The sequence below is a fragment of the Chiroxiphia lanceolata genome, chromosome 3, assembly GCF_009829145.1.
Source record: "Chiroxiphia lanceolata isolate bChiLan1 chromosome 3, bChiLan1.pri, whole genome shotgun sequence".
Classification (NCBI taxonomy): Eukaryota; Metazoa; Chordata; class Aves; order Passeriformes; family Pipridae; genus Chiroxiphia; species Chiroxiphia lanceolata.
This window is the reverse complement of record NC_045639.1, coordinates 42,903,851-43,048,029: the sequence shown is the minus strand read 5'-3', so window position 1 is coordinate 43,048,029 and position 144,179 is coordinate 42,903,851. Positions and strand designations below refer to the sequence as shown.

The 144,179-nt window shown below is 41.1% G+C and overlaps 2 protein-coding genes across 2 annotated transcripts; one reads left to right on the top strand and one right to left on the bottom strand.

Annotated features, from left to right (window-relative positions):
• Positions 1–61,610: 61,610 nt before the first annotated feature.
• Positions 61,611–70,220, bottom strand: DLL1 (delta like canonical Notch ligand 1). The gene is made up of 11 exons (XM_032683655.1): positions 69,880–70,220; positions 69,327–69,638; positions 68,929–68,989; positions 68,411–68,668; positions 65,942–66,002; positions 65,334–65,464; positions 65,020–65,189; positions 64,665–64,881; positions 62,881–63,673; positions 62,651–62,765; positions 61,611–62,288 (listed from the first exon to the last, which is right to left on the bottom strand). The coding sequence occupies exons 1-11, from the start codon at positions 69,937–69,939 to the stop codon at positions 62,283–62,285; spliced, it is 2,184 nt and encodes a 727-aa protein (XP_032539546.1). The 5' UTR covers positions 69,940–70,220; the 3' UTR covers positions 61,611–62,282.
• Positions 70,221–77,267: 7,047 nt separating this feature from the next.
• FAM120B (family with sequence similarity 120B) lies at positions 77,268–126,396 on the top strand. Its single transcript, XM_032683657.1, has 10 exons — positions 77,268–77,316; positions 78,068–79,115; positions 82,628–82,808; positions 88,546–88,641; positions 94,488–94,660; positions 98,675–98,767; positions 115,481–115,687; positions 119,561–119,669; positions 120,897–121,010; positions 124,881–126,396. Exons 2-10 carry the CDS (start codon positions 78,096–78,098, stop codon positions 124,931–124,933), a joined length of 2,046 nt encoding a protein of 681 aa, XP_032539548.1. The 5' UTR covers positions 77,268–77,316; positions 78,068–78,095; the 3' UTR covers positions 124,934–126,396.
• The last annotated feature ends 17,783 nt before the right edge of the window (positions 126,397–144,179 follow it).

The following is a 144,179-nucleotide window of genomic DNA, read 5'->3' as shown; positions in this document are numbered from 1 at the left end:
AATATCTTTACTAAGCTTAAGATTAGAAATTATAAGAAATGGAAAAACCTAGGGGGCAGGGGGAAGAGAGGGTAGATCACTATCTAGAGTTGTAAGAGATATATTCTGACGTTTCAGAAGAGTGGCAAACAGCTACAGAAAAGTTGATCGGTTTTGTCAAAAGTTCTAATGAAAAAATACAGTCCAGATATCATGGTAGTAAGGACAAGGAGATAAAATACAGAAGTGCTATAAAGAGACAACTTTTGAGATGAAATCTCGTCCTGCTTGCAATAATCATGAGTAATTAAATTAAGCAACAAAATTCTGGCTATCAACAATGGTTTGGCATTGATAAGGACAGTTCACGTAAACTATTGTTCATCTATTCATGGCAATCTTTGAGACCAGCCAACCTTCTGATAAGCAGTGTTACCTACTAGCACAAGTTATTCCTTGTTCTTCTCACAATCATTCATTTCAGAAGGACAAAGAAGGGTCCCCTTGATCACAATGTCAGCCAACATCTAGAGTTGCTTCTTCCTCCAAAGGAAGCTCAGCCGTTGTTGGTAGTTTTGGCAATCCTCTCATTTGCAGGCAATCAGAAAGGGTTTCCACTGTCCTCAGCTGTTCTTCACTGCAATCTAAGAAAGCCAAATAACTGGTCTATGAAATGGGTTAGACACATTTGTCTTCTATTTCAGCTTCACCAGTGCTGTGATTTTTTCACACCTTTTAAAATCAGACCACTAGCTTAAGTCCAACACATAGGTGTCTAGTGTCATTTTGTATGCCTTTGGGTGTCCAGGACATCTAAGGAGAGATACGCCCTTTGGGAGTGTGAGTTGGATGCTAGGTAGATACAGAGAATTGCACTCTGTGTAGGTACCCCATTTCTTCCTCCCTCGCAGCCAAACTATCAGCCTCTAAGTAACCACATTTGCTTTTCCTACTCTAAAAACACTGATATTGTCTTTTAAAAAATACAACTGTACCTCAGAATAATCTTATTTTATAGACCTTTTACAAGCCCTGATTAAGCATTTTCTCAACTGTATTACTGCAAGAAACAGTAAATACCACGAAGGCAAGGTTCAAGACAAAACCACAGAATCCAGCAATGGAGCACCCAAAATCCCCATCCATTTGACACCAGTCCTTTTTCATTAACAATGAACTTTCCTCTGTCAAATCTTTAAAATTCACAGTACTCATAATGATGATGATTATTACTTAGCAATGCATGAGGAACCAGGGATTGATTATTGCAATATAACTTATTGCCAGCTCCTTCTGCTAGGGAAAGGGAGGCATCTCTGCTAGGGAAAGGGAAGCATCACTTAAAAAGCTGAACACTGTGACATGTGGACTGGCAGGGGACAGTCTGGCTGCCTCTTGCTTAAGGTTGAGCTGACTGATCAAGTGTCACACCCAAGGTCACCCTGCAGACCCATGGCTTAGGAGGGATTACAGCACAGCGAGATCCTTAGCGACACCCGCTCTTGCCCTCTGAACTCCAGACCCTATGGCTCCTCATCAAAATGTGACCTGCTTAGATAAAAATATCCAGTATTTTTTCGCTCTGGAGCAACTGGTATAAAAAATAACTACAGCCTAGTCTTGGGGTTTTTTTCAGTGAGCAGCACAGGCTTTCTGCTCCGTCTGTGTTACTTTCAACATGCTACTACTAGTAAAATTAAATAGCTAACTTGCTAGCCAGGATCACTGGAAATGAGAATGTGTCCAATCAGTATATATTGACATAAAAACACCTCATCATATCACATTTGGTAAGATCAGACCAGTCAATCCTTTTAGTTGTATCCAGAAAAATCACCATCTCCGTGCGAGCACAGGAGGATGCAGGCAGCATGCCAGGCCCACCAGAGTTAGTGTCTCTCAAAAAGTACTGGCTGGGCATCACAACTCATGTGCGTGTGTGGTGAACAAATCAGGTTTTGTGAGCAAGCAGCTCAAGGGTTCAGACACACAGCCTGTGTGCGGGGCTTATGGAATTGCAAAATGTCAGTCAAACCTCTGTAATTGTCCATGTCTGCATTTCTAATCTGTTTCAGTTTAAGCTTCTTTCAACAAGTTTTCAGCTAAATGGCATTACCTCACATCTAAGGCAGACCAAAACCATACATGGCAAACAGCTACCAAGGTTGCCACAGCCCAGCTGAGACGTGGTGGCTTGCTGTGCCGCTGCTTGCTCATATACAAGAGCACTACATAGAGGAGACTCACACAATCAGGTGAAATGAAGAGTTACAGGTGAAAACTACCTCGGTCCTTTAACATTTTCTTTCTGAATGCACAGAAAGTTTCTTAACAAAGTAGAGTTTGGGATGGGAATCAATCCTCAGTTTGTGTTATTAAGCTGATGCCACTGAGATATATTTTCAGTGTGAAGCCTTTCACTTAAAGTTTTGCTGCCTGAAACTAAAGAAACCTAAGAACTGAGTATGAGTAGTGAGGTTTTCCCTGACTCAAAGCAAAGCACAGTTGGTGGTGTCTTTAATGATGTCATAGGTGACCCTTACAATGAAATCATAAACCTAAAGTCACTGAATATTAGGGCTGCACAGTCCTCAAGATACACTCATGGCTGATTACAGAAAAGAGCTGATGTCATGATATTTCCAAATTTCTCAATAAGATATTGAATATGCTTAGTTTTAATTAAGGCTGTAATACAGCCTATGCGTCATCAGTGACTTTCTGCAAATGAGGAATATTCATGGTAATTCAAAGCTCAAAAAAAAGCCAAGAAGTCTGTCAAGAGGAGTTCAATAGAAACATGCTGCTATCTGAGGACAAGGGAGTTGGGACAGGCCATTTAAGCTGGAAGGAGACTGACCATATTTCCAACACAAAATACCTAGGACACTCGGATGTGGAAGTCTCCTTCAGTTTCATTTCCCATCAAGTCTCACTGCAGTCACCGTTCCACAGCACAACTTCAAGCATTTGATTTTCTGTATCTTGACACCCTGTCTCTAAAGAAAAGGAGTAACTCTAGAATTCCTCACTGGAGATCTTCTGAGATTTGTTTCATAACTGGCTGGAAACTGAAGACCTTCAGAAAGAAGGTGAAAAGAAACGCAAAGGAGCTTTATTATTAACAGGTATGATCCCCAGGGATGAGAATATCTTCTACTACAGAAAAAAACTCTGCATTTTCCAACTGTTAATACTTGAACTTGCGACGTAGTGTGGAGCTGCTGGTTTTCTCAGCAATTAACAACTCAGCTGTTACCGAGGGTATTTCCAAAAATATTTCCATGATGGAAGAACGAACAAAAGCACCCAGTGCTTTACCAGCAGCGAAGGAAGCATTTGCAAGCGAGGCTTAGCACACTAGGCTGAAAATCTACTCAATTATACCAACACATAGTAGTGTGATAAAGACATGTTCAGTAACTGAAACAAATGGGCTTTTTTCCATCCCATTTAGGCCTGCCCATTCCAGTGATGAGGAAGTCACTCAGGATGAAAAGTGTCATAATTGGGCCTTCATTAATTTTGGATTGCTGACTGTTCTATCACTCTGTCTCTTCCCTAAGAGAACAATGGGGGGCTAGCCCAGACAGTGGGTTGTGTCACAAGTCAGGTGTTTGCTAGAGAACCTCAGGTTTGCTAGAGAACTCCTGCAGCATCCTGAGCTGAGGACTCTGCTGGATCTAGTTGTCCAAGGCATCAAAAAGAGATCCTTTATCAAAGCACCTGGTTAGCAGACAGGTGAACCACCTTAATTCCTCAGAAAGAGCTCTTGAACACTGTATTGGGATATCCCAGTGTAGGTTTCTATCTGGAAATGAAGTCACAGTTTCTTTATACCTCATCAGAAATGTGGCCTCGTGCCACCAACATTGTCAATTGTCCTTATCACTTCAACCAGGATGGGCTAAAACATGCAAAGAACCTCTGTTCAGCCACTCTCTCTGCCCCTCTCTGAGGTGGTCACCCACCTTTTCAAGCATTTCAGGAACACATTAAGTCATTCTAGACAAGCCTTGCTATGCAGCTAAACAAATGACCCTTTCTTAGCATCAAGCAAAATAAGGGCTTGGAAACAATTGGAGGAAGTCAACCAAGCAGACGCTCCTGCAGTGATTATCAACATTCACTTAGGGAAGAGGGGGAGCAGGAGAGCACCCAAGCTAGGACCACCCTCTCCTCTGAGGCTGGGATCTGCTCTCATTGTTCTCACCAGAAGCCATACCATCACCTCCAGTGGAAGCAGGACTGGATCATTTAATCCCCATTTCCTCTTGGCCGAATGAACTGCAGTGTATGCCAGTGACAGCTAAATGAAAGATTCCTTTTTCCAGAGAACCGGCAAAAGCTCTTAACTCGTAAACTCAAGGTAATTGACATTACAAACAAGCTTTACCCACAGGGACCCCAGAGCAGTCAACAATTGTGCTTTAATGAGTAGGAAGGGAGAAGGGGGGAAGTATTTACACACTACAGTAGGACATTCTAAGAAAAGCTCTTTCCCTTTTCCAGACAAGGCAATGATTAAAGTCTGTGCGCGAAACTCAGCAAGGAGGGAGGCCTTGCTGAAAACGCCTTTCTTCCTGGCTTTCCTGTGGAAAAACAAGGGGGATGAAAAATGGTTATTGGGACTTGAGAATGACAACAGCGGCCAGTTAACAAACCCAAACAATTAAGGAGGAAGCCAAGCTCAGATGAAAAAAGTTGAAGAACCCAGAGCTCTGGAGTTTTGCACACAGAAGACTTTTAACAGAATTCAAATACTAGGATGAACTGCAGCAGAAGGGCAGAGATTGGGGTGGAAATGCCAACCCAGGTATTACATGAACTCAACAACTTAACAAATCTAACAAACTTAAGAGTGAATCCTGCCTCATGTTCTCTCTTCTGTTCAGTAAAGCCATAGTCAGTTGGGAGGACTGCATCAGCGCTTCACAGAGTGACACTAGTCCTGATCACAGAGGTGAAATGGAGTAAAAGAGCAGTACACAAAAGCATCACTGTTTGCAGGACTGCGCTTGTCAATGCTTATACGGCACTGCTAAATATTCACGTTACCTCTTGGGCACAAAAAAGCACTCATACACCATAAATACATTTTATGTTTGAATGGTTCCTTCTTCTGAAAGTCTAAATTGAAGGCAGCTGACCCAGAAATTGATTAAACCTTTGTGCATATATTATGGACAACATAATAGCAATTTATTGGAAAAAGAATGGCATAATGAAAAATCCTATTATCAAACTCCCCTTTATCAAAATGTTAGTGTGGCTGATCATGTTTCTAATAGGAGATCACAAAGCCAATGTTCTACAAAGACAGTAAGTAAGGATGGGCCCTGCCCAGCCAGGATTTTCACTTAGATTACGAACTACAGGGAGGTACAGTCAGAGAGACAGGGAAGTAGAGAAAGTCAGGGGTAATGGACACTGGCCTCAGCCCACCAGCTGCCCAACAGGTATTGCACTCTGAAGAAAGTGTGTTTTTCTGGAGGATTAACAAATATTCAGTCAGGACAAGCTTCACTGAATAAGTTAGATCTGGTCACATCCAGGGGTTGAGGGTCAGGGACAGACCATGCACATCCAAACAGCATGGACTGTTTAAGGAAATAGGAAGCAATCCACAGCTAGTACAAATGCTGTGCAGTGGCTTATGGTCCCAGACCAATGCCAGGGAACTGTGGTCAGTAACAACAGTTTTATGGGCTGATAACTCACGGGGAAATGATTGCAAATAAGTAGCAAAGCCCTAAGATGGAAGAAAGGTGTTAGCCTGTCCCAATAAACCTCTAGCAGAGGGTCAAGAGACAGGAACAAGCAAGGGCTGGCCCTGGGAAGAGACAGAGCCAGCTGCTGTCTCAGTCCCTGTGCACCTCTGAGAGGTATCCCATCCTCAGAGTGCAGAGCAAGTGCAAGCCCTAGGAGGTCGCTCTAACAAACTCCAAATCAGGAGATTTTTAGTTTCTGTACACTGTTGTTCTTGACTGATTGGCTGTTTTTCTTTTATTGGATCTTTAATGTGGGAGAGTTTGAATCCTGCATCTTTTGCTCTATAAATCTCTGGTTTGTGATGGTCCAGGTGAAAGGGACTATCTCACCAGTGGTCCTGGCACCCAGTCGCACCATAACAAGCAAATTGTGAGGAACTCAACAGCAGAGGAGTTATCCGTGAATCCAGCAACTGAGGAGTTAACACAGTTAAGTGTAGCACAGGTAAGATATTACCTGTGGGTTTGGATTATATTAAACTATCTGTCATATCCATGCCTTTGATCTGCTTTAACAATATACACTGCCATAGCTGGATCCCAATAACACTATTAGATGATGAAACTTAATCATTTCAATTGAGTTTGAACCTTTTTCTTTCATTGCATGCAGAGTTGTCAGTTTTTGTTGGTGGCGGGACCATCATATTCACTGGAAGTAACTAGGGCTGATGTAACACCATTCCCTTGCTAGCAGTGTGCTCTTAATACAGTAAACCTGAGCAGAGCAAAACAGAGACAAATTTACAGAGCACAAACTGTTGTACAACATGAGCTGTGAATTGCCTAGACTGGAAATATCATTTTGCTTGAGACCTCAAGGTGAACCCAGACCACGTTCCCAACTTTGAAAGGCCAGTGCATTATCTGCTAAGCCACCCATCCTGCTGGAAAATCTTCTTCATGTTCATACAAAAGGAAAATAAAACCCAGGCTGCTCTGGGCTCTAAGCCAAGTCTGAACACACATACTCCCCAACAGGCAGGGAAAGTGCTGCACCAGGGCTTGGCAATTATGAACAGGCACCAACAGTTGCAAACTAGGCTTTGCCACAAAAGTCTTTATGCCGACAGCCTTGGGTATGCTCGGTTGTTTGTAACTGCAGGTACATTTCCTTACTATTGCTATTGCATTCCTCCTGGAAGGGAAGGCAAAGCTGGATTATGCTAGCCCTCAGCAAAGCAGAGCTATTTGCAAAGAGACTCTTGAAATGCAGAACATCATTCTGTTTTTTTCTTTTCTTCTCTGCCCTTCTACAATGCAAGCACCTTTGTTTCACCAGAACATGTACAGAGAACAGTTAGGCACTCAGATCAAGATTTTCTCCTATCTTTTTGTTTGCTTTGAAATGTCTGATCACTGCAGTCTTCTGTGAAACTGTGTCCTACATTCCATGATGGAAGCTTCCGTTTAGCTGATGTTCAGTCATTCTTCAAGAGTATACCCCATGTTAGGTTTCATCACAGTGTGGATCTGTTGCTACTTACATGTAATAATTTATTGTTTTGTTCCATATCAAAGCCAGGCACCACTTATTACCCTTTATCTACATGCAAAACTCCCCTTGAGATCACCAAAAATGTGCCAAAATGTGCCTGCTGATACAGCACCAATGCTTTAGTTATTGGCTAATGGTTCTGACCTGGCACTTACAGAAATGGATTCTGAAGAAGGTTCCAGGGTGTCCCAGCTAACCCTCAAATGCAAAGCTGAGAACTGACTTAATATTGAACAGTTCCTATGTTAACTGCCCAAACTGCAAGAACAAGATCAATAATGCTGATCCACCCCAGAGTTAGGGATCAGATTCATCACAGCTGGAAACATGGGTTTTAGTCTTCACATGAAGGTTAATGCAAGTATGTGAAGATGCTACTGTCTATCCCTATGAGGACAGCGAAGGAGTCCCACAGCAACATCAGGGACTAGTTTCCCCAAGGAGAGTGACAGCTTCTCAGCAGCTGTGACACACTGAAAACCTATTTCCAGGGAATATTACTGGACATTAACAAGGGATTACCACAACTTCTGCTTCAGAATAAACAGCCCCGTCAGCCTTTCTAGTGATATATTCAAGGAAAACAGCCGCAGTGCTGAGGAACGGCAACAGTCCTGTGGGATAGTGCAGTGATTGCACTAGGCTGAAGGCAGAGCTCTGAAAATGAACTGTCTCCAGCGGCACCAGGGGATACCCTCTTCAAGGTCACACAACTACTTCTGATGGGATTTTTTTTATCATGGAAAGGCTTTTCTGAAAAAGTAAATAAGATGTATACACAGTGCTGGAAGAGAGCCTGACAGCATCACAAAAGACAGGACAGAGGGGCAATTTTTTTCATCCATGAATAAAGACCAATATGGACATGGAAAGAGCAGGAGCTGTCCATATCTTTGAAAGAACTGCAATGCTATTCTAAAATAATTATTTTTACATTTATAAAGTACAGACATCCTGGGAGGCTTGAAAATTCATGTACAACATTGCACATTGCGTATCAAGAAAGCTAAGGAGCTGAAGTCAAAATGCATGCAACAGACAAGCCTGATTCAGAGAAAAGGAAATTTATGCACAGTCCTTCTGAGTAAACCCCTACTTTTATAAGAAATACCACTTCTGCATAACAAACTGCTCGGTTTATCAGTTTCAGAGTGGTGCAAGGCAGTATCAGTTCTGCCTAGATTTGTATCTGAAGTCCCAGAGTACAGAGATAAAACAAAGTTGTATTTAGACCACTAGGCCAATACTCTTACTCCCTTATTAAGGTTATTGGCTCTTTTACCACTTAGGCGTTGCATGGAAGAGATAAACTGACACTACTTCACAGAATCACAGAATCACAAAATAGGTCAGGTTGGAAGAGACCACAGTTTGGTCCAACCTCCCTGCTCAAGCAGGGTCGTTCTAGAGCACATGGCACAGGATTGTGTCCAGGTTGTTCTTGAATATCTACTGAGAGGGAAACTCCACAACCACAGTGGTTTAGAAACTATTAAAATGTACAATAGTAAACATGGTGCAGCATCACTGAGGCTGTAACTGTGGACTCCTTGGTTGCACTAAAGGAGCAATGTGGTGCTTTGAGGCTTGATAGGTGATGTGAGGTGCTTCCCAGCCACTTATACTTGGAAGGGGAGTGAGTTTGCATTTGGCAGAGTGAAAATCTTCCTAAGCCTTGGAAACATTGACCCCCAGCCAGATTTTTGCTACTCACTGGGAAATAATCCTTAGCCACAGGAATTGCCACAAATTACTCCTTGAAGCTCAGTTCCCATTGGGAGTATCTTCAAATACTACCTTATCTAAATTTCTTGCCTCCTTGGAGACCAAGTATCCTATGGCTGAAACTCACCTGGCCTAACTCTAGCCACCAAATCTGTTTCGTTTGGCCATGGGTCCAATGTGAATGCCCTGGAGTTTGAGAGAGCCCATAGCCCTTTGGCCTTGACAAATCCCCAGTCAGTGCCTCCCTCAGCCAGGCCAAGCTGCCATCCTGGTCTTGCAGAAAACAGCAAACTCTGCAAGTCGCTATGCCGCTTGCATGAATGTCCAGCCAGGCTTGAAAACAGTACCAACCCTCCCATGATGCAACAACAGACTGCTTTAGATGGGCATGATCATAAGAGAGGGCTCCCTTCCTTCTCCAAAATATGGCTTATTCCATGAAACCATATGCAGGTTCACAAGACTACATGTGAGACCACAAAGCAAGTTCTTCATCTTCATGCCCATCACTAAGTGATCCTGTGGTTACCTAAGAAAGGCTTCGATTTCCCAGACTCACTGTCTGGAATAGCCCCACTGTCTGCTCAGAATAATGGGAGCTGTAGGCACTCATCATATGAAACATATGGATTTAAGTGTCTAACCTTTATTCCCCATGATCAATCATTTTAACCCCGCCACAGTGTTTAGGCATTTAGCTGGAGGGGGGTGCAGCAACCAGTGATCAGACTTCTGTGGACTGTAGCCATGTAAATGTCTTCTCAGCTATGCAGATATGTAAAACTGATGCAGACATTTGGAGAAAAAGAGAGGAGCTTGAAATCAGCATCTTCTGCTCACCAGTCTGGACTGGCTCAGCTCTGATGCACACCCCGCTGCTGCTCCATCAGCCACGAGACACACACACTGCCTGCAGCAGCATCTGCTATTCAGAGAGATGGAAGGGGCCATTTTTTTGTCATTAACAAAAGGCAGAGTGTCTATTAAAAAATAAAAGGCATCACAAAACAAACAAAATGATTCATTGGGATTTTAGAACTCACCTCCAGACACAGCAGGAGGGGAAGAGCCTGCCATTGCCCATTCTGGCTGCAGAATGGGATCAGCCCAAGAAAAAGCATGTTCCCACAGTAGAAAGTTTGAGCTTGTTTTGTCAGACACTGAGGTTCAAATGACCTTTCTTTTTTGGCACAAGGATTTTGGCAGCCTGGAGAGTGCTGGTGCTAAATAACAGTATCACCAGCTTTTCCCTGAAACCACATACAGTAAACAATGCAAACAGTGTTTCAGGGACTTGGTGGGGCTGAGCTGCCGATTGGGATGCAGAGACAGATGAAACTTTGGTGAGAGAATGAATAGCTCTTATTTACTTGTAATCCCCACCTTGATGGGGGGCATAGACATGCATGTGAGAGCAACTCCTTTTTCAAAAAGATTTTTCACCTTTCTTGTCTCTGTGCTCTGCTTCTTCCAATACCTTCTTGGATGTCATCTCTTCACCTAATGTGTCATGCAGAAGAGGTATCCAGTCACAGGAACAATATTGAAAAACAAATGTACAGTATTAACAGCTACAGAAAAAGCCAAAATAATCCTGCTCTGCAGGTTCTCTACCTCAAGTTACCTTTTAATTCAGCTATTTGTGACTTTGTCATTTTTTTGTTTAAAAACTTTTTAATGCATAAGAAAATTTCAATGAATTTTGACAGAAGAATAGAGATATTTGGTACTTCACATTCTCACAAGGTTTGTGAATGGCTTTGTGAGGAAAAAGTCCCCCTTGAGTTCTGATACAGATGGACTCTGCTGTCTGGAGTCTCTCAGTCATTGTTAGACATAAAAGAATCCAAGCAGAGGCTTGGCCGGATTCCTTCTTTAGACCTGTCTGGTCTGCATCTTACTGAACGACACTCCACCTAAAAGAGTGAGCATGCAGGTATCTACAGCTCCCTTCAACTTACTACTAGGAGCAGACTTCTCAGAATACCAATAGAAGGCAAGAACAGACATTTCAGTTGGAAAAAAAATTTAAAAAAAGCAATCCAGAAAGCTGAGTATCACTATCTTTTGATCAGCTTAGCTTTAGAAACATTCTAGGCAGCAAGGCAGAAGGCTTGCGGGGAACTCTCAAAGACACAAGAAAGGTATTACAAGGCTCAGTATTACCTGGAAGTGTTTGATTTATTTTCTGAAGGCACTGTGCCTCTCAAATGCTCCAATAGGCTTACTTTCTGTCTGGCTGGTTTTCCTCTACTCCACTCCAGATCACGCTGTTAAAAGACATCTTTCAAATTAAGTATTTTACACATTATTACAATATTTAAATGAATCCAAGTGGTAGTTTTCAAAGGAGCTGAAGGTAGAAAGTCAGCATCTCATTTCCTTTCAGAACCTTTGAAAATCCCATTTTTAACTTCTATTCCAACTCCCTGCAGCAGTTAGTGTAGCAGTTCATGCAGGGAGAACATGCAGGGAGGGTGCAGTCACCCAAAATTCAGCTCAAAAGATGAACTAAGCTGGTGGTCATTACTCTCTTGGAAGGCGCTCAGGTATGATATCCATTTGGCAGGGACCTATGCCCTCTTCACTCACCAGAAAGGATATTGTGACACAGACTGAGCTCCCACAAAAACATGCAGCTGTCCAGGTCTCAGGCTGCAGGGAATGCCAGAATCTGGCACTGGAATTGGATAACAGGAGAGATGACAGCTACGTGACATGCAAACAGGCATATGATCTGCTCATCCTGGTGGCAGAGCTGAGAGAGGAAGTGTAAAGGTTAAGAAGCATAAGGGACCCAGAGGAGGAGATTTACTGGTGGAGCCACTCTACACCACCGCTGTGGCAAATGCATCAGCCGACTGCATCACAAGAACCATAGGATCCCCCACCATCTCACCACCAGGCAGAAGAAGGGGACCTAAGAGATAGGGGGAATGGAAATAGGTGTCTGCTCAAGGCAGCCTACCTCACCTTCTCAGGTGCCCTTATACAATAGATATGAGGCTCTGGGAACTTCAGTTCCAGGCACACGACAATCTGGATGAAAGTCCATTCAAGTTGGACGAATTGCCTAGGGCAAGTCAGCCTACCCCCCCGAATTACAACCTCCTCAATAAAGAAAAAAAGATGGATAGTTGACATCAGTGACTCCTTCTGAGTGAAACAAAGGGCCAACCAGTCCCAACCCATAGGGAAGTGTGCTGTCTCCCTGGGGCCTGTGTAAGGGCATTGCCAAGAAATTCTCTTGTCTGGTACGGTCCTCTGATTATTATGATTTTTCAGGTGAGCAATGATGAAGTCCAAGCAAGAAGTCTGAGAACAAACAAGAGGGACATCAGGGCAGCTGGTCAAGGAATTTTGAGGAGAAGTAGTATTCCCCTCTGTCTTTCCAGTTTCAGGGAATGATGGGGATAGAAACAGGAAAATCGTACAGATGAATATATTGAGGTGCTGAAGTGTGTCCAGAGAAGAGCAACAACAAAAGCTGGTGAAGGGTTTAGGGAACAAGTCAGGTGAGGAGCAGCTGAGGGAGCTGGGGTTGTTTAACCTGGAGAAAAAGAGCCTCAGGGGAGACCTTAGAGCTCTTTACAACTACTGGAAAGGATGTTTTAGCCAGGTGGGGGTCAGTGTCCTCTCCCAAGTAACAAGTGATAGAAGAGGAAATAGCCTCAAGTTTCACTAGGGAAGGTTTACACTGGATATTAGGAAAAATTTCTTCGCTGAAAGGGTGATCAGGCATTGGAATAGTCGGCCCAAGGAAGTGGTGGAACTACAATCACTGGTAGTGTTCAGAAGGCATGTGAATGTGGCACTTAGGGATATGATTTAGTGGTGAACACTGTGATGCTGGGTAAACGGTCAGACTTGGTGATCTAAGAGGTCTTTTTCAGCTTTAATGATTCTATAATTATAATGGGGATTGAGAGTTTTAAAAGTTACCAAAAAATTGCAAATAATCCAGCATACTCTCAAAAATGCTAGAGCCTAGAAGGCATATTTTCAGTACTTGAGTCCTTGACTGAGTTTAGGAAAGTGTCAGAGAACACAATGATAGCTATAGTCCGTCTGCATGTGGGTTTATATCCTGTCGTCTAAAGTTTCCACCTGGCAGAAAGATCACCATCTTGTATTTTTTGTTTGATTTTGCTATAAAGTCAGAGTGGTGTGAAAACTCAGCATCCTATGGAGTCAATCCTGGAGATGGGACCCATAAGGACATACTCAGACCTCTTCTAGAGAGACAGACTGTCATCCCCACCATAGCTATCATCTATCCTCACACTTGGTGTCAAGATAACTTGGCACCAGGCAGTGGTTGGAAGACAGGTCTACCTTTCCAACGAAAGATAATCAAGGCCCTTGCCAGCTTTGATCAGTGCTGGATCAGTGCTGACAACCTAATCTGCCAGGCAGAGTTTTCTTCCTCACACCTCACATCCTGGGACTCTGCTGCTTCAGACATACCTGCACATTTGGGTCTTCTGTGGGGCTTGGCAGACGGAGATGTTTGCTGAGTGGTTTGTGACTGAGCAGTTCTCTTTATTATACATTTTGAATTGGGAATACATAAAAGAAATTATTTCTAGTGTGTGGTACTTGGACTTCTCCACTCTGAATTAAAAACAATATGGTCCAGCACCATCTGTCTGGTTACTTCTAGGCAAAGGAGAAAGTAGAAGCAAGGAACATACCAGCGTCTTCTGCTTTCCATAGAAAAATCTGATATAAAAGTTCTTTGAAAGAGAAATTTGGGGTTGTATTGACCTGAAATATATTAAAAAACATGAGGAGGTGTTTGTCTTCCTCTGAAAATGATTTTTTTCACAGAAAGAACATATGTGTTAGTGGTTTTGGTCTGTTCAAATATAACAAATACTGACAACTTCATGGAAGCAAAAAAGTCAAAATTGAGTCAAGAAAAACTTGCACAGGATCAAACCCTACTACATGCTGATTAACATCTACTCCTAAGAAAGATATTTATCTTGCAATATGAAACTATTTCTCCTTTTCACAACACAAAATTATTTTTCTGAGAATAGTGGGTGCCTGGCACTTTTTTATAATCTGACCATAGATTATCCTTCTATATATCTTTCTGTCTGTCCATCTGCTGATCTATGTGGTTCTGTTCTCACCTCAGAGGTACCTGTAACACCTCAAATATAAACAACTTCAAAGTCCTCGGAAAGGCGAGAGCAACATGTGCTCTTTCTTCATGCAAAATACCACTTTCTCACCAAGGAGATGAGGTGGAGAGCTAAACAGAAACATCCAGGGGTCCCACCATCAGTGGGAATCAGAAGAGAACTAAATTAAATTATTTATTTTCCTATTTGTCTGAAAGAATGCAGAAGGAAAGGCCAGAGGCTACCTACAGGACCTGCATGCATCAACGCAGCTAGCAACAGGCATTTGATCACCTCAAGTAGAAATAAGTCATTTATGTTTCGAAACATAAGCAAAAGCATCATCTGTTCAGAAAATAGCTCCCGCATTTAGCTGTGGTGGAGACACAGTGTGTCCACATAGATGTCAGTGGCATAAATCCTACTTTCTTGGGTCTGGTTAGATGAGTTGGGAGTATGAACAGCAGATTTTCAGAACCAGAGGAGTATTGGAGATGGCTTGGTCAGCTACCTGGGTATAAAGCCACAGCCCATCCAAATGCCAAGAGAGTTGTTAAATATTTCTTCCATTAAACTCAACCAATGCTACCTCTGCTTTCCCCATGGGCAGATGGTCATACCGCCCAAACCCAGCTTGATCCTTCTTGTACCCCTTATACCCAGCTCTGTTTCCAGCTCTCAGGCCTTTCCTCTCCACCAAAATTAGAGTTCTGTTTCTCTGCTTCAGCCTCTGCCCAAGGCAGTCTGCCTGGTTGCTGCTAGTGATGCTCTCAGACTGGAGTGGATAGTGACCAGAGTTCCTTTCTGCTTCTGCACTCCTGGAATGAAGTGCCGCATTTTCAAATCTAGACAATGAAGTTTAGCACCCTGACCCTGCATTACGTTCCGCAAACATCTATTAGATTAGTAAAACAGGTATTTAGGGACCAGTGCACTCATTTGAATGTTCAGACACAGTAATTTGGCGCCTGATCCTGGTTTGAAAACTGGGTCAACTGTTAAGTTTCTCCTCTGATCAGCCTTCTTTCACTGGTGACAGCAAAAGCTACTTTTCTAATCTGAAACAGCCTTGCAGATTAATATGTCAGAACATTCTCAGAGAATTAGCATCTATTGGGCTGCGAAAGTATGTGGTGACTTTCTGAAAAGGTAGACTCTCACCAGCCTTTGCAGAATTACATCCTGAGAGGTAGGAAAATTCTCCCAACAAACTGATGTGTCCAATGTGAGAGAGCTCTAATGTGTCTTCAGTCCTTGAAAAGTTTTAATAGCCAGGGCCGGGTGATGCTGTGAGCGTGTTCGATAGGCATAATTTTCAGCTTCTCCTGAACAGATACTTAAGTAAAAGACTATATGAAGGACAGCTGGAAAGACTGAACAGGGGAGTGTTTGTGAAAAATATATTTTATAGGCTGAGTGGATACTGAGTTTATATCAGTTTTCATTCTGATCACCTATGTGCCAATATATTAAGGAGGGCTTGCTGATGCTTATTTCTCGATTTTATTATTTTGTTATGTCAGTCCTGTACACAAAGCTACCCACAACCTGAAAGCTTGTGGTTCTATCTGTTTCAATTTAGAAATTACCAAACTGAGAGCTGCTGACCTCAAGCTCTTTGTTTACTAGAACAAATCCAAAAATCTACAAAACCACATTAACTCACTTGGATCAACTACACAGAAAAATCATGGTCAGGCTGGGCTCAGTGTTTTACTGGGCTGTGCCAATCCTGAAACCCATCCGCTTCCATGGAGCCTGTGAGAAGGGACGACTGAGGCAGGAAAGCAAATCACAGAATCAGAGTCTTGCTGCCTTTCCGTCAGAGAGACCATTGTGCCTAACCCCCAGGCCAGCTTTTCTCACCTGAAAGTGATCCAGTCCTGGGTGAACACACAAGCACCATCACTCTTTAGCGTAATTGCTACCCAGGAATGTAAGAGGCAGCCTAGTACCCAGTGACATCTTTTCACCCTGATTCATTAATAATAACTTCCTATACACCATAATTGGTGGGAGTGACATAATTGTATCCAATCCCTCTGGTTGTTGTCTGCAACCTACCATTCCCTCTGTCATCTTATGTGAACTCCTGCCAGTTAACCTTCAGTCCAGTCCAAACCTTCTCTAAATGTTAGATCATCCTTTCTACCACACCAGCAACACCAACTGTGGTGAAAACATCCCGCTAGGTTTCAGCCCATGCTGCAGACACCACCCTTGGCGTTTCCTGGCTCATCCTCAGAGATGGGACACTTGAAACCTCTGGGATCTCCAAAGGGAAAGAGATGGAGGTGACCAGCTGTTGATTGGCTTGATTGTAGCTTTGGATCTTACCATGAGCTGCTTACAGTGACCTTGTGCTGGCCTCTGTTATTCTCAGTATGCTGGACACACTTTAATTCAGATTATCCTTTATACTTGGTGTTTCAGCATCACCCTGTAAAATTCAAGTTCCCATTTTGAGCAGCATGCTTCATGTTTATGGTGATAAGTCGCAAGACACTCATCGACAGATGCTTGTTGCTCAGGCTGGCAAATTATATCTGGGATCATGTACTGTGTTTTGGCTATGATTTTTTTTAAATCTCAATTCAAGACAATTTTTGGCCAGTTTTAAAGCATAGCTGAACTACCAGAGGGATTCATGTTTAGCTTGGATGTGTTTGCTATCAAGTGTATCATTACATCTCCCCTTTCTGTAAATTCACTCACCTTGTGCATTTCCCTTGATTAAGGAGCGCCTGACTATTTTTCTGTTTTGAAAGAGATGCTCAGGAGGAATGGGAGTTCCTCAATGCTCTAGTGAGACCTATCCATCTCCAAGCCCTGCTTAAAGAAAGTTACCCTGAATACTCTCATGGTGTTGGCAGAGGCTGGCTCCAGCGGTGTGTCACCCCGACCATCCGTTCAAATGATAGAGCCAAAGCAGGGAGTTGTGAGGGCCAGCTGCACAGCCAGGAACTTCCAACTAGTCACATCAGGATTTCTCCAGCCACACACAGAACTGGAGAGTAACAAAATACTCTGTCAGCACAGGGCATGTTTAAGTCTTCCAGAGAATTTGTTTAATTTTTACAATTCTGCTAATATGACATGGGGACTTGTTCACATTTCACATTGTTTCTTCTTTACTTTACTGCTTCTTCTATATTTTTCTTATCAGTTGTTCTTCCCATAAATGCTGCTGCTGGAGAGGTTAAGTTTCTCCATTAAAAAAATGTCATTATCATTTCTGCAGCCTGACCAGGCTCCTCTCTTTGTTACACTGTACGCCACTATGAGCTGGGAGGATGAGCTCCACGGCAGGACCCCCACTTTGAAAGCACTGGGGTGCGCACGTGCGTGAGCGTGTGCGCGTATGCAGAAAGGGAATGAGAGAGGGAGAGAATGTGTGTGTCCCTAGTTTAATTAGAAAATTTAATTGGATGGAGTTTGGGTCATTTTTCCCCCCTCCCGTTCAGAGCTGGCTGCAATAAACAGACTTTTCTCTTTCCCTTTCATCCTTCAGTGGTTTGTAGTTCTGCATCTGCTCTGCTGGCATTGTCTTTGCTAACGGCCATACCGATCAGGAAGCCAGAGCCAGGAGGCAAATGAAGGGACTGCATTGATACCACTGATCACTGAGCCCCACATAACTGGCAACTGTTTCTGTCTTTTACCTCTGGAGATGAGTTGAACAGATTGTGTAAAATTTGGTGGCTTTCGAAAAAGAAAGGGGGGTGGGGAAAGAGAGAGGGATATCTTATTGCTTCAGCCCTCTCTCTACCTGGTACCCAGGGGTCTGTTGAAACAACATTCTTAGCACAGGAAGCAAAAGTGAAAAATTCGTGGAAGTGAGCAAATCCGCTGATTTCAGGGAATGTTTGTACAAAAAGACTGAGAGACTAAACCCACTGCTCCTTTTTCTCTGTGAGCAGATGCTGCAGGCTTGAGTCCTACCACAGAACTCTCCACCTCTCAGCTTTGGCTCTGCTGTGGCAAGAGAGCAGGCAAAGCCTTGCACCATATGCTTGGGAAAGTGTTCGTCTTGGGCACAGAGGAACAAGTGCCAGGAACAGCAACTCACATTCGAGAGAGTCTGAGGATATAGGACATTTCTCACAGATGCTGTTTTCCCTTGCTCAGCAGCACCTCATCACACAGGATATGGGCCACAGTCATAAGGTGAGATGGGTATTTGCCATCTCTACCCGAAAGAAATGGCCTGAGGAAGATGACTGATGGCTTTCTTGCTCTCCTCAGTTCATCTTCCAAGCGAGACAGTGAGGATATTCTCCCTCACCATATTCTGCTACCTTTCTGCACACATCAGCAGCTCTCCTGATGTTTGCTGTGTGTTTGAGAATGCAAATGATTTACATGGAGGTGGATGTTTGCCCATCCTTGTCTAGCATTGAGGAGGACTATGAAAAATAAACCTCTATTAGAGGATAAAGTTTTGTGCAAACAGTTCCTTTCTCTGAATATGAAGACTAAAAGGACAAGGTGGGCCCCCACCATATCATCCTGTTGGTTCCTCAAGTGGATCAACTTCAAACACAGGCATTATATGGTCCACACACCCTATAATCTCTCTCTCTTTTTCTTCTTGCTCTCCCTGCCCCCTTGCCACCACATTACACAGTCAGGCTGGGATCAAATTCAGCTTACTTGAATGTATATCATTTCCAAGTTGAAGTCTAATCTGCAGCCTTGTCCCCAATGAGATACTCAATTTACTACTCCTGTAACTAAAGCTTATTGTTACGGCTATAATAATCAAATGTATCACTTTCCTAAAGGATACTTCTGGTCAACATTTTGCATTTTTTAGAAAGTTCTCTATAAAACTCTTCTCTTTGTTATGCCACACGCAGGCTTCCTGCTTCATTCAACCTTTCCTTTTCTTTCTGTGTCCTATTCATTACACCAATGTAGAGGGAAAAAATTATATTTCCCTTGGAAGAATCAAAATTGTTCATGTCTATGAGAGAATAATAGCATGACCAGGGGACTACAGATCAATGTTATCCAGATCAGCACTTAAATGGAAATCACTCTGCATGAAAAATTCACGATGCCCTCTATCCTTTACATGGATAATGGGGACATCTGGTTACAGCAGACAGAATCATTTTACGTACATATATATGTGTGTACGTCTTGTGTGCTTTTGGTGTAATCCAGACAGTGACTGACATTGCCAGAATTAGTTATTTTGTAACTATTTTGAGGAGACTAATAGACCTTTTCCTAATGAATACGAGTTCCTAGTAGAAGCATTATCAGGATAGGACAATGGGCTAGATAAGATCACTGCTGAGACCCCATGATGCCTGCAGGTTACCTGCTGCTATTTTTTAACTGATATTTTTCATATTGATAAAAGGAATGGTGGCCAATCCTCTAGCCCATTCATTTCTCCTTCTTTGATCTCAGCCCTGCTGAGGTTTCTGCAGCCCTGGAGCTCTTGGCATCACCTCCATTAAGGAGGAGGAAGTGCAGAGCCTTTCCACATTCCATGCACTTTGCACACTTTTTGCCCACCAGTGTCAAAAGCAGTTTATTCTGTGACAGCCTCATAGAGCAGCCAGGGGAAAACTGTGTCTTAAATCTCTGACCACCCTACTTAGGACTGTACAAACCACGCACTTATCTACCACACTGACTCCCCTTCTGAAGGCTCATGCCTCAATGCTTTACATCCCGGGACTGAACAGGACCCTCTTACCCTTTAAAAACAACTGGAGGACAAATGCCAAGAGCTTCTCTGGCCTTATAATGTGGTGTACTTGGGATAGAAAGTGGAAAATCCAGACTCGATCCCATGCTCCCACCAGTCTGTGGAGGGAGTGCCTTGAGGAAGAGGCTGGGAACGGCTGAGTGGAGACCCAATGCCTCCACCTCTCCTCCCAGAAGTGACCACTGCATGAAGACTTTGAGAGCCAGGAGAAGCAATGCCAAACATAGCCCTGTGCTGCAGTCTCCACATTTAAAGGCAGACACGAGTCTCAATTTCTCAGCCCTATCCCACTGTGGATTTGCACTTAACATGATCCGGTCTTTGGACAGAAGTTGCTCATTTTGATTTGTGATGGAGATATCTCTGTCTTTAGTTAGGCTTTTGAAAAGAACATTAGGCCTATATTGTATTTCTTCTCAAAAACTCTCACAGCTGCTTCAATTTTGCCTGTAAATACATCAAAAGTTTAAAAAAATCAGTGAGCTTCCCTCCTCTTTCTTGGGAAAGTCAGGGGTCAGTGTGCAGTGTTGCACAGCACCCCAGAGTCCACAGGGTGCATCTCCTGGCTATGCCCACTGGTAGCCAAGGCCAGAGGACAGGAGGGCAAGTCCAGGGTCTGCGAAGAGACAGGGCAGCACCATGCTACTCACCGATGTGCAGTAGCATAAAGGATGGAAAGGCGGGCAGCAGTGCTGCTTTTAATTGTTAGGCCTCCACATCAAATGTAAAGGAAGAGGCCAGCATGGAGAGAAGACCGACCCAAATGTTTTCATGATACACATATACAAAGGTGCACATATGTTAGCATTAGAGATTAAGAAAAAACCTGTCTTACACCTGGAGAAAAGACATGAGCAAAAGACATACAAGACCAGCAATCCAGAGATAGAAATGATAACAGATGAATCACAATTATCTCCCATCACAAAGGAAAATTGAATAGTATATTAGCTGTTCAAGTTAATGATATGTCAGCCTATGCTTTTATTATCTATATATATTTAGCTGTCTTGGATAATATAATCAGATGAGATCAGCAGAAGAGGATCCTATACTATGCACTTATATCCTAATAAATATGCACAAGAACTACTTCACACACTGCTCAGGCCAGAAGCTGCTCTCTCCATTGCCATTAATATTGATTGGTGTTTAAGTTGAATTCTCTGTCAGTCCATTGCACCAGCTCTAATGTGACAGCCATGCTTAGTGCAATTTCTGTTTCTAACACAGACCTTAATCTTTCTGCACTTTCTCATTCCCTCAGCATCTGCTGTCTCCTCAGTCGCTGCCTCAATCAAATAAAGGTCCAAGATGGGGTTTACACAGAGGAGAATTTTTCATATATTGAATATAAAATTTTTCCCCATCATTCACACAATTTTAAACATTCAAATGAGGAAATTAACTGTTGAGTGGTACAGACTAGATCTAATCTCATTAATCCTACAATAATTGAAATACAGGACTTCCCCTGAGGCCATGGATTAATGACCAGCTAGGTGGAGCTGCTGACATGAAGCACAGCCAAGTGCTATTAACCCCAGCCAGGCATTATTTGATCCCAGAGGAAACGTCCTGTGCAAAATTCGTTAACACTTGGGCGAGAGGAAGAGGGAGGAGAAGGGTGCACGTGGGCTGGGTGCACGGAGGACGCCTTTCTGGCTGTCGTGCACAGGGCATTCCTGCATGCTCCCCTCACCTCCCGACTTCCATTCATTTCTCCTGCATCTGCCCCAACCCATGCTGACCAGTGGACACATAATTAAGATGAATTAATGATCTGAAGCAGAAACTGTGTTTAATGAAGCCACACTCAGACTTGTGTGCTAATGCCAGCCCTGTTTGCCGACAAATATTTACTAACCCTCTGTGCATAAAGTGACAAGCCACCTGTTCTGCTCTCTCATTATGTCTCCCGTAGTCTAAAGGTAGCACTGTCTGGTTAGACCTGCAACTTCCAAGCCACTTGAAAGGCTCATAAATGTCTTCAACAAAGCTGAGCCAGATCTGCCAAGATCTTTTTGTTTCAGTCTCACTCTTTTTTTAACTCCAGGCGTTGTTCACTTCCTAGATGCAAACTCAAGTAAATGTTCTTGCCTCTTTTAGCATAAGAGGTAATTTCCTGGCTAAAGGTTCCCACCAAATAATTTCTGTCTTTTCAAACAGAAATTGGAAATCCTTTAGGCTGTATAGGTTGCTCCCAGCCTCAACAAAGTGCTCCAAAGGGAAAGAAATAGGCAATAAATAATATTATTAGTAATAATGATACTAGTATTACTAGTAATAGGAATAGTTGTAGAAGACATAGTAGTCATAACAGTAGTATTTAGCATCACTGTAATGTAATTAATAATAGTGGTTTAATTGTCTAGTCTTGTTTTCATTGAACTAAATGGGAGTTTTGGGATTTAATTCAATGGGAACAGGGTCAGATCCTGAACAAGCAAGGGTTATCCTACAAAAAAAAAAAAAAAAGAAAAAAGGAAGCAGTGTAGGATTAAACCTCCCTCCCCTTTCCACTCCAAGTAAAAGAAAACCAGGAAAGATTAGAAGTTGTAAGGGAGATAGACAAGCAAGGGACAAGCAGAGGTTAAAAGCAAACAGAGCTGCACAAACAGCACTGGATGGTGCCCCCATTCACACCATCAGGGGACCGTCCACCTGAGCAGTCCCTTACCAACAGGAGTGAGGGACTCCATGCACAGTTTCTCTGGAAGAATTAAAATGTGCCTCACATTTCACCTCTCTGCTCAGTGGCTTATGCTTTGCTGCTGCACTGAGGTGTTAGGTGCTCCTACATGCTCAGGCTACCATCTATCCCAATGCGTGAGTGTGGGAAGCTCTAGGATTCACGGGAGGAGACAATGTTCCCACACAGGCGGGTAACTCTCCTCCTTTGGCACGCAGGATGGAGGCTGCTGCACACAGACAAGCTGACACACTGGTGTGAACAACCACAGCTTGAACGCTCAAGTGACACTAAACGTGTCTTGCTCTATAGCAGGCCAAGTCTGAGCTCACAAGAGCCAAAGTTGAACATATCATACCCTGTCAAAGGCCAGGAAAAAGGGCCCTAGAAACAGCCCTTGCTCACTGTTCATCACAGTTTTTGGGAAGCTAAACCCAGAGGGGCAGCTCTGGCTATGGAGGTAGGCTGAATCATGCACTCCTAGTTAGAGAAGGAAGAGTGGTTGTAAGCACAGATGTACTCGACATCTTTTTTCCATCTCTACCTCCCCTGATCCTGCCATTGGCCACAAAATTTTCTGTTTCACATTCATATTTTTCTGGAAATGGCATGACACAAAGCAAAACTCTGCAGTATTACAAGGTCATGAAAAAAAGGGAAGGAAAAAAAAAAGAAGGTACTGCCTGCTTGTTCCTCCATCTCACCACAGCCAAACATTAACAACTGATTATTCCTTTGTAGATAGTTGTCTGCTTCCAGTCCTGACATGTGCAATTGCTTTCTGGTGTCCCACCTGACAAAGCACAGTGTGAAAGGATGTACACATGAAAGCTGGGATAAATTCAAAAACATCAGTCCCAGCCTGCAAGGGAGCTGAATTCAAGATCAGCAAAACATACAGGAAAGGACAATGTATAATGGAAGTAGAGGGGAACAGAGGGGAGGGTGTACAGGGGGAGGGGATAACATAAACATTCACGCATGAAAATATTAGATGATTCTTGTTGCACAGTGACTTGAATTCAAAGTATTTATGTGGTCATTTCCATTTCTTTTCCCAAGAGGGTGCTGGGACTGGCATGGCTGTCATAGGAGTGTGAGAAGATGCCAGCACAGGCAAGCAGTTTCCAAGGCAGAACTACAGCAATGCCTGATATTGTATTAATGTGAGTGCTGGCCATCTGGCCATTAGGGACAAGCTGCTGCCAGGGTGTCTCTCTTTTTCCATCTCATTTCAGAAGCTCTGGAGCCTGGGACTGAGACCCCTAGGGAGATTCTGGCTAAAGATCATTCCAGCATCCACTCAGATGTTGTAGAGAAAGGGCCAGAGAGCTGATAAGGCAGGAGAATGTGCTCACACCCACACAGAAAAAAACAACAGAGAATAACACTGAATGGGGGGTTAGAGGCAGAAAGAAAATGAGAGCAGATGAACAAGGGAATGGTTTAAACAAATAAGAGGGAGGAAGCAGGAAAAGGAAAACAAGAGGCACAGCACTTACTCAAAGAAGCCTTTAAAGGAGGAGAGAGGAACACAGAAGAAAAGGTTTAATAAGGAGAAATAGCTATCATTAAAAAGGCAGGGGCTATGAAAGGACTACTAGCACAATGCACCTTTTCGGATTTTAACTACTGAGGGCTAAAGTAAAGGCTTTCAATTTGCCCTCTTGTCCCAGGAGCCTACTGAAGCCAGTGTTTGGGCTAAGAGATTAGGGAGTGTGGGTAAAGGTGCCAAAAGTTTGTCTTGTCAAAATAAATGCTCTTCCTTATGATTATTTATCTACTTTTTAATGGCCATTGGAGCTGCTTAGTCTGGGAATTTTTTCAGTTTATAGAAAGATAAGTACAAAGCCCATAGTCACCATTTCATATCAATATGGAAAATTGCATTTCTGGAAATGTCAGTGGCTTTACTGAATTGCTGCTAAATCAGAAAACTGAAAGAAAGAAATGAGGGTATGTAATTCTTCTGTAAAAGACAGCAAAACATCTCCCTACAATATAAATCTTGGGCTAATGGGCAAGGAAGTGTCATGGAAGATCGAGAGTACTAGAAGGACAGCCTCTGAAGCCTCACTTTCCGCAAAAACTGCTCAAGAAGCAGCACTGCAGTGTGATTTCCTGAGTAAATTACTGAAAAGTAGGCATCATACACAACTGTTATTTCTGTTGCTATTATTACTATACTGTTGTTATTTGGGTCCAAGAGGATCTGTGGGCAGATCTGGAAGTCTGAAAGTAGGATCCCTTCTGAGATCTCCCATTCTTCCTCATTTTACCTAATGTGTCTCTGATGGCATTTTAGGGATGTTTTTCAAGAACATGCTTCTAGCATGAAAACTGCGGCATTAACTCCTCACAGAGGAACCTAAGTCCATCTCTGGATCATGCCAAACTAGGAGGGGGAATCTGAACTGCATTGTGACGCAAAGGACATTTGGGTCTGGGTGGTGAGTTTGGTGTGGGTCTCACAGCTTGAGGTTACCAGTAGCTCCAGAGGACATGGATTACAAGAGAGGGGAACTGGGAGAGCATTTTTCACTGATGTGGATCATCCAGGAGTGGTCAAAGAGGATACCAGTGCTCTGTGGGTTAATCTGGTTGGACAAAGCAAACAGAGAATCTGAGTCTCTGCTGCTCAGTGGGGCTAAAGATGAGAAATGAAGGTGTTCCCTTCTCACTGCAGATTACATGGAGAAGTACAATCTTCCCCAGCTCTGAGAAACCTGAGACCATTACTTCTTCCTCAGGGAGGTGACTTGGGTCACAGCCTTGTCCTGGAGCAGGAGAACAGGGGATCTCTGTATGGCTCAGAGAGGTGACACTCAGCAGAAGGCTTCCTTGGGACACCACCTGCACAGGTGCACTCATGGTGCTTCTGCTTGTTATTCTGAGGTCACCAGGCAGCCAGTACTGCTCTGTGGCAGCAGTCATTCAGTTGGGGCATGGATACAGCTTTTTTTTTTGCCAGGAGGGCATGCTCTTGCAGCTGTGGAGGATATGTCTCTTTCTCGCCTCATCTACTTGAGACAATGGAGAGAAGTAACACAGGAAAGAGTAGGAGTGAGAAGAAAAAACTGTGGGAAATCAGACCAGAACCCAGGACAGCTGGCTTCTGGAGCCTCTAAAAGGAGATAAGAATCTGAATAGCCCTCCTATAGTCCAGGAGGAAACAGTTAGTGACCTGCTGAGCCACTTGGATCCCCACAAGTCTATGGGACCAGATAGGATCTACCCAAGAGTGATGAGGGAGCTGGTGGAAGAGCTCGCCAAGCTGCTCTCCATCATCTACCAACAGTCCTGGCTCACAGGGGAGGTCCCAGATGACTGGAAGTTGGTGAATGTCACGCCAATCCACAAAAAGGGTCAGAAGGAGGATGTGGGAAACTACAGGCCTGTCAGCCTGACCTCAGTGCCTGGCAAGATTATGGAGCAGATCATCCTAAGTGCAATCACACAGCACCTGCAGGATGGACAAGGGATCAGACCCAACCAGCATGGGTTTAGGAGGGGCAGGTCCTGTCTGACCAACCTGATCTCCTTTTCTGATCAGGTGACCTGCCTGATGGATGAGGGGAAGGCTGTGGAGGTAGTCTACCCGGACTTCAGCAAAGTCTTTGACACCATCTCCCACAGCATACTCCTGGAAAAGCTGGCAGCCCATGGCTTGTACAGGGGCACTCTGTGCTGGGTTAAGAACTGGCTGGAGGGCCAGGCTCAGAGAGTGGTGATGAATGGTGCTGCATCCAGTTGGCGGCCGGTCACTGGTGGTATCCCTCAGGGATCAGTGTTGGGCCCAGTTCTGTTTAATATATTTATCGATTATTTAGATGAGGGGATTGAGTCCACCATTAGCAAATTTGCAGGTGACACTAAGTTGAGAGGGAGTGTCAATCAGCTGGAAGGCAAGAGGGCTCTGCAGAGGGACCTGGACAAGCTGGAGATTTGGTCTGATTCCAACGAGATGAGGTTCAACAAGGCCAAGTGCCGGGTCCTCCACTTTGGCCACAACAACCCCAGGCAGCACTACAGGCTGGGGACAGAATGGCTGGAGAGCAGCCAGGCAGAAAGGGATGTGGGAGTTTGGATTGACAGGAAGCTGAACATGAGCCAGCAGTGTGCCCAGGTGGCCAAGAAGGCCAATGGCATCCTGGTCTGTACCAGGCACAGTGTGGCCAACAGGACCAGGGAAGTGATTCTTTCCCTGGACTCAGTGCTGGTGGGGTCACACCTCGAGTACTGTGTCCAGTTCTGGGCCCCTCAGTTCAGGAAGGATATTGAGGTGCTGGAGCAGGTCCAGAGAAGAGCAACAAGGCTGGTGAAGGGACCCGAGCACAAGTCCTATGAGGAGAGGCTGAGGGAACTGGGGTTGTTCAGCCTGGAGAAGAGGAGGCTGAGAGGAGACCTCATCACTCTCTACAACTCCCTGAAAGGAGGTTGTAGCCAGGTGGGGGTTGGTCTCTTCTCCCAGGCTGCTAGCAGTAAAACGAAAGGACATAGTCTTAAACTGCACCAGGGGAGGTTTAGGTTAGATATTAGGAAGAAATTCTTTACAGAGAGAGTAATCAGGCATTGGAATGGGCTACCTAGGGAAGTGGTGGATTCACCCTTCCTGAAGGTTTTTAAGATGAGACTGGATGTGGCACTTAGTGCCACGGTCTAGTAACCATGGCGGTAGTGGATCAAGGGTTGGACTTGGTGATCTCAGAAGTCCCTTCCAACCTGGCTGATTCTATGATTCTATAGCCAGCACCTACCAAGACAGGAGTTTGCAATGGGCATTTCACAGAGCAACCCTAGAAATGATCATGAGACTCTATCAGTCTGGTTCAGTGATCTCAGCTGGACAGACAAGCAATGACACAGAAATCTATGTCATGTTTCCCACAGGGTCAGTTTCATCAGGCTCACAGCACATGAGAAAGCTGAAGATCATTCTGCAGGAAAGCACAAGCCTCTACATCATAAGTAGTGTTGAACACAGCTTTACAATATCGTGATTATGATATTCCCTGGTTAGAAGAAAAACTAGCTAACAATAATGGATTACACATGTTGTTTGGGATTTTACTATGTCTCATGAAGGCAGAAAAACTATGAAGGAATTATTGTTCAGAAATAATATAATTCACACTCCACAAAAATCAATCCTAATGCAAACATTTACAAATAAATATGACCTTTTTCATAAGGTGCACTTTGACGTTACAGCCTAACCTTGGCATGTCCTGATAGACCAAGTTCTTCAAAAACTAAAGGTTCTCATTATCTTTCAGGACCAGTCCTTAACCTCAGTCTCTCCTTAATGTTCATATGGAACTTTCTTCCCTTTTTAGGCTTATTTTTGTTTTTAACCAAGAGCCAATTAGACAGATTTTGAATAAGGTTGGAGGACTTTTTGTTCAAATGAGAAATTTTTAGTCCCTTGAAGTGTAATGAGTTTTCAATAGAAATCCTCTCCTGCTGTGCATTGATCAGCTATTGATTGGTGAGAGTTTAAACTAAATTATCACTGCCAAATAAAAGACTTTCAGGATGAAGGAACTGAGCTGAGCACAGTGTTATATGAAAAGTAAGCCAATCCTTTGTGACGGAATCGAAAGGCCCTGGTCACTCTTGAAGAAAAATATGTTAATTGAAAAATTCCTTAAATAGGTAACAGCTCTGAAAGTCTACTTTACATAAAAGATATGAAATCACAATCAGTTGACACAGAGAAAAGGATCCTGCAGCTCAAGTGGTTTTTCTCTCTAAATGGTGCTGATTACTTTCCCATTCATGGATGACATGGAGTGATGGAAATTAGTCATTTGAGAAGAAAGGACTAATGACAGCTGAACCTGTGGGCACTGAGGGAAGTCTGGTGATTGGCTCCTCAAGACAGAAAGTTAAAACAAAAAAACTTCCTATTGGGTGGAAAGATTTATCCCAAACCTAGCTAGAAAACAAATACACAAGCTTGGTTAGGCTTCAAAAGATCTGGTTTTTTAATTTTTGCTTTCACTAGCAATCACAAGTTTCACTAGCAATCACAAGTTTCAAACTTTGTCGAAAGAGCAATGGAAGAGAATTGTGTTGACCACACACAATTGGCTACTAACAAAAAGAAGTTCCCAAACAAGACTTTTTCTTTACAATTTGGAAATTAAAAGAATGGATCTTACTGACTATTTGAGGCAAAAGTGAGAGGTCAGACCTCTATCCAGCTGTTGGAATTTCAATCAAAGATCTGATCTACAGGGGCACTAAAAAGCTTTTGGTAATCCCCATTTAAGTTAGAAGGGAGCTCAGTATTCTTAAAGTCAGGGCAGATCTTTGAGGAGCTACCTCTAGATACCTGTATCTCAAAATGTGAAGGACTTCAGCATCTGCCAGGATTGCACCCTGCAGAAGTCCCAGTGTACTGCAGTCCAAGTTATTCCAAAGTTTCCAAAGCTGCATCCCCATATCCCTGCTGGAGCATGGAGATGTCTTGCCTTGGCCACCTCCATGCCTGCATTCAGCTCTGTCTCCATGCCACAAAGCCTACCTGCACCACCCTAGACATGGCCCTGCCTTCTCTGTTGGGAACTGTCTTTGCTGCCAGTCCTCAATATGTCTTTTTATGGACCAAGTAGCATGTATTTAATACTGAATATCTTTCTTATCACGTCAAAGAGTAATACGGAAATCAACACATTTCACCACGTCATTTTATTACAAGCAAAGAAAGTTATTTCAGGAGAACAAATCTATAACCATGTTTGAAAGATTTCAGTGTCTCAAAATTCTAGATTCAGGACAATTTTTTTCCATTTCTGAATAGCTGGCTCCACAACTCAACATGGATTTCAGAACATCATCATTCAAATTCATATTTACAGGGCTCTGTTGTCTCTGGTTCAGGGATCAGTTTAGCTTGTTATTGAGATCACTGGAAAAGAAAAGTGTGGTTTGAACTCCACAAAAATTCATTTTCAATCTGGCACCTTGCACAACAAAATCATGTGCATTTCAAGACTTTGAAGATGTCAGAGCCAATGTGGTTGCTAGGTTTCTTTTAGTCAGAGAAACCATATCTATCCAGTAAAAGTACTCCCTTTGATTACGCTACTCTGTAGACATTTAGCTGCTGGTAGTTGTAAGCTGAGTGCTTGCCCAGATTTTTATACAAATATTTCCTCCAAAAAGAGCCACTAAAGGTCTGCCATATCTTCTCAGTCAAGCAGGATATCACAGCAGTTACAAAATAAATATTTCTCTCTCATAACTTTGCCAATATCATAAATATAGAGGCCAAAGCCAGAACCTTAGAAAGAATAATAAAATGCTTCATATAATACTCAACATTGTAGCTGTAGATACCTTGGATGTTAGTGTTCCAGAAGAGCCTTATCGTTCATAATGAAAGACTGGATAGCATTCATGTGGGTAATATTTTTATCCAAGCAAATGTCTAGTGCTTTTTCTTTATTTTTTTTATTAATATCCCAAAGCTGTGAATTTCATCAGATAATTTTGTGTGCATCAGGAGAGCACAAGTTATGCTTTAGGCAAGCATGCATTCAACCAGGCATGAGAGAAAAGTAACTGGGAAAAATGTAATTTTTTCTGACAAACACGAGGTGAAACTAACTTTTCTAATTGTCCCATCTGGCTCACAGCTCTGTGAAACAATTTAGCATAAAAAATCATTCCCATCTCTTCATTTTACACCCTCTGCCTTTTAACTGAGAGAATTCATTTTCAGGAAGTAACATCTATCTCCAGTGCAATCTCCTGTTGAACACACAGATTTCCCCCATTTTTTATTAAATAATTATAACAGAAAAGTATACTGAATAATGAAAGCTCAGTCTTCTTACAATTTCAGTAGGATGAGTCACCTGGCTTTAGCAGGAGAAAGACCAAGCCGTAGACCCTGAGGCAAATGAATCTGATGATGCTGAAGATAGCAGTATGAGAGAAGGAAAACATGTTCGGAGGAGACTGCAAATATTTTCTTCCCCTGCTCTGCATAAAATACCTTCTTCATTCTTGCTTATCCTGGCATATTTATGCAACAGATAAATTTATAAATTACATAGTGACTCCCTAATCTCCAATCTACCCTCAGTGTACAGATACATTGTGCTTCAAATCATAACTCAATAATAAGCATGAATTTTAGATTAAGAATTAAAAGGAAAACCTCTAACAAGGATGTGAAAGTTAATCATCAATACAGCAAAAATTTACCAAATTATTATAATGAAGTAGAATTCAGTGGGTTTATTGGAGGATTTGACCCACAACATGTTGCCAGATTCCCTGTTATGTTTCTAGAAATCAGTGCTTTGGGTGGCCAGCAAGGTCCACTGGTCTCGAAAGTCAGGGTGCGGGGACAATGCTGGGTGTCTTCACAGAACACTCTGAACAAGCATACAACCAGAGTTTCAAAATAGAAATTCAATAAAGGAAAGTCAGCTTTCACCTCTCCTGCACTATGAGTTTCAGAACCTACATTTTATGTGTCAACAGTTCAGGTTACAACGACCTAACTGTCAGACTTTGGCATCTGACATAACATGCCTACTGGGCATGTTTTTCAGACTCTGCAAACTCACTGGGAAATGAAGAATAATTTGTTTAACCATCCACCCTACTCCTTTGATGCGGGTATAATGAAAATGTCTATTTCACAACAGAGAAAACTGAGGAATGGAAAAAATATCACCTACCTAAGATGAGGAAAACAGCATCACAGACAATGCTAAACTGCAGATCCTCCAATTACGTGACTGTGTTCTCCTAATTGCCAAATAAACCCACAACCCTAGCAGTGGAATCATTATGCCATCATCACCATCCTGTTTACTCAACAATCGAGTAATAGAGCAACAACTGGGAGAAAATACATTTTGGTTTTGAAAAATTATCTCAGAGGTTTGACAAGTCCTCACACAGAGACCTGTAATGAGTTCAAACCACTCTTAAAATAAAACTAAAATCTAAAACAAGCTTCTGAAAAGGAATCTGTGTCACTTTCTGAAATGAACTGTTCATTTACATTCCTTTAATGATCTGACTGTATTGAACCCAATGCACTGAGCAACCCATGCAAGAAAGCTCATTTACACTTCCAACTTTGTTTTTCCAAGGGAGCTGTATTATTTACCTCCTCATTTCCTTTGGAGCATTTACAACAGGAGCTATAAGCTAAATGTTTCAAGCAATAGATGGAAGATGAAAGGTGACCAAATATATTCAAGCAGATAATAAACAGAGAGCATTTGTAGGTGAAAACAACCAGCTTGGCATGAGAGAGAGAGAGATAATGCAGAGGGTTTAATAGGAGGCTTTTAACATTTCCTGTTCGGGATTGGCTGGCTTATTAATGATTTAAGCACAAATTGAATTAACCAAATATTGAACATATGTTCTTTTAAACTCTCTTAAATCTACCAGAGCCTTGCACGAGAGAGCTATACAGCCATGCTCTTCAAGTGGGGGGAGGATGACAAGGGGGTATTGAGGGTGACTGGGTAAGTAAAACATAACCTGAAGGTGGTCAATTTAATGCTGTGTTAGTGGCCTGAACTTTCAGTTCCCAAAGGGAAAGGATGATTAATGCCACTACCAAATGTATACCCATACCTGACCCTGATCTCATCAAATCCTGCTGCCACCATCTGCTGTTTTTAATTCCTCTGCAATATTTGTATTTGCTACCTCCCTCCTACAAAGGGAGGGAGGAAAAAAAAATGTTCGCTGCTTATGAATGGTGTGATCTGGTTGTACTGGCTGAACGCTGGCCAGGAGGCATCTGTTGCTTATAGTCCTGACAGCATCTGCTACTATTTCTCACTTTTCCCAGCATGCTGTGAGATATGGTTTCTCCCAAAGGTGGCCTTTGTATGCACCATTGTCAATTCCATCATTGTCTGCCGCAGTCTGTTCCCACGATGCAGTGGTAGTTATTACCACAGTGCAAAACCTTTTTTTGCAGGCTATCTGTAATCTAAGATATTATGTGATTAAGTTATGCAGTTAACCCTTTTCCTATGCATCAAATCATTAAAATAAAAAGAAACAGGCTAGACCATTTTCGGTAGGAAAACCTTCAGAGGTTGCAATGGATGGGAAAATGAAGCAATTTTTTTTTTTGTTATTTTAGTTTGTGGTTTTTGTTTTTTGTTGGGGTTTTTTTTGCTTTTAAAATAATGAGAGTGGCATTAAGTCGAGGTTTAAAAACAAAGAGACAAAAAGCAAAAAATATCCTAACTAGTGGTTTTAATTCCTTTAAAAATACTATAAAGGATGCATTGTTTTTTCTCCTGATTCCTGATGCGGCTATTAAGCATTGTAACCAAATGTGTGTGAATGCTATTATTTATGTGTCTGATCTTTAAATACCTTCTGCTAGTGGGATACAGACTGAGACTTCTGATGGACATAGGCGTCCCAAGCTGTCATTTTGCCTTGTCCTTCTGTCAAACAGTTAGTGTGTCAAGCGCTTCTCCTGGGAACTTTTAGAGTAAGAGACTGTAAGCGCAGAACAGTCCAGTCTCCAGAGAGCCACTTTTAACTCATGACAATATCCTTGGTGTCAGCTCAGAATAGCCCGCTATGGGGCAAGGAGAAAGAAAGCGCAACAGATGTTACTAGTAAAACCATGTTTACAATTCTGTAAAGTTATTGCCCTTATGTACCTTCTGACCAAAACCCAATTAAAAGATGACTAGGTTCCTAGCAGTTGGATTTTTAAGTCAATTCTGTTCACATAAATCTTCACATAGAGAATCGGTGCGATTAAAAGAGACATCACATCTCTCATATGTATGTGTCCTGCCCAGTCCCCCCAAATATTTTGTAAAACTGCGTACTTTCAAATAATATAGTTATCACTTACATCTGTATTTATGACAGTATCTATATCCATATAAGCACCGTAAATATCTCTTCCTAAAATACATAAATCACAAGTGATTTTTTATCTCCCCAAATGCATTCATGCATCTTTTACCCTCTTTTTTCCCTTTTCTTTTTAACTTTTCATTAATTTGGGTCTACTTGTTACATATCAAATCATACCTAAATCCCCTCATAGCTACTCCTACAATTTTGGAAGAGTTAAAGTAAGCAAGGTAGCTGACTCTGGAAGCAATAATGATGATTACCTGATTTTTAAAATCCATTTTAGAGCAGACCAAAATAAGGGAGAAATGAAGGGGAAAAAACAACCATGGACTGTGGAAGAAGCCTTTTAAAACTAAGCCCCCCCAACTCCCCAAATCTTCATATCTCCTTCTGCCCAGTCCTGTGGAACTGTCAGGCAGTGCAACACAGCACATGGTGACAAAGTAAATATCAGAGAAGCATTTACAAGACTACATTTGGCTACAGTTCCCATTAGTCTCACTTGTATTATATAAAAACTGTGGGTTTACCCTGTCAGCTCCAATACGGCCAACCATAGAACCAACATGGAAGGAACCTAAAGGACAAATACTGTACAAAGGTACTACGCTCTTCAGTACCAGTTTCTCTTGCCTTCACACTTTTGCTAGTTATTTAAAGTCCATTTTCGGTGTTATCATAAATTTACATGAGCACATCTGATTTAAAATTGGTTTATGTTCTCTCTGTGCATGTACAAGGGTACATGCACAATACAATACTTTACTCTCCTTTAAGGAGAGTAAAGTATTTTACAGGCTAAGCCAGGTTTGATGTTAAATCTGCTGAGTTGCTGCTGGTTAAGACCATTTCAAATATATTGCTGAATCCACGACCATGGCCCTCTCTGCACTCTGAAATCCTTTTTCCAGAGGCAATGTATAATAGAAGGAAAACCATGGCTGGGTAACTTGCAGCTTTTCTACCACAAAATGGGATTAGCTTGGAGAAGCAGAGTAACCTAGAGCTAGACCTCTGGACTTACAGCATCTAGTCTCCATGATGGCTGAAAAATTTGCCCAGGCCCACTTTCATGGAGAAATTCATTATTTCTTTTTTAAAAAATGAAGGAAGATGAAGTGTACATGTGAAGGAATACATTTGTGAAAATTGTGTGTGGTCTACTTATAAAAATTTTATACCCATAGGTAGAAATAAAATTATCCTAGCAGCCAGGTAACATGACTAGTGACAGAATCATTGAGCAGGATTATAATATACAAATGCTCTGAAGACAGATTTTCAGCCTACAGATTCCTCGCAGGTTGGCTGTGGATGCTTGGTTCCTGCAAACCTACCACAGTTTCTGAGTCTGTACTTCCCTGAGGCACCACTGTATCCTCTGTTATTTCCATTAAGATATAGGATCCTTTACTGCTATCTTTTGCAGGAGAAGTTGTGTGTTTATTATTTCCTGTAATAAGGTGAACCAAGGTAAGACCTGCTATGAAGGGCATTATGACCTTTCCGAGATCTTCAGTACAGCACCAGCAAACACCAGATGTGATGTAAGTAGGCACAAGCACAAAATCACTACTTTCAACAAAAAGAGATTTGCACATTAATGGCATAACATGGCTTCAATAAGCCTCACTGGATATTTTTTCCATTTCAATCCAACCCTAGCGACTCTGATGCTCTTTGTTTTCACCGCTCTCTGCTCATGGTCTGGCTGAAGTCAACAAATGGCTCCCGTGAGAGGTGGGGACACTTGGCCCCTCTGATGCCAGCCAGGTGCAAAAGCCTCACCCACATTAGGAACCAGAACTAGTGTCAGCCTGCCAGCAGCTTCCCTTAGTGAAGAGCAGCACTGGCATGTTTACAGACGAGCTTGTGTATAAATGTTTTCCCGAATCAGGAAATATTGCAGGGAGGCAGTAATGTTTTTTCTGTGTTGTTTCAGCAGCAGGAACAAGTATGGACAAAATTTCTTTTAGGATGGGTACGCAGTGTATTTAGGCAAAGAGCTGGTATTTAGGTGAGGAGCTGTTGTTTTTTCTCTGCTCTCCAGCATTACTGTCAGCAGATCCCTTTGCAAACCAGAAAAAATCTTCTGCTGCATGCAGGCAGGTTTGGATAGCAAGAGAGAGCTGCTGGCTATGCTTGCTCACCCACTCTCTTTTTGGTGTTGATTTAGCCAAACAGCTACAGCTCCCACCCTGTGAAATTGAGACTAAAATACAGTGCAGTAGAGGCAGGAGAGGCCTGTACTAGATCAGGAAGAGGTCACTGGAGCAGCAGATCGTGGTCCAGGGTTGATTGATCACCCCACCTCAGCACCAGTGTGCTGCTAAGGTGCTCAGCCCAGGTCTCCCAGCCGTGAGCAACCTCCTTCCCATCACCTCTGAGGCATCAACCCATGGCCTCTACCCAGCCACCCTGCATCCCCGTCCTCCTCCAGCCTCCTCTGGCCTTTCCCAGCCTTCCCCGGCCTCTCCCCAGCCTTCCTTCCCCGGCAACAGCGGGGCAGCAGCCAATGGGGCCATGCCGGGTCAGGGCGGCACGGTGGCGGCCACAGCGGTGGCAGCGGCGTGGGCCTTTGTGCAGGATGGCAGGTGACCACGGCAGGGGAACAAAGCAGGGTCAGGGCGGGAGCCGGGTCCCTTTTCTCAGGCCCATGTTCTCCACTCCTCACAATCTGTCTGAATTTAACTTGCCATTGAGGGCCCTGCCTGTAGAAAACAGCTTTATGTCGACTAATCCAGGCAGAAGTAAGGGTAGACACAGAGACAGGTTTGAAGGCGGGGACGTGGCTATTCTGCTGCCTCTTTTTTTTTCCCTCCCCCTCCCTTACCCTCTGCCTCCAGTGAAAAGTTTTCTGAACAAAAAAAAAAAAGAAAAAAATGGTGACAAGATTAATCAGCCCGTGGAGCTGAAACACATGCTTGACTTAAACAACCTCTTTGCTGTTATTAACAACTGCTCCAGCATTTCTCTTGTTATGCTAATGGTACAGATTAGAGTAAAATCTATTCCTTCTTTGCTGAACAGGCCAATTGATAGAGGCCGATCTATTTTTCTCACCCGTTTTAATTCTTTTTTTCTCCAGGCACAAGTGTTTGCAGCAGCAAGAACAACAGAACATGAGATAAAAAAAAAACCCTAAAGAGCGCATAACAGTGACTGGCCCTCACATACACTAAAATCATTAATAAATACAAATCTATATTGGTCTCCTCTACAGCCTGGAAACAATGTCTGAGTATTGTAAGATAGGCTAACCACAAAAGACAGGAAATTCAACACAGTGTCTGATGTCCTGCCTTTAGCTCATTTATTTTACTTAACACACAGACACTGAGCGCCTAGTAAAAGAGATGGCTTTGGTTAGTTCTAATACCTCACTGGGATGAGAAATGAAGGAGAAGGGAGTGTTGCTGGCAAGTCCTGGAGAGGGCAGCTTGACTCAACACCACACCATGTGCTGGAGCGTCATTTGGATGGAAGGAGACAGTCCTGTCACCAGCACAAGTTGTAAGGCCATTTGCTCTATGGCATCAGGGCGAGCAGGGTAGATGTCTGTGTGTCAGTCTGGGCTTGGTGGTTTGTGCCTCCTATTAGTTTGGGCTGGACCCTAAGAGCTCCTGAGTTTTACTATATTTCCAGTCCCCAGCTTTTAAGTAATCAAAGACTGGAACCTGTGTCACAGGTAATGGCAAAGATGACATTGCTATCTGAGTTCACAATAAGCAAAATATTTAAAAGCCTAGTATGTCTGACATGTCAGAGAGGAGCTTTACAGGTAATAGCCACTGAATGAGAACGAATGCATCATCAACTTCTATGTGCAGTGTGTGTATAATATTTACATTAAATCCTGTATCACTTCCTCTGGATTTGAACTCTTCCTATTTAAATAAGTGGAAACACCACGATTCTGGTTCTGCATAATCCTAAACCAACTTAAATCAGTGAGACTTCTGCCACTGATTTTGCTGGTTTCTAGATCTGTCTCTATCACTGTCTCTGTCATATGTATACAGTCGCTGCCAAAAGGTGAACTGCTGCTGCCTACCTCCTCCTTCAGCCTACTCAGGCCCACTCACAGCTGGTAGATACTGTAAACTTACCCAATTTCAATATTACATCGCCTCAATGAGTTCAAAATTCACTTGTGATGCCCTCAGTGACACCAGGTTGACCTGCGCGTGTCCAAAGACATTAAAGACAGTCCCAGGCAAGCCTAGATTTAGAGGTCAGCACTTTGCTAACACTAGATTTAATTGGACAGATTTCATAATTGCACAAAGACCACAGGGATTGTTAGATCATCTGCTCTGACTTTCTGCATACCATATGGCATCATATTTTTCCCAGTTATTCCCATATTGAGTTTAATAACCTGTACTTGATTAAAATAGATCACCCGTCCTGCTCTAATGAGATGAAATAAAAAAAAAAAAAGGAAACTGCTACCTCCTGCAGTAGTTTGTGCCAGTATTTTAATGACTCTTCAAAAACATGTACCTAGTTTCTCGTTTGAGTGGGCCTGGCATCAATGTCCATTTTTGCTTCATTTGTCTCTACTGGAGTAAAAAAGCCTTCCTGAACCTGATATTTTCATCTTGTGAAAGTATGTAGTTTTCTTTGCAAATGTTGTGTCTTTATGTCTTTGTTTGTTGGGTTTTTTTTACAATATAAACTGCTTAAACTCCTTCAGGTGTTCACTGAAAGCCACTTCCTTCATCTTTCTTGGCTGTTGACTGAGGACTGACTGCCTTCACTTGCTAATCCTGTGCAGGCACTCAAGGACTGCTTTGACGCCTTTGCCATAGCCATGCTCAGGAAGCTTTTCCACTGTGAGTGTCAACCCTCTCCAAAATTGCCATATTCTAGGAGGAAACCCCACTTTTTCCAGGAGTGGCCCACCTACTTTGCTCCTAAGTATTCACCATTTTGCAGTTTTAAAGACATTTTGTTTGTCTGACATATGATCACGTTGCCTCATATGACTGTTGTATCCTCAAGCATTCTACCAATCTTTTTATGTAAATTTATATTTAGAAAGGCAGTTTTTTTACTCCAAGATGAACAGGATTAGGCATGCATCTGGCTGCTATCAAGCACACTATGAACAATCTCATTGAAAGATAATTACCCAGGGACACCTTCTTTTCCATACAGGCTAGTATCTAGCTATTAATCTATTTATCACATGATCTAGTGATATTTTAAAGAACTTTAGTCTTATTTAGTGTCCCATAGCTTGAATGCTGTATGAAATATATTGTATCTTTGTAGTTATCTGTAAAAGTTGAACTCCAAATCTCTTTGAAGGAGTTGGCAGTTGTTGGACAAGATCAGCTTTCTTTGGTGCCATTAATACCAAAATATCTCAATCTTCTAATTCTTTATTGATTAAAATCTTTACCAGTCTAAGCATTATTTCCCCTCAGATAAACGGTGGGCTAACTGGGCCATTGTTATTTGGATCATCCCACTTGCCCTCTTGATTATCAGCAGGCCATTGGCACTCCGTACAGCTCAGATATCCTTGGTACTCTGAGATGAACTTAAACTGAACATCAACAAACTGGAGATTTCATCAGTCATTGGTTTCTGAACTTCCACGTATAAGTTACTGATCCCTGTTGTTTCAGAAATGATTATCACTGAAAGATGATGTCTTGTTTTTCTTCCAGTAACTCAGTGTCTGAAAGGAGCTTCTATGAAAATAGGGGTACACTGAGAACAAAAAAAACCAAACTGTGAAATACCCATTTTTCCACGTGCAAGGAATCCATTTGTGTAATCTCCATCTCTTAATATTTGAATCCTATCATTAGGATTTCTTTTGTGGCTACTGTAGATTAAAAATTCCTGTTCATTGTCTTCAGCAAATCCAGACAGGGATTTATCAAACTTTGGCTTTCCCTTATCAATTTTCTAAATTTCATCCCTTATTATATCATTTAATATTGATTTTAGCTTTTTCACTACGTTTTCTTATTTCTGACCGCTGCTTTCAATATTTTGCCAATGCTTTGTTGTTTCTTCTTTTAAGTGCATAGTTACCGTAAAACATCACTTCTATCCAGAGAAAATGTAGAAATGTACTGCATTTTGAGCATATCAACACTATGACAGACTCCCTGACAGAAACCTAAGAAATCACAAACTCTTTGTTAGTCCATGCAAAGCAGTCCTCTTTCCAAGAGGAAAGGAGATCTATACCAACATGCCAATGACTTTGATGCAGCTCCGGTCCAAAGCTGAAGGCTGCACCACTGCGTTCTCATGACTGCATCACATTGGCAAGAGCATGCACAATAGATACCAAAACAAAGAGTTCCCAGGCGGAAACATGGATGCATGTGGCATGTGGTAGGTGTGCGGTCACCTGCAGGAGTGTCACAGTATTCTGTATCCTGTGAGCAGTGGCCTGACAGCTGGCCAGAGGCACTGCTCTGCTTGGCCTGATGGACATTGGCAAGACCCTGAATTCAAAAGGGTCTGAGGGAGACAGGGCCTACGGCTGATTTAGGTGCTTCCTAACTCCTTCTTATCACCCTGCAGGTAAACTTGGGTTTCCCAGATAATTCTGTGTGAAACAAGCACAGGAGAGACAAATCCAGGCATTTTGAGACACCTACTAGGCAAAAGGATTTCTTACTGCACCGAAGAAATAGTTTCCCCTATATGAAAGTAAGAACTACACAACAAAAAGAAAACAGAACAAATATTTCTTGTTTTCACCCACATACCTGAAAGTCATGAGCTTTTTAAACAGGATTTCATACCTACTTCCAACTCAAATATATCCCTTAGTGAGAATTCATCTCTACACAACACAAGGCCTCTCAGTCCTACTCTAGGACACTTTCTCCCCCTTTCACTTGGAATATGTATGATGTCATTTTTATTTGTCACTTGGCTGGTGGGGAGCAGTAGGAGAAAAGTGAGAGGAGAAACATTTTGGGCTCTGATACCAAATGCTTGAGTTTGAGTTTCATGAAAACAATACCAAAATGTGGATTAGGCAATATAGGAGCCAGGATGCTGTACAGGAACTACCTGTCAAATTTTAAATAAAACTACTGCCCTTGGAGAGGAAGCTATTAGATTTTAAGAAGTCACCACATTGTCCAGCACTAATGCCTCTTATACCAAAAAACTGCAACCCAACATAGTATTATAAAAAGGGATGAAGACAACTATTCTTTCAAATCAATGAGGAAAGAGCAGAAGTGGTATAGTTGCATTATTATTGTTATTATTATTACTACATCATTTTTATTTCTGCTACTTCAGCCAGAGACAGTGAACTTCCTGTCACAGAAGACAGCCAAGAAAACTGAACAACACTATAATTTCAATTTACCAACATCCACAGAATTTGCTTTGGTCCAGATACCATGCAATCCCTGGTTTACCCAAAAATATCTTTGTAGACAGAACCTGTGCCTAAAAATAAGCCAACAAGGGAATTAAACTCAGTAATAAAGAGACTTTCATGATACGTGTACATTTTTCAGAGAATTGCACAACATCTAGCAATAAACACTTTTCCAAGCTTTAACTACTTCATCATTAGTTGTGTTGTGCACTGCCTCCTCTGTTGTTTATGTTTCTGTAGCATTACAGAGTCCTATTTGTGGACCCATTATATTTAGGCATCAGTACTCTGTTGAACAATACCAGATTTTGTGGTCTTGCAAAACAGCTACTGGTTGGAGAAGAAGAGATACAGACTCTGGAGATTTTCTCAGTGTGGGAGCTTTCTGGATCAGAGACTCACGATAGCCATTCACATTTCTGTCAGTCATGAGGTACCTTAAGCATTCACATTTTAGCTGAATGCACTCCAAAAGTAAGATTGTTCCATAAACCAACTCCTTGGATGGCTGATAGTGTACTGTGCTCAGGCTGGGAAGAAACTGGTTAGGCAGTATTTCGTAAAAGCTCCAGGGGACAGAGTTTTTGGAATGAATCAGAGCATATTAAAGAAATGCCTAGACTCTGCATCACTGTCTTAGGGTTTGGCTCCAAAAACCTTTGTAGGCTGACACAAGCTCACTCTGCCCACACTCCAGGCAAGCACAAACTCTTTCTACCCTAGTCAAAACCAAAGAAACTTTTTTCTAGTGGCCATGCAGCTGTATTAGTGCTGCATGGATCCAAGGTGGTTTCTCCTGCATCTCTCAACAGGACCTCTTAGCAAAGGCTCAGCATCCCTCTAGCCACAACTTTTGTTTTGAAGTTGCCATGGGTCTAGTGACCTCACTGAACAAAGCAGACTATCACACAGCATCATACAATAATTTATTCTGCATACTCTCATGAGAGTATGAGTGCATGAGAGGTGGGCAAAAAATACTCAAAAGTCCATTGCCTGAGACCTCTCAGCAAAAAATATTGCTGTACAATCCACCAGAAATCAGAAAAAATCTTGTGTCTAGAATTTGTTCTAGTTAGACAAAAACAGGGGGCAAAGTCTTCTAATATGGAAGTGAATTCTCCAGGAAAGAGACAAAAATATTTGGTCTAGCAATTATTCAAAGACAGAATAGTGTTCTTCCTAAGAAAAGCAACTGGTAAAGCCACAGGTACTGGCCCATGCCAGAACTGTACCAGACTGCCATTGTTGTACACTCTTAATGAATGATGCCACTGCTGTATTAATTTGGCTTGTATAAGAATAAATTCTATTTTCATAAATATGTATAATATTATAGTCTATCGTATATGTTATACACATGTATTGATGTTACAGCAGGTATTGTCAGTGTATTACAGTCCTATACTTAGCTCACTTTACTGGTCCTCTGTGCAAATTTGAGTCTAGCCGTTGAAGAAAGATGCACAGAAATTGGAGAAAAGCCAAAGATGAGAGAATGTTGAACAACTTAGGGTGGTCACATTCAGAAAAGTCTGAGAGATGCTAGGATTATAGTCTTCAAATATACAAAAGGTCTCCAGTAAAGAAGAAGAGAATAACCTGCTCTCCTTATCCACAAGTCAGGAATTCATTCAGACATTAGCAAAACTTTCTGACAGTCATGACAGTGAAGTACCCAACTGGATCACTGGGAGTGGTTGCAGGATCTGTGTCACTGGAGATCTAAAAGAAGCAGATAGAAAATATCTGTCAGGAAGAGGGATGATCCTGCCTTTGTGCAGTGCTATGGACTTGAAGACCTTCAAAGGTGCCTTCCAGGACTATTTTTCTGGAGTTTGTGTTTTCAGTTTCCCAAATCTTCGTTCGTGAAGCCTAGCTATGATGATGGTGTTTTCATTATTACCACCTGAATGAAAAGGGCTCACTCTCAACGAAAGAGCAAGAATTCTCCCTCTAAAGACCCAAAGACCAGTGTTAGCAAGCACCAACTTGTAAATAGTAAAACCTTCAGAATAAGGTCTAGTGCCTGCAGACTTCTGTGGGTTAAATGCAAGTGTCTGGAGGAATTAACTACTGCCTGTTCCTGATTTTCAGCCATCACCCATGGACTGGAAATGCAACTGCAGACATGACAAAGAAGCAATTTTCCCAACAAAATCAGTTATTACCAGTGATTCATATGGTAATGATGGTGGTGAGGATGATGATGGTACTGCTCAGATATAGTGAGGATGATAATGACCAGTGTTTTACGGGATGGATTACAGGTTTAATCAAAATGAATAGTTTATCACAGATAATGAATTTTACAGAGGAATATGGAATACAGGGGAAATGTCATGTTCTGAATGCCTGAAAATTACGTTGATTAAAGTAGTGGGCTACCATATTTGCACTATTCATTTAGGAGAAGAGAGAATGTAGCATTTTTATGTAGATATTCTCTGCCATCCTCAAAAAATGGGTATTTATGTCATGATCATGGTAAGGAGAGTCATTACAGAATCCCACATCCTTGCTAGTATTGCTTTTATAAGCTCTAAAATTTTGCTTGAGTCCCATTGATTTGTTTTGTCCCTGACATAGAAAGAAAAAACTATCCACATGCTAACATAAAACAAAGACTCATGAGCATCTTGTGAAATTCAAAAGCAACAAAGATCATAATTCAGGAGAATGTTAACACTCCTGTTATTACAGTGGGACTTAAACACAAGCATAGATGAGAGGGAAGCTCTCTCAAACAAAGAATAAATGAAGAAGGTCTGGAACAGTATATTATCACCAAAAAATCCCAGCACAGGTTCTTTTTCTAATAATAATTTAAAAAAAAAGGTTAGAAACTTCATATATATATACTGTAGGGGGTGGTTAAGGATCAAAAAATGAGAGACAATGGTGTGATAAGATAAAACTAAAGACTTGTCCATGTTTTAAAAATGGGTAGAGACATTTCCAAGCCAAGAGAACATTACTCAACAAACGAAGCAAATCTGGGCTACTGGTGTGTCCCCTTTCCCATTCATTTAACTTTTCCTTGTATTGCTTGAATGTTGAATTCTCTGTAAGACTGATCCTGATTCTTGTTCATGCTATTTTGCTACCACTGTTGATTTCAAACTAGGCTCTGCTTTACTTCACCAAGTGCCCTCCAAACTCAAACAAGCTGCAGAAATGCTGAAATCAATACATGCCTCTTGAAGGATAGATGTTTTGTAACACAAAGGGGAGAATGACTAATAGATTACTGGAGCCTTAACAAAACCTTAACAGATCTCCATATGGTGCATTGCAACTAAAAGAGTAGAGGATGGATTTATAATTTTTTGGGTGGAGAAAAGGAAAAGAAAAGAAAGCGTTTTAGACAAGAAAATGAGTGAGATGGAGACAGAAGTGATGTGTGACCATATACCAAATAGAAACCCTTCTTTCTGAGCCTTTCATCTCGGGTCACTGGTTCCAATCGAGCCCAGGTCGATAGCGAACAAAAATCATTTTAATCTGATGGCTATTTGCTGACCTATGTGAAATGAATTGGTTGTGTCAGTCCACTTCCCAGCTGACAGCTCTCCCCATCATCAAGGCCATTGCTACAGGTGGCAGTAATTGGTGCTTTTTTGATGCTAGCTCAGCTAAAAGGCTGAAGAATGGAAAAATCAGTAGGGCTGAACCACCTCCTCCTCTTGTTCAGCTGCTCCCTTCAGGTGAGTGCTGGGGGAAGCTGGAACTGCTGTCGCCTGCACCACATCTGCTCTTTGAGCCAACAAAAGACTTCGGGGCAAAGGGGAGCCCTCTGAAGTGGTAAAGACCTCTTGTGAACATAGATTTCTTGGGGAGGATGTGAGGTAGTAAGGCCCCAGGCCTGCAGTGCCCTGCAGGTGGATATCATTGTTTGGTGGTGGCCCTAGGGGAGAATGTCAGTGCAAGCACAGGGCTCTGAAAGGACCCATCAGGCTATTGAACCCAGTCCCCAGGGCCTAAGGGTCTATAGTTACAATTCTGACTGCAAAACAAGAGCAAGGAGGCCCAAGTCCAACTTTCACTGATGTCAGTGGAAGAACATCCGGGGCTCACTCACATGTAGATATGTCTAAAGGATTTAAAGAGCATTTTCAGAGAATAGAGTTTTTAATGAAACAAGCTCATGTGAGGGGGGATCTGAGAAAGTGAATTGAATCTAAGATGTTAAAATAATAATGAAAGAAATAAAATATGAACTTAGAGAGCTTAATAAAAAATACCTAGAGAGGACAGTTTTAATATTTAATTTTTTCAGTGTTTCACTGAACAGCTGATACCTCCCTTGTTGTGCAGAGATAATGTATTATGAAGGGGATATTATGAGGAGGACTTTGAATTACACTTCAGGCCACAGCCACCTACCCTGTGTTCCCCAGATGCCTCCTGAAAACAATGGTTTTATTATGGGACATCAGAGATGCCAGGATGGTCTGGCTAACTGGGATGCCAACAGATGCTCCAAAGTCTGCCCACATGGTGCTGACCAGTGATGTTTTCTACAAGGTAAATCTATGCCTGCCCCACTGCAGACAAGAGGGAAAGTGATGAAGGGTGTCATAACTGCCAGCAAAGTTGTGAAACAAAACCTCACAAAATGGGAAATCCACCTTCCAAGTATCTGTTTTCTCTTTCAGGGATACATACAGAACTATAAGAGGATGAGGTCCTATCATGTACTCTCCATGTGGAAGGATCCATGCTGCAAGTGGATTACATGGCATCTCCTAACATTGCACTTAACAAGAAGATTACATGATAGCACAGCTATGAGACATAAATGCATGGGATAGGCACAACGAAGGAAAGAAGCCTGAAAAGATTAGGAGGAACCTGTGTTTTGCACATTATGCCTTGTGCAAGTAAGTCTTTGCTCTTTGTGCTCCTCTCACATATACACAAATGTCCTTTTCAGCACCCACATCAAGCATCACCGTTATTTGGTAGACTGCACACTAAGGAAAGTAACACCTCAATTCTCAATGTAGATTCAAGAAAAAGACAAGATGACCCCTCATGTGGTGCCCTCCTGAGCTCTCACCATTCCTTTTCTGTCATCAGATGGACTATGGCTAGGGGCAGTCTGTGTGGAAGGCTGGAAGTGGTCCTCCCAGTCCGAAGAGGGGGAGTACTCAGGATATCTTTGAAATCTGAAAGAAAGCTGCTGCCTTACTGCTAGCTGAAATTAGTTGGAAGGCCATAGGAAGAGGTAATGCTCTAACAGGCACTGGTCTCACCTCATCCTGAGGAGGATGAAGTACAAGCACTTAGAGGACTGCAAATGAGAGATACATATTATGACAACTGAGCTAGCCGGGCTTTGGCTGGAGTCTTGTACTCGCTAGGATCCTTTGTTTAAACAAAGTTAAGCTTGCTTTGCTCAGAGGTTTACCAGTAAGGTAGGTGCAAGATCAGTTTTGCTGCCAAGGATAAAGAGTTGGAATGAATCATCTGCCATGGGCAAGGAAGAGAAATGGCAGAGCTGAGATATAGAGTTTATGGAAGAGTCCATCTCCTTAATAAGCTGTGGGATATACAGTTTGTGATTCACAGAGTGGTGAGGATTTATATGAAGATGAATGTCATTCATATGGCATCAAATGATAAACTAAAGCATCCATGTATGTTATATGATAGTCTTCATCTCAGAATACAAACCAGAACAAAATGTTCTGGGACAGGTAGAAACATCATCCAGAGGTGAATTGTACCTGTGAGGTTTCCGATCTTCCTCTGAATTATTTTATCTTTTCATAAATTGGAACAGCTACATAAACTTTTCATATATTAGATGGGCTACAAATGGAAGAATGGTGTTTCAGTTGGACACAGAGAAGTTTCCACAGTGGCTCAGACCTCTGGTCCATTTAATTCAGTACTCCAGTAGAGTCACCAGCACATGCTTCTTCAAAGCTGTTACCCCCCTGTAATAGACAGTTCTGTGAGGATATACCTGTTTTGAGCTGTTTCTGTCTAAATACTGCAATATTGTCACCTCCTCAGAACTTGGGTGAGCCTCAGTGAATATTCTTAACTTGTAAGCTCTGGGGTTTAGAGCATTGGAGTTTTGCAGTAATTGGGAATTACATGAGACCACCTACTTCATTAAAACAAAATGAAAGACAGAGTCAAAGCCAGGCCTGCAAAGGTAAACAGTGCATGAATTCACTGCCTCCATATTTAAAACCTTCAAAGCCTTTCAGTTAAAATCCTTTTCCGCTCTGGATCTCAGCATGAGTCTGGCTGCGGGGAGGTTTTTTGTGGTGGCCTGTCAGCTTCCATCTCCAACACAGTGAAATTCAACTAATTGTAAGTGCACATTGCTTCAGGCATACACTGCACACTGCCACTCGGGCCATGCACACGCACCATGACCCCGTCTACCTACTGTAGAATGTGGCATTCTCTCCCCACACACACACACTTTTCTTTTTTATTACTTGTGATCACTGAAAAGATGACAGCCAGAGCAAGGAGCAGAGATCCCTGTTGTGTTTCTGCAAAAATCAATATGGAGGGATTTATTCCCACAACTGCATATGTGCCAAGAATTGCAGCAATCATTGAATTGTGTCTCCATTAATGAAAAAGCGTTGGCTAGAGAGCACAGTGTGAGGCTGCGCCTGCCTTTGGGCTTTGATCTTACCTGCTGAAGCTGACCTCACTGCCATGTCAGGCTCTCTGCATTGCAGCTGAGGTTCAGAAATCATCAAGAGAAAAAGAGGAATAGAAAAACTGGAAAGACCTCACAGCTGAAGACCCTCCATGACCCAAAATGGCCTATTAGTACTAACCCTCAGTTACTTGTAAGGTTCTGCGAGGTTCATAGGAAACCATTCCTATGAACAGATTATTAGTAAACTGTCCCCAGTAGGCCTTTTTTCAGCACATTTTCATTCTTCAGATTTTGCCATCTGAACTTCACTGAAGTTATCTGAGCTTGTTTCTGTTTCTGTTTTGGATAGGCCAGGCTTTAGTTCTGTGTAAGAAGGGTTTCTTCCCTCACTCCTTAGTCTAGAGTCTTTTTCAGCTATTTCACTTCAGCTATCGCTTTGACCATCACAGATTAGGAGTGATTGCAAGAACGCCATCATCTTGAAGTGGACTCTCTTCCAAGGTGGGACAGTGTAAGACTATGTTTGCCTTCCTCCCCCTGAAATTTCCTAATTCTCCAGCTGAGAGGATCATTTTTATCAGTTCTGCTGCTGCCAGTTAATCAGCAGTTATGGCTGCAAATCATACATTTTATCCTTCTATGATCGCTTTTTGTACATTTGTGTGCTCAGTGAGTAGCAATCACCTGCTCCACCCCAACAAGTATCCTTTGTACTGGTCTTGGGGTGCATTAAGATCCAGAAACACTGGGAGATCAGTCTCATTAGGGTACTCAGACAGAGCACAGATGTCTCCAAAATTCAATGAGCTTGGAGTGGAGGCAAGGACCTGCCCCCAGGATCCTAAAACTCCTGTGGCAGTGGGGGATATTTAGGGAACGTTTTGATCCAAAGTTCAGAAGCTGCATGATGCTAAGTGTCTCCCAGCAATAAGCAACTGGGTTTCTGAATTAATCTCTTTGTGCCTCAGTCTTGTTTAGTTCTTGTATAAGGTCCTGGAAGGGGTCCTTTCAATCCTACCTTATGTCTTTATTGTATGTTAGTACCTGATTGTTCACTGGTGACTCAAGGTGCTACAGTTGAATAAGGCATGTAAATAAGATCAATATTTGGTTAGTTGTTATCGCAATTTTCAGGCTGATCCTCATAAAGTTAGGTTCAGTTCTGAGCAACCTTCCTGACGTGACTAGCTTTTTTTTCTGTTACTCTACTGCAGAAGTGTTTCTTGTCCTTCAGATCATCTGCTAGCTCTGCTCTCATGTTCAGTTGACCTGTGACACTCTATAATTCAATGCTTCTTCAGTGACAATAACACTGAAATTCAATCACACAAGATCAACAATTTAAATAAATAATTCTGCCTACTCTAAAAGAACTCATAATCCAAAAGGCTTTCACTGCCACTCACTGCTGAACCTCACCACTTACACTCACCTAATTATGCAACACTTTTCTTCCCAAACCATTGCACCTGAAGTGCTGATTATACTGTACTTGGAGTACTGTGTGCTCTCTGAAGGGCTGTTTGCCATCTCTGTGAGGTTGCCACTTGGTTCCCAATAGCAGTGATCCCATTGCTATTTCTGCTATGTTTTAGAGGGAATAACTGAAGTGCTAAGGTTTAGGGGTGAGTCCACAACACTGCAAGCAATTGCACTGCGAGCAAGTGCAACAATTCTCGTTTTGGAGATGGGAAATTAAAGCAAAGCAGTTATCCCAAAATCTTGTTCTCATTTCAGCCTGAGAACTATGATCCAGGTCAAGAGGACTCCTCTCCTGACTGTAAGAACACCCTTCTCCAAAAATAAATGCTAGTCATGGGAGCTCTGAGGAAGATAATAGCTGCCACTAGCTCTGTCAGGAATTCATTTGTTAAAGATAAGACAGTCTTAAAAATATTTGAAGGAAGAATTCAGTTTAATTAAATAAATTTAAAAAGACTTAGAGGAATTCATGGATACAAATATATATATGTATATAGTCTCACCCTAACTGAAGTACTCTCACTAGTTTTATTGCTTCATTTCTTTATTTCTGGGTGTTAAAAAAAAAGTCCTTCCCAATATTAGAGTCAGGGGTGACTTTTTCTTGAACCTTTTGGTGTTGATATGGAATGGACTGGATTTTTCTAATAGAGTAAAGACCGCCTCTGCACATACAGACATAAGAAACTCGTTTGCCAGTGAATTCTTGTTTTGATGACTTAAATGCTAGGGACCTATGGCTTTTTACTGGTCTTCTGCAAGACATGAGTTTCATCCACAAGGCTTCAAGAGGTAAAAAATGGCACCATAGCAAACTGGAAGCACAAGTGCACCTCACTTGGCCTTAAATGTCTTACCCATTTGAACTCACATTTCCAAGAAGAGATTACAACTAGGAAGAAGCAGATTAGACAGGATTGAGTGGCTTAGCTGATCCTCACATGTATTCTGATAGGTTTTGTGTTTCTGGAAGAAGCCATTCAAGAGAGTTAGGACTCCTTCCTTTAAAGGAGACTCTAGGTCTGTCATATCAAATGGGTTGTCTCAGAGCACCTCACCCACCTTGTGGGAAGAGTGCCAGTCTCTAACACCAAAGCATAGGGAGAAATATAAGAAGCACGGCCCAAAGCAATGAAGAAAATAAATTGCACATCCTCACACATCCTTCCTTACACAGATCCTCAACAAGGGCCAGACCCACTGTTCTCACAGTTTTCTCGGAGTCCTGACTCTTGTCTCCTGCCTTAACATTGATTTCTGCAAAAGAATATTAAATTTGACCAACCAGGAAACTCTCAGAGGATGTCATCTTCTGACAGCTGAGCCAATGCAGGGGAGCAAATGGCTTTCCACTCTTTGAATGCACAAATCTTCTGCCTATGGTCAAGCCTGGATTTTTCCTTGAGCATTCTGGATATGAAGGCAAAACATTTTCTCACAACAGGGCAAATTCACTTGCCTGTTCCCCCCTGCAGTTGCCCTATGGTTTCTCTGAGAAGTCTAAAATGCCTAGAGTGATTGCTAGTATGGTTGATTTTTTCCATGTTGGCAGTAAGTGGTAGTCATTAGAAGCAACTACTAAATCCCGTATGTTGTGTCTTTCTCCTATAGTTTAAAGATATTTTTCATCTCTGCCTTTCCTGCTATGCTTCTTCTAAGATTTCCATACAGTACAAAACTCACAATTACTCCACTACTCTTCTATTCCTAATCTTAATAAGCAGTAATGGCTGAGGTATAGGGATTACTTTTACTGACAATTCAGTAGGAGCTGTTGGTTTGAATTGCAGCAGAAAATTGTTAACCTTCAGCAAGTCATTAATCCCCAGGAAATGTCCACCCTGCAGACATTTCTGCTCTTATAATGAAAAGTGTTATATAAAATCAGAATATAATTATGAGGTGGAAAGCAGGGAAAAAATTGTTTTTCTGAGAGTAAGTGACCTCCAAATTTTATTTGGTTTTGATTTCCTTTTCTTAACAGTATTAAACATAAGCAGAATGAGCACTGGGTTGCTTTAAACTGTTGCTTCCCTCCTATGTAACTCAGTTTGTAGAGGCAAGGGGTTTTTTCTTTTTGTTTCTCTGAATACTGTTTATTTAAGTAATTGTTGGCTCTTTTCCTGTCCTTTGTTGACCCCAGGAAACAACTTTTTTTTATCTGTTTCCATTCTGGGATTTCTATTATCTACTGACTTGAGCTGGGTGTACCTCAGTGAACAGGCCCAAAAGAGAAGGAGAGAGCTGAAGTTACTCTTGAACTAAAGTCAACTTGTCTTCCACTCTGAGGCCTAAGAAAACCATCACTTGAATCAAAGCACTCAGAAGGTAGTTTACAAGTCTGCTTCCCAAGAACAAACCAGGATGCAGTGTTACCACCTTCATGAAGTTAAAGGAGGTGGTTTTATGACTTAGTGGAAAGAAGCCACGCTGTTAATTAGTCACATTTATTTGACAAAAAAGTGGAGGAGGGTGAAAAGGGGAAAGGAAGTTGGGAAAGCAAAACAGAACAGAAGGGAAAAAATCTTTATGATGAGGTACTTGGCAGGATGAAGGAACAAAAGGAAGGCTTTCTGCCTGTCTCCTGATATTTTCCAACTCAGCAAAAAAATCCATTGTGTAGCTTAAGGGGGAAAAAAAAGTTAAAGTTGAAAGCTTAGTGTGTGAAAGCAACTGCTCAACCATTGTGTAATATGGGCTAATGTAATGTCACTGTTTCCCCATGATGTAAGTAGCAATTTTTGTTCCAGTTGCTGTGGTCAATGTTATCGCTTTCACTTTTCAAAAGGGGGCAAGGGGATGCATGGAGATGGTATTTCTCCTTACCCCCACTACCCCTTCCCCACCCTGAAAGAAATACTTCTGTTAGGACATATCAGTGCTGACCAGATGTCACTGACTTTTTTTTTTTTTTTTGCATGTGTCCCTTAACAGCTGGCAAGAATATCAGCTCAAATTATTCACCACAAGCACACTCTTTCTGTTTGTCTCCAGATAAAGGGATTTGAAATCCTGGTTGTCAGAGAGGGATGCTGAAAACTGTGGAATGGATTTCTTTGGACAGAGGGAATACTTTTTGGAGAACTTTAGATTGATCAAAGAGAGTCATGACTAGCATGCAAAACCAAAGAGATCCCTCAGCATTGCTACTTCATGTTCTCAGAAAATGTTTTAGCCTGGGATGGTTTTTTGGAACCACTACGGAGTGGATTGTTCATAGCAATCAGTAATTCTAAATGTAGAGACACTCTACATTTGGTTATGTCAGATGAAAAAAATTTAATCTTAAATGTGGTTACACAGGAGAAATACAATGGGTCAATGGCAGGTAGAGTTCGCTGTGCATGGACACTCTGGAGTTGCTTGGGACTATATCCATATGTTTGCTACCTTGACCTACAATCTCTACATCTTGCAAATGGACTGAGGGCACAAGGCAGTGCTAGGTTTGCAGTGGGACCACACACAGCCCTGGTGTTGCAGGGCTCAAGAAGCAGCAGTGGTGATGCAGCAAGTGGCACCACACCCAGAACAACACTCGGTGGGTACCATGGAGCACAACACACAACAGGGGCTGATTTATCCTCATAGATCATAATCTAATGGCCCTTGTCACCTATGTCAGTGAGGATCACTACCTCCTGCCTAATTGTAACCTTCTCCCATTTCCTTCTTATTTAGAATTGTGTCTGCTTTTCTCTTCAGAACTGTCATAGGTAACTGGTGTTGTACAGCATAGTGCTGTGTTCTCCCCCAATAATGGCTCTGTTGCAAAATGAGTGTGTTTTCCTTATGTGAGCAAAGTTAGTTAAGTGGCTTGGTGTATGTAAGTCACAGCATGATAGAATTATTTTTAACATTATCTTCAGACAAGTGAAAAAAACAAGATCAGATGAAGATAACTTGGAATTTCTGAACACTCACAGGCAGTGGGGATGCAAATCAAAGCTCTTCAGCTCTTGTCTCTAAACCAAAATGAACCATGGTGTTTATTTCATACTGCATCTTGTCTTTGGTGATGGTTTTAAATAACCACTTTAAAAGAAAGAGACAAAGTATTTTAATGAACAGTAAGGACAGAAATTAGCCTCGGAAGAGTATGACATGTCCCAGCTATCGTAACGTTATGCTTCAGCTTTTATTCTATTACTTAATAAGTTAATTACTTATTATTACTTAATAAGTAATATTCTATTACTTAATAAGGCTTTTATTCTATTACTTATTGGCTCTGCTGTTGCTGTAGAGATCCTCACTATTGATATGAACAAGAATGCTTTTCTAAAGCATGCTAAGCTCTTGAAATTGTGCTTAGGTTGTTCATAGATGCTGAATTCCACAGGTGAACTACATGTTGTGTTTCAAGTCCTCTTACTTTTGTTTTTTCGAGCAAGCAAGTAGAAGCTGATTTACTGTTCCGTGTAATTATCATGTTCCATATTTACCTGCCCCTTAGTAAGGAAACCCTAGCATTTTATCACGACATGGAAGCATTTCTATATACCTCATCACCTCCATCAGTCTCTGCAGTCCATTCAATTATGAGCCTACCTGTTTCAAAATGCAGAGATGGAAACTGAGTTTGGATTCTGTCCATTTTAGGATGACAGGAGATGAGGCTCTAGAATACTGGAAAGGGAGTCTTGGGTGAGCCAGATTTCTGCAAGAAATTCTAGCTCCATCTGAGTCAATACCAGCATTACTTATTGGCTTCAAAGGGGCCAGGATAACAACACCTGTGCCTTCATTTTTGTGCTAATAATAAGATATTATGGTACTTATCATTGTTTCTGAAATGGTTTTAGATGCTTGTAAAATTAAATTATTAAGTATTAATTATAGTTATTGCTGTATTTTCCATATTATTTTCTATCACATTATTTTGTTTTCTTCTCTGATGGCCCCAGGGCACAGAACAGATGTTTTCACTGAGCTGTCCTCAGTGACTTTTAAATTACTTCATCACTGAAAAGTGGCAACAGTGCCAGTCTTTCTCCTGACATTCAGTCTCATTACCCTTCATATGCCTATAAAAAAATAGCTTCAGGGCCAATACACAGCATTGGAACCACCATCTCCAGATACCTCTGGTACAAAGAAAGAGGAACATGGAGAGGTAAAGCAGGGAAGAGGACGGGGAACAAAAAGAATGAGAGAAAACAAGAAGAAAATGGACAGAAAGAAAGAAATGAAAGAAAGCAAGTAATTCATGTAATTGAGAAGAATTATAGTTTAGATTGTCCTCAATTATTGATGGCCTGACTCTCAAATATTAATTTAGCTTGATTCTTGAATCCATTTTGCCTTGGAAATAATTGGATAGTACACTATTACAAAAGGAAAAAACATTCCTCAAATGTCTTACATTGGAGCATTACTGAAAACTTCTGATTCCCCCAACAGAAAACCTATTTAAAAAAGACAAGTCATTAATCAGTAACAGCTGCTCCCAGCACCTGTTATTTATTCCCGTCATTAACACTTCCTTTAGCATTTCTGACAGAAATGGGTATCTTTCTTAACTGATAAAAAAGTGATCTTTGGAACATCTCCAGAACTTGGTGGCTACATTTGATCTACAGCGTGTGTTTACATCTTAGCCCGGCATAGTATCGCAGCTTTTCTTTTTCACTTGTGGATTCTTTCTTTATTTTAGATGTAGGTTTAAAAGCACTGAATATCCCATATATTTTGCTGACTACTTGGGCGTCCTCTGATTTTTTTATATGCCCTGGTTAGTCAGTCACAGGGGTAGAGGCACACAGTGACTGTGGGGTGTATACAGGTGCCAAAGGATTCCCAATCAACAGGGACCCTCACTACCTAGTTCTCACAGAGGCGAATGGAAATTCAGAGGGCTTACGAATTGGTGTTTCAATGCTACAGGTGTTGTAATGTTTTTGTGTTAGTTTTGTCTTCTGTAAGAGCCTCCATCTCCCTGCTCAGATTAAGTCCAATCATAGAGCTATGAAGGAGGTTCCTCACCTGCCTTCCCCCACCCTACCCCTGTCTGGAGGAGCAGGGTTCCTCAGTCAAAACCATGCCTCGACCTACATGTTCCTGCAACAGCCCTTGTCTGCTCTTGTTCTTTCCCTGACCAGTGCAGGAGGCATCCTAACCTCTTCTCACCTAGCAGAGGAAAGCAAAGGAATGAAACAGCAACAAGCATTATTTAGAGGCATTTTTTCTTTACATCCACTACCCGTAGGCTTCCAGCACCAAGGCTAGTCGTGGGAAGTCCTACTTTCCACAATCATCCAAAACCCTCCTATGCATGTGCAGAAGTGAGCTCTGAAAGTCCAACCAGCTCTGGCAAGCCTGTTTGAAAAACCCTATGGTAAACACTAACATGTAATATAAAATAAGATATAAAAGATGTGTAGATGTGATGTCTGGAGACATGGTTTAGTGGTGGACTTGTCAGTGCTGGGTTAACAGTTGGACTCAGTGATATTAAGGGTCTTTTCCAACCTAATCAAATATGATTCTATACTTCTGTGCAGTTAAACAAAGCAGCAGTGAAGAAATGGATGCATACATGTAATATTACTGCTCTTTGACACCTTTTTCTTTTTCTAGCACTCTCTTTTTACTTTTTACTGCTTATTCGCAGTCAAAACATTGAGATTTGTAGTGGTTTCCTACTACCTTTTGATAATGCTTTTCATCTGAAAGCCACTGTTTTCACTTAAGACTGTTGAAGCTGTGACAACATTTCTGTTAGTCTTGGGGTTTATAATGTTGTTTTAGTAGAAAGTATGCATGGGGTTGGATTTAGGAGAACATTGTTTCTTTAATACAGATAGATAAAGAAAGCAGTGTATTGTATTTATCAAAAGGAAATGTCAGCAGAATTTTATAGTCTGGTAATTAGATAACATAGATAAGTCTGCTGAGTTTGTGTACTCACAACTGCCATTCCAGATAACACTTCCTGAAGTCAATTAGGAGAACTTACACAATATCATACATTTTTCATAGTTCCTGTCTTTAAACTGATGAAAGGAAAGAATGAAAGAAAGAAAAAGAAAGAAAGAGAGAAAAAAGAAAGAATTAAGATACAGGTTATGACAAGCATGATACGTGGTTGTTCCATGTTAGTTTTTACTCTGAACAATCCCACTTGCTTTTAGTGAGAGTAATGGGCATCTGACTTTTCCAAAGACGCCTACAGTCACAGAAGCAGCAGCTGTGCCAAACCATCACCACTGTAGGGCAATGGAGAATTCCAAGGGCCCTTTGATTCAAACTAAGGTAAAACCAGACTGAAGTGAGAAGCATACATTTTTCAGACAGGTGGTCTTTGTAAATACTCCCGTTCACATGTATAGAAAATCTTGTAAGGGAGAATCTCTTAGTTCCTTAAAAAGATAGACACACAACTAATTACCAAATTATCTTAAATGCAGAACTTGGATCATGTTGATCGCCTGACTCTCCTCCATACATTTTTTATTTTAATGTAGATGGGGTATTTTCACTCTATGCCTGTTGAAAACATTTTTAATTATTTATACTAGTGGTAAAGTATTATGCTAAAGGTTCATACCTCATAACACTTCTTGCCTCATATAATTAGTTGTTCTTGAGGATACCAGATTTTCCTTATCAAGGCTGCCATACCAAAAGTATTTTCTGATGTATGGCCAAAAATGCAGTTTGCTTATACTAAATACAACCTTCCTCAAGCCACCAAAGTGCTACTTAGGGCCAGAAAATGGGATAAGAGGGAGAATTTATCTTTAAAGATGTTTGTATTCTCAAGCAAAATCAAAAGTAAAATATGCAACTTTTTAGTGAGACAAAATTCCCAGATCACTTCTATTTTCAGGGGAAAAAAAAAAAGAAAAAGAAAAAGAAAGGAAGTTTTCAGATAATTTATTGTCTGCTGGGAAACACTTACTTGTCATTTTGCTATCATGCTTCATGAAGAAAGCGAAACTCATAAGAGTTTTTCAAGGGGGTATTTCAGTTTACCATAGCTGAAAAACAGTTTCTCCACCGGAAATCTCCTTTATAAAAATATTGACCTGTAAGTCTCGTGGAAAAACATAATTTACATCATTTCTGTAAAAATTTTTATTAGAAATGATCATGAACTGCCTCCAGCATGAACATCTTGGTAATGGTGGGAGCAGAAATGACTCTGCAGCAAGTGTCCTCACTGCACTAAGGGCTGTCCTTCTCTGTCCTTTCCCACAGAAAGTGCTGTCCTCACAAAGTTCCAGTTTCATGTTATGAAAAAGAACACAGTTCATCCTGGATCTGATTCTTTCTCTTGCTCAGCCTTCAGCATCCTGGGAAATTACCATGTGGAGATTACACACATTAATTTGCTGTAAGTACTCAAACCTTGTCCCAACAGCCAGGTATTTTTTGAATGATAGGCCACACAGCCATGCTCTGGAGAACACAATGGTATAAAGTTGCTTTTACTAGAGTGCTATAGATAAATAAACAAGAGAAGAGAAGGTATCTGCACTGATGTATGTGACCTTTCTTTCAATATAGCTGCATCCACACTGGCCATTCAGCTGGTATAGTTTTATACCATAAAAAAAATTGCCCCAGACATATATAACCCATGTGTAGAGCATACTTTAAAGTAGGAAATACCAGTTGATATAGTTGCCCCTAGCAGGTGACATGGGTCACTGACCCTCACAGTTACGCCCACACCTGATACACAGTGTTCCTCATCTGTGTCAAGTTGTAAGGTATTTCTGAACACAGCACTAAGATGCTCTGGATGTTCCTCTCCTGGGAAATTAAGCAGCTCTTGGTCTCTAGAGTGCAATGATTTGTATGGTTACGTTGCTGAGGTGGTCTCTGCCAAGCTTTTACCCCTACAGTTATCAGATTCCCAGGCTGTTGTTCCTAGGCACAAAGCAGGAGCCATCCCCCACAGGAAGTCAGTTTGGGGGAGTAAGGCAGTTTGACACTATGGGTGCAGACCAGTCAATACCGACTGGTTGAAGGGCCAGAGAGCAGCCCCAGCAGTGTTGAATTTATTGATGCAGGAGATGAGGCTGCAGCAGCCAGAGAAAAGGCCAAGGATGTTTCTTCCTAAGAAAAAAAGCCAACCTATCATGAGGATGCTGTGACCTCCAGTCCCATCTGCAACACCTCCCCACCCTACAGACCAGGCAGCAGACCCTACATGGTGGTGGGTCTGTTGTCCACCTCTGCTTCACTGAGAGCAGACAGATCAGCTGTCATGTTGTTACTACAGTAGGCTCCATGTTTCATCTGAAAATCTACCTCACAAGCACATTTGGTCTTTTCCGGCCCAATTCTTAATTTCTCTGATTTGTATAGTAGGTAACACAAACTCAGGTAGAAAGCCAGGTCTTAACAGCCAGGTGAAAAATGTAGCTCCCAAGGAGGGAATGGAACAGAGAGGCTCCTCATTCACCTGACACAAGTAAATGTCAGGCACCAGAAGAGATTGGTTCTCAGTTTGGGATTTGGCCTAGAAATAGTTCTCAGGTAATTTTCTTTGAAATACATGACTTTGGATGTTAAGTTATAACAATAGGGAGTTTTCCCAGGGTCTGTCAGTAAATAATTCCCATCTGTATCATTTCTGCAGCTTTCCTCCTTGACCCTCATTGTTCCAAGCTGAGTTTAATCTGTATTTCTACCTGTAAAATGGTTTTGCTGTGAGAGACTACCACAGTACAGAGACAACTACGGACCTTGATTGCAGGTGCTGATCTGCAAGAGAAGTCTGATGTCACTGTGCCCCCCCATGTTAACACTATCATGTGTGGGTGTCCTTTCTGGGCCATGGACACACAGATGTATCACATCCCCCCTGCACACACTGCACACATACTTATACCACCACAGCTGCCTCCCTCCCCCCACCAGTTTGTCTCTTCTCTGCCAGCGCAGGGTTTGCGTATCCTCTCTGAGATGATGGATGTTTCAATTGTGATAGGGGTCTCTATTCCACGCAAGCATCTGAAAGCACTTCGCAAAAATAGCTCACCACGTTGCAGACAAGCAATCTGACATGCAGAAATAGGAAGTAGCCTTACTTGCCTTGAAGGGTATTTTAACATTCCCTACCACTGTGCTATTCTCTCACAGGCACAAATGACCTTCTCCCTGTTAGAACAACCAGGAGGCCCCCATTTTCCTAAGGTCCTGGAAAGATTAAGTGACACAGGTCCAAGGTTGCACAGGAAGTCTGGAGGGAGCACTGGAAATAGAAGGGGGCCCTCCTGAGTCCCTCCACAGTGCTTTGACCATAAGACCATCCTTCCTCTCCCAAGGTTACACATCAGGTCTGTAGTAGAGCCAGGAATAGCATCCAAGTTTCCTGACACACAAGCTGTCCTTCTGTGCTGTGTACAAAGTAAGCACAAATATCAATTTATAAACGTGTGTCTTGCAATTAAACTTAATACATGCTGTGTGAACCCTAAGTTTCCTACATATCAAAAGCTGTGACACACTTCATTAGCAAATCCCCTTCCACAACCAGGGCAGCTAATACCTCCCAACAGCTAACCTCTTCTGCTGCTTCAGTACCTCTAACTTCCTGACAGGTCTTGCCTGTGCCAACAATGCAAATGCTGCTTGCCACAGAGACACACGTTTGCTGGCAGAGATGTGGACTGAGGGGTGCGCTTTCTGGTCATTCTGTTGAGATCAGGTACCGAACAAGGAGACCAAGTCCTCCCTGGCTGCTGCAGGGTGGAAGGGAGGAGATGATGCAGGCTAAGGTGGGGGCATGAAGGGATGGTGCCAGAGTGGCAGCCTGAGGAGGGATCCCAGGCCCCCAAAGTCCTGGCATAGTGCATGGGGCCGGCACCAGAGGAATGAGTTGCCCAGGGGACAGACCTGGTTAGGCCAGCCACAGGCTTTCATATTCCCCACCCTTGGGCACACACACTGCATCAGTACATGTAGCTTCCCTGGGGAGAGACAGAGATGTGCTGTGTCAGGGGGGGCACAGTGCCATGTGTCCCTGCAGTTCACTGGAGCCTTTCCATTAATTTAATGGGCTTTGGATCAGGCCCTGAATTCTCAGCTGTCCCAGCTCAATGGACTCCCCAGGCAGGCTCTCCTCTCATTTTAGATAGAGGATGCCTTTGGGAGACCCTGCTGACCAGGAGGTTCCTGCCATTCTTTGGCAGCAGAGGTCCCGTCCTGGAGTGAGCACAGCCCCGTCACTACCCCCTGCCCACAGTGTACACCACCTGCACACATGGCTCTGCACCTGCGTCTGCTACCCTCTCTCTCAAGTAAAGACATGCACAACTTCCACCCCCTGCCCAGAATCATTCATTTTGTATCCCAGGAAGGCCCAGATACAAAAGGCGAAGAGTGTGGATTCAGTGCTCCAAATTGCATACCTCAACCTTCTCCGCTAACCAAGAGCCCCGCATACACACCCAGTCAGGTTTGGGGGACATAGAAGAAATAAATCTTGCATGTGACAGTAGCCCCAACCCTGCTCAAGACAGAAATGGAAGAAGCCATTGGGCTGATCTGCGTGCCCATCATTTCAGAAGGTGCTTCAGAAGGATGGGACCATGCCTTTCCCGTTGCCCACAGTACGTTTTTGCTCACTCTCCAAGCTCAGCACTGCTGATAAATAGCACATTTGGACAAACCGAGCTTTCCAAAGCTGTTTTATTTTTAAACAAAGATAGATGGATTCCAGTGATGTGCCTCTTTGCAAAAGCAAGAAGCTGCGTGCTTTTCCAAACCTTTACCTGACACTATCTTAAAGTAGTACTTGCTGTAGCACAAAAGACCTGACACACTGACGTTACAGAGATACTCAACCACCAATGGCCTTCCTTCCATTACTGCTATTTCTACAGCATTAAGAGGGCCCAGCTGAGACTGTGGCACTGACTGTGCAAAGTGCAGTACATCATAAGAGAGGAGCCTGCTCCATAAAGCTTGAGAAGAAGAGGAAATACAGAGAAATAAAATTATTGGCCTCTGCTGATTAACATGCAGCATAACATGAAAGCAACTTAGTTAAGGCAAACTAAACTGAGAAAATTGCCTGAGCATTCAGGGGGATGGGATCACACTGTCCTACTATGAAGGCAACTGGCAGCAGGAGCAAAGCAGAAACCAAAGATGCAACTAATACTTCAGACAGGTACCATAGCAAGCAGAGTTGTGGCTACTAGTCAATTCATTGCCACTCTTTCCTGGAGAGGGAAGTGCCACTCCCTGGAAGATATGACTGAGAGAGCTCACATTCCATGGGTGCACATCAAGGACCTGAACTAGGGGCCCTCACCGGTGTGTCCCAAACTCCCCTGGACTCCAAACAAGTGTTTGAGGTTGCAAGAAATGAAGAGTTGAGTCATGACAAGCCCTATGTCTGGATTGCAATGGAGTGCATTTGACTCTTGCTCCTCCTCAAGAAGTGATGCCATATGCATTTATATACACATATAGCTCAACATAACTGAGCAAACATTACTCAAGGTTTTGACATTTGTCTTTGGGGTAAGAGTGAGCAGAACCATGGGGTTAACAGTTCAGAAGGTTAGGAGGGAAAAGAAGAGGGTCTACACAAAAGTTGTTTCCCAGCCTTTGTAATAGGTTTCAGTCCTACCCAATGCACCTGTGAGTCCACAGAAGCTTGTTGTATGCCTGGTTGCAAAATTCAGTCAGTTCATCACTGGTTATTGAATAAACATGGCACTCTGTTTATCATTAATAATATTTATTTTGGAAAAATATTTTAAAAATGAATTTCTTCATTAACAAAACGGTAAAAAAAAATCAAATAACATTTGCACAATATTCCATAAATACATTTATATACAAAAAAATATAGTCACATAGACCCGAAGTGCCTTTGTACATATTTACCAAAAATTTAAATTATAAAAAAATGAACATCACAAAATACTCAAGCTTTACAATTATCATGAAAATATTTTTACAGATTAAAAAAAATAACACACTTTTTCTCACCTAGTAAAAACACATTTTAGTATCAAAAAAGACAATAAAGGCAGTGTTTGTGTCTCTAATCCAAGAAAAGACTGGCTCATGATAATCCAAAATATACACTTCAGGCAGTGCATGCTTCTTATGTAGTAAGTAAGTCCGTTCATTTAAATATATATAGAAAAGCAACTGACCATAGTGCAATGATAAAATTCATAAAAGGCAGTGCAACAGTAATCCTTGAACACAGACCCTTGCCTGGTGTCCATCTTGTTTCTTTACTTTGCAGTCACTTTGCTAACTTCAGTAGAGAACCAGCTCAAGCCTGAATTTAGTTTCTCAGCAGCAGTCAGTGAAGGAATCTATCTCCCATTCCTCTTTCAGCAGCATTCATTGGGGCACGTCTCCTCTGAAATTGTTCTGAACAACCATTTTACCATATCACCTCTGTTTTACACCTGGCAAGAGAAAACACAAGCAGAGATTGGGAGAGGTTAATGAAAAGCACAAAGAGATTTGTAAGGTTGCAGAGGGATAGAACTCTGAATGAAGCACACTAAGAGGTAGGTCAGCAGACCACAACCACACTGTCATTGTACCCTCAACTACAAAACTTGTCAAACCCACAACATCCACAACAGCAAGTCACTGAGCTTGTCTTTACAACATCCACAGCATGGCAAACTCAAGCTGGCTGGATTTCAACAGGTACAAACCACTATGGCACCATGAAAAATTTTAGCTGCCCTGACATGTGTTGGATGACAGTTGTGAACCAGGACTTTTCTCTACTGTTCCAACCACCAGGCAGTATACTAACCTCAGTTGCTATAATGCACTCATCTTTCTCTTCTGATATGACATACACTGACTGGTATTTTGTGTCCTTTGAAGTGGAATATACTGAATCTGGTCGCTTTCTTTCAGAAGAATCACTATTGAAGACAAAAAGAATAAAAACAGGTCAGATGGCTGTTGCTTAACGCTACCCATGAGAAACACACCCCCCCTTCAAAGTCAAGCTGTGCCCCGTGCTTAGATGTGAGATACCTCTTTAGTTGTACTGCACTTTTCTCCTCTGCTTCTGAATCATACATTTCACACTTGGCTTCACATTTACTGTGCTCCTCCTTAACAGAGTCCTCATTCTTGAGTTCATGCACCAAATTGTAATCCACTGATGGGTATCTGACTTTGTAGCCATTTTTATCAGAGTTATCACTGTGAAAGTCTACTTTCTTATTTGTGTTTTTAATCTGAGTGGCACCAATTACACTTATGGAAATGTCCTTCTCGCGCTGGCAGTTCGCCAGGTTATTCATGGTCTCAGTCTCACTCCTGCAGGCATCAGGCTGGTGGTGCCTCTTCTGCACCCTGAGCCTGATGCAGACAACCACAGCAGCACACCCCAGCAGCAGCATAAGAACCAGAATAATTCCAGCGCAGACGGCAATCCAGGGGAACTGGGAGTTCTGGCCTTCCGTGTACTTCTCGGTGAAGTCAACGATGACCGGTCCCTGAGGTGGCTCAGGGAGCAAAAATTGGCAGTTGAGCCCGCCGTACCCCCGGGCACACTCGCAGACATAGCGGTTGTTTCTTTCATGGCAGGTGGCCCCATTGTGGCAAGGGTTGTGCTCGCATCTGCTCACCGGGGTGCTGCAGTTCTTCCCATTGTATCCCGGGGGGCAGGTGCAGGAATAGTCATTGACGCCATCCTGGCAGGTCCCTCCATTGACGCAGGGAAAGGAGGCGCAGTCATCCACGTTATCATCACAGTGTCTCCCAGTGAAGCCAGCCTGGCACTGGCATATATAGGAGTTCCCCAGATCGACACACTGGGCTCCTGCAAGACATCAAGGGGGACGAGCACTGAGTGGTGGGCAGCCAGATGCAACAGCCTCCCACTTGCTGTTTCAGGGCAACTGTCACAATCAGCTGAGGAAAGCTTTCTCTTTGAGAGTTAGCTCAAACTTTGCCAAATCTGATCTACCACAAAAAGTACATTTGTTTAAGGAAGATTTTTTTGCAGATTTATTTTTCATTCTCAGTCCTATTCCATTTTTAATAATTTCACTTTGTTTTGGACAACAAAGCTGGTCCAGGTCACGTTAACACCAGAGTCTCGTGTTACAGAGTTTGAGTGTCAGTGAATGAGGAGGACTATAGTAAAGTCTTCACTAGTTTAATCAAAACAGGGAGATTACTGTTTCCAGATTACAAATAATAAAATTTAGCACTAGTTTGGCATTTGCATCCACAGACCTCAAAGACTCTTAGCAAAACATTTGCAAGTATAATCTTCCATGTTTTCATGCATGAAGCTTCAGGCCAAGTTACCCAGCCACAGCCATCCCTTGAGAAAATGCAATCTGCAGCAGTGGCCCAAACCACACCACTGCTTTCTTAGTACAGATCCTCCACCAAGTCAACTACTGACATGACAAGGGTCTTTTTACAAGAACACATAGTAATAGGACAAGGGGGAATGGCTTTAACCTGAAAGAGAGCAGGTTTAGATTAGATATTAGGAAAAAATTCTTTACTATAAAGGTGGTGAGGCACTGGAGCAACTTGCCCGGAGAAGTGGTTGATGTCCCATCCCTGGAAGTGTTCAAGGCCAGGCTGGATGAGGCTATGAACAACCTGGTCTAGTGAAAGATGTCCTTGCTCATGGCAGGGGTTTGGAACTAGATGTTCTTTAAAGTCTCTTCCACACATTCTATGATTCTATGATTGATCAGCCTTCTTACGAATTTCAGAACAGAAGCCAAAGTAAATCCATACTCAAAGTATGGTCTCCTTTCAGAAGACTACTATAGCATGTTTGGCCTTACCATTAGCACAAGGGCTGGAACTGCAGTAATCGATTTTCTTTTCACAGTTGAATCCAGAATAACCCAGTGGGCAGCGGCAGCTGTAACCCCCATCAGGGTTATCAGTGCATCGCCCACCATTGAAGCATGGTCCGTCAGCACAAGTCATTGCACTCAGCTCACAGTTTTTCCCATAAAAGCCTGGGGGGCAAGTACAGGAATAGCTGTTCTCGAGATCCTGGGGAGAGGAAACGAGAAATTATCAAAATATTTATCTGAAGTTGCTCTGAAATCCAAAAAGGGATTTTGAAAATTCGTAAGGCTGCCATTAACTCCTCCCTTGGAGTTTCAGATGACACAAACTACTCAAACTTACAGTACAGCTTCCACCATTCTTGCAAGGGTTGGCGTCACACTCATTGATTTCAATCTCACAATTGGAGCCCGTGTACCCGGGGCGGCAAGAACAAGTGTAGCTCCCCTGACCAGTGTTGGTGCAAGTGGCACCATTCTTGCAGGGCTTGTGATGGGTGCAGTAGTTCAGGTCTGAAAAAGATTTTATTTTTTTTTTAAAGAAAGTAGTCAAGATAATTTCTACTTTGCAGGGCTAGCACAGGGTGGGTGAGTTGGAAATAGCCACTGGCTTTCTGGATTTTAAAACAGACACTGAGGGAAGGACTGAGAACTCACCTTGATTGCAGAAAAGGCCACCCCAGCCTTCCTGGCAATTGCACTGCCAGGGCTGCTGACATGTACCATGGAGGCAGCCTGGGTATCGGATGCACTCATCACAATATCGCCCCTGCCAACCCACTCTGCATCTGAAAAAAAAAAAAAAAAGACAACAAAGTCTGGTCAGATTTAGACTTCTCACAGTTGGAAACCCTGTCACAAACTCTGCAAACACACTGATGCCAGGGATCAAGTTTCCTAAAAGCCCTCAGTGATCCTTCATCAAGGAAAGTCACCAAGTCCAATCGTAGCATCAGCTTTCATTGGTCCCACCTATTTCTTCCACTTCCTAAGATAGAGTCATGGTTCCAGATAGTTAATTTGTTTATCTAATAACAAACAGCTAAACCTTAGGCACTGTAAACTCATTAGGTTATTATTAATAGCACTGATGTTTGACTTCTAGAATTATACTTTGATCTGGCATCCCCTGGATTTCTCAGATTTCCATTTAATATGAAGAAAGGCCTTTAAACTGACCGTTCAAGTGTTCAGTGGCTTACTTAACACTAGAGCATCAACATTAAAAGACAAAGAAGAGAGCAGGAGGGGAGCAGAAAACTTACTTGCATTCCCCAGGTTTGTCACAAAAGCCGTGTTGCTCATCACATCCAGGCAAACAAATTGCTGTAAACAAACCAAGCAGGGAAAGACATCAGCACTGGTGCCAAAACAACTCTCTTTTACAAGTCTGATTAGGAGAGCACCTTGTGGGTGGGGAGCGAGTCCCTTTTACTAGGTCGGGGCAGTTAAGCACAGCTGAATTAATCTCTGGAGTCTGCAGGAGTATTGATCTCGCCCCGTAACTGGGCACTTTACTTATTACCGGGGATGAGCATTCTTCTTAATACAGTTGCACACAGACAAAAGAGAGCTCACAATTGCTCCCTTCCCCACAGCCCCTCACCCCCCTTCCCTTCCCAGTGAGGGTCAGAAGTCCTTTTTTCCAATTCTATGCACACAGCTCCACCTCTTAATATCCCCCGAAAGTGTGTGTGCAGATAAGAGTGGACAGCTGGTGTGCAGGGTGCCAGTGCAAGACAGCTGCTCTATTGTCTATTCTCTCCCAGCAGCTGCCCCACTGCAACAATACCCCGGCCCCGGAGCCAATGGGGCCGTCGGCCGGCGACCGGGCAGCCTATCCCTGCCCACAGCTAATCTATGGCACGCGCGTGATTTCGCTGAAAAAAAAACTTTTTTTTTTCTTATTCAAATAAATAAGTCTAAAGTTCTTCCTCCCTCCTTCTCCCCTCCGCCCCACTCCGAAAGGGGGTGGGCGGGTGGGTGCAGCCCTGGTAAAAGAGGTAAGCGAGCCAGCGGGAGGGAGGATGAGAGAAGGGAAAAAAGGGACTTCTGCTCATTACTTCGCCTGGTTATGGAACTCATTAAGCAGGCACTGCAAAGTTTTAATTCAACAAAGCCAGCCGGAGACAATAGCATGCGAGGGGAAAGGCGGGGAGGGGGGGAAGAAAAAGAAAGAAAGGATCGGCGCTGATAATCAGATCGCCTCCAAGTTGGAAAGAATGGAGTTAGGGGCAAGGCAACGGGAAGCAATCTGCAACTGGCTGCTCCACTCACTAACGGCAAAACATTCTTTTTGCATGCACACATAAACACATCTCCCCTGCTAGTACGTTTGCGTCGGTGTTATAATCTGTTTTTTTCTGAGAGGGAAAACAGAGAAGAGCGTACATAATGAGTCAAGAAAGATGGACAGCCTTCTGCTTTACTATGGGAATAGCAGAGGTATAGAGGCATCTGAATGTGCTGACAGCCTCAAAAGAGCTCATTATGAAAATGCTTCCTTTTCCCCCACCCCTTGACACAACTGGGCTGGGCACTTTTGATCATGGGAAAGGTTGTAGCGCCCATTTAAAACACTATCAAAGGAAACGCAGCCCCTCTGCCTGCTGTTTATTGTGCAACATTGTACCATGAACTGCTAAAAGCATCCTAGCAGTCACTAACGGTGTGAATAATCAATCTGAGATTGTTCCATATCACAGTGTAGGTGTGTTTAAACAGAAGCAAAAAGACAAGAAAACTGAGTGGCTGCTTTACAGCCTGTAAAACTGTTTTCTTCCTCCTTGGCTGGCCCTTTGATGACTGGAGAGGAGCACTCGCCCAGTATGTCATCTGCCAGCATATTTCAGATCCACATATACACACAAACAGAGAATGCCATCGCAAGCTGCAGCAGGAGCTCTGTGTGCACATTTGGGTGTACACCTCTGTGTATCTACAAAGGGCGGTAATCTTGTACAACCTGAAAGAATCTGACATCCCTGACTATCCTCTCTGTGACCTGCCTACTGTCCCAGATTTTCCTTCTGTATCAACACACCACATTCCTCAAAAACTTCAAGCTCAGGTGTATGTTTCCTGTCCCTCACTACTTTATTAGTAGCAACGATCACGGCAATGGCAGAGAAGAGAGATGGAGAAGAAGCAGAATGGTTTTTTGGCCCCAGGTGCAACCATCTCTGTTAGTGGCAGCATATGAGTATCCTAAAAGACAAATGTACAGTCCAGAAGCCACAGGAATTATCTTGGACCTCCCAATATTTTTCTCAAAACAAAGATCAGTCTGTAACAAGCCTACCAATAAACCTGTCATATGGATATTGTCAAAGCCTACCTCCCTCCCCTGAAGCTGTGTACCCTGCAGATGGTCATATCAAAGTCGCATGGTTGAAGGGGTGGATAAGTATTAAAAGCAGTCCTGATATATTTTAATAAACCCTCAAGTAACTGCTGAACATTTTGCTGTCAAGGCTAAAGCAAATGAGCAAGAGTGTAATGTTGACACCAATATTTTTTTTGCTTGAAAAGGTGCAATGCTGAGGATCTCCCATCCCCCACACTGGTAAGGCCTGTGCACAGAACCAGACTTCAATGACCATTGCTTGATTCTCCCTCTCCTGGGAGGCCTGGGGGCCTGAAGTTAAGAGAAACATCCTCTCTCTGCCAACCCCAAGAGCTCAGGGGACACTGCTGCAACTGGCACCCAAGGAGACAAGAAAGTGGATACTCACGCTCAGTGCAGTACTGGCCTTTCCAGCCCGGGTTGCAGACTTTCTCGCCGCGTTCTCCACAAGTGAAGTGACCAAAGGCATCATCCCGGGGGCGGCAGAAGACAGAGCAGCCTTCTCCGTAGTAGTGCTCGTCGCACACAAAGCGATAGGAGTACTTGAGGTCAGTGCGGCCACTGCTGTGCAGGTCCTGGGACCACTCTTCACCCACTGCCAAGTGTCTCTGGGTGGCCAGGCGGCTGATGAGGCGCTCGGGGTTTTCTGTGTGAAAGCAGAGAGGAGATGAGAGGAATGATTAGGGAGCCCAAAGCAGGCAGGGGCATAGGAAGACACTCAAATGAGGTTGTCTGATGGGAGGGGAACTGCAGAGGCAGGATGACATTGGCTGCATGCCAACAGGTTGATCTCTCTTGCCATGGTCTACCAAAGAGGAGAATGTGCTGCACACTGCAGAGAGAGGGGCCAAATAGGGCTGCAGGGCTGGGATTTTTCTGGAGAAAAGTGTGTTTTGGGACACTTACCTGTTGTGAGGTCATCAGGTGAGTCTGTATGCAGAGCCTCAATGATGAGCGAGAAGGTGCCCTGTGGAAGGAAGGAACAGAAACAACCCACCAGGAGAGCATGAGAGCAGGTAGGCCAAAGGGGCAGCACCACCAGTCCCCAGGAGTTATTAGTCGTTGTCTCTCTTCTACCCTGACACTTCAAAGGGATTGTTAGCCCCTTGGAAAGACACTTTCCCAGCTGGGGTGGCCAGGCATGTGAGATGGGATGGGATGGGATGGGATGGGATGGGATGGGATGGGATGGGATGGGATGGGATGGGATGGGATGGGATGGGATGGGATGGGATGGGATGGGATGGGATGGGATGGGATGGGATGGATGTATGCCACCCCCTCCCACATCTCCTCCGACTTACAGGCCAGGTGAAGCCGAAGGGAAAGCGGATGGGGTTGCTGAAGGCGGGGTCGGCGCCCCCCGCGCCATCGGGAACGCTGAAGGAGTTGGCACCGAGGACAGGGGTGATGGCGCTACCGTAGGTGCAGGGTGGCTCGGGGGAGACGCTGGCCTGGTAGTGCTTGAGGCAGACGCGGAAGAAGGTCTTGCAGTCGCACTGCTGGAGCCCGCCGGCGCCGGGGCCGCCCCCGCGGCAGCAGTTGCGGTTACTGAGCAGCCCCTTCTTATTGACAAACTCCTGCAGCTTCAGCTCGAAGACCCCGGAGGAGCCGACCTGCGGGGCAGTAACAGCGGCCGTCAGCCCGCCGAGCAGCCCAGTCCCCCGTCCGACCCCGACCCTGACCGGCCGAGCAGCGGAGGGACTGGAGTCCCATGCCCCTCCCCGTTTCTCCCGGCTGCAACAGGCAGCGACAGTCCCCGGCACACCCGCGGGACCTCCCGGTGTATGAATCCCCCGGTGCAGGGAATCCCTCCCCGGTGCAAGCATTTCTGTCCTCCACCCCGCGGGCACTTACCTGGCAGCGGCTCAGCAGCACCGAGAGGAGGGCGAGCGTCAGCAGGAACCGACCTCCCATTTTGGAGGTGCAGCTCTGGTGCCCTCGCTTTCCTCCCCCTTGACTTCTCGTCAGAGAGAAAAGGGGAAAGTGTCTCTCGGAGTAAGGGAAAAAACACAGCGGCCAAAGCCGCCTGTCCCAGCAGAGCTGGAAGAGTTAGTGTCACGGTCTCCTTCTTTCAGGAGCGTCTCTGACTTTATTTTCCTCTCTGTCGATACCTCTAGGTGTAGCCTGTTGGCAACCGACAGATCTTTCGAATGGCAAAAGAAAAAGAAAGGAAAAGAGGACAAAAAATATTTTTAAAAAAGGGCTAAGATTAATCTGTTAAACTCTTTTTCTTTCGCAATCCACGATGCTCCTCCTTTTCTCCAGGAAGAAAAAATAAAAATAATAAAATAAAAGCAACTTAATTCCCAAGAGAGGCAGAGAAAAGACTTCCCAAGGAAGATTAAAAATTGGCGATCTGGAAATCCCTGCAGAGGCAGCGGCGGAGGCAGCGGCGATAATTCCCGGTGCGGTGCGATGCGGGAGCGGCTCTGCGCGGTCGCGCTCGCCCTGCGCACGTCGGGGCTGGTGGGTGTCAAACAGCAGCGGCGGCGGGTAGGTCACGTCGGAGCTTTGAACCCCTTCTTTTCTTTTCTTTTTTCTTTTTTTTTTTCAAAGGAAGCGAAGTTCTCTTTCCTTGTTGTGGGTTTACTTTTGTTTTTAGAGGAATCCCAGCCAGCAAAAATAAACTCGTGTCTCAACAGCAGCGAACAGAGCGTGTCTGGGTGTGCTCCTACGGGGGAGGGGGGTGCCTGCTCTGCTCTAGTCCGCTCCGGTCCGCTCTGTGCCGAGCGAGAGTGGGCTCGGCTCGGCTCTGCTGCTCTCTCTGAGGGTGAAGCGCTAAGGATCTGCCTCTCCTTGGGCGCCTGCCGCCCTTATATCCCGCCGGCCGCCTGCATGCCTAATGAGATGCAAATGAGCAGCCCCCCAATCTGGCTAGAGCTGTCACAAAGGAGCCACTTTTCCAAACCCTCCTCTCAATGGATCGCCAAATGGTCAGTGAGCTGTAAAATGTGCAACCCTCCTCCCCCTCCCCTCCGCACTCACAAAACGTGTTCATTTACATTCCTGCAAATTTGGTAACCGCAAGAATCCCCCTTCTGCTCCGGAGAGAGTAACACCCCCTCTGCACCGGAGAGAGGCAGTGCAACACGCTCCCGCCACAGAGCAGCCCCGGGGACGGCGGGCTGTAATTGCCTCTTGGAACGTGCAAAGCAGCCGCCGTGACCCCAAAAAGTGACTCGGTGATCGTGATCACTCCAAGGGGCATATCCGGCCTTAAAGGGACGAGGGAGGTGGACGCCAGCGAGCCACAACGAGGGGAGTCCCATCCCATGAAATTCACACCGAATCTACCCCGGTATAACCGGGGTAATTGGGGAGGGGGGCAGCGAATGTGGGCGAAGTGAACCGAGGCTCGCTCTTGCCGTCGCTCCGCTCACGGCGTGCATTCCGCCTGCGGAGGGACGGGGGATTCCCGAGGGTCCCGGCGGCGGGGGAGCGCGCGGGCGGGTTGGCGGCGGGGACCAGTGGAGGGGACCCGTCTGCGGGGCTCCGCGGGTCTTGTCCCCGCCGCCACTGCTGCCGGAGAGAGCCACTCACTCCTCCCGGGTCCCGCACTCCTCTATGATTATTATCATCACCAGCAACCTCTCCCTCTCTCTCTCTCTCTCCCTCTCTCTTTTTTTCCTCCTTCAGCTTAGTAAAAAGTGAGTTTGGTGTGTGTCGTTCGCGTGGCTGTCATTAAGGCCGTTTGTTATTGTGTGAGGGCTGAATCAGTTAGTTCTTTGTGCTCTCAGCTGTATGGTAATGTAGACAGCACCTGCTCCCTGCACAATGCGAGGGAGAGAAAGAGCTCCCCTCGGCGCACGCTACTGCCTCTACAACAATGTCCGCACATTTTTTAAAGAAATCCCTTCCAGCACTTCCCCCCTCCGTAACACACACTCACACACACACACACACACACGCGCACACACACACAAAATAAACCAGCCCAACTTTACACCAGCCATCACCTTATTATTTTTTTTACATATCCACCAGACAGTACAACTTTTGTTTTGATCTCAAAAGCATGGAAAGGAATTTACTGATGCGGTGAAAGGAGGATAGAGACTATTACCATTTGAGTAGTTTTTAAACGATGGGTGGAAGCGGGGGATAAAAGTTGGAGGGTGACTCTGGCATGTCATTCGAAGCAGAGTTTTTCACTTTGTTTAGGCCCTCTGTTTAAACACCTTTGGTAGGCGCAGGCGCATTCATTAGGATGCAAGGTGTAACTGTCTCTGTAAATGTCATTTTAATTGTAACAGATCATTTCAGCACAGATTAAGCTTGTATGCGAAAGGAAAGGATTTGGCTACAATAACCTCACTGTAGGTATGCCATGCTAAAAGCCTTATTATGGCGACTTTATTGGGTTGAAACGTGCATTTGCATGGCAAAATGTGACTTTCATTGAAGCAGATGTCTTGATCACAAATTATCTTACAATGCGCTAGAAAAAAAAATTCTTAAAGACTTCTGAAAGTAAAAGCATTGAGTAATACCAATTAAAAGAAAATCACTAATGAGTTCATTCAGCGCAGCTCTTCTCAACTGTTCCAGGACTGTAGCTGCCCACGTTCATTTACTGGGGGTTTGTGGTACCTACCCCAAACCCAGCCAGGTACCCCCGGCACTTAAACAAGCATCTAGATATTTGCAACATTTCACTACTCAACACATGTCTTTTACATATAATTGTGGTCGAACGAGCCATCCACATCCAGGTGCTGTTCTTCTCCCCTCTCCCCGCCAGTCGAAGCATAAGCAAAAGTTTAAATGTACAGGAATGTTTGAGTTTATTGGTTTTTTTTATCCGGGAGTTGTATCTGGGCAGAGAGGGGAGCAGCCATCCCGCAGGCACCGCGCAGATGTAGGGATGTACGGAAGGAGGCCCAGGAGGGAGCGGAGCCCCGGCCGTCCGCCCCCACGGTGCCCAGCCTCGGCAGCGGGAAGCGGGGAGGCGCATCCCGCAGCAGCGCCGGTTTTCACTGCACATTACTTTTGCCACCTAGCGTCAACATCTTTTCAAGTGCCTTGCCGCTGCTTCGCAAACTTTGCTGTGGTGTTATCGCCGGGAAAGGACGAGAGACAGGAGAAAAACATCACTTCATATCGAGTTTACTAAGCCAGTGGGGCGGGGAGAAGAGAGCGGCAGAATCTGTGTTGAAATTCGGGGGTGGCCCATCGGTGGAGGCGAGAAGTGATATATCACTGCGGATCTTTTAATTTGCGCGAGATAGAAACTTGGTCCACTAGCATCCCCTTGCTTAAAAAAAAAAAAATGAAAGAAAAAGTTACACACGCGAGGGCTTTAACTTCGTGATAGGGAAAAAAAAAAAAAAACACCAAACCACAAAACAACCGAAAAAACTTGCCCCCAAATCCTTAACAACCCCCCTTCGGTACCGGGTATTTGTTAAATTGACGTGGCACAGATTTCTCGATTACCGCTGCTGAGCGTGACTGAAAGGCGCCGTGAGAGCCGGCAGGATCCTGCCCACGGCGCTCATTCTTCTCCGGCTTAATTTATGCCACGCGATTCTGTATTGGGGAAATCAAGCAGAAAGCTCCTTTTTCTGCTTTTTTCCCCCCTCTCCCTCTCTCTTTCAGATGCTGGGCTAACGGGGAGACTGTTTAACTTAAGTGTTTCTATAGGAGGCTGTTGTAGTTTAACTCCTGCCCACCAGTAGCTGAGGCGAACAAAGGAGGGACTCGAGGTCTAACTATTCATCCATTCTCTGCACTTTAATTTTCATTGATTTCGAAGACAAGGGGAGCCCTTAGGGATTCTCGCTGAAGGGGGATGACACGCCTTTAGACGCGATCAGCCCCCCAGCCAGCCATCTGCTCCCAACCAAATGGCGCTTTTTCGCTCCCAACCGCGTGTCTCCGCACCGCGCTCGCCCCCGGCCCCCGCCGCCCCCGCGCTGTTAAACCGTGCCCGCGCACTGACACCGACCCCCGCTGCCGGGGATGGACGGACGAACCACCGCCCGCTCCCGTCCCGTCCCGTCCCGTCCCGTCCCGTCCCGTCCCGCCGCCCTGCCCGGCCGCACCCGCCCAGCCGGGGTGAGCCGGCAGCGGGACCCCCGAGTGGAGGGCGCGGAGCCCTGGGCCCCTCCAGGGCGCGGTGACCCCGCGCGGCCGGGACGCTGCGGGCCCGGCCCCGCCTGCTAGCGGCTCGTTGGGACTGGTGGAGCATTGTGCTTGCCCTCCCTGCCCCTAATTGTTACCCTTCCCGCAACGCCGGCCCCCCTCTCCCTCCCCGGCAAGGATTTACGGTGGCGCCGCGCAGCAGCGCTGCCTAGAGCTCCCCATCAGCCGCAGCTTTTATTTCTAAGCGAGCCAGATTATGGGAAAAGTCACTTCAAAAGGGGGAGTGTGGGGTGTGGGATATGCGGGTGTGTTAATTAGGGCTACGCGCTGCCATCGCTGGCGCGCAACCTTGATTTTTCCCCGGACGGAGGGCTCCGGGCATATGGCGAACGGTGCGTCGGCGGAGGGACGTGTACGTGTGGAGCTATGTGTAGTCGAGTGTGCATAATATTTTAATTAGGTCTATAGTCCCTACGGAGGTATGTGTGCTGCCCTCCCGCCGCAGCCCTCCCCGCACATTCCCTTCACCTGTCCCTCCGGGCCGGGCCGGGCCGAACGGGAGGGGATGGGAAGAGGGGGGAGGGCAGGCAGGGTGCCGCCGGGCCTGGGTTCTGGTTCACCCGTCGGCTCCAGGCTCGGCGGCATGATCCGGGTGCTGGCGCTGCCCCGGGCCCCGCCGCCGGGGGCCCCGACCCGAGGTGGGTGGGTGGGGGGCGCGGAGGTGCCGCGGTGCCGGAGAGGCGCTCCGCCGCCCTTGCCGTGTGCGGGGAGGAGGATTAAGAAGTTTAGCGTGTAGGTTAGCCCAAAGTTGCAAAGGCATGTGCTGATTAGAATAAGAAAGGGCAGTCGCGTGGCTCAGCTGGCACACAGCGAGGCCAGATGATAGATAAGCAGCTCTGGGTCTTCCCTTCCCCCCAGCCCCCTTTTTCAAATCGCAAATCATCTGCTCCGGCCCTATCCTAGCCCCTCATTTTCATTACAATGGTTGTGTGTTTACCTGTGATCCTGGGACGGGGCATTCCTTTGTCTCCCGAAGAGATTACCGCAGCCAGCTGCTCTCCAGCCCTTCCCTGGGCAAATCCCGAAGTGGCCCCTATATGTGTTTTACAGATTGCTCACGAGGAGAAAGCGAGCCCCCCCCAGTTCCCCCGCCTCGTTTCCCTACCATACTTGTTTGTTTGGGTTTGCTCCCTGGCTTGCTTCCGACGGGATTTTGCTTGTGGGAAACTACGATGGATAAAATTGGTCACTTGTGTGCGTGAACTGTCGTTGCTCCCGAAATGGGAAGGGTGAAGGGCTTCGTACTCCTGCCGGGGGGCAGAACCACAGGGCCTCCTGGGGATGACAGGACATTAGGGGCTTCCCCCACCTTACCTTTCCCTGGCCCTAGAGTTCCTCTCGGTCAGGGACAGTACTGTCTCCCAAACCTCCTGTGGGTGCCCTGGGCCATTCTTTCCCCCGGGCCCTGCTCTGGTACATGGAGATCCATAGGCTCTCATGCCCATGTTACTCTGGGGAGCAGCTCGGCCTCGCATTTGGAGTACTGGCATCTTGGCCCACCTTTAGACTGAAGGATTCTCACGATCTTCAACATGCTAGAAAACACAGATTTAAACTAGAAAACCTTCTGAAGTCCCTTCACACATAAAACATCCCATGATTCTGAGATTTACCCTGTGCTTCACATCCCATTCACCCTGTTAGCCAAGCCTGGTGTAACCCCATGCAGCACTGTGGCCTGGCTTGTCTTGGTAGGGGTGTCACAGACAAGGAGGGTGAGTGATAGGGCTAAGATCACGTACACAGGATAAAAAAATGTGACAGCACTTCTCAGAAAAGTGTTTTTGTATTCTGGCCATAAGATTTCACCGGATGGCTGGAAAGATTCCCTCCTGCTACCAGCTTCAGTAGAAATATTCACTGCCTTCACCTGTTCTCATAGGGAAACTCCTTCTTTTGCTCAGCTTTATTAAGCATCATCTTAAGCCAGAACTCCAAATAGTAGCTGCAAACTACCACTCCAGACAGTAGCTGCCCAGACCGCTCTCTCCCTGTGACAGTAAGCACAGCGTGTTGCTGTACTGCACTGCATTTCATGCATGAAGGGTTTTTCTGTTCCCCTGTGGCCTGCAGCCCCCTTCACACAGTGCGTGCAACTTGTGTATTGTATGCTGACTGCAGCGCAAAACCTGCTGCTAATATACTTTGGAGGACGAGAAGGGGGAGCAGTTTCATCATATGTTTTCAGGGCTTTCCAAGCCACTGCCAATTTGCACAGCTTTTATTTCTTTCTGCATTTTCTTCCATGGCAGGGAAGGCAGGGAGGAGAGAGAAGGTGGGGGCAAAAACTCCTCTGCAGAAGGTGATTATGAGAAAAAGGATGGATATGGATGGGGCGGGCCTGAGCTTTTGGAAATGCTGTCCCCTTTTCTGAGAGCATCTGCCCGGAGACGAACAGATGTGGGCACCTGCGGTGACAGGCCACATATGCTCTATCCTATTCACAGGCATTCAGACACGGCTACAATGGTGAGGCTTTGTGCACATGGAGTCACCAAATATATTAATCTGCGCTCCCCAGAGAACCGCTCTGTTTAATTTTTCACCGGCAATAACATCTGATCTAATCTTCCCATCGGCTCTCCCGTGTCCCTCTCTCCCCTCCCGGAAAGATGTGAAGTTATTCAGGTCCCCACCTGTTGCCGGCGGGGCGGGAGCGGGCCGTGCTCTCGGCGCGCCCGCAGCCGAGCCGTTATCTCTAGCCCGGGATGTGCGGCGGGTGCGCCCGGGGGAAAAACGGGAGTTCCCCTCCGCCGGCAATCGCCGGGCACAGCAAAGCGAACCCGCCCCCCCCCCCCTCCTTAGGTCGCGCTGCCAAAGAGCGACATAAATCTCCAGTGTGCGACTCGGGGGGGTTCAAGCGATTTCGGTGCGCGACGCTTTCATGTCCCCAAGGTCCCCCGTCCCCCCGCCCCGGCCAGGTTTGCTCGTGGGCACAATGGCCTCTCCGGCCCCATCGTGGCCGTACAAAGCCGGGGGACCCCATCCCGCGGGCGGGAACAGATGTGGGTCCCACCAGCCCGGCCCCCCTCCGCAGCCGGCCTGGCCCGACGGGGACCGGGACCTCCCCTGCCCGCGCCTCGGCACCGCCCCCGCCGCCGGGCGCAGGTGCGGCCCCGCCCCAAGGGAAGCGGAAGCGCCGCTCGGGTCAGTGCGGGGCGGTGGTTGGCGGGACTGGGGGGCCCGGGGGGTTGGGCGCGGACTCAGCCCCGTCCCCGTCCCCGTCCCCGTCCCCGTCCCCGTCCCCGTCCCCGTCCCCGTCCCCGTCCCCGTCCCCGTCCCCGTCCCCGTCCCCCCATTGGACCCCGGAGAGGCGGGGTCCGGCCCTGCCGGGGCTGGGCGCAGAGGCCCCCGCAGCTCGCGAGATCCTTAAAGGCCCCTTCCAACCCAAACCATTCTGCGATTAAAGAGGGTGGCATTCAAAAACTCTGTCTGGAGTGTGTTAGATCTTTAAACTCCGAGGATCCGGGAATACCTTTAAAAAGCTGTCAATTCACAATGGGGTGGGTTTTTTCCTTTTTGAATTCCATAAGCATGTTTTGAGGTTTTTTTAATAATGAGAAATCTATACTTGTTTTTCTGCCTAGGCATACTTTTCTATAGGCTATAAATCTGAAAATTTTTGTCATATTTATTTAAAGCTTTTGATATTTACTTATTTCTCTGATATAAAAACCAGAAGTGGAACGGAGAATGAATGAGTACTTATGTCTGGTTTGTTGATGGCAAGGAAACTGTTTCAAACTGTTACAAGGCCAGGACAAGGCAACAAGCTATCAGCAAAAGCAGAAAAGCAGAAGTTCAGTTTCCAGGCTGCTGTCTCTTTTTTGCTTGTAGAATTTCTTTATGTTTCTTATTATTGCATTTTAGAACGTTGTTTTTATTTTTCTTCTTTCAGACTACAGTGAGTTTTGGAGAGAACAGCCATGGGCGTTAGAGGTTTGCAGGGATTTGTGTCAAGAGTTTGCCCTGATGCGTGCAAAACAGTGGATCTGAGAGAAATGGCAGAAAAACATCGTGTCAATCATCCTGATTTCCCACCTGTTATTGTAGTAGATGCCATGAGTTGTGTTAGATACTGGTACACTCCAGAATTTTGGGTGTGTGGTGGCCAGTGGCGGGAGTACCTTGCCATTTTAGAGGATTTTGTTAACGTTTTTATGGCAGCTGGTATCAAGTTAGTGTTTTACTTTGATGGAGTGATAGAAGAGAAAAAGAGAGAGGAGTGGATCAAACGGAGGTGGAATAATACCAAGGAAATAGCCAGACTATTTCAATTTATTAAGACTCACAGGAAACAACCAGGCAGAGAAATGTTTGTTCTTCCCTCAGCTTTGCCTACTTTTACACGTTATGCCCTGAAGTCACTTGGTCAAAAAACAGTATGCACGTTGCAAGAGGCAGACTTTGAGGTGGCTGCCTATGGTTTGCAACACAACTGCATAGGAATTCTGGGGCAAGATAGTGACTACCTCATCTATAATACATGTCCCTACTTTTCCATCGAGAACCTCCGTTTGGACAGACTGGTCACTGTTATGTACTCTCGAGAGGAACTTTGCAATGTGCTGGGTATTAGTTTGACGCACCTCCCTCTCTTTGCTGCCTTGCTTGGCAATGATATTGTTCCAGAAAGCTTGTTGGAAGGCTTTTGGCACAAATGTTTAGCCACCAGTCCCCACAAGAACAACAGCTACAACAGAAGAACAAAAATACTTCTAGGTGTAGCAAATTACATCTCAAAAATTCCATGCTCGTACAGCAGCCTGAAACACTTGGAAGACATGCTACCTCTGGGATCAGACAAAACCTTGCTTTACAGAGGAGTAAAGTCCTATCTTTTGCCTGGGCAGCAGTCTCCATGGATTCCCCCCAATGTGACAAATTGTCAAATGTTATCTCTTCAGCAACAATCAGCTCTCTGTCAAGATAAAGAAATCTTTCAGGTAACTTGTTTTTTAAAGCTTAGTGATCTCTTTATTGCCATGACGACTTAGTGGAAGTTGGTAATTGGTACACTGAACCTATTGAATTAAAATTGCTTGTGCAGAATCTTTTGTCTGTTAAGTAGAGCCATGGTTAGGACTATTGCATGCATCACTATGAGGGTAGATGCAGCACATTTAGTAAAAAGTGGTTCTCTTTTTGAAGCATCAAGCAGGTCTAATAATGTGGAGCAACTGCTGTATAGGCCAATAGCTGGGCATAGAGATGTACTTCCCATGTATTACATGATGTATTGACTTCCTTTTACTTTGAGAACCCACAAGTCAGCTATAAGCTGGTCAGTGGTTTGCTTGGCTGTGCCTGGCACATGCAGTCAAGGTGCCAAAGAAAGCTGTGCTAAGAATGCAGAAGTTGAAATTGTGGTGGAAACTTCGTACAGAATTGTATCTTAGAATTGTAGAATGGCTGGGGTTGGAAGGGACCTTAAAGATCACCTAGTTCCAAACTGGACACAATACTCCAGATGGGGTCTGAACAGAGCAGAGTAGATGGGGAGAATCTCCTCTCTTGACCTGCTGGCCACACTGCTTTTGATGCAGCCCAGGATGCAGTTGGCTTTCTGGGCTGCAAGCACACATTGCTGGTCGGGTCAAGCTGCTTGTCCAGCAACACCCTAAAGTCCTTCTCTGAGCTGCTCTCAATCCATTCTCCATCCCACCTGTACTTGTGCTTGGGATTGCCCAGACCCACGTGCAGGACCTTGCACGTGGCCTTGTTGGAACTTCATGAGGTTTGCACAGGCCCACCTCTCCAGTTTCACTTATGGCTTCCCACATGGGCAGGGACATGCTGGTATTGGGGTGAGAGATGGCACGTCAGATTGAGTCACTGGGAAATTGGATATATTAACTTAGGGTAGCCTAATAGAAAATGAGCTACCTTGCATCAGAATTTATGCAATAGTAGTAAGTCTAGAGTACAATTCTGTAAATTCATGGCATTTAAGATAACATATTGAGATTTTAAAAAGGAAATCTGTACAAGGAAGTGTATTTTAGACCCTGTATTAGCCATCTGTCACTTCCTATTTTATTAGGTTCTCACAGACTTCATAGAGCCTTTTTCTCCGTCTCTCTTACTTATCTTGAGCATTTTCTTTAAAACAATTTTTCTCTTTCCTCATGTTACTTCAGAGTAATCATATAATTTATATTTTCCTTTAAAAAGACTATAAAACATTTTATAACTGCCTTGTAACCTATGCAATGCTCATTTCAGCTAATCTGCAGATATATTTGGGCTTTTTTTATTATCCACACGTAGGTACAATGCATGTCACTTTTGACCGTTGTAGTTAAATAGAAGACATTTTAAAAATCAGCAACCATACATCATAATAAAGTGTTGAAAAATACTGTTTATGCTTGAAGTGCAAGGAAAAAATAGCCAGAATGTAATTATCTACGTTGGATTATGGCCAGGACAATAGTGGCAATATCCTTATTCCTTAAGAGAATGTACCATGCAGTCTTTATGACAAGTGGTCATTATTTCTTAGCTTGATCTTTCATTTGAAGAGTTGCAGTTCTCTAGCATCATGCTGAGCTACTGCTGTAATAAAATAATAATGGTTAGAAACTCCATTTAAGAATGCCTCTTCAACGTTGCTGCATAAATCCCATGTGAAGACAGTCCCTGGGCCAAGGAAATTAAAGTCAAAATGTTAGACATGTTAACTTCTCTTTTGTTTTTGTTACAGGTGTTTAAATATTTGTATATGTAATGTGTGTGCTTTGCTTCATATTTTGAAACCCATATGTAGTTCTGCTTACATTGCACATAATCTGAACTGCATGCAAAATGAGACACACTTCTCAATTCCAACTGTGAGGACGTAGCCTCGTGTTGCTCTTTCAGAAAAAAGAGCACAACTTTCTGGCTGACTGTAGGTATGAATCAGAAATATTTTTCGAGATACAGCACTGAATACAGCAATACTTCTGAAATCAGCTTGTATTTTTTTCAGGACATGAGGATATGTAGATTATTGGCAAATTACAATAAAGCAGTATTTTTAAATGACCCCATACCTGTGACAGTGGTTTGTATGAAAAAGTTTAATGCTTCATTCAAACCATGCTTAGAAATACTTAATTCTGGTTTTTATTTTATACAGAAGTAGACTTGGGAGATTACATTGTTTACACATATTAGGAACACTAAAATATTTCTTTCAGGGCAACCATTAATTTATTGTTATAAGCAAGTGCTCTGTTGATTGGCATTGTTCACAGAAGCCTGTCATTGATTCTACGCTCATGTGAGAATTTCTTCTGAAAGTATGACATTTCAGTAGAATTGGTTTTGATCAGCAATGACCCAGTGTCTGACTGCAGCCTTGACCCGCTGAGTTCACAGGTTTGCAGATACCGGAATTCTGCAGAAATGGTGAATGGTGAACTCTGACCAGTGGTCTGCTAATTTGACAGTGAAAGAGGCGGTGATAGCTGCATGGATGGCACAACCCAAGTAATACAGATAGCGTGATACATGCAGGGAATGCCGAGCAGAGAGACGTCAGTGCCTGCTCACCATATGGCATGGGTCCTGAAGAATTTATTAGTGGCACCACATGGAAATAATTCACTCCGCTCAGCTGTTTGAACACCCCCATAGTTTTGGTCTGAGGTAGTGAAGTAGAAAGTCTGTCTGGGTCTCCACTTGGGCCAGTCCAGGTTACAAGTGTTACTGGTTGAAATTCTGCACTGCCTGGGAGCAGCTTTGTTGCTTTTGCATCTAAGCCACTCTAGACCAGCAGACCCTGTTGGTACCGAAGCTTCTGTTAGCCTACTGCTGTAGCCAGATGTATCTGCATCCAGTGCGTGGTTAATATGCAGCCTGGGTGATGCTGTTACTCTACTTTGCAGCAGCAGCCTGTAGAGCTGGGTTTCCTCACTGGGGTGGATTGCATTTCTGTACATGGGGAAGAGCTATTGCAAAGTAAATGTGTCATGAAGTTAAGTATTCTAATTTCGCCAGAATGTAAACTGCACAAAGTCAGCACAGGGAAGAAATAGAGTTGCCTTATGTAGTTCATCTTGCAATAAAATTAGAAGTTTGGGGGTTGTCATGCCTTCACTCACTATTTAAAGAGAGAAGATACATTTTCAGGTGACTAAAGGAGGACAGCTATGTCTGAATTCAGAAATCATTTTAAGAATAATTACTCTCTAAAAAACTGTCATTCAAGCTCCCAAGTTTTAAGAATTAAAAGAGGGGCTAAGAAAGACAATAACAGGTTTCCTGGGGATTCCTGTTTCCAAAAAAGATAGAGGTCTGAAACTACAGTATACTGGTGTTATTTGAAAAAGGACTTGTTCCCTCCCTGGCTATTCCGTCTATTGTCACTGATAGAAAAAGAACTATTTCTTCAAACAGTAAATACATTTTGGTACATTTTGATCCTTCTTATTTTTGGAAATAATACCACCTTCTTTCTTTGAAAAAACAGTTAGCTAAAGAACAGCATATCCAATCTGAAAATTATTCAGTCTTCAATATCCTGAGTAATGGAGTTATTGAGTGCAGCAACTCTTTGGAAGATGATTCTGATACAGAGATTCCTGGACAGTCACTTATCTACCGCCCTGCTCGTCAGCATATTTATTCTGTCTTGTTGGAATCTGGAAAAGGTAAGAATTAAACTACTTACATCGTTATTCAAGTATATGTTCAATTTTGAAATATGAAATCTTGAATTCATTGCTTCAGTGGCTACATCAGCATTTAGGATAAACGGCATTTAGGATAAAAAATGCATTTAGGATAAAAACTCTGGGCAGCTGAAGTGTACTTCTTATGGAATCAAGAGAAAATGTGACAGTGAAATTGTGGGCTTTTTTCTACATGCTGTTCCATTTCATTGCTTTTAAAGTGATTTTAAAAAGTTGGGGATTTTTTCCTTGTTAAATGGGAAGTTGTGAAAGTAGTTAATGATCAAAAGATTGAGCAAAACAATGATCTTTAGAAGATTTTTGAAGGTTTGAGAGTGTATGAAACCTTATGTTGCTTTGATAAGTGTGGCTTCTGATGAATTAGTGGGTTGTAATACGCTTTTGCAGAAACAATAATGCACTGTTAAAATTTTGCGTTCTGTTGATTTTAAGTCTGCAATTTTAAGACCAGTCAAATATAGTTACTGTAATAATGCAAATGCAGGTAGTCGTGCCAGCGATTATTAGTTCTTTCATCCAAGTGCAAAAAAATACGATTTCTTTATCCAGCGGTGTAAAAAGATTCTGTAGCAGGTACATATCTCTGTGCTTCTATTCATCTCCTCCAAGACACAGAGTTCTTTATTCACATCCTTGGAAAATTTCATGTTCTTAAGACTTCCATTAGTTAAATGTTATCTTTACAGTGTCTTTCAGGCAGTGAGTTGAAAATAAAATGTGTACTGAACTTTTGTTCTTTTGAATATGTTGATTTCTCCACAGTAATCACTTTACATTTTATTGATGAAAGTGCACCGCCACCAAACCTAATATTCAAAATATTTGCTTAGAAAGGCACAGAAAGGTAATTAAGTACATGACTTCCTTCAGCAGCCAGAGGTTGAAGTTATGCCATAATAGGAAAAAAAAATAGGAAAAACTGAATCAGAGTTTACATAGTCATTTGGAGACAGTAACAAAAATCTCAGCAGTAATCATGCATATCTGTCATTTTTCATTTTTCGGCCTGCTGCCTCTACATTTTGTAGACAATTATAACTTGATTGAGTTTTGTTTATTCCTCTAAGCAGCAGGATATTCACTGATGTTTTCAGAAACACCCAGACCAAAATTTCTAATTAACAATTTTTTACTGTGAGATGTCAGGGTAATAGGCAGATCTACATTTGTGTTACAGTGGGTTTAGAACTCCAAGATTAGAATTGAAATACAGAAACATTAATTTAGAATCATACTGAAAATTAAATTTGAATGTGAAAGATTTCTTCTTTTAAGAAAGTGATTTTAGAATAAAACCACATGTAGCATGTATTATTTATTCTTAGTTCAGGCTTCAAATATATTTCATTTTTGAGATAATTTTCTAAAATAAATAATAGTGCCCCCTCAATCCTTAACCCTTCCAGAAAGGTAGGTAGAGTGTGTCTGCATAACACGTCTATTAAATCTGCATTTTTAGTGTGTTTATTTATCTCTAATTGCTTTAACCATGTCACTTCCTAGTAGTTCATGGATTGTTTTTGTATTCCAGTGTATAGTTGCTTCTAAGTCAAGAGTGTAGATCATTAGTCAGAGTCTATATTGGAATTCATAAGTAAGTGTGTTATTTTTTTATGGATTCACTGCTAAACCTGCAAGGAAGTTTTGTTCTATACCAAGTAGGTAGAATCCTTTGCCAGTTTCCCTCTGTCAAGTTGACTGGTTTTTTGTAGTTTTGTAAGAGGTTGGATGGGAAGAAGTACTGTCTGTGGGTTGTAGCATAATGCAGAATCACTTTGGATTAGCATTAAAAAGGAGTTTACTGGAACAATGCAGCCAATTAGATTAGTCCATGTGGAGTCTGCTGCCATAATGATACAGCTGCTGATGTAGCAAATTTGAAGCTAACTTGGCTAACTCTACACAATGTTCCAGTTTGCAGTGGTGATGTATGTGTTAGTGATCCTTTTTTTTATTCCTTAATATCTGTCAATTACCCTGTGTTGGAAACTGACCTCCTTGCAGTTTGCAAATCTGCTTATTTACTGTTAACTGGCAAAGCAGTCAACATTTAGTAAAAACAGTGGTTACCGTTTTAGTAAAAACAGGTTAAATATTATGTAAACTGTTTCTTCTACTCTGAAATAAGATACTGTTAGTTTTGAACATCTAGGGTGAGATTTCCAAGGGTGCCTAAGGGACCCACAAATCCACAGGAGCAGGATGTCCTTTGAAACCTTTGATATCCTTTGAAACCGTTGGCCTATACCATGCCACTTTGCCTGAAACCATAGTGGAATAAGTGTTTCTTTTGCTGCCAGTGTAAGTAATTCTCTTGCACAGCCACTCATTTCAGTCTCTGTGCATCCTCTCAGTTGTGCTGGTGCAGCTGTTTGTGCAGCTGTGTGGTGGCCTAGTTTGAGAAACTGAAAATAGCCTCTCTCTCTCTCTCTCTCTCTCTTCCCTCCCTTTCTTGCAGTCAGGTAACTAACCTAGTTTTGTTTCCCCATCTGAATCTGTGTAGCCACATACAGCTGTGGTGAAACATCCCAAGGGAATGGCGGAGTGTTGGAATGAGCAAATCAGCGGCCTCCTGTAAAAGTTAGCAGTGCTGCTGAAAGAATTGCTCATGTCTTTGGTATAGTTTGATGTGTGGTAAGCATGCATGTATCTCTACTCATGGAAATGTTGCAGAATCACAGCCTTAATTTTGACCCTCCAAAAATAAATAGGGGGCTGATGGTGATTCTGATAACATGCCACTTGTTACCTATTTTAAAAGTACATTTATGATTAATTGAGCTATTTCTGATTATTACCTGAAATATTCCATATAGTGCTATAAATTGTCAACTTTTTAGCATCCTTCCTATAAAAAGTACTTTTGGAAAAATTCAAGTAGGAGGGCAAAATAACAATAAAAAATGCATCTTGATAGGCCAGCCAACCTCTTTCTTGTGTGTGCAAAGAGTTCAGAATAAAGCCAGCAGGTTTTGGCACTAGCACAGTCTATGGAAATATCTGCACCTGCATGACCGTTGCCAATTAGGACATTATGTAATGTAGCCTAAGCCCGTGGCCAGCTCCTGGAAGTCCTGGCATCACTCCCAGTTCTAACATTAGCAGGCTAGACTGATTCTCACTTTGACACGGTCAAAAACATTTCACTAGCAGAATTTTTACCAGTTATCACCAGTGACCGCTCAGGAGGGCTGGCATTATTGCAGGTGTAGAGAAACACATGTAACAGCATTTTCCAGCTGTCTTGTGTTTTGCACATAGTTGAAACTTTCCTTAGGCTGCCTAAGCATTGCTTCCACAGGTTATTCAGAATCTATTTAAACAAAGAAACGTTATTTCTTAAATTTCACTGGTGATACTCTTTATGTGTGCTGGGTGAAAGGGTTAGGGATTTTTTTTCCAGAGCTATTTCCATGCAGAGAGGGTTGGCATTTCACTGGTATTTAGAATTAAGACACATTTTGATAAGTTTTTCTGTGAACTGTGGAACTCACAAAGAGTGATGCTCACTGCCAGTTTCCCCTCAACAAAGCTTTTCTATTTCCGTGCTTCTTCCCAGCATCTTAATTTCTCCTCATGTCCTTGACAACTCCCTTGTGCAATATATGATGTTCCTAAGCGTGTTCTCTATTGCTCCCTGCTATTTCCAAATCCCATCTACCTTTTTTTCTCAGCTCTAGCTTTTTTACAGCTACTTGCGTATTGAGTTACCCTCTAGTCTGTTTGGATAAAACAGGTAAGTTGACTTTCTTGCCTTTCTTTCGGTTGGTGCCCTAATAGGATCCCTCTGTCATCTGAGTCACCAGTTTCACAAAATATTTAGGACTTTAATCCATTTGGAATCACTTTGTCAGATTTAGTTGAAACAGAACAGTGCATCGATGAATTAATTATAAGACAGAAGTCCCAATTTTATTAGTTTTGCTTCCTTAAGAAACTAGGCTAAAATTTAGGAGGCTGAATGAGCTGAATAAATACATACTAAATCTTAAAACAATGCTAAAACATCAGAATGTTTCTGAAAGTGACTTTGGTATATTATATTGGAGGGGTTTGTGCATGAAATAGCATTATCACAGACAATGATTTATAATCAAAATGTGAGACAATTCAGCTACTGGAATGTACAGTTTAAGGCTTTTTTTTCCCCCTAGAGTAGGCATTTTTAATTTTATACTCAATGTCATCAGTTTTTTAACAGTGAGACGTGGCAAGCCAGGTGTAATACTGTCCCCCGTAGTCCATCTGTTGGTTCTTCAGTCCCTCCTCACCTTTATTGGGAGTTTGTGCTGCAGGTCCATGGGTAAGGAAGGAAGGAAGAAGAAGCAGGGGTTGTAAAACAGATTTTGTCATGTTCTTTTCCCTGTCTCTTATCCCTGACACTAGAATTCCATCTGAGGAATTTCTGCCCTTGCACTGCAGGACACTACTCATTCATTCCTGCCAACAGCCATCTCCAGCACTGAGCTACAAACAAGATCAGGAAATTCATGTGACAAAACTTTTTTTTGGGTGGAGAATGGAAGGTCGGTGTTGGAGAGGTTTGTTCGGTTTGGTTTAATTTGGTGAAGTTTTTGATTAAGGTTCACAACATGGCATCAGAAATACTTGTGCAGTAAATTGCAGGGAGATTGGAATTGATGATAAAAAGCAGGAATTTTTAAGAACAGTGGCTTCAGCACAGGGTGAGAGCTGGAAGGAATTAGAGATGCAATTCTGTGAACCTCAAAAGGACAAGGGAAGGAAAAGAAGATCTGAAACACTACTTCAAATGCCCAGGACCAGATAAACCTGTTTAAGTTATACTGTTTACCAGACTGTAGAGAGTAGAAATTTAGGGCACTATGACATGGTTACCATAAGCAAAATCTGGACAGAATACAGAAGCACCATTTATAAAAACAGTGATTCTGGGTTTGTTTGTTTGTTGGGGTTTTTTTATGGAGACCTGCAGTGGAATGATTTTGAGCTGACTATTGTAAATTGGATAGACTGCATTTCAAAAATGGTTAAATTCTTGATTTTTATCTGAGGGTATTTTTTTGGTTTGTAGTTTTTTTCCCAAGCATCAAGTTAGATGCACAACTCAAGTACTGACATTTTTAGTTTAAGATACACCCTACTCTTTAGTGGGGGGCAGGGCAGAGTTGAGGTTAGGGACTAGGAAGCCACTTGAGCTATTATGCATAAACAATCCCTTTATACTAGATAAAAGATCTGAACAATGGGCTGTAAAAGCTCTACATCTTACGGTGGGATGGCTCTATCGTTGTCAGCTTTCAAATAGCCATCAAGGCCTACTTATAAAGATTTTGGCTCAAACCCTAACACAGGAGATGTCAGGGGAAGTTGGGAGGTGAATCGTATTAAGCACTGCCTGCATATGTGGCAGTGCGACAGTCCTGAGACTGAGGTAGCTCGTGTAGGTCCCTAAGCTATGCCAGATGCCTCCAAAGCTTCCTGAACTGCCTCATACTGGGAAGGCCCAAAGCTGTTTTCAAATGCTTTCTACAGACTCTTATAGTTATATTTTCGGCTGCAGTTCCCAACTCCAAACTCATGTTTATAGTACATGATTGATGCTCTCTTCATTTGCTCTGATTTGTCATAAAGTTGCTAAAACTTTTTTCTTCGTCACAACTGCTTACTAGTGTCAATACTATTTGACTTATTAATGCAATTCTGTCTTTTTTAGGTGGAGCCTATCCTTTGGTAAAAGAGTGGTTTGTCTATTTTGGAAATCCTCTCAAGCAGCCGGAGCTAATACAACCTGTACAACCTTCTGTTCCAGGTAGAATAAATGTGTTTAAGTCTAAACTGAAAGAATGACCTCACTAAAATGAAGTTAGACAATCCATCATCATCCTTTTGATATAGAATCTAGAATGACTGTGGAGAACAAGGAGCTAAAGTGCTACATGCCTGTAATTGCTTTTTGTAATTATAATAGGATTCAGCTTTGAGATACATGTTATTGCTGTGTTTTGTTAAACCCAGTGCTAATTTGAGCATCAGTTCTAAACTTAAAACAGTTTCTTAGAGGTTCTAAATACTGCTCTAAGGCCAGGATAGGTGGTATGTAGGGCCATATTAAAATTTATGCATTAACCTATTTGACAGAATGTGTTAATGAAAGTGATGGAAAATGTAGAGAAGAGTAATTTTTAGATCACCTATGACAACCCAAAAAGAGATTCCAGCTTTCAATAAAAAAATTAGTTAGCTTATCTGTTTCTGTGAAGCTGTTTCTATTGTCTTAAGCTTCAAGCTTTGTGTGTTTTTGTCTTCTTCCCTTTGGTAAAAAACACGTTAATGAACACTCTTAGTGAAATTAGAGTTGTGAGAAATATATTTATGAGAAAGTATAATACACTTAAGTGAAAAGATTGGGCACTGTCTATGTCACTAAATGGTATCATGCAATACAAGTCTAGGATTGGAAGTAAACAGTATTGTAACAATTTTGTTATTTCAGAGGGAAAATTGTTGGGATTGTTCATTTGTCCATGCTATTGTAGTCATCTTTACTCTCACAGCTCTCTATCTCTCTGTCTAGTCATCTGCTATCACATGGATCAGCAGCACGAAAGCTTTTTTAGTCTTTTGTATGACATGAATTTGTTCCATTGATTTACAATAACACCGATATCTTGTTAAGAAGAGTTATCTACTCAACTTTTTGAGAATAATCACCAGCACTTCTTCCCTCAGCACCAGAACTTTCTGTAGTAGTCCTTGTTCTGTCTGCTGTAAATCCAGATTCAGAAAAAGTTGAAATGCATGCACTTTTTTATAAATATATAATAAATTTTCTTTTAAAGTATCCTAAGCCATATATTTAACGAGAGTCTTCGCATTCAAGGATGAAAGAAAACCAGTTGTTCTTTAGATATCAGACTTTTCAAAATCTTTTTTAAAGGGCTGTTTGGAAAGAAATATAGACAAAGTACAAATGAGTTTTTATTTGATATACAGTGGTTTCACTGTCCAGTACCCCATATACAAAATTAGGACGGTGATTATCTAATTGGCTTTGTGATAGCATGAAATTGCTGTGAAATTTTGCAAATGGATAAGAATATGCAGGGTAAAAGTTGATGAGTCTGTCCTGCACAATTGTTTTATTTCAGCATACAATGGTCTGAGGACATGCATTTGTAAAAGAAGGAAACAAAATTTGACAAAGTATAAACCACACCTACACTTCAAATTGTCTGGCAAATATACTGTATTTATTGTTGTGAAGTTTTCAATCCCAGATATTATACTTCCTTCCTCCCTTTCTGGAGAGGAATCCACTTAATCTCATGTACTCTGGTTCTACAGCTCTGCAAACATGATACATAGAACCCATCTTTATGTTGACAATAAACAGGATTTAAAATCACTGTGTTTGTTTGTTTATAGCAACCACGTAAGTGGAGTTTATAAAAACAGAATCTTCTCAGCCATAATCTTTGCAAATTCAGTAATGAAAGGCTGTTCAAGCAGACTATTAAAAGAGGGGAGGAGGACTTTTAGTGTTTATTTTTAGTCCTCTGTTGTCATTCCTTCAGCGAACAAATATTTTTCTAAAATTTTTACAGTCCATATTTGTATGCCTTACATTCACTCATGCATCTTTGATTTTCCACAGCATGACTTTCTAATTCACCATATAAGGTCCTCAACAGCACATCACATTTTTCAGACAGGGTTCATATTTAGAGCTAAATTTAAAGAAGTTGTTATAGGAAGTTAGAGTTCAAAGCTGTCAATCAAGATCAGGTTATGCGAAAAGAGAAAAAAAACTTTACCAAAAACCTATTAGAAAATTCACAAGTATAATTAATTTTGGAAGGTTCTTTGCTTTATCTTTTTTGAAAAAACTTATAACCTTATCATCAAAACTAGTTTAGAGCTGTACTGAGAATATATGGAAAATCCTGACTCTTTTGAATTTGATTTAGATTAAAAAGTCTGAAGAAGCTATTTACTTTGAACTGTAGTTACATAACAATAAATATTTTAAATTTTGCATTGATCTCTTAAAAAAAGGTAGAATTTCCACTAACTTTTTATATAAAACAGCAGAACTGCCTTGTATCAGGAAAAGTTGCAGGTGATAGACTGAATGTTAGCTCTTTGTTTTTAAATAAAATATTGAATCTTAAAGGCAGTATGGTAAGTAAGATGATGACTTAAAATATATTTAAAATACCATACGTATTATATATATATTGTTGGGTTTTTTTGAGAGACAGTCTTCTGAATTAACATCTGTGCTTGCTCTCATTCTCTGTATCTCTTTCTTGCTTCTGGAATATTTCTTTTCAGTTGAATGAATATGATCATTGTTTCCCACACATTGACAAAGTAGCACTTAAATTGATAAAAAGTGTCATCAAGAAATTAATTTTGTTAGAAGATCTGTGATCCAGGAAAATACTGTTTAACAGCCATATCTTGTGAACATAGCAGATATATTTGATATGTGTGTGATTTATATGGAACAGAAAAAATTCTAAAGTCTTTACTGGAAATATATAGACTCTGCTGTTCATTTAATTTCTGAAAATGTGTAGGATATTGTAGCTTCATACCAAAGAGTTTGGATGTACTTTCAGTATTTTAATCATTGCCTCTTACAGGAATATGACATGAATATGCTTAGGTTCAAAATGCTGTCTCTGGAACGCTTATTTAATGGTCAGATTTAATTGGCATTTGGGTTCATGGCATCTTTAAAATTGGCCACAGTTGTTGAGAAGTACATTTTTATAAGCTTATTTTTACTGCTCGGTATTTACATGCGTGTGTAAAAATGAAGAAGTGTTAAAGTTCTATTACTGATGTTATAAACTAAAATTTCAATAGTCTATACTTCAAATATACATTAACAGTTAATATTATACATTTATATCTGTATGCACAATGATGACTTGTTTAAAGTTGGTATGATTGTATGGATCATCTTTGTAAAAGCCTTGAGTTAAACGATCTCATATAATTAATGCATTCCACAACTTTTTCATGTATTGCATATTCATAAATCAATAATTGAAATTCAAACAAATGAAATAAGTAGTTATGTATTCCCTTGAAGTGCTTTTGTTTGTCATGCTGCTTTCTGTATGACAATTTCATTAAATATATGAGTATACAGGAAAAAATATAAAAAGTAATTCAGTTCATGCTTTTTCTTTTAACTTGTTGGTTGTGTGTGTTTGTGTGTGGGCAAGTAGTATCTCTTAACCTGCATGAAGGTCTTTGTGGTGCTCCTCTTCTTGAGGTTCCTGAGGACTACAGTTTACATTGTAGTGAATATGGTTTTCACACAGTTTTTTTTGTGTTGACAATAATTGTAAGCATATACAGCATTTGAGTAATTCATAGGAACTTGTGGTTCCTACAACCAGTAGGATAGATCATTTTCTCATTACTAATCTTTACAGTAAAGATGTATCAATTGTATATACCTAAGTATGTTTTGCTGTGTTTTCCTTTTGTTATCGGTTGTTTTTTAGGTTAATTTAGTAAATATCTAGACATGTTCTGAAGGTAAATTATTTCTCCTGCCTATCCAAGTAAATTTCTCTTTCAGGAATGTTTTCTAGTTACTGTAAATTATGTAGTGAGGATGTAACTAGAGCAGAGAACAGTTTTGGGGATCTACTGTATATGAATCCTAGAATCTGCTGTGGACTTTATGTATAATGGGAAAGTCATTAAACTTCAGGGTATTTCTTTCTTTGTTTTACTTATCTTTCATTTAAGAATTAATAGATCAGTCTTGGGTACTACATGGTATTTTATTACTTGTAGAAGAGATCATCTCCGAAAAATAGCACCTTTGGTTGGTGTGTTCCAAAAGGAGAGAGCATCAAATTTTCTTTTCCAGACTAAATAACTCATAATTTATCCATACTTCTTTTTCCCAGGCGCAAGTAGATGTTTCTGAAAGTGTAAGGAATTGTTTATGGAAGAGATGTCTTGAATTTTTGTTGAGTTCTCTCAATATAGATATGTAATCCTGAATATTGACAGAGTTAATGGTTTTATTCTGAAGAAAGAAGGATTTCTATTATTAGATATAACCCTGGATGCAAAAAAGAACTTTGCTTTAACTGATTTCTGGTGTATCTCTTCGTATGCAGAAACCATGTACAAATTGTCTCGGACTTGATAGGAAAAGTTTAAAGTTTGTTCTGTTTTGGTTTCCTGCATGCTATATTTGCTTTAATTCCTGGAAGTCAGTCTCTGTGGTTCTTTTTTTTTCTTAAGGCAGCAATTACCAATATCAAAACCACTAATTTGAGTCTTTTTGGTGCTGTCTATAGCTATTTGTGTTATCTCTAACCTGCATTTCTATCTACAATCAAGCAACTGGTCCTTTTCTTAATAAGGTTAGAGACTTATAGATTTTATGATAGTAGTTCTTTACATGGTTAAAACTTTTGACAGGAGAGTTAGTCTTAAAAGTAGTAAAAAAAACATCCATCAGGGAGATAAAGAAAGAAAGTACTAACTTCTCTTCTAGTTCCCCCTCTCCAAAGAATTAGTACCATTTGGTTAATGGGCTTTCCTGGCTAAATAAACATTGTCTATGTAGATTTCAGCACCTTGTCACTTTAACCATTTATTATCACCAAGTGTTCTTAACTGGTCTGCAGCTGCTGCATGTCACATAAAAAAGGAGAAGGTGTTACCAAATGTTGCTTAATTAGTCCACATTTAAAATTCACACCTCGTTTTATTTAAATACAGAAGCAGCAGTACTTTATGGTACAATTCTTTTATTGAGATTCTCAAGCATAACCAGTTAGCTGTTCTGTTATTTCACGTGCATTAGTGTTTATTTTGATAACAGATTAAATGTAATTTAAATGAGGAGCAAATTTTGTATTCATTCACACATGTCACAAGCAGGGAGATGGCAACATGAGGTAAATATTAAGGATTTAGAAACAAGCATGAATGATAGTATAGAAATTCTTGAAAGATACATTTTTCTTAACTGATGACAGTTCTTTTGTGTGTGTTTGCAGCAGTGTTTCATACAGTAGCCTACGGAGTGCAAAATACCAGATCACCTTGGTTTTTGTTCCCAAACTGGAACCTACTGCAGAGGAGTCATACCAACACAGTGTTTTATGGACAATACCTGTTTGCCAGCAAGTGGCATAGGTGATCAGTTTGTTAATTAAAACAGGTGATTATAAGGGAGACAATGTGAGGATCCTTCAGGGATCTGGGAGAGACAGAAGAAAAAGATCTAGTTGTTTTCTGCTGAATCACTATTTATGATGAATTCATTTAATGCTCTTGATCCCCAAGGGAAAGAACACACTTGCAGGCAAACTTTGATTTTGCATAGGTTAAGTGCCTGCTATCTCAAAGTTTTCTGTGTTGTTGTAACCATTTAATTCAGTCCATTCTGCTTAAACATGCCTGTATTCAATAAATTTTGTTTAAATTACAGGCCGTATTTTTATGTAATTTTTTTTCCAATGCAAGTTTTGTCAAATACATTTTATTTTCAGCTTTGTGATCCTTGCAAGTAGCAAGAGCAGATCAGTTGTTTCCTTTCAGATTGTAATGAGGTAGACGTGTTTTATCTTGTTGCTGCCAAAATAAAATAATGGATTTCCTTTGTAGGTGGAACACCTAATTTGAAAACACTGTGGCTTGCCAAAGGACCTGATGTGGAAAAGCAACGGTATAGTACGTTTCTGGCATGCTTTCACCTTCAGGATGAGATGGAAGAACTCCAAGCTCTAGAAGCACCTGTTGCAGGATTCTGTTGCTTGCTGATCTATCTTATGATGCAGGTAACTGAGACAGTTGCTTTTTCTTCCACTGTCAGCTGATAGATGTGACTGACTAATAAACTATTTCTTGCTAGCCTGTGCTAGATTTTTGTCCTAATCTTTACTGTAGGCATAGCTGATCAAATATAACAGTACTGCATTACAGTATTTTTAATTACTCTGCTTAACATGCACCATCCTGCTCAAGAAATACTTGGGTTTTTTTGGTAGTTAATCATAACTCTCACATGCCCATGACAAAACCCCTTGGGCAGTTTAACAGAGAGAGTATAAACTGAGGGATTTCCCCGGTTTTTTGGGACCTGTTTGCAAACTAAAGCTGCTCCTTTTGTGTTTCCTTTGTGTCATCAAAAGAAGACATTCCCTCAGGTGACTATGCAGGCTATGCAAACAGCAGTATAAATATTTAGTTAGCTCTCGCTGCTTTTTCACACCATCTTGTCAATCTACTCATTTTCAAGCTAGAATTGAGAATATGGCTCTTCTCATTAAATTCTGAGTAATAGAGGATCATTAGGTAGCAGTTCTGTTATAATTCCAAATATTTGGCAGCCTGAAGACTACCTTAATTGTAATAAAAAGGGGCACAAGATTAAATACCATATTGCTTCATTGTTTACTTTTCTCTTAGGTATTTAATATGTTGTCTGTACTTGCCTGATTTCAAATGCTGATCTCACAAGCAGATTTTCCTCTCTGAGGATGAGAAAATTATAATGCTTTTATCTAATCTGATAAACTCTGCTTCACTTGTGCCTGCACTGAACTGCATTTTGTCTATTGTTCTGCTTTCTCAGACTTCACTTTCCTCAATAGCAGATTTATACTGGCATGTGATACATGAAAACAAGTTCTCCCTTACTTTTCCTTTCTTTTTGTGTTTACTCAAATTTAAATGATGCATTGAGGAAATACATGTGGGAATTATACAAGTGATTCATATAGCTCTTTTTTTTCTTCTTTAATTTTTGTATCACAGAATATAAATTGAAGGTTTTTTGAAGATGAAACTCATTAAACATCATTTCATGCCTTGCAGTTTAAATTCAGCAAGATACATATCATGTACCAAGCTTTTAACATACTTGAAGTGTTCTTCATATTTGGATATGAAATTGCAGTTTCATTTATTTATCTGTTATCACTGTTTCATTTATTTATTGTGCTATCCTGCACAATCTTTCATAGCATGATAACTAAAGTGAGAAGGATTTCTTTAGTGGGATTACAAAGAGGAGTAACAGGAGGGAACACCTACAGAAATGTGGATTTACTGACCCTTGATCACAGCATATTAGTAAAATTTAAAAAATGCTTGTCAGGGAAATGGTTTTCAGAACTCATTATCCAATGGCTTCTGTTAAAAACAGAGATGAAAGCAGTTTCACAGCTCTTCTTTTCAACAGCAGTAATAGCAGAGAGATCATGGAAAGGACTTAGTTTGATGGAAGGTTTTTCATGGTGGTGCCAGTTTCTCAACATCTGTCCTGTTTTTCTGATTCTCTTCTGGTCTCTGAGTTGTTGTGATACAATCTACTCTATGAACGAGACTAGGGAATCAATTTGGATTTAAACGTTTTTCATTGCTGAGTTTTTTTAAATGTTGCTTATTTCTCTAGTATTGTCCATTTGTTCTCCTGGGGTGTTGGAGAGGAAAACTTGAGAGCAAGAGTGTCAGCAGCCATCCTTTGAGCTGTCCATATTGCTTCCATTTGTTTTATAGCTGAGAAAACAATGCTTGTCTAACTGTGATCTAATTCTTGTCTTTACTTTACACTTTAGTCTTAAATTTCTATTAGAGAAGGAAGGTGGATTGTTTTCTCAAAAATTATTTAAGTTGACCAATTGTAGGTTGCCTTGAAGCAGGCTTCAAGCTTTCCTTCAACTCATGTGAGGGATAATAAACTTCTTAAAAATTCAATTCCTCGTTATTCAATCTAACCTAAAAATTAGGTTTTTATGGGAACCATCATATTGGCCAACCCATCTGGCTTCCTCAAAACTTATGTGCAAATATTTAGTGAAAACTTTTTTTTTTTTTAAAGTAAGAAAAAATATAATAAACAAACCTTAAATATGTAAAGAAAGTGTTGATTTGAAAAATATCTTTTTCAGTGAGGGTACTTTTCAAATATCCTCCAAATTAAGAACAAAAATTTACAAAATAATAGGTCTGTCATTAAAATTGGGAAAGGAGTGAATGAGTTCAGATATCAAAATGTGAAGTCTGCAAAGAAAGGAGAAATATCTCTTTCAATCTCTTATGGTTTTGGAATAAATCTGACAGTGGAATTGTGGTAACTCTCCAAGTTTGGTTACTGAATAAAATATTTCTCCAAAGGAGTGTTTTTACATTCGTAAGCATTTTGGCTCCTCTGCTCTCTTAGGGGCATTTTCTTGCTGTTGTACTTGCAAACAATATTTGATTTCCTTTTCTTAGCACAAAATTGTGCAAGTATTGAGAATTATTGTGTAGATGGAAGTCACTTTTCTGTTACTTCAATATATAAAATGTGCAGGTTCAGTAAAACTCTTGTTGCTGTCTACACAAAGGTGACACCTGACTTGAATTACAGGGTAAATTAAGGCCATTATCAGATCTTAGCAGACAGGTGGAATTAATGAATACCAAGGAGCATTTTGAAAGCTTAAAATTTTTCTAATATCCCTCCCATTCTTGTGCTTTATGCAAGATTTAGCAGCATCATAGAGGGGAAAGTATTTTACAGTGCAACAAACACAAGGCCTGACTTTAAAAAATTTTTTAAAATTCTCAGTAGTGGTTAGATAATTTTTATCCTGAGGAGAAAAGAATGAGTTACTCCTCCTAAGCAAATAAATGAATGACATAATTATAGATGGCTTCGTAATGTTTGGGGTTTTTTCCTGTTGATTTATATTAATACTTTTTTGTTAATTTTTCTCTCCTTCATTTTATCTGTCACTAAATAGAAGCTCTTAATGGATTGAAATAGAATGTACAAAACATTCCCCCAAAATTAAGCTGTTTAAAGAAAGGCGATGCAGAGTTTTAGGCAGCCTTTTAACATTTCTGTAAGCCCACAATGCACATTTCCACATTTTGCAAGAGAAACCTTTCCTCAAGTTCCAATTGATAAGGAATTGTAATGTTTTATGGATCTTGCTTTAAAGCCCTTTTTATAGCCTCAACAGTTGTAACAGATATGTGGTCTTGGTGTGCATAATGTTCTTATAAGAGGAAGGAAAGGATCAGAACTGAACTGGTATTGTCATAGGATCATCCCAGCTGGTCTCAAGGTACTGTCTTTCTCCTGAGGTGACCCTGTGCCTCTATAGAATGTCAGAACACCTTTTCACAGCAGAAAAAGCCCCCATTCCCCCTTCAGTCGTAGAAGTATTAGAGTGAACTGTTACATGAATTTAGAATTTTTCTTTATGTTACCCCACTTGAACATTTTAGATTTAGTTTTCTCATAGTTTTGAGTTTTCCCCACTTCAATTTGTAGCCTAAAAATCCTGAAATTCAGGTAAAAGTAGGCAATTAAATATTTTAGATTATTTTTAAAGTTTCCAACAGATGACTGTATAAGCATTTGAAAAAAAACCCAATAGTCATCACATCTGTGGCTCCGTGAAGAGGGTTTTATCCTGGATGTTAATTATAAAGCAATTTTTTTTAATCTCATTTTTTTACTATGCTTGGCGTTACAGAGATGAAGTTATTTCCTGTTACTAAGAAACTTCAAGGGAAGCAGAAAAGGGAATAAAGAGGGGTGGGCTTTTTTTTTTTGGTGTGTGGAAATCCATGTATATACACTATACACGAGTATTGAGATATGCATTTCTTTCAGGTTGTGAAAGAAAGTATTTTGTTCCCTGAAAGTGTATTTTCCTAGACAATGCATTCGTGGTGGTCATAATTCCATGAGGTCATTGATCTAAGTTTGATGTGCTTGAGCAAGAGGAGTCAATTTTCAGGAGAGTTTCTCTTCAGGGCCTTCAGATAATGTGTTATTTTTTCACCTGTTTTAGGTCAATAGCCTCTCTCTGGAGGACTTAAATGCATTTGTGGCACTCATTCTCTGCCTCAAAGGGAAGTCAGCTGCTCAACTGGCAGGTCTGCAGGTATGGACCAGAATAATTTGTTGCATAAAATGGTCATGAAAAATATTTTGGGGGAAAATTGTTTTACATTAATTTTTTGCAGATATGGGAACTAAAGATCATGGTAAATACATAGGCTTTTAATGTGCTGCATTTCATGTGAATACTTACATTTGTTAATTACGCAAAAAATTAAAATGAAAAGGACATTTTCTGGTGGTTGTGAAGTAGCATGAGCAAAGTAGTCTTAGATTTCTTGCTTACTTGGCTTCCAGACTTCAATCTGATTAAAAATTTTGTAGTGGTGAATCCTGTCTTACAACATTGCTACATTATTTTTTACTGAGGAGGATTTTGTTTTGGGACATAGGTTGTATGAAAATCGCTACATTAAATCAAATTTAAGTATACATGAGGGAGAATATAAACATAGTATAAACCTAACCAGAAAAATTTTTATGTGACCCACTGTCATCATGGCTGGACTTCGCGAATGAAGATTTGGGAAAGGTCTCTACCCACGTTTGTCACAAGCACGCTGGTGGCTAAAAAGGCCAATACGAGATAGGCATGTCCAATTGCAAAAGGCACAGCAGAAAGACTCCCTAGATGGTATATTCTGCAAGACACGATTCTTTCTGCATTGTCTTTTCTCCTCAAGGGTGATCCTGTATGCGTTCTCAAAGGCATCAGCAGCGTTATAGATGGTGTGTCTCCAGGCCTCCCGATTGGAGGCCAGAGTAGACCAGTTATGTTGATCAGTATGGCCAAGGTTGAGATGTTGTTTCAGGGAGTCCTTATAAATCCTCTTTGGGGCTCCTCACATGCAGCAACCAGTGGCAAGTTCAGCGTAAAGCAGGATCTTAGGGAGGTGGTGGCCCTTCATCCTGGAGACGTGCCCTGCCCAGTGCAGCTGTGTTCTCAGCAACATGGCCTCAATGCCTGTGACTGCTACTTGTTCAGAACAGACGTATTGGTCACATAATCTGACCAGTGGATGTTTAGGATTGTGCGGAGACAGCGTTGATGGAAGCGTTCTAGGAGTCGCAGGTGGTGGCAGTAAATGACCCGTGACTCAGATCCATATAAGAGAGCACACAGCACTATGGCTCTGTAAACACTGATCTTCGTACTTTTCTTCAAGTGTTTATTTCACCAAACTCTTTTATGAAGCTTTCCAAAGGCACTATATGCCTTTGCTAACCCGTTGTCTATCTCCCACTGTACTGAAAACTACTTGGATTACACTATTCTATAATTAGTCACGAGTTCTTTTAAATATTTTATATACACCATGCAAATCTGGCTTTTTCCTTTTCCTATCTTCTTCAATCCACATGTGGAAAGGCAGGTTGCTAGATGATTATTGCAGTAGAACCATTTAAATTTATCTTCTTGCATATGGCATTATACAAGAGTATTTTCAATGTCACAGCTTCAAATTGTATTCAAAGTATTAGTAGTGTAGAGCATAGACTGTATGTGTCAATGGCCACTTGAGTTGTGGGTTTACGTAGAAGTAGGTGGGAAAGGATTAGAAATGGTTAGAACCTTAACATATCTTCACTCTCTAAATCTCGCTTATATTTCCAGTAAATTCTCTGTTGCTTTGAACCGTCCATGTGAGAATTTTAAAAGTACTTTTTGCTGATAGCAAGGTAAACCAACCACTGCTATTACCATCCATTTGTTTCTAGTGCACAGGGACCGAATTAATAAAACCAATGTGCTTCCAGTTTCATTATTTGGTTCACTATAACAGATAAAGTCCAGTCTCCTATCATTTTTTTAAAAATTCATCACAAATTTGTTCTGCAGCTGATCAAGTGTGAGATCTGTGTAACAAAAAGGAAGCTATGAAATTAAGACCATATGGAAAACAGCAAAAATGTAGGATTTATTGCTGTCAAAGACATTATTGCACGTAGTGTTGCACTCAACATTGGGAGTATCATTACTTTATCAAATCTGTGTGGCAGTCATTCAGCAAAAGCATAAAGGAAACCAAGCTTAAGTGTTGAAACAATTTGTTTATAGGTGCACTTATATCTTACAGTGTCTACTACATATATACATTAAGATACACTTAGGTATTACTACAGAAGTTTCTGAAGTGTTTGAATGTTTATTCTGTTTGAATTAGAGGTCCTTGTGTGCTTCATTCATGTTGTGATTCTATGAAAATAGAAATCTGAGTGTTGCAAACATGTAATATTAATCAATGTATGCTACTTATCAGCATTGTAGTAATTCAGAGTTGTTCACAAAATTGTATTCTTTTCCCACAAGCTTATGGCAGAGCTTTATAGCATAAAAGTGCATGAAATGTGAAGCTGGTCTTACACTGTCTCATGAAGTGGACAGCATGTTGTTGGAATTGACTTCTGTGTGCTATTGGGAGGTCCTTTCCAAAGTTCTGTCCCTCTGCTGCGTAAGAAAACACTTCATGCACTGTCACATAATGCTGTGCTAAAAAACAACAAAAGATTGTATAATGCAGTTGAAAATTTTGTATCGAGCTATTTTGTAGAGCACTTCCTTGTCTTATTCTATTAAAATTCATAATAGTGCCTTTGGTAATAGTGTGAGTCAGAATAAATCCCTCTAAAGGGAATAGTGAGGAAAGATTTTGGTCTCTTTCCCTTCTGAGTTTGTGAATAGATTAATAACAGTTTCAAACCTTTCTCCCATTTGCCTTCAAATTAACCTCCCTTCCTGTGTTTTAATGACGTGGATTTCCTGGTGGTAAACGGTTGCTCTTTTTCAGTTTCTTGCATAGTTGTTTCTTGTCAAGGTATATCAAGAAAGATGTTATTTTGTATTAATAGCCATAAAAATACTTTTTTTCTTCATATATAAGCCGCCTGTAATTTTGGGAAAGCACTAGGATCAGTTTCAAGATTTGTATGATGTTACTCTCACTTCACAGGAAGAGTAAAAAGTGGTCTGTTTCCTGTTTCTGTGCTTCTGAAATTTGGTGTGTGGATGAATTTAATTATGTCCTGGGAATTTTCTTTTGAAAGAGCAGTACACTAAATAAATAGACTACCTTATGTAAGTACTCTAAGAATAATGATCAAAAAAACAAGCTTTCTGAGTATTATCATTCAAGAATCTAATTTTCAAGATTCCACCTCAGAACAGCCTAAGCTGGTTTTGCTCATTACTATGTTTATCTGGTCATTTTACAAATTTGAGATAGACTGTTATTTTAATAGTTAGTAAATAGGTTATCAGTAGGTATTTAACAGCTTAATGTTTGTGTTTAAAATCAAATGATCCAAGTGCAGTTAATTACACTAGTACATAACTAATTAATAAGTGGGGTTTATAGTAGGAAATCAGGAATAGAGTCTGTTTACCATACTTTTTATTCTCCACTGAAAGGTTAAAAGTGGTCCTTAGAAAGACTTACTAACAGAGCTTTGAAGGAAATTATGTTAAACTTAGTCAGCATCTGCAAAATTTTATGAAGTTGTTTGCTCATTTACCATTTTGGACTCAACACTACAGTATTATTTTAAATGTAGAAAAAAAATGTTTACTTCTTGTAAACAATTCTGTGAAATACACTAATTTAATAAAAAAAAAGTCTGTTTCTGTAAAGGACTCCATTAGCAGGTATGTTGTAGCAGAACACTGAACTTCCACTGTGAAATATGAGAGAAAATATAGAACCTGTTCTTCTGCTAGAATGAAGAGAGCCTTTCATCATTAACTTTCAAATCTGCTTTCTAATATGCTGTCCATATTTCATAGTTAATGAGATCCATAAACCCACAAATCTCTGAAACAGAAATGTCTATGGTTTGAATAAAGTGGGTTAAAGCCATAAAAAATATAGTTTATCTCATGCTGAAAGAAAGTGGGCTGTGGACATGTAACTACATTGTACATTAAATATTACTTTCTGAGAATAACATAATGTTTATACATGAAGATTTGATTATTTTTCAAGATCGATGGTCTCGTAAAACCAAAATGTGCACATGATAGAGAAGACATTTTTCTGGTAAGTTTTTTTCTAGTTTTCTTGTGCTGCCCCCCCTTATATGGTAGATTAGCATTCTGCTTTGCCCAAGCCTCCCATAGAGCTGATACCTAAGGTCAGAATTAAATTTTGGACCCCAGGTTGTCTATTTCTCTTCTTTCTATTTTAATCTGGTGTGTGGTGTTGGCAAAAAGCCCAGAGAGCCATCAGGCTAACTTTGAGGCCATTGCAGAGAAAAAGAAGCACCAGCAGTCATGCTTCCAGTCTTGATTCTTATATTGAGCTGGCCACTGGTTATTCAGTGTTTGTCAAGCACTGAAGTATATTCCTTCAATTTTTAAAGTGCTTTCAATTATTTAAAAGTATTACTGATATGAAATGAGCACAATCATTTTAGATCTTAAATTATAAGCTCCAGAGAGTCTTTGCAATTTGATTGCAAATGAATTTTCACAAAATATGTATTAAGTATTATTTAATTAGCTTTTGAAATAGTAATAATAATAATAAAAAATACTCAGCAAACTAGTTAACTAGCTTGACAGGTGGAAATAGCTTTAGCAGGAATTGTAGTTGTGCAGAACCTTTGAGTATTTTCCATTGTACACTGTCATGGAAGCAGAACTACCTTAGTAATAGTATTATACCAATATTGCACAAGATATTTTTCTCCAACTATTTTCCTGAGGAATATTCAGTCACATCCATGCAAAATAGCAGTATGTTTTAGAGTAGTAGGTAGTAGTGTAGGTAACCTGGTTAACAGTGTATAAGTATCTTGGTTAGGGTCCCTCAAATTTAAAGAAGGGCATTGCTAAATCTATTCTGTATTTTTAAACTCCATATTCATTCTTCTATGCCATGCAGACAGAATAACATAAATAATGCCTGGATTCTGAACATTCAAGAATTTTTTACCTGTTTGGCAAGCCAAACTACATTTGTCAACACCATGTGATATTTTTCAAACAGACTCCAAACAGCCTTTGTGACCTATCTATATTTTTCAAAATATATTTGTTTAAAAAAATTCTTTCTTCCCCAGAGAGTGTATGTTTATTGTGCCCCTGCAACTGTTTCCTAATAAATATTTGCTTTAAGTCTAATTAGGTTGAATGAAACATGAAATGCAAGTAAGAATATTGTAAAGATTTCACAGATAACCCCCTCTTACATACAAAGGACCTGCTTCTGTGATGTACGTTAGTATTAACCAAAGTGGAATTTGAGTGCATTCCCAAATGCTTGCTTTACTGAATTGGGATTTATATTCCCTCAAAATTTGCATCTGTCAAAACTGGTTTTAAAATGATAGGTGAGATTGTAACTGCAGGGAGTGGGGAATGGGGGGGATTGAGGTGGTTTATTAATCTTGGCATTGCTTCCCAGCCCATTCTCTTATCTGCAGTCTTTAGGTTTTCTGGAACAAAAGTGCCACAGTATGGGATGTGATTTCAAGTTGGGATTGGTTCAAACTTAGAAATATAACTTTCTTCTCATGTCCTCAAGATAGTCTGAAATGAAGTAGTTCAAATAGAAACAGTCCACTTACACAAGTCAAGCATTAGTGCAAAGACAATTATCTATCAGGAGCTGAAGTTGTTCACTGCTTACAGCACTTTTTGAAAGGCCCATCTCTAAGTCTGTTTCTATTTTCATAAGAGTCTTTTGAAGTTCTGAAGAAATTCAAGTTTTCTCAGTCCTGTTGCATTGGCAACTGGCTCTACCTTTCTTTGCTGCTCTTGTTTCATAAGCATATAAAAAAAAATCTTAAGTTAACCTTTTCAACTTGCAGACAAGATTGATATTCTGCCCCACTCTCCCCATTTTCTTCTTGACCAAATTTGGTATATTTATTAGTATTATTAGAGCCTATTTCCCTGAACATTTTTTGCATTTGACATAAGCTCTAGTATCGGAATTCACATAACTGTGGGAATTCCGTTGTGTGTCACTGGCACAAATATAAACCACAGTATAATTAGATCACAGAATCACAGAATTTTGAAGAGGTTTGAAGAGACTTTCAAGATCATCTAGTCTGACCATCAACCCAGCACCACCATATTCACACCTAAAAACATCCCCGAGTGCCAGCTCCAGATGACTCTTGAACACTTCCAAAGACGGTGACTCCACCATCTTCCTAGGCAATTTATTCCAGTGTGTAACCACACTTCCAGTGAAAAAAACTTTTCTATATCTAACCTGTACCTACCCTGTTGCAATTTAAGGCTATTTCCTCTCATCCTTTCACTTGAGACATGGCATAAAAAACAGACCCCCACCTCACTACAGCCTCCTTTCAGGTAGTTCTAGAGAGCGAGTTGTGGATCATCTCTTCTACCTTCTGGAAAACAAATGTGTTCATTTAATTGGATTCAGTTTGCACATGGAGAAAATCTTGACCCAGATTTTGAGCAAGAGCCTTAAAAAGAGGATTTATATTCCTTTGTGGAAGATGATCTTGCATTTTTCTGCACAATTGTGTAAGTTTGCTCAGCTTTTTTGTGAGTTTTCCCCTTTACTGCCCTATGGTTCATTATTAGCAAGGTTTCAACAACACAGAAATAGCAGCAGTGTTTCAGTTATAAATTGCTTTTAGAGAATATTTCAGGATGCTTAAGGTAAAAGACGCTCAGGTGTTTCAGATAACAAAATTGCTGTTAATTTTTTTAATCCATGCCTAATAATGTAGCAGGAAGTGAAACATAGTTATTAGTGAAGGTAATAAAGTTCTTGCAAAACATTAAGCAAACAGACAGCTTTGAAAAACTCAAGAGATAACCTATTACAAAGAGGGAAAACAAATATTTCTGGTATCAACTGACCTTTTCCTGCCAAGTTTCTGTTGGTCAAAGTGTACGTTTACTTCTGAGTTAAATAGTTTTCACTTCCTTGCATATTGTACGCTAGAAGGAACAAGCAGTCCATGAGGGTTGGAGGTGGTGTTTGCATGGTATAGGTGGGGTTGCTCTCCTTTGCCTTTAAGGGCTGACCTGTGTCCCCACAGGGCAGGTGACATGCAGGGGCTGGAGCCAGGGAGGGAATGGAGTGTGCTGTCAGGAAGCGGTGGCACGCGTGCACCTGCCTGTCATCTGCTCAGGGCTGCCTGCACCTGCTTGCGTGCCTCTGTCACGCCTGAGCAGGAATGCAAGCTGCACATCTGTCTAGGCTTTCCCTGGAGAAGCAGATGGCTATGTGTAACTTCAGAGAAGCAAAAATGTTTTCTGAAATGACCTAGTGAGCCATTTATAGGTGGATGCATTTACAGGCATATGGTTACAGTTCTTTGTTGAATGTACTGGAGTTTTTCAAATTACTATAGTAGAAGCGTTCCTCTGGAAGATATCAGAAACAGCCAGGATAACCAAGAACTGATTTGTTCCCTTTCTTTTCGAGTGTATTCTTGATTGACATGATCGTTGGCCAGGGGTTAAAAGTCAAGATGGTGTCCAGTTCCTATCAGTTTTACTTTGGTCAAATTGTTCAGTTCTTTCTCGTATTTAAGTTCTTGCTTGAGATACTCATGCACCAGTAGTCTCAATGATAGAAGTTCTTTAGTCAAAAATACAAATGCTGTATAAATGTGAACTTGTAATACATTAACATTATTATTGGTATTGCACATATATTCTCCTCCCCTTCACCTTTATTTTTGGGTAATTTTATTTGACGTTTACTGAACAATAGCTAAGATTTCTTTTATAAAGCAATGGAGCGGTGTTAAGAGAAAAGTGATAGAAGTATGTTATAATATCCCTTATCAGCATTATATTTTAGCATCTCAAGACATCACCACTTAAGACAATTCTAATCTATAAGTGAGGAAAAAACACACAGGGACAGTAAACACTAAATGTGTAAAGATATGTTACCTCCAAAGAAAATTAGTGATTTATGGGCAGATTTAATTGTTTAGTAATCTCGTCAGCATGTCATGTCACACCAGCATTAGTAGGAAGCATATGCACATTAACTAAAAAGGGATATTACATTCATCTAGGTTACTATATATTCCCCTGATAGATTTAAAAGAAGAGACATTCCATTGTTCCTTGCCAAATACAAAGTTATGTATGTATTGGTTTTAGCAAGGGCAGTTAATGCATACCTAAGTATTCAGCAATAGTTTTTCTATTTACTCTCTGTGTATAGAATACACAAACACATCTTGCCAGAAAATGTTTCTGTGCTAGGACTTAAGTTCCATAAGTTCCTACTAAAGTCAAGGAGAGCTTTACTTCTGAATGTAATAAAAGCAGAGCTATGCCAATACACTTTTAAAAATCCATCCCTCTCTTCTGCTCAGTGTTTTTTTACTTTTTAGCAAAATTATACAATTGTATGTTGTATTTGTACCCCGAAGCTTCAATACAGCAGGGGAATATTTCAGGTTAGCAACAATGGCAAGTAATATTTTTCAATTATAAGAGGTTGAAAGTATAGTGGTTCTGCAGGAAGTTTATTTTGGCATTGCACGACTGGAAAAAAAAAAAAAAAAAGGTACCTTTTGTTTTAAAATGGCTGTGGATCAATTCCTGAGGCTGGAACATTATCAACAAAGCACCTGCAGAGTCCAATGCTGGCTGAAGGGCTGAGATCCCAAAGTTTGGCATACATTTTCTTTTAAACGACGTTGTTCTCTGTGTTAAGTACATTGTTAAAAGTGGCCAAGTTACTCTCACAGAAACTCTTTCCCTATTTATTTCTAATTTACTCTGACATAGTGGCAGTACAAGAAAATGTAGAATATTACATGTAAGTAATTTTCTTTGAAATCTTTGTTTGTAGTCAGTTCTTTAATAGCTCAGAAGACCATCTTTATCCAACAGCTATGTGCACCAAACAAGGATTCTCTAATTTCTCTGTATGTGTTCATCTAAACCCCAGCACAAGGTTGACGTTCTTGTGCCAAAAGGCAGCAGCTTTCAAGTTGTGTGTGGCAGTTTTCCGTTTCAAAAGGAATAGGTATTCTGAAAGTGGTTACTCTATTGCACCTTAGTTACAACAAAATTCCCGATCTCTTGAACATACCTGATCACAGATTGCAGATTGTCAGTTCCTTTCATAGGTCATCTGAGATACTGCTGTGTGACTCATAGTTCAATTTGTCTTGGACCTTGGGATTGTCATGAAATAGAAGCAGACCAGTTCTTTTCTTCCTCAACCTGTGGACTTAACACCTAGAAAATTCCCTAGCTAGAACTGTTTACTTTGGACGTATCACTTCAAAGGGTGAGCCACAGTATCAACAATCTTATTGTGCAGCTACTTTGCAATACAAAGAAACCGAAGGAGAAAAAAGCTCCAACAAAACCTATATTGCGCTGGCAAACAGTATTTGTTCTCCTGGAATTCTCTACACTAACCATCATGGTTCAATGAGTGTTGTATTTGAAGAGCTTATATACCAGACATGACATCAATAACAGCTGTCATAATGTTTCTGGAAGCTGCAGTGCTTCAGACATGCTAGATTTTGCCTAATCTAATTCTACTGAAATTCAGTGGTCTTTCTGTTGGCTTCAGTGGGAAATATCAGGCCCTTAAAAAGCATAAACTCAAAACAGCTTAAGAGAGAAAATGACCATACATTAGGGCAATTGAATAGATCTTGAACATCTATTCTGCCTCTGGGGAGAAAAAATAGTAAACTAATTTTTAAGCTTGGCTAATTAAGCCTTGGAAAGTTGCAGCAGTGAACTGAGCAGTTGCAGGCCTACCCAGCTACCATTTGCCAATATATTCCACGACTGTGGAAGCACACGCTGCATTATCAAAGGCAGCCAAGCATGCTCTGCTGAGTAGTTCTGTTGCTGGCAGAATTTTTATTCCTAAAACTTTGTTCCATGGACCAGTCCTATGATTAAACAAAGGGAAAGCGCTGAGTTAAGATGTGGATAAGGACTTTAGATCAGGAATGTGGTCAAGATGCAGGTAGCAAATGAAGACCCTTGTTTTAAAGATATTGGTAAAGGAGCTAGTCAGTGTAGAATAGACTACAGAAATACGTAGTGAGTGTCAGAAAGTAAAGGAGTGGAAGAAGTTTGATGTTTGAAGGCTTACAATGGAAAGTTACTGGAAGAGAAGTGACCTTTTGCATGATTTTTAATTTTTTTCTCTGTGTCCCCTAATGACTTTTGAGTATGTTGGCTAATTTCAACCACATTTGACAAAGATGTAGGAGTCTGTGAGAGAAATATGTTAATGATGATTGCTTTAATTAGACAGCAGGGAAGATGGGGAAGGCACTCCAAATTGCCCAACAGGAGGAAACTTTAACATGATATCACCTTATTAGGGCATCTGTATGAGAGGGAGACATCACTACAGGCATGGGGAAGAAAATTCTAATAATTACTGAACCATTTCAGGTGCCAGTGACATAGCAGAGGCAGGAGCCCATCAATTCATGGTGCAGACATACCAGGAGTCTGTTGGCGGTTTGTCCCCCATAAACTTTATTAGTTGCAAGGCAAGTGAAGCTACTCATACTTCTATCTCTCATAATTCCACAACATGTAACTGTTGTATGAGAGAAAAAAAAAAAGGAAGGAAAATCAGATTACAAGAATTTTCAGAGTCCCAAACAAATAAAATATATTTTACTACCAAATAAATTCAATATTATCTGTATGATGGAAAGGAGAGGACGTTCAAAGATGTCACCAAAAACATGAGCAAGTATTTAAGACGGTAAAAATTAAAATCCAGATGAATCCATTCACTTTTATAGAAAGGATATGACTGCTGGCTGGGCTACAGTCAGACAGTCGGCCTGATGACTATAATTCAAAATTGATGTGAACATTCTGTAAATGTCCACATGTATTGTGGACTGTCATTAGCCTAGTAATTATTTAGATCAGAGTTCAGCAGTTGTGGCTAAAATAAGAGAAATAATGTTATTTCAATCTTTTTACAGGTGTTAATGCACTGTCCATTGCACAACTGTATAAATAAGCTGAGAGGGCTAAACTTTTTAACTGGTGAAACTCACTATCACAGAAATGTAATTTATGCTGGAGTTTTTTGTGAATATGATTTAAAGTTCTGATAAAAGTGGCTATATTTGAAAATTAAACCAGAAATTAAATATTATCTTTTTGTAACTGAAAGGCATTTTTTTCTGGTTGCAAATTGGTGAACAGTATTAGGGTTTTTTTATTTTATGTAGGATGCTTAATGATAAAAGCAATATTTAATTTTTTTTTTAAGTTTACTTCTGTGGTGGTTTTGGCTTAATGTAAATAACAGTGTTGTTCTGCACAGAGGTATCATTTTACATCAAAGTCCTGATAAAACCTGGTAAATAAACTTTGCTGAACATATAAATACTAAATACTTAGGTTGTTTACTGCTAAATATTTACTTCGAAGCCTTAGAAGTGTTTAAAAACTGGTTTTTCTAGTTCCTGTTGCAACAGATTCCCTCATAGGATTGCTTTTCAATCCCCATTTTCCTTTGCACACACCTTGTTTAAGCAGGAAGAGCTTAATTTAAGCTCTTTTATTCTTTATCAGAATAAACCTTAGTCTGTTTTCAAAATACTGGTGCTCCTCTCCTCCGTCAGTTTGACAGGTCAAGGAAGCAGATGATGCACTATGCTCCCAGCAGCTTATTGCTTAAAGCTGACTGATGCCAAGTAAATATATTGTTTCACCAGCCCACCTCTGTAGGGTGACACTCCTGAAATTTGTCACCATTACACCAGTTTAGGTTATCTTTGCTCAAAAACAGAAAATATAGCTTCAGTGCACAGGGGCTTTAGCATCTTTTGACAGCTCACACTAGAAATTCACACTAATGGCTGAAGGCAGGAAGATCTGGTCTCTGCCTTTTGCTTGAAATTGTTTAGTGATGCTTTCCATTGCAGAGAATTTAACTTTACTTAAGTTGTCATCAGTTGACAGTCCATCTCTCTATGTTTGGAACACAGTGTGCCTTAGCACTCTCAGGCAAAGCTAAGCCGTTCTGTTTTAATGACAAGTTCCTGAGATAGGATCTACCTGCTGCCTTTATTGCTCAAGCATAAATTGCCTATGGTTAAATATTTGATCATTTAAGGCAGAGGTGGCTCTTGGGGAGTTAATGTAAGAAGTAGCATACTGATAATACACCGAGTTCAAATGCATGTAAAAAGAACTGGTTAAACTAGGGCAGTATGATTTTAATCAGCACCACTTGAATTCCAGCAGTTTATTGCTTGGATCAAATTACATTGATTTGTAACTATTGTTATTGAATTTATTAATTTTAACTAGAAATCATCAAATACTAACCTGTCCTTGAGTATTATGTTTTCCCTTTTATAATAAAAACAGGTATGTTCTTTTGTGGGTGGGTGGGGAGGAGAAGGGAGGAGGGCGAGAAAAACCCTATATGATTTTAAAGTTATTTCTTTTTAAATTTGTATTTCAAAATGGTCGTATCTTCTGTATTCAACTTTACCACAGGAAGAAGGCAACAGATTAGGAAAAAAAGTAAATGCATAAGGACAACTTTAATGTAAATAACAATTATTAATACAAAAAGAGCATCCCCAGAATGTTGTTGAAAATCCTACTAAAGGAACCAGTTTTTAAATGAAATGTGGTATTTTATACATTGAGATACAGAGGACATTTAAAGTAGCACAAGTAAAGAATTGTAAAATTATTATTATATCTTTACTTTTCTCCTTGGTTTCTAGAAATTTAGATAGTGAGATGCCTTTGCTGGAGGGAATGGTTCTGGCCTTCATTTGTGCCTGCTGACATCTGGCACGTTCAGATACTTATCCTCACATTTCAACTGTCATAGAACCTATTTATTCTTTTAACAGAATATGAACCCTTTAAACTCCATACAGCTGAGGGGTGAAGGAGTTGTGGGGTTTTTTTAGTATATTCCTGAAAAAAGTTTGTGCAGCTTTCAAAATGCATAGTGGGAAGTTTGCACCTCTATCAAAAAATCACTTGTGAATCCACAAAAGGATTCACAAAAGTGAATCCACTACTAAGGAAATAGTAGTATTTCCTTAGAACATAATGTATTTTTACATCCTGATTAATTTTTATTATTATTTCATTAGATGAAATTCGAACTCGAAATTTACATTTCATGTACAAGATCCACGTATTTTTTTCTTCCTGTAAGTTAAAACTGTTCAGCAGGATGTACAGTCTCTAGGTCCTGTGAGCAAACACTTTCCATGTTGGAAAGCCTCTTTCTGTGGCCAATGAATAGGCACATGACCACAGAGATTGGCCTGAACCTGTGGTCCATGGGCCAGAGCCCTGTGTCCCTAGAGCAGAAAAAGGTGTGATATAGGTCTGTGATGATAGCTTTTCTAGAAAAGACATTTCTCAAATTGTTAGAAAAATATTTTATGCATAATGTTTTGGGTGCTGTAGCTTATCCAGTTCAGATCGGCATTCTAAGCATGATATCAGTAACCTCTGCTGAAGTGATGCTAGAGGACTGTGAACTTTTGAGTTCTCTTCTCAGCCTTCAGTTAATGCTGGCAAGTAGGAAAAGTAATCTTTTTCCCCAAGTGTCAAGACAGTGGGAAGCTGCTGTTGGGAGGGGCAGCAGCAGGGGCACAGCACAGGCAGCTGGTGCAGGAGGAGTAGTTCTCACGCACTCTCTGTCTCTCTTGCACAAATGTCATCAGCTGGTGGTATGAGTAGCAGCAGCGAGATCACAGGGGTGTATCTCACATGATTCACTGGGGTCCTGAGTTTGTAAACGTAGTAAAAAAAACAGACACAATTTCTGAAAGAAAGTGATCTCTAAGGTTTAATGCCCTGCAAGACAAGCCTCCTTTTCTTTTTGAATTTTGCACTTCTCATCAGGACGTCTTAACATTGCAGACACCAAGCTGTTGTGAGCATTCCCGTGGCAAAACAAGTCCATGGTTTGCCATGCACACAACCTCATTGTTACAGACTCACCGTGCTTTCATCTTCTTTGGGTTTTATTGCCAGACATGGAAAATAGAAACTACCCATTAGTGAATGTATTTCCTGTTCTATTAAAATAAAGAAATCACTGTTGATAGTTCTCACCTTGGTCTTGCCAATATTGATTTCCATTAAAAATATAAGCCTTACCTGATACCCACCACACACAGACACACACATACACACCCTACTCCACAATACTTTGGTGCTTTAGAAAAGTTCTGGATTGATATCCCAAGACAACGAAGTCTTCTACCTGTAAAACCTGTCACCAGCAACATTATTTTATCTTTCTTAACCAATAGGTCTGAATTGTAATTGAAAAGAGCATAGGTTTTGTTGGTGGCTCAGATTTCATACTCACTCAGGCAGAAGTAACAGCATCAATGCCAGTATTACACTGATCTCCATCTTGAGATGGCACTCAAAATACTCTTCTGTATTTTACTATTTTGTGCATCACCATCAAATGCAAAATTTTTCAGATTCTCACTTGGACACTTGTTCTACAAATACATATGCATTTGGTTTGCATTAACCTGAATGGCATCACCAAAGAAAGTTGGATTAATCACATTTCCGTTGGGTCTATGCTTAGAGTTTTCAGAATAAAATAAATATATAAAAGCTTTATTTTAATATTTATGGCCCAGATGGCATCCAGCATTCACACATAGTATTAGTAATCTATTATAGCAGCTGTTTTATATCCTTGATAACAGTGGGATTAAAAAGGACAGTAAAAGCATCTTACAGAAAGGTATGAAATAATAGTCATATGGTACACATCCACTAAATTAATAGACGGGAAATTGCTTGCTGCAGGTGACAGCTTTTACTCTTTCATTTTCTTAAATACTTGTTTTCATTATTCTTCATGAAAGTTTGTTTTCAGCAATTGAATCTTTTGACCTCATCAGTACCAATAATTCAGTGACAGAAGATACCAATTCATATGACTGTGAATTTCAGTTTGGTTTTGTACTGATCTATAATAAAGAGACTTATTTGTGACATAAATCATATTGATATAAATTTGGCCAAGTTTGATTCAGCTGGTTGGTGTGCTACCGTCACTCTTGACCTCTACTGCTAATTGTAGCTTACCATGTCCATTTCTGTTGTAGTGTAAGGGCAAACCACTTGTCAAAATGTTCTGAAGTGTTTTATTGAAGTTGCTTAAAGTTCAATTTATTGTTGCATTGAGAACAACACCCAGGAGTATAAAAGCTGAAATAATTCCCTAGAGTTCTGAGGATTCCCAGCAGTTCTTTTTCTTTGTACTTTCTGCTCATAAAGTCTTACTTTGTGATCACAAACCAAGCAGATTCCATTTTAAAGCTTGTAATGATGTGGACTCACTTCCTTAACAGGCGTTAGATTTTGATCAAGTGATCAGAAACAATCTGGTAAATGCAATGTAAGAACCTTTCAGCTGCAACATGGTAACTGACTGTGTGCAGTCTTGCAGTCTAGTTTAGTACAAATAATACTGGTTCACTTAAACGACATTCCTCTTCCAAGTACCTTTTAGCATTGTTAGACATTTTGCAAACCCCTGCTTTACCTGTCAGAGCAAGAGAGTTATGAGTGCGCATGTAGTTATTAGTCTCAACTGGAAAAATGATAGGTTACATCTGGAGGCAATAGCTTCCTGAAACTCAGTGGCCTGCTCCTTTACTGAAAATACTTATATTTTAAAGGGAGGGTATAAGAGAGTCTTCCTTACTCAAGTATGAAGTGTCACAGTCAGAAAAAGATGGACCTTTCATTTTCTAAATGACTGCTCAAATTCTAATGGGAAGTGTCCCTGCCCACAGCAGGGGACTCAGAACTAGATGATCTTTAAGGTCCTTTCCAATCCAAACCATTCTACAATTCTGTCCTATTCCATTTCTGGTATAATTTATACTGTAAGGACACAACAGCTGCCGTGGATTACACTATTGATGGCCACACTATTATGAATCTCTTCTGGTCCTGACAAACTGCTTCAGTACAGACTGTGAAAAAGGCATTGCTCTCTGAGGAGCTATGTACTGTTTACACAATACTTAAAATCACAGTTTTACCCATATTGGATTCAAAGCTTTTTGCTTTGAATTTTGTATTTTGCTATGCTCTGCCACAGGATGCTGTTTAATTCACCCATCAAGTTTACTTTTGCTATGAGTTTTACTTGTCTTATTGAGTTTCTCATTTTGCATTTTCTAGATGCTATCATACTATTGCAGTATATCTTCTGGAAAAATCCATGTTGAAGTGAAATAATTTGACTTTCAGACTACAGTCAGAGGAAATTTTAGAGTTTTTAAAATAAAAGTTTGGATACAATAAACTTTATTCTGTCAAATCCTATAATTTAAATGACCTCTAAATGCTGTAGCATTTCCGGGGTAATCAAACTCTGGAAGGTCAATGGATCACTGTACGCATCAATTTCTACTCCCAGTTCATGTTTTACATTCCACTAACAGAACTTTTTCTGGAGAACTGCTGATGCTTTAAAAATACAATGGAGAATAGCCACTTATTTTGTCTTTCCATTTTCATTTTGAAAGTATCTATCTTAAAAACTTGAGTGAGATGCTGTGCTTGTTAAACTTCACTTACTGAATAAAACTAGATCCAGAATCCTTTGACCAATTCTACTGTGAAAGAGAGGACTATCTTTGTCACAACTGTGAGACAGTTTATCATTTTCTCTGCTGTTCTCATGGTTATATGTGATGGTAACATTGCTCATATTCCCTGATTTGTGAGGCCTATCTTTTATGTGTGTGTGTGTGTTTACAGCTTGCAGAAGTAGACTCCAGAGCTGTACATCTTGGCGCTGTCTTGGTTCGTGGCCTTACAACGTTGCTCATGGCCAATAGCGCCTGTGGCTTTCCATTCAGAATGGATGATTTGATGCCTTGGACAGTGTTTGATGGAAAACTTTTTCAAGAAAAATACCAGCAGTCGCACCGAGGTTGCTCTGTGGAAGAGCTTTTGGAAGGCAATGTAAGTAACCACATCCTCTCAGACATTTCTGTATTCTTTGAAAAAATGTACCTGCCCATTTACTTCGTCATTTTGATATTCATGTTTACACTGTTCCCCTTTCTTTGTATTTTTCTTCTCTCTCTATTCCTTTTTCACTCTCTCCACAAAAAAATAATTAAAAAAAAAAGTAGAAATAGTGAGCCTATGAAGAAAACTGTAATTTTACCTTTATTTTTGTTTCCATTACTCAGAAAATAATATAAGGAGAATGGTTGTCAAGTTAAAAAAATTAAAATACCCATAATTTTTTCCTAGTACTGAGATATTATTGAGATCTTTTTCCTGTAATATTTTATGTAACATATTAAGAACATCTTTAAATAAGCGCACTGGATATAATTTTTAAAGTATTTAAGAGTGATATTTTTAAAGACATTAAAGAACCTAAAGTTTGAGGTGAAGGTTTGGTAAATTCAAAGAGGAACTGTAAATCAGAAGAAGGTGTATATTTAGGTATTTTTTTAAACTCTCACCAAGTACCTTCCTGGACCTCTGAGTACTTTGGTCCTCAGTCCCACTTTATCTTACAAATCTGGGGATTTGTAAGATTTACGTGCTATGTTACCAAAAAACCAATGTGACTTCAAACATGTCTGGGCAGAAAGGTACTATCACAGTCCTGCTCAACACAATGCATTGGAGTGGCGTTATGTCTAGGTTTGGAGGTAGGGTCTGCTAGACTGGGTGCAAGACTGTATTGATGTGTGAATGAAGTCTCAAACCAGACCTGGCTCATGCCCCACCAGCACAGAATTTGTGGAGAGATGGTTGGGTAGGTCTGTACTCATCAGTGAAGGTGGCTCTGAAGACCTTCAATTAATGTGCCTCTTTTCATTGTGGATTTGAAAAGCCTGTATCATTTAATTACTTTTGAAAATCTTACCTTTGAAATGTTTTAATCTGCTATTGAATATATCACTTGAGGTTAAAATAAAGTAATTAGAGAGAAAAAATATTTCAGTTTTGATTTATGTTAATCTCGTGCATTCAATGCCAGTCGTTGTATAGTTTTCTTTTATAATTTTATGTCCAATTGCACACCATGCTGGTCTGGAGTGATGAGTGGAACACTTGTGGGTGAGTGGAATGAATGTGTTTTTAGCATGAAGGCGAAGAATAATCCTTTCCATATGTATTCAATCATATGATTAGGACCATAACTTCTTTCCAAGTCCTGTGGTTCCTATTAATTGGTTGGTTGATTTTGGTAGATTTTGGATTGGGACAATGGTTCACCCAGTTTTTCATGCAAGACTTTTGCAGAACAATAGATGGTTTAGAGAATAGCTAGGAAAATATAAAAAGTATCCAGATCTATGTGAAATTGATACTTCTTTTCCATTTGGGTAGAATTCAGGTTAGTGGATAATTTTGACAATACATATCTAAATCTGTATAAGACTTATATTAATTGAGATAGGTATTTTTAAATGTGTTAGGTAATATATTTTAGCTAACATTTGAAAATCTTGATGTGGTAATGTTTTATAACAAAGATGAAGAAAGATGATTACTTCCCTAGGACAGAATTAGAAATATGCTTGATCAACTAAAATATCTAGGTTAGGGTTTTTAAAAGCCTGATGCTCTGTTTTACACAAACCCCAGATAAAGTGTTCTGTTGTGAGGAAAAAATACTCTAGCCACGTGAATTTTTAGAGTAGTTTAAATATCTTTTTCTTTTTTAGGTACGATTTTATGGTACATATATGGCAGAGATATGTACCCAGACTAACAAAATAGCTTTCCAGCTTATCAGTTTGAGGCAAGAATCTGTTTTGAGGCGAATTGCCAAGAGATGCCAGTTTAGCTGGGAACACTGGCAAGGCAGCAAGCATATGTGATTGGTTTTTCCTGTTAAGTTCAACTTTAATAAATAAAAATGGTACTTAGTTCCTGGCAGAGCTTAATGTACTGCTGGAAGCCAGGATCTTTCAGCACTTGTTTGTTAACAATCTACCCTTGAGCACCATAGATATAATCTATGGTGATATAATCTGGTGATAGTGATAGCATTGTATTCAGAAAAGAAGTTATTCTACATGGGATGTTTTGTTATAGAAAATATAAATAATAGGAAAAAGTTATTCCTTTTGTTGTTCAGTGCTTGTCTCCTAAGGTCCCTTCTCTATGATCTGGACAGTTACATTACTTTGGGAACTTCAGGCAATCTCAGAATAAGTGCTGTTTTGACTACAATGGGTTTAAAAACAGTTAATAGCTTTCTGAAAATTACGGTGGAAATACAAATATTTACATGTATATCAGAAATTTTGAACATTTTAGGATTTGCTTCCTGCAGATTCTTGTACCCAAAGAATGTATACATTAAGTACAGTTGATATATTTGTGGGCGAGTTTTTGTGTGACTCAGCTCTTTGTAACCTAGCAGCTGTTAAAGATAAAAAATGGGCAGCTTTGGATAAGAATAAAAAAACAGAGCCATCTTGCTTTTTTTAAAAAATATGCTAAGCTCACATTATACTAGTTCTCTGTTTTTCAAAACAATAATCATATTAGTTTCTTTATCCACACAGAAAATTGGATATAATAGTCTCATAAAGCAGTGAGGCAATGACATTATCACTTTATTAGCCTTTTTATTGTGCTTCTCACTAATGAGTATGTTTATAATTAAGTTTTTAAAATTAAAACCAAATTACATAATGGGGTCATCATAAGTGATATGTTTTGTTCTTTTCTGATCATGCCTTTCATCCCACCTTCATAAACATATTCTGAATTTGTTCTCCCAAGAATAAAATGAAAGGTTTTTCCCATTAGAGAGTGTTCTTCACAAACTGGACTCAGCTTGTGTGGTAAAAAAAAACCCCAAACTTGTGAGTTTAGTTTAAGTCTCTATTAACTCAAAAAATGTAGTTAGGAAGTTCACAGCAGGGTTCAGGGATTCAGACTCTACCTCTAATTTAAGAAACCTCTCTAATTGCTGCAGTCTTGCTACCTACTGGATTTTTTACCTTCTCGCATCATCTTCTTCCCTCCTGCCTGCTCCTAAAAAAGGCATTGTTATCCCGTAAAAATCTGTTCCGTTTTATGAAAATCACGAATTGCCCTATCACTCTAAAATCTCTCTTTTCGTAATTCTCTTTATTGTATACTAAAATCCCACATGCCCAGTACAAATCAGGAGAAAAGAAGTACATTCTGAGACCTGTCACTTTATCAAAGCTCACAGAAATCAGAGCAAGTTAAGGATATTTCACGTCTCTCAGTGTTGCATCTTTAAATAGTTTCAGCTTTTCCTTTTCACAGTAAAATTTTTCATCACATGACAAGGTAAACATTTTTATTTAATTCCTCCATTTCTCTTTAGACTTAGTTCTATTTTATCAGTCAGGAGTCAGTGCTGATGTATTACTGTTAAGTTTTGTTTCTAACATATGAGATTAAGAGACTTTGATTTTAATTGGTGTATTTTCCATGAGTTCATCAGTCCTTATCTGGAGTCTTTAACCATCTCTTCCTGAGGTATTGCTGATAGAAGTCTAGTTAAGTATATCTACACGTACAGGGTAATAGCATAGAAAGGCAAGTGATTTACAGACATGAGCAGAGAAGAAAAACAAACTTCACTGAGAAAGCAGGAAAACACTTCTTCTGCACCCCTACTCATCCCTCTGAGTATCCACTTTTAATGTTAAATGTTTGAAATTTACTTCCTGAAAAAATGTGAACCAGATGTACCACCTTCATGTATGCATGAGTGTGGCTAAGACAAGTCTTTTAGTTGTTGTGTATGTGTTTTGTTTGTGCTACACTTGAAGAAAGATGAGCAGAACAGTCATTGATTTTTAACCCTATTGTTTGCAGGAGTCTTTGTATACACCCTTCCAGAATCTGAAGTCTTTCATTTGCAAGGTTTGCATGGCAAAGAAAAGAGTGATACAGAGCAGACCAAGAGGGAATGGATTTAATGCAGGTTGGCATTGTGTTAATTTTCTCAGTAAAATTAATATATTGATGAGTTCAATTATCCTTCAACAGCAGCATCAATTACATAGGCATCCCATCAAGCTAAGTAAATTGTAAGGTCTTTCTCCAAGAAACCAAAGGAGAGATCTTAGAAAATATTTCCCTTTTTAACAATTCGTGTGAATATGATTAACCAAGTTTAGATAGAATAATATTTCCATCTAGCTACATAGTTAGTGAGATATATGCAACAAATATCATTCATTGACAGAAAAATCACTATTTGCTCTGAGACTAAAATTATTTTTATAGGAAGAGTTAAATGACTCAGACCTTTTTCTCCCATTCCCTCAGGGGAGCTATTTTAACATTGATAGCTGAAGGTCTGAGTAAGGCAATGAAGAGAGAATACTTTTTATTGGATTCAGTGATATGGTTCAAACTATAAGAAAGCAACCTGGAGAACTGTGTTGTTCTTTGCTTTGCTTTTCCCCCCCCAGCTTTATGGCTTGGTTTGCTAAAGACATTTGCTTTCCCTATGTGATCTACCTGACTTTCAGGGGGAAAAAAACCATCTGAAAGGCTTTTAGCATCAATCACAGATCAGCCTTAATATTGAGGCTTTTGAGACTTCAAAATAACTTACCCAAAATCTCATTGTTTATGCTTATATTATGTTTATTACTTGCTTAATACCTGATCAATTATAATGTCTGTGAGGATAAAAATTACCCCTTAAGAATTTCTTGAGCCAATTACAGCAGACAGAATGTTTTTCTGCTAGTTCAGTACTTTGTATTATACTTCTGATGTGGTACTACACTGTGCTGGTTCTGGACATTCAAAATTAAGGATATCTGTTAGTGATTTATAGTACCAGACCTTGTTAACATCTGCTTTTCTTTGAGAGCTATACTTAACCATTTTAATTATGATTTGTGATTCCAATTTGGACAGAGTTTTCTGTTTGGTTTAATGACTGCATTCTCCAAATCTATATCATAAAATTTTGATCTGGTTTCTAAATACAGCTGTTAACAGCTTGTAATCGCGATGAGCATAGATGGAAATGAGGACAAGAACCACACTTTATTAGGCTGACTTTAGTTTGGAAAAATCATAATTGTGCATGAGTATTTGGCATAAAACTAAGAAATATTGTTTCCTGAAAAATATTGTTTCTTCATTTAATCCTATATACTGTCAGAGTTGCTTAGTAAATACTGTTTTTCAGGAAGAGAACAAAGAGATTTTAATCCCAGATTCCAACAACCACGCAGAAGTCATTTTGTTTCTCCATATCATAACCAGATGAGGGGGTTCGTACAGAGAAATCCTCAATCACAAGGTAAAAAACGTGTGCACATTTGTGGTTTTGGAATTGTCTCTATCAACAATATAAAAGCTCTGTGTCTATATGCAGTTACCCTGTGGCTACAGCAGTCAATAACAAAACTTGCATCATATTTGTGTACTACCATCAGGAAAATCTAACTCTACAGGGTGAGGCAGAGTGTAGCATTATAATCTCTAGTCATCTTTTACTCACAATGTTCTGGGAAAAAAGCTTTCATGTGGTATTTATAAGTTTCATGCTTGGTCTCAGCTGAACTGTGTTTAAAATTGTAATAGTTCTAAAGCAAATTGGCACAGCTGCACAGAAATGTTTGTCTGAAGTCTTTAGCTGCAGATTTTTGTTCATACTTCAATGAAACACTTAAGCATATGAATAAAGTTAAATACATTCTTAAGTGCTTTTCTAGGTCAGGGTCTCAGCTTCCAGGTCACTCCCTGAGTGAAACAAATGGATGTTCTGTCTTGCCTTGGCATTAATCTTAAGTCATTCACCAGTCTCACTTCTTGAACAGACATTTCAATGAAGCATCACTGTGGATAGCACTGTTGAGCTGACATAATTCAGTTCTACATCCTTGTTACTGTGAGTTGAAGCACATACACATAGATTAAAGAAAATAAACAAAAGGAAGTGGAGTGTCTAAGAAACATCAATTGTTTTATTAAGTGTGCAGAGCCTGAATTTCTTTTGTGTTTCCAGGTGAAGTTTTCAAAGAAGATTGATGATATGATTAGGAAAGATAAATAATAAATAAATACAGTGAAGTCTTTAATGTGTTTCAGCTGCCACTGTTGAATACTTGCGAGTAAGATGCTACCATTTGATTCACAAATAAGATTGTTCAGTCCTGTATGTAAAATATAAAGCTAAAATATAGAGTATGTATGCTGACCATAAGCAAAACCAAAACTGGTCATGGTTATGAGTTCTCGACCATCTCAAGAAACCTAATGTTCAGAGGTCAGATCATCTCTGACCAGCTCCAGAGATCTTAGAACTAGATGGATTCCACAAAGTATGTTTCAGAGTAACTGTGCTTCAGTGTTATAAATGTCTTTCAGTAGCATTATTAAAACATCATGGCTTCTTCTACACTAGCCCTATTTCTTACCCTCAGGACGCTCTTAAAACATGATCCCATAACTGCAGTTAAATTACCTCTGTTAGAAGTTAAACAGATTTATTGGAAAAATACATCTGTCCTTACAAAAGAGCCCTGCAATGCTTTAGAGCTCCTTTTAAACTGATCTCCCAATATGATTCATTTTAACAAAATTCCTTTTTCCTAAGTTGGCTAATATTAGCACAGGTATTTGGGTTGTTTCTTTATGTAGCTGATGCCTCTGCTGTGTGTGTGTCACCAAGGAGAGAGAAAAAAGAACAAAAAAAGTGACCATTTTGTGTTCATGGTAGCTTATGTTATAAAACTTCCTACTAATATTACTTATATCTGCGTCTCCCACTCTTTATGTACCTTCCCATGGTATACTGTTATATGGTTCCTGCTGTTACATATGATATATCAATCATTGGATTAAATGCATTAAAAAGTATGGAACAGTAACCACAGGACCCATATCTTCTGTATCAGGAGAATAATAATGATTAGGCAACCTTTACTCTTTTTTATCAGTTAATGTTTAAGAATTCCATGACTGTCTCAACTTCACCAGTAAAGAGTGCTTTTACAAGAGAACATCAACCTGAGAAGCACTGGTATTTCTCTGAGATGATGGCTTGAATCCCCTCAGGCAGAACAAGAATTGCATTTAGGCATCCCTCATTGTATGGTGAATAGTAAACACTGAGCTGCTGTAATTTACAGCTCATTCTCTAGCTGTATTTTGAATGTAGGGATTTCAGCTGGGGGGGGGGTTGGGTTTTGGGCGAGTTGGGGTTTTTTTTGGTTTGGTTTGATTTTAGTCATTTAACTTCTGTCTCTAAATTTCTTGGCTGTGCCTTACAAAGGGATAAGAGCACATCCGTGTAATTCAGATCAGGACCACTAAGCCTCACAGGGAGGTAGATTTTCCCTTAGTATTTCTTGTTTGATGATTTATGGATTCTAGGTTTGTGGCTGCAACACCAGATCACAGGCCATATAGACTATTGGTAGGTAAACTTCATTAATTAGATGACCACTAAGTCATTTTTTGCATCACATTGTTATCTAATTCTACAAAAACCTAAAAATAAACTGAGCATTAAGAACTGTGGAAATCACTGTGACTTATCATGTGTCTTTGCTCTCTTCAACAGTCCAGCTGTTAAACACTGATATTTTGTGTCATAGCATACAAATTACCACTTAGATCTAAATCAGCATACAAAATATAACAAAAAAAAGAGACTGAATATGTAAATATAACCTTATCTATACTTTTATAGCTATATTTTAAAATTTCTATGATGTGTACAATGGTTCTCAACTAATATTTTGAAATCTGCCAAAAAGTGAACTGGAGGCAAGGGAATGAGATAGGGGAGAGAGTGTCTATGGGTGTAGCTGTAACAGCTACATGAATGGTTAAAATCAAGGATACCCTAATACTTTAGAAATAGTAGAAGATGTTGGAAATTATATAGAATTTCTGCCAGTGGTAAAATAAACATCATAACTCTCTGTATGAGGGGCTCAAGGGAGGGATCATAATGAGTAAGAGCTTGCAGAGTGCTAGAAGTAAGGGGTGATAATTGTAGCTACCAGTCATCTACCACCAGACTCATAAACAGTGAGATGGGGACATCATGAAGCATTCTGACAATTTCATACTTGCATTTAGACGTTGTTGGATTTTGGGAGTCAACTCTATTCTGCCTAAGAAAATTCTGTTCTTTAAAAAAAAAATTAGTTTTGCTTCTTTGTTTCCATCCATCTTTGCTGTATTTTTCTTCCATCTTTCTATTAAAAAAAAAAAAAAAAAGAAAAGTGGAATTGGGCAGCTTTTTTGTTTTTAAATAATTGAACTTAGGAAACATCACTTTTGCAAAAGTAATTTATTAAAAAAAAAAAAACAAAACAAGGTCTTGGAGAAAAGCTTTTATGGAGCATTGAAAGCAGTTTTTTGGGGGAAATGGAAGATGGGTGTCAAGGAAAGAGGGGAAAAAATTGTGAGAGGTGTGTCTCACTGAGAGAAAATCTTTTGTCCAAGACAAAAAGGAATTATCCAGATTTCCATTTCTTCACGGAATGTAATTGCATCAAGAGGGTACATTCACATCAGTCTTAGCACACTGTAAAACATGTAACAGAAGACAATACAAGCAAGCTCTCATTTGCAAGATATTTAGTCAAGGCTTCCACACTTGTGTTGCATACTCTGTGTTCAGTTATGTCTCTGATTAATAGGATTTTGATAGAACTGTAATGTAGATGGAACTTGGTAAAACTTCAGTGCTGAAAAAAAAAGATATAATTTACAGTGTGAGTACTACTTTGCTTATAGAAATCTATAGCTAAAGCAGAATTGTACACAGGCACACTTAAACCAGTATGAAAATATCTTTAAATATAGCTCTGATGTCTGGTTCTAAATAGTGTGTTTTCCTTTCCTGAATTCATACAGTCTTATCTACCAGCCACAGTGTATGACCTGTATGACTCACTATCCCAACCCATTAATTGGTCTAGATTTAAAAGTTACAGTCACCCAAGTGTTTTAAGAAAAGCAATGACATCATGGACTTTATCCTCCAACATCTCAAAATGTTAGACAGAATTATACACCAACTGGACAGAGACATGTACTTTTTTCAAGATATGTAAAAATGTAATTTTTTGGGGGGGCTACCTGAATAAACTCTTGTTTTCCTGCTTTAATGTTCGTTAAAAGTGTTTAATTCATCTCCTCCTTTCTCCAGGTGGGGGATCAGGACACCCAGACCGGAGGAGATTTCACCTTCCTCCTCGGTAAAGAATACATGTCTACAGGTGGCAAACTGAGATGATGGGATAGTTACCTTTGAGATAATTTTTGTTTACGAGAGCATCTTTTTATGAACTTTGTACAAATAACTGAACCACGTAATTGTGGAGGAAATCCCTCAAAGCTGAGGCTGTTCACCTTGTTAATCACTTTTCATGTTTGCTCTCTTTTTATGAGACCAGAATCACTAAAACTTAAGTGACGGGTACCTGAGGCACATTAACATCCCAGTACAGCTACATGGTTTTGTCCATTAGACAATAGAAAGTCTGAAGTGTTTTTTACAACACTGTTAGATATTTCTGAGTGTAAATTTAGGACCTAAACTATGATTTTTTTCATATTTTTGTTATATTTGTTTATCTTACAAGACTTTCCCCACTGTGAATAATGTGTCATGTTCGTGCTGTATGTGGTTTGTGTCTTAATTGTGGATTATACCTGTATCTTAAGGGTTATACCATTGTTACTGAAACCTGTAGAAAAGTTTGAAACATGCCATCAGGAATGTAAGCATCATCTGCCAGCGAAACAATATCACCTTTTTGTAAAAATGTAACTTTCTTACAAGAGACAAAAATTGCTATTAGATTTGGTACTTCCAGTTAAGCTACTTTTTCTATCTTTGTCAACTGAGGAGAGAAAGAATCTGTCATATTTTACTTCTGTAATGAATAATACTTATGAGAGCTCGATATTTGTTTTCTGTCCAGAATTCTAATTCGAACACCTATCTTCAGAATTATTTCTTAAAAATTGATAAATTTCACTTTGTGATTCAATTTCAGTGATATATGTATTTCTTTAATTTTAAAATTAATGCATTTAAAATATTATTAAAATGAATTAATTTTAAATAGAGTATAAACAATACTAAAGAAATGTAAAATAACAGAGCACGTGCAATTTTTATCAACATATAAGATCATAGAAAGCATGTGACACACTTAGAACTGTGTTTCTTTCTTTACTGATCTGCATCTCAGTTGAAGCACCTCCATCTACATAGACTTCAACAATTTCATGCTTTTCTTAGATTTCTAGCAAACTTTGAACAGAGTTGGTTCAAGCGGATGTTTATGGAACTGTTGGGTTTTCATCTGTGTATGTGCTTTGGAATCACAATGTCTTTAGTTTTGTATTTCAACGTTTTCAGTACATTAAATTATATAGTAACTCCTTCTCACATGGGAGGTATATGATGAAAGAAAAACAGGAACTACAAAAGACGCATGGAGCTCCTGGAGCAAGTCAAGCAAGAACTGCAAAGATGATTAAAGGATTGGAGAATCTCTCCAAATCAAAGGTTGAGAGAGTTGGACCTATTCAACCTCGAGAAGAGATGAGTGAAAGGGGACCTCATCAATGTGTATAAATATCTAAAGGGGGGGTACCAGGAGGATGGAGCCAGGCTCTTCTTGGTGGTGCCAACCAATAGGACAAGAGGCAGTGGGCAGCAACAGATGCACAGGAAGTTTGAACTGAATATGAGGAAGAACTTCCTTACTGTGCAGATGACTGAGCATTGGAACAGGTTGTCCTGAGAGGTTGTGGAGTATCCGTCATGAAATATTCAAGAATCACCTGGATGAAATCCCATGGCATGTATTCTAGGACAACCCTATTTGAGCAGGGAGGTTGAACCAAATGACCCACTGTGGTCCCTGCCAACCTGACCCATTCTATGATTCTGTGATTATTCACTTAATGTTGTTTCTTTGGCCTTGTGCAGGTAACTTCTTGAATTGACTCTCAGTGGAACTTAGTTCCTGTTTAGTATACATTAGGTCCAAGTGAATAATATTGTCAGACACATATAACTCCATGCTATGATTTCCTTGCATGTATTTTTCTGTTTGTAACCCAATAAATACATTCTTTCGTACTTAACATACAGCAGCAATCCAACTAAAAAAATAAGCAATACAGGATTTCTAGTTCTATTGAAAGTTTTAACAGACTCAATTTTTATACAACACGGTGTATAAATCCTTTGCGTTCCAAGGATCCCACCATGATGGGGTATTCCTGCTTCCTTTTTTGATTGATTTGTCACTGACTGTAATTGTACTATCATATTTTTCTTACCCCCCCACCCCCACCCCTGAATCTTTTGGAATAATGTGGTCTGAGTTTTATGGAAAGTTCTCTAGTTTCAGAGATCTCATGATGTATAATGGTGTATTTGAAAAGAACATGATTGTGTGCCAGAATTTGTTGGTAATTCCCCCTTCAGGATTTGATATGAGAAAAGTTTTCTGTTGGCCTCAATAAATGAAGTTAAATACAGCTAGAGTGGGAGTTTTGCTGTGCTAGCTGTGGTATGCTGTGAATTGTTGGTAATAATTACCCTGACTACTGAAGAATTGATAGTGTCTCTGTGAGTTTTTTTCCTTCCTAATGTTAGACCATAAGCAGAAGCTGCTTATTATTATTTCCAAGCCAAAATATTTTTTCCCACGAGGAATTGTAGAGTGAAAGCATAAGCACAAAGTCGAAACATAGAGGTGCTACTTTCCTTTCTCACTGAGCTTTGAATTGTTCAGAGTACCATAAAGCTCATGGACTCGAAGGAAATCATAGACAAGAATGTGACCTTAGAGATCCAGTCTTTATCTAGTCTAATAGGATTTCCTTAAATGTGGACTACAGAGTTGTTTTGAGTGGTTACAGGACAGGGGAAAAACAGACGTGGATTTGAAGTGATGTGTGTTTGTGAAGAAAAGCGTTCTTGTTCAGCTGTACTGCTTACAATCTTCCCTAGCCTGTGCACTGGGTAGCTATCATCCAACGTTCACTGAAATTGTGGATTGATTTATTAGCTTTATGTGTTCCCCTTCAGGGAAGGGAATCAGAGAATATCCTATAACATCAATAACTTAGTCAACTGTGACTCAGCAGAAATTGTAACATAGTCATTGTGAGAGCAAGAATGACAGGAAGACATTTATCAACTTTTCTCTTTTTATGTATTATGTATCCTTCCTCTTACACTACTTTACTCATTTGTGACACCATTCCACTGGAAATCTGAATCTAGACTGCAGAAAACATGGAAACACTGAGATAATCCTACGATGCTGTGGAACTGTAAGCCTCAAAACATAGTTTATGCCTCTTTTATAAAACAGGAAACCACAGTTTTAATTGATTTGCTACCTTAGCAAGTGTTGTGCTGAGATGGAGGGGAACATCAGTGTTAAAGCTCTGCAGATCTTTTTGTGCCGTGCTGTCTGAGCAAAATTATAAGGGTACTGAAACATATGGTATTATTTTGTAAAGGTGTTCTTTATTTAAATGTTGTGGAAGAAGATCAAAAGTTTACATATTCCTATTTAAACACTGACTCTCTCTTGTCTGCTAAGCTGGGAGGTAAGCTAGTATATGTCCTTCACTAGGAAGTTTGATGGGATATTCCTCAGCAGTGCAGAGCCTCCTTAGAGAGTATCTTTTGTTGATATAGAAGCACAGACAGCTCAGTAAAAAAGCAGAAACCTTTGGCATGTTTTTGCCATATAGGCATATCGTGCTTGAGAGTGTAGGAATACCATGGCACTTTGTGAGTCTGGTGAGGGTGCCCTTTTGGATACATCTTGATGACCTAGTAAGGTTGCTCCTGAATGTAGGTCGTTCAGACTGGCTGAGGTTGCTCAAGATAGGGCTCAGTGATGGTGAGTATACAAGCACCAGTGTTTTCTGGTGTCCCAGGTGCAGAGGTGCCTGACAGCTGAATGCCTGCACCCCTGAATGCATTACCAGGTTCTTCTCCTGTCCCTCAAGGGGTCTGGCTACCTGCAGCTGGGTAACCTTGGATCCAGCTGGTGTGTGAGAAAGACCTGTGGTAAGAGATGTGAGAAGTCTCACAGGAGTCTCATGAGACCCTTGGCTCAAGAGCCCAGGGTTCATTTAAGCCCAGGTCCTTGCCCTTGGTGCTTGGTTAATCTACTTCGCAGGTATTCCTGTGTCCTGCCCATCTGATTCCACCTTTGCCTTGCTGATTTGACTTCCTTGTTTGACCTGCATGTTCCTCATCCCCATAGACTTGTCCAGTGACCACAGGAATATTATGTGGAACTGGTTACCATCATCAGACCTGCTCTGCAGTTCTACTGTGGAACTGAACCCTCACAAGTCAGGTCAACTGCACTACATTGCCATGCCATGATTGGCTTGCCTTCCCCTGTGGAGCAGGCCACCCTTGCTGCCCTGTGAGCCCTGACAGCACAGGGGGTCAGAAAGTTCAGCTGAAACTGTCATAGTAATTGGATGATGTCAAAACAATAGATGTGGTCTGTGGGATTACTTGCTGCTGAAAACAGCTTGAAAAACTGAAAACGGCTACAACCAGCAAAGTGTCTTTGTGTATCTCTATACAATTAGGACCTTGCATTCATTGCTCTCCTAGACCTTGCTGCTGACACCCAGACCCTTCTTACCCATAATTAGGCTACTGAGTACACCATGTTTCAACATTACACACCACAAATCTGAAGCTGCTTCAGAACATGGAAGCTTATTTGTTAAAGAGTATGTTCTTGAAACTGATACTCCTAGAGCTCTGCTGGCTTGTACCGCTTTTGAAGCCCTAGGTGAAAGATCAGGTGTTAAGTTAAACCTACAGTGTCTTGGCTAGGATTTTTTACCTGGAAGTATGTAGTTGAGACAACACATGATAGCTTGAAGAGTTGTCTGTGAAAGACAAAGAGTCAGCTGGCAGGGTATTCTGTCTAAGTACTCACTAACCTAAATTTATTTAATCTTACTACAAAATTAAGGACTAGTATTTGTTTTTGATTTTGCAACTGGGAAAATAGATCTTTGTTGTATTAAAAACCCTCAGCCTCACACTCTGGAATATTTGTTTATTCAAGTAAGGAAACCAGTTACTGACACTGATCTTGTATGGAGTGCTGCTCATTACCCAGGTAGCAGTTACAGTAGTGCACAACTTAAAATTAACACACCTGAAATTAGAGTGTAGGCAGGATATCAGTTGTAGTAATTGCAACTTCTGTCTCCCATATCTCCCATATCTCTATATACTACAAATAGCGAGGTAATTGGGGCCAAAGAACTGCTCTGACTACAGAATTTCAGTTTCGTGCAGTGTTGTATTCTGCACTGCGTGTTCATGTTTGATATCAAGTTGTATCTTGTCAATAAACATCATCAAGAGAGTCTCCTCTCCTTATTGATGATATTTGTGTCTACTGCTTACCAGTCTTTTGGAGATAAAGGACTGGATTTGCTGATCAGATGCAATCACAAACCTGAAAGTTTCACAGGCCAGGGAAGCAAGGACAAAACAGAATGCTAGGGATGGATGTATACAACATTTAATATTTCAAGGCTTTTAGCTTTGTGTTGGTTCTTATTTTCCCACAGTTAACCACTTATCGAATGATCTTTTATTGGTAGTGGTCACACAGATAAACAGGGATATATTAATTCTTAATACAGTTAATTTACGCATAATATTTTATATATGTTGATACTTCAAATGTATTAATCTGCTCTTTTTCATGCCAGAAGACACAAGAAATACTAGGCACAGGAACCAATCCCAGATATAAGCTCTCTGAAAATGTTTGATAACTGCAGGCTTTTTAATAGAGTATAGTACCCCCTGTCTCAAAAATTAGGTAGCCAAGTGTGCGGCTGGCCTTTGGACTCTTATAGAGCAAAACTGTACTGAAAGAGCTGTTCTGATCTCAGATGTGTTTTCCAAATATGCTTTAGGGAGCTCAAAAATTCATTATTCAGCAAAAGCAATTATAATTTTTAGAAAAGTGATGAGAAACTTGCATGTCATTTATGGCGTTTGGAAAACATAGGTCAAGGTAACCATTCAGGAGTTACCTTCATCACATTCAGCTTTATTTTGGTCAAGGCTTTGTTTGTTGATAGCAGAGGCCTAACTGGCTCTGTTTTATTTTCTGATAACACTTTAATTTTCATTTGTGATGATGATGCAGCTCATATAAAAGGATGTAAGTGTATAATGTGCTGCCTTCTGATAATCATCTTTGCCCCCTAGTTTAATTACTCAGCAAATCTTTTAGTCCTTCTGATCTACATTCTGCTGGAGGGTTTTAAATTTCAGTGAAGTTTATCAAGGTTTGAGGCATGCTGGTGATAAAGCAAGACCTCTTGCTACATAATACACATATGAAGGATCACCACATTTAAATACCGTGATAAGGCTGCTTCCGAATCTTGACCATCTCTGGGCAAATTGCAATACTTCTCTCTTCAACAAAGCCTTCATTTTGTAGGTATGATTTAATTTCTACTCTACCTTCCCTATGCAGAGGGGGGAGACTCCACAAAGGAGCAAATGGGAGAGGCTCAAACAAATCCACTGGCAACCTTGCATTTCCAATCAAAAGCGGGCAGCTACAGAGCTGACGCACGGCAGCACAGGGTAAAGGTGGCCAATGCATCTAGACCAAAACTTCTAGGTTTTAAAAACAATTCAGAAACCTTGGGCATACTGAATGTCCGTCATGGTTGGAATACACTTAATGAAGGTTTGTTTGGGGTTTTTTATTGACTATCTGCACACCTAGGCTCATTTGGTAACTGTGTGACACCTCTGCAAGTCTTGACAGTGATTGTGGTTCATGTTTTAAATAAAGGCTACATTTTGAATGATTACTGAAGTTTTTTGAACAGAAGAAATAATAACCTGCAAATTCAGCCTTCTTTGCCTTCTTTTACTCTAATGAGGGAATTCTTTTACTTCTTTGCATTACTGATTGCTATATTAATTCTTGGCAACAAATAGTGCTGTAAGAAACTTTTGCTTCAAGCAAGTTAAAAAATAGCATCAAAGAAAAAATATTACATGCTAATAGGAGACAGTTTGCATGTCCTAACACTTACTTGTTGGAGTAGGAAAGAAATCCAAATTTGTCATTGTGCATTTGTTTACACTAACGTGTTATTGCTTGATATCTCCACCATCCCTCTCCCTGACAAACACTTCCATCTGTCTGTAGAGAGAGCCAACCTAGCAAGGCTGATAGCTTATTGTTATAGAAACTGGGGGGGGGGGAGGGTTGGGGGGAATAGAGAGGAGGGGGCAAAAAGAAGAAAAGAATTAAAGCTTTTCTTCTCTTGCTAGTGATCCAGGAGTGCAGTGATTCAGGGGGTTGTTAACTGCTCTGTGTAATGCTCACTAGAGGCTACAGCTGGTGCCACCTCACAGCATTTAGATTTTGAGAGGACAACTGTCCAGCCTGATGGAGGATAAGATGCCTTTCTGTGTGCTGGATACATCTATCCTTCCAGTTTCAACCCCAAAACAGTTGTGCTTTTAAGCATGTGAGGGTAGCATGTGTGAAGTTTCTGTAAAAAATTTTGTAACATTTTTCTCCCATACAAAGAGTTTTCTTGCTCTTATATGACTTCGGTTACATCCCTGTAGGGCCAGACAGAGGTTTTCTTCCACTGAATTATGTTGATTTTAAACTGGGCCCATCAGAACAGAAGTTATATTAGTTTAAAAGCAACTTTACAGAAGAAAAATTAAGATAATATGAGGCCAGAGTTGCTTGAAAAAAAGTAGAAATTAAAGGCTATGTTTTGTCTTAGATGGCTTGTGCAACTGACTTCAGATTAACTGCACCCTTTTATATGTGTTAGGCTGACAGTGCTGGGAAATTAGCCCAGGCCTTCTGACTTCTGGTAGCTTTCCTGACTGCTGGACTACAAACTCACATGACAGATTGCATCCAGCACAGTAGGCTGCAGAAAGTAGTTAATGGAAAAGAGACTGCTTTGATGTTCACTTCTGGTGGGCTGATCCTCGGTTTAAAGGCTAAACATCTATTGTCCTCAGTAGGAGTTTTCTTTATGAAAAAGCTTTCACAAAGTCTGTAATTTCCCATTTTGTTTTCTGAGACTGTGGTTTGCTCTATTTCTACATTCAGTAGCCAGCAAATATTTTCAAGAGTGATTTGTAACTTTTGGGTCTCTAACTTCAGATGCCACAGACATGGCCTTATTTCTCAGAAGTAAGCTAAGTATCTGTCCTCTTCTGCTAAAGCAGATGTCTTTAAATTATTTCCATCAGAGCACCAGAAATTAAGGCACCTAAACACACTGTCTACTTTGCTGAACAATGGGGCTAAGCACTGCAGAGATGCACCTTAGAAAGCAGGCTCAGCTAGAATTAAAAAGGGGGGAGGGTGAAGAGAGTGAGAGCAAATACAGTAACAGCCTGTGATTAGAAATCTTAACAATGACAGTGAGTTCTGTTTAATTTCTAACTGCTTAAAAGCAGGCCTGGGGAAATGCTCTGCTTAGAAATGTCATGGAAAGTGCAGCTGGTCCATAGGCTTTATCTTGAAAAGCAAAGGATCTTTCCCATTTTGCAGTAACACTACCATTTACTGGGCCATACCACTAGCAATTTGCAACAATGGGAGGGAAAAAAGCTGCCATTTGACCTAGAATGCAATTTTCAACTAATTAATAAAGTGACCATTAGTGCCCGAGGGGATAATAACAGGAATAAGAACAAATTACTGTGGGGTGCAAAGAAGGCTTGGGCATTGTATTGCAAATTTCTTGTGGCACTATTCTTTTTTTTTCTCACTAATACTTTTAAAGTGCCCCCACTCAACACTTGCTCCTTGTAGGACCCTTGCAAACCACATAAGAATTAGCCCTTCAAAGATCAATCAGGATCTAATTGTTGTTAACAAAGTGCCACCTGGAGAGAAATGTTACAATATACCTTCATTACAAAGCATTCAATCTCTCTCACACTCACAAGTCCTGGCTACAGTACAGACAAAAAGAAGCAGTTGCTAGCATTAAGATCAGGCACCTGCAATTGCTTGTAAGACACTGCCAGTCCCTGCACAAATATGCTACTAACATTGCATGAGCCTTGCTATAACTGCTCTGTTTATGCTTCCTCAGAGCAAATTTTGCTGGGATCTCTCTATTTGCAATGCTCTAACCTATCACTGGAGCCCTCATGTTGGTGGTGACGCTGGGCAAAGCAGCTACATCATCAGCCCTGCATTTTCAGGATATAACCTAGGATATGCTCTTAGTAAGGATTGTTCTGTATTTTGTGACCCCTGCTCTCAGTGTCCCAAAGGCAAATGTTCAGGAAGTCCCCAGTGAATTGGCCATGCCCAGATTTCATTTCTCTGCCCTCAATGAGATTTTACTTGCAGGTATATCACATCTGATATAAGTCCTGCCTGTGGTTGTACTTTGCAGCTTTGGTGGTTAAAACTCAAAATAAGGCCCATGTTGCCCAGTGTCTGTCACTTAATGCTCGAACACGCTTGTGGCTATGTGTCCACAGAAGTTGAAGTCAACTGATATTACTCTCATCTGTCCTGAAAATTTCCAGTGGACTGTTTTATAGCAAATTGAAAACTACTGTCCACAAACTTGCTTTGCTCATGCCTTGTTTACACAGTCAGGGAGTTGGCTTGACTGAAAGCTAACCTCCTCAAGAAACCAAAAATAAATGCTAGTCTTTGATTGGTTAATCAATCTGTCTGCTGTGGCCAGCACAAAGGAGGGACAGAAACTGGTAGTTTCAGAGCAGGTGAGGGAACACAAGACTTCCCTTTAGGGAAAGGACTTTCTACATATTACGGTGAAACCAGCCTCTCTTCCCAAGAGCATTTTGTAAAAATTGTTTTGGTTTTTTTTTTAAGATGTGGGGGATATGGAATCATAGAACAGCCCAGCTTTGAAGGGGCCTTATAAGATCACACCTGACTCAAGCTTCCATTGGAAAGGGAACCCAGATGAGTTTCTTTAGCACACTGTGCAATCCTCATCCAGTGATGAGGACCCTACCACATCCCTGCAGAGGGTGTTCCAGTGAATGATTTTTCTCACTGTAAAGAATTTTTTTATTATATTGAGATGAAATCCCTTGTCTTCTCCATATGACTCGTTGTGAAGAGAGAGTCTCTGTCCTCTTGTAGCTACCCTTAAAGAACTCGAATACTGTGATGAGGTTCTCTCCGAACCTTCTCTTCTGCAAAGAGAGTTCACTCCTTCAGCCTGTTCTGACAGTGCTGGTTTCCAGCCCTTTGATGAACTTCACAAACTGCTTTGGACCCTCTCCAGCCTTTCAGTGAAAGACTCTTTTTTCTCTTTCTTGAATTATGAGGACCAGAACTGGATGCAGTACTCTAGGTGTAGCCTAAAAAGTGCTGAGTAAAGTGGGATAATTATTTCTCTATCTCTGCAGGTGTAACCCAGGATCCAATTGGCCTTTGTTGCTGCAGCAGCATACTGGTGACTCCTTTTCAGCTTGTTATCCACCAGGACCCCCAGTTCCCTCTCAGCAAGATTACTCCCCAGCCACACAACTCCTGGGATGTGCTGGGTACTTGGGTTGTATTGTCACAGGTGCAGGACTTTGCTCTTGTGTTTGTTAAACTTCATATTGTTTTTGCTATCCCACCCTTCCAATCTGAAGAATGAGGGTGATGTATAGGAGAGAGAGATAACTTTTATTTCCGTAAACATTAAGGTCCTGCTCATTCTGAGGATCAGGAAGTTGGAGAGTGAAGTAGAGATGGAAACAATCTTCTCTCTTTCTGTTCCTTGCTCAGATTAGTTGTTCAAGTCCTTATCCACACTGCTTCAGAAAACTGAGGGACTCACTGGAAGAGAATACTCCAATACTTTGTCCACTTTAATTTTTTAATGGATGTACATGGAGGCAGGAACTTCTGGAGATCTAAACAATGTTAACATCCTTAGGCTTCTGGTCTTCCTAGAAAATTTACCTCTGTCCAGATATATATATGGGGAGAAATGGCACACTCAGGACCTGTCAGTAGGTAATCCAAATTACCTACTTGCCTCATATTTTAGAACAGACGTAGTGCAAATAAAGATACAGAATTTTTTTTTCTCTAAAGAGCACATTATACAAAACCAGACCAACTCTTGTGGATTCTGAAAGACTCCATTTGTTAAATGTCATTTCAAATGTTGGAGCACAACCTGCCCTCTTTAGAAGTCTCTAGGAAGCTTAGAGCCATGGGAACTGACAGCTGCAGTGCATGGCCACTAAATGTGTGGAGTATTACTCCTAATAGCTCTGCAATGCTGAGGCCAGATACTGAGCTGTGCAAAACTAGAAGCTATGTGAAAATATCGGTATTTGACTCCCTGCACAACATTTTGCTAAAAGTGGGCTGGTGTTATTCACCTCTGAGAGGGATTATAGTTTGAAGAAGGGCAGAAAATCCTTATGTGAATCAGGCTATACAATGGCGTAGTATCTGGGTAAAGCTTCAGAGAAGAAACTGTGTGAACAAACGGGAGGGCGTACAGGGGGTTATCCAGACTACAAATCTCTGATCAAATTCATGTCCTCCAAAGAAAGCCACAAGCAACAGAGATGGAAGGGTTTGCCATTTCCAGAACAGCTTGGGAGTCCCCCAGGACTGTAGACTGGTTTCACTGGAGGGTCTGTTCTGCTGACACAAGAGATGTATGTACATACAAGTCCCATTAGCATTGAAGGGAGGTGCCTGCTAAACTTTCCCACGCCTTAGCAGAGGAAAAGACTTCTGAAGGTATCTCACAAGGTAACAGAAAGCTGTTGCTGCACATGTTGCATTTCTTTAATATCTGCCTGTGATACAGCTGTACACTTACATCATTTGGATGTATCTACTTGATATCTTGCTATCTGTCACAAAGAGGCATTTTGCAGCCATGCAGCATGCTTCCCCATTATCCTCAATGCAAGTCTATAAATATACAACTTGTGTGTAACTCATTTGCATACTGATTCTCTCTGTCCCAGATCAATCTGCTGTTGATTCCAAGGACTATAGTCACCTTTGATTCCTAGTTTTTTATTCAGTGCTCATCAGAAGAATTATATGCTTTATTTTATTTTTTTTTCCTTTTGTGGCTGTTTTTCTTTCTATTGTAGAAACCACTAAAGTTTATTTGTGGGCTGAGGAAAGTTATACCCTTTGTGATAATGTGTTGTGGTGCTTTATTTAATCCTGTGGGGTATTTGGGTGCATTTTGTTGTGAGAGGGATGGAATAAGTAAAAGAAAAAGCTGTAGAAATCAGAACTGGAGATCTAGAGCCCTAGAAGGTGGCAATCTGTTAATTAGTTCTTGGGAAAACCTGTCTGTGGTGAAAATAAAGCCCCATCGTTAAAATCCACTTCATTTTCCTTTTCTGCCCCTGAATGTTTTTAACAATGTTGCACTCTGGTTAAGTAAAAATCTAAAACTGCAGTGAAGTGTTAGTAATCGGTTCCTGAGCAGATTCCCTAATGCTATTCACTTTTCCCTGCTAATCTTCCTATGTGAGTTATAACAATGCAGCACCAAATGAGAAGGAAATGTCAGGTTATGTTTCAGGGCCAGCCTCCTGCCCACCCTCCATCTGTGCTGATGTCAGTGCTTATTGGAACATATGCTGCCTGTTGCTCACTGACCATCTGTTAGCTGAGCTGATGAAGTGTTCCCGTTGCTGGGACAACCCGGCCCTTGATTGCCAGTGGCACCGCAAACATTTTCCGCTCAAGTTTCACTTTTATCTGTGCTCTGGAATGGCAGCCCTGCCGTGGTATGGGTTACCCCATCCCTGCATTTTGCCTCAATCTGGGGGGGAGCGCAATCAGAATTCAAGTACAAGTTTTAGGACAAACTAGTAAAAGGCTGCAGCAGAACTAATGTGCCCACGAATTAACTGTTGGCATTACAGGCTCAGACACAGGGGTAGGCATACTTTCCAGTGGGAGCCCAGGGATGAGAGAGCATGTCTGGTAGTGGTTAGAAAGTTTGTGTGATGAGACTGTGACTGAAACACCCATAGCCCTGAACACATGCGGGATTTCTAGATACAAGCAAAAGGCAAGAGATGGGCTACTTTTCCCTTGGTTAAGAATCACTTGTTCTGGAATTGCTGTGTGTTGTAGTTGTGCCTGACAGCCACAAATCTTTGCGACATAACTAAATCCAAATGTAACCATTTTTTTTATGGTGTAGTCCTCAGTTTGTGGAGTGAAGACAGTGTTAAGCCACAGCAGTGATACAATCATTTGCCTGCACGCAGCCATTTAGCAGCTCTGTCTGGTGAGCTTTCCCCCTCTCTTAAAAATGTCTACAGACATTAATCAATCCTCCTGACAAGCCTGTGGGGCTGGCAGGTGGTATTCCCGTTTTACAGAGGGAGAAGCAAGTCTGAGAGCTGGCACGAGACGTGTGGCATGCCCACATCCCAGCCCTCCCCTGCTGAGATCACTAGACCAGATTGCCCTTCACTACACACCAAGAGCTCCAGCTCTGCCATGGTGCCAACAGGAGCTGCATATCAGACACAAGGACTGAGTAGACCCAGTCCTGTAGTTCTTTCCATCTTCTGTGTGAAGGGAATAGAGCAGCATCTGACAAATTAATATTGTTGGTGAAGGTGACCACCATAGCTAGGGTAAAATGTGATGGCCATTAGGATACAAAAAGTCTGGATGCTCCGTAGTGTTGAATACTCTAAAGTTGTTAAACCTCTCGGTCTTTCATTTTCTGTGTTGGTATTCCTCAGTGTTTTCCCCACTGACCCTGGGGTTTTGTTTCCAGGATGACAGCATCACCTACATGATCTCTCAGCCCTAACTTCGGAACTGAGCACTATGCCATCATCCTTCAATTTCTCTCACTTCCCTTCCACTCAGCCTTGCCTCTTTCATGTTTTCCCAAAATTTTTTTTTAGGTATGTTGTCCGTTTGCAGTCCCTACATAGGAAAAGCAAACTTTTTTAGTCTTTCTCTCATCCAGCCTATCCTTTCTCTCTCCTATCACAATCCAGTTGTTCCTGCAGCCTGGCCACTCAGCTGTACTCTGATTGGCCTTTCTGCCAGCGTCCCTTGCTTCTCATGTTTCTAAAATTCTCTTTTCTTCTGTTGCTAGTACAAAAATCCTGTTCCCATTTTTTAATGCATCCTGTCAGGTATCTACACCATCTTTTCATAAAGCTAAGTTGTAAGCTTTTCAGAAAAAAGGCTCTTTATTTTTCATCCTATGCATCAATTATTGTTTTAATTAAATGACTGAATAGTACAATAATGCATGCTCAGAGACTACATGACACGTGGAAGAGCTGGATAAGATTTGATCCATACTGACGTAATCCTAGGTGTTAATAATAATGTACAATTTCAGCATATGTTGCTACTTCAGGATGTTCTGGCACAACAGGCTGGTTTTATTCACCCCAGGGATTTAAATTGCCTCATCTGCTTTGTGGTAAGTACCTGAGTGTTGGGTCTTATTTTGTGGCACGTGTGAGGTAGTGCCCTGTGCTTGTGTCGAACAGCAAGTCAGGTCTCTTACCTCGCCTTTATTGTGGTATGATAAAAGCATTTATCTGATCTTATCACAGTTACCACAACGGAGCCTGAGCACTCTAAATTCAAACTCTCTCTTGTGGCAACTTGCTCTGTGCCAGTCTGCTTTTAAATCCACATTGGTGTCCTTGTTTGTTGCCAGAACCATGCAAATGTGCTGGTATGTAGATGAAGATTGGGCTGATCTTTTCTCTCCTCCAAGAATGTCATAGAGCTTGAGGGTTTTGGTATCCTTACAGACCTGGACCACTATGCATTTTGAATCAAAACAATGCAGAATTTAACACTTTGCTTCAAGATTTGACAACTTGGTTTTCCCTCAATCAAAAAGTGTAAAGGAAAACCGGTAGCATGAGCCACCATCTGTCCAGCCTCCAGAAGGATTTGCAGTTCCCAAATGAAAGTGCTATTTTTAGGCAGGACAGGACCGCGTGTTTTGTGCAGGTTTTAGGCTCAGATTAAATGATGGCACTGCTTTCTGTATGTGGCTGAGAAGATAGATGACAGTGTGGCTTAAGTGAGTGGTATTTGAACAGTGAGACTGGTAAATTAAAGAGTTTCAACACTTTGAGATGCTAATAATAATGTGAGATGAGGCTTATAAACATACTTTACCAGAAATTTGTAATGTTTGCACATTTCTAGGGAAGTGTAGCAGGTAAAAGTCATTTTGAAATTCCAGATAGTGATGCCCTTGCTGCCATCATGGGCACCTATTGAACGATTACTGTCCTCATCTTAAGCAATGTCAGAATTCCGTACTGCTGTGCCTGTCTACAGTTCTGGAAGGCAAACTGTAGATGGCTTATTGCAAGCACATATACAGGTGTCTGAGGTGCATACACATGGCCTCGACTTGCAAAAGCAGAGGGGTGGGTATGAATTGCCTCTTCGTTGTTGCTTAGACAGAGGTATCAGAACCACTTACAGAAGCACTGTTGGGCTGCTGGGGAAGTTCCTCAGCTGGGTGGTATCTACTGACACCATTAGAGAAATGCTGAGTTTTACCAGCCAAGAACCTGATCTCTGCTGTGACTGAAGTGTTAGGCATTCAGAGCTCTGCTTCATCACAACTTTAACACATTTCCTGAGTTTGGATGGCTGGATCCTGTAAGAACAATAAATGCTTGCCCTTCTGTGCTCTAAGGTTTGCAAAGGGGGGCTGTTGTGTGTGACTTTGTGAAAAAATCCTTTCCTCACCACAGTGCTGGGAGCAGGCTGCCACTGACATCAGTCGCGTGAGGATTTGCTCTGTGCTGCACGGGTTCTGGAGATCACTCTCCACACAAATTAATTAAAAGATGCCTTAGGTAGGTGTCCAGCCGGCACAGAAGGAACCCAGCTCCGTTACTAGTCTGCAATCCCCAGTTTTCCAGCTGTCACTATGTAATATGGTCTCCCCCTCACGTAATTCCTTCCTGTAGTCCAATAGAAGTCCTTTAAAGAAGAAAAAAAGAAAGAAAGAGGAACAACAAGCAAGTAATCCTGTCATACGATCTGCCCCAGTAGTTTGGGGCCTGTTTCTCTTTCAGGGGCTGTGAGCATGCTTTGAGGTGCACAATAGAGATGCCTTCTCCATTGACTGGGGAGCTCAATGAGCCAAACTGGGCAGCAGCCCTGGTAACAGCAGCAGCAGCAGCAGTGGTGCAGCGCAGTAATGGGCCCAACTGTTAACTGATTTAACACTCTGCCAGCTGCAGTCCCTGAGCTCAGAGAGGAGCGGTGGGCCTTTGAATATTACCTTTCAGCCAATTAGACATATGTCACTTCCATAAAACCTTTCGTGTGCACTCCCGTAGAGGGGAGGATCTGCTGGGGAGAAGAAGGGAAGTGTGTTACCTGCCTCTCTCCTGAATGCACCACCTCTCCCTTGAGTAGGAATTTCTAGTTGTTTCTGGTATTATTTTCAGCACCGATGCAAGTGCCTGGATTGGGGTATGAGGGAAAGAGAATAATTCTACCAGGAGTTTTTCAGACAGTCTTATAGGCTGCCTGGGATAGTAGGCTTCTACAGCAAAGATGGGTTGGGGTCATTAGATTGAAATGAGACCTCTTTCATCACCTGAACACTGAGAAGGTTGACATCATCATCTGACTCTGCCTGAGGTTGTTGCACATGTAAAAAACTCTGATCTCAGGGACTGTGGATTCAGGTGGAGCAAATGAGTATGCAGATACCAGAGGACTGCAGGTGCTGAATGTAGAAGTTTTGGACTATCAATTCCACAAAAAAAAGTGCGCATAAAGTTTTTACTAGTGAGCTGTAGCTCAGGGAGAGCACTGCAGGCTTCGTGGCTTGTCCAAAGGAGCTGCAGCAGCAGCCACTGTACCACTGAATCAGCAAACACAGTCTAGGCTACCCGCCACAGCCAGGGTCTGGAGAGGTGGGAAGCACATGGGAAATTAATGTCATGGATGTTTCTTTTCAGAATCAGTATGCAAGGTAAAAGTGTTTATGTAGGCCAAAGAGATATGTCACTTTTTATTACTTCAGATTGATTGACTATTTTTATTTCAGTAAGGCTGAAATTCTTATTTCAGTCATGTCTGTTTCTTTATGCTTTTTATATTAAAACACACAAAAATGCAACATTAAAAGGCGTACTAAATTTTGATAAAATATGGTAGATTATAGTAACTTTTAAAAACAAAAAATTTACTAAAATGTGTTTAAAATAATTTAATTATAAAAGCCAATTTACTTTAATAACAAGTGAATTGAAGCTAAGAAGTTGTGCCAAAATTAATAAAAATGAAAGGATAAAGATTGTAGTTTTTTTCATAGCAATGTAAAAATCCAAGCATCCTGGAGATGGGGGCTCTGATGGACAGAAAAACATTTTAAAATCTTGGCCTAAAGCTTTCAAACTGACACTGTTAGTGAATAGAAATGCGTAAGCCAGATCTGTGTGAAGAATGCTTGTTTTTCCCACTGGAGATGAAAGACCTGCACGAGTTTTGCACATTGTCCGAGCTGGACAAGAAACTTCGCATGGCATGCAAAAAAAGAAGCAAGTTGGGGAATGGCTATCACTTCTGTAGCTTGGGAAAGGAGTGCTGAAACTTAGTTAGCTAGGTTGCTCTCTGAAAAAGTAAGTGTGACCAATTTATTCAGTTTTGAGTTTCCCAAGTTTATTCTGCGTTTTCCTCCTCAGTCTTTTAGATCACCTTCCCAGTAGGATGTTCTCTGTTTTAAACTTTTGGTACTCAGGACTCAGGCAGTAGTGCATGTAAAGGGCAATGAGACAAGATGTATTTTGGGTTGAAGATGATGTTCAGTTTAAATGGGGAAGAGTGGTCTCCAGGTATTCAGTCCTTTTCACAGCTGAAGAAAGGCTTGGCCTTAGTTTTTGAAAAAGAAATTTGCTTTTCCAAAACACTGTTCCCTTGCAATGTTTTGACCAGCTTTAAACAGTGATGACAAGATTATGGAGTGGAAATATATAAGCTGAAATGAGAAGCTATTTGGAAGATCTCAGGATTGTAGACAGACAAATACTTTAGGCCAGCATAAGTTGTCAGTATTGATAAAAACAGTAGTTCCACATTTCCTCTGCTACTGGCTGCTTGTTCTCTACTCTTGTACTGTTCTCTTCCTTTCACTCTATTTTTATTAGCTTAATGGTGAACCAGAGTAGATTCAGCTGCAGTTGAAAGAGGGCAAGGGTGCATCTGAATCCATTTTTCCCAGTCTAATTCATTGCATGGATACAGAAACCCTTGTTTCAGTAGACAGGGCATGGTACCACCAAGGATGGAATTGAGGATCTAGGATAGGGAGAGAGCAGGACCACTTTTCCCCTGTGTTAGCACAGGGTTTTTGTCTCCACTGAAGTTTATTTCCCCATTTAACAAGGACAGCTTGCCCATTTTTAGTAGCTGGATTACTTGCCAAAAGAAGACAGTTGATGAGATCTTACAAGGCATGAGTGTCTTGTCCAGCCAACAGCTAGTGAGTCAGGCGTTCTTCTTGCCGATGATTCCTGTGGTCAAAATTCTTCTGAAGCTCCTTGCAGGTGTTCCTATGTCTAGACATTGTTTGGATGTGATAACTTTCTCAATGGGGTAGTTCAGTGCCACTAAGCATGTTTCTGATGACAATCCTCACTTTATCAGAGTACATAGTTCTTGGATAAAAAAGAGACTCTGAACACAAGTAGGGAACTGATAATTTTAAATATACCATAAATAAACAACATGGTATTTTCCCCCTGTAGAATCATGTCAGATATTTGCTTCACAGGTCTTGTATAACATGATTATTCTCTTTTTTATCTTTCTCTGCCAAATCTTCACTGCAGTGATCTTGCAAACTCTGTTCCTTTTCACCATCAGTCATTTCCTTGATATGGCTTGGAACTTGCATGTTGTGCATTTGAATCCGTTACTAATGCATAAGCATTCATCAGTTTGGCAGGAATGGATGTTACACATCTGTAATTCATAAGTTTCAAGACAGTTTTGGGTGATGATGATTCAGGCATCCACTGAATGTCCAAATTCCCCTTGGCATCAGTTGTCCAGCCATAACTTGCTGGATCCAGCAGAGTGGGTTCGCATTGCAGGAGTCATCTCCAAATTCCTACTTAATGGTTTGCATGCAGTTCATGCTGGAATAAGGAATCTTTGCATGGGGGAAGCTGGCTGGAGTCAATTTCATCCCTTTTGGCAGAGAAGGTTTGATAATGGCATCAGTTGTTGCACTTTTAGGGACAAACAGATGGCATGTGAATTCTTGTAATTTCTGAAAGAAGCCTGATGAAAGCTCCCAGGGTTGTCCAAACACTGAAACATTATATTGATAATGGCATTTTCTTTGCATGAGTTCTAGGGCTCCCAGTTTTCTTTTGTCTGAAAAAAACACT

Excerpts from the sequence above, each read along its gene's own strand:
- FAM120B (XM_032683657.1), top strand. The coding sequence starts at position 78,096 with ATGGGCGTTAGAGGTTTGCAGGGATTTGTGTCAAGAGTTTGCCCTGAT. Across the intron at positions 115,688-119,560 it reads AAGAGCTTTTGGAAGGCAAT|GAGTCTTTGTATACACCCTT; the intron begins GTAAGTAACCAC and ends TATTGTTTGCAG. Across the intron at positions 121,011-124,880 it reads GAGAAATCCTCAATCACAAG|GTGGGGGATCAGGACACCCA; the intron begins GTAAAAAACGTG and ends TCCTTTCTCCAG.
- DLL1 (XM_032683655.1), bottom strand. The coding sequence starts at position 69,939 with ATGGGAGGTCGGTTCCTGCTGACGCTCGCCCTCCTCTCGGTGCTGCTG. Across the intron at positions 69,639-69,879 it reads TGCTGCTGAGCCGCTGCCAG|GTCGGCTCCTCCGGGGTCTT; the intron begins GTAAGTGCCCGC and ends ACTGCCCCGCAG. Across the intron at positions 62,766-62,880 it reads AGTGCAGTACAACTAAAGAG|TGATTCTTCTGAAAGAAAGC; the intron begins GTATCTCACATC and ends TGTCTTCAATAG.